This window comes from Cynocephalus volans, chromosome 8 (assembly GCF_027409185.1).
Source record: "Cynocephalus volans isolate mCynVol1 chromosome 8, mCynVol1.pri, whole genome shotgun sequence".
NCBI lineage: Eukaryota > Metazoa > Chordata > Mammalia > Dermoptera > Cynocephalidae > Cynocephalus > Cynocephalus volans.
The window spans coordinates 109,853,853-109,998,031 of NC_084467.1; the positions used below are offsets into that span (position 1 = coordinate 109,853,853).

At 40.6% G+C, this 144,179-nt stretch overlaps 2 protein-coding genes, 1 non-coding gene and 1 pseudogene across 3 annotated transcripts in view; 2 read left to right on the forward strand and 2 right to left on the reverse strand.

The window, feature by feature from the left end:
• The window catches only part of THEM5 (thioesterase superfamily member 5), a 5,887-nt gene extending 5,288 nt beyond the window's left edge, over positions 1 to 599 (reverse strand). The window contains exon 1 of the mRNA XM_063106946.1: positions 477 to 599. Within this exon, the coding sequence (XP_062963016.1) occupies positions 477 to 599 (123 nt within the window). The remainder of the gene's footprint in view (positions 1 to 476) is intronic.
• Positions 600 to 27,578: 26,979 nt separating this feature from the next.
• On the reverse strand, positions 27,579 to 86,613 carry THEM4 (thioesterase superfamily member 4). The gene is made up of 6 exons (XM_063106573.1): positions 86,056 to 86,613; positions 72,992 to 73,178; positions 63,651 to 63,807; positions 62,866 to 62,976; positions 32,009 to 32,133; positions 27,579 to 27,929 (listed from the first exon to the last, which is right to left on the reverse strand). The coding sequence occupies exons 1-6, from the start codon at positions 86,152 to 86,154 to the stop codon at positions 27,889 to 27,891; spliced, it is 720 nt and encodes a 239-aa protein (XP_062962643.1). The 5' UTR covers positions 86,155 to 86,613; the 3' UTR covers positions 27,579 to 27,888.
• LOC134385294 (U6 spliceosomal RNA) lies at positions 52,548 to 52,655 on the forward strand. Its single transcript, XR_010024287.1, has one exon. It is a non-coding gene; the product is annotated as a U6 spliceosomal RNA (small nuclear RNA).
• Positions 86,614 to 110,775: 24,162 nt separating the features above from the next.
• Positions 110,776 to 111,153, forward strand: LOC134383101 (small ribosomal subunit protein eS25-like; annotated as a pseudogene).
• Positions 111,154 to 144,179: the final 33,026 nt, after the last annotated feature.

A 144,179-nucleotide genomic window follows, 5' to 3' on the forward strand; every position in this document is an offset into this window, starting at 1 on the left:
CTGTGGGCCTGCCTCGGCAGGGTGGCCCCTTTGAAACACGTTAGGGCCCCCGCAGAGGTGTGGTACCATGGCCGGGGCAGGGACAGCATGTCTATCTGTGTAATCAGGGGGAGTCCTCTGCAGCATCAACTGCTCACACACCAATCACAGTGGTGGGCAGTTGCTTGCCAGGACCACAGATGGGTCTTCCATCTGGGGATGCCCTAACAGCTGCAACAGTCAGGAAACACAGGAGGAAAGAGCTTGGTGGTGGCCACTCAATATTCAGAGCAGGATGCAAGTATCCCAATGGTTTTAGTTTTGGATCTGGGCTACTCGGTATCCCAGAGCACCTTCTCTTTGCCAGATCAAATAGCTTCCCAAAACACTGCCCACCAGCCCCGGCCATGAGCTGGGAAGAAGAGATATGGGGTGCTCCTTAAGCCCTAGGCTCTGGGAGAAAGCTGCCCATCTGGCTGATCTGGGAACTCACTCACCAGGGAGTCTGTGGAGGATCCAAATGCAGAGGCCGGGGCGACCCTGGGCAGGATACCAGGGGCCCCAAGAGGAGCTCTGTGGTGGCCAAGTCTTGCTGCCACCTGGAAGCCTCTCCTTATCATGGCTGAGTGCTAGGACGCCAGTCCTGCTTGGATTGGGGGTGTTGGCTGCCTCCTGGGGAGGTGGCAAGGTAAATGAGCGCTTCTCTATGGCAGCTCTCACCAGCCTCTCTTTTCTGTCACCAGCTTTCTTTCAGCAGCGAGTTTCCACAGCAGAGAGGCTGATTAGGCAAGGCTGGGCTGGTTCAGTACAACACCCTCAGATGCTTGGGGCCTTTAGCTGGTCCCAGAGCCCCACCCAGAGCTTGGGGAGGGGCAGACGTTGCTTGGGCATGAATGGGCAGAACTGCCTGAGTTCAGAAAGAAACATTTGTTAAAGAAGCAAAAAAGTACACAAATAGTGTGGGATACTTGGAGCCTTGGAGAGTTGCCCCGGGGGCAAAACCCAAGAAAATTTCCAGAAAGACAAGGCAGGTCTATCCCTTGATTAGAGGGTGTTGGTGGAGCATTTGTGACATGTGCTCTGTAGTAAGACTCTAAAAGCTGTGGCCCGATTCTGGGGCTCAGAAAACAGCCTTGAGACACCCCCTTCCTCTCCTAGGCAAGGGTTGGCACAGGGAGGCCTCCACCTGCCGGTCCCTGGCCAGGATAGGAGTTGGGGATGGGAGAGGGCTTGAATGGGAGGACAGAAAATCACTTGGGAGGAAGTAGCTGAGCAAGGGAACTCCTTGCTTTGGGAAGGCCAGGGAGGGATGCTGGCAGCAGACAGTGCTGGTTGTGAGGTGAGGGTGGGGCAGTGGTGGCTTTGTCACTGGCAAGCCTGGACGCTTTGGGTGGGTGAGTGGGGAGGCGTGCTCCTCCAGCCTCCGCAAGTTTGTTATTGGGTCTCATGGCTGGCTTAGCTTCAGCCCAGCCGTGTTGAGCCTCCCCCTCCCCCCGCCCATTTTCCTTTCTTCTCTGGGAACTGGGATTCCTCTCCTGGGAAGGGGTAAACGATACTGTTATCATCAAAGGAACATCTTGTGGGTTGTGTCTAGCAGGCTTTGGGGCTGGAGTGCTTTGTACGGAGATAGTGGCTAATCGGGAGCCTATGACATAATCGACCAGATGTCATCAGACCACAAGGACTGTGTCACCTTGCCTACCACTGATTTCAAAATTGCTCATTATTTTGAATCCTCCCTAAAAGTCTTATAACCCCCCTGCTTTCCTTAGTTCAGGAGAACTGATCTGGCTCAGTCTCCTCTCCACGGTAGTGGAATAAAAGCTATTGGCTGAAAAAGCACCTGGCTTGGGTCTCTCTCTCTCTCTCTTTCTCTCTCCCTTTTCTCCTTTTTGCCGAACCTAATAGTTGTGGACATTTTTTAGTGGCATTCTGTCTTCTATTGAATTAAAACTGCCAGTTTTCAATTAAAAGTCTCAGTTTTTAATTTACTAAAATAGAGCATGTTCTAGAACTGTGCAAAGGTGGAATCATAATAATAATGGTAATGATAATAATAATAGTGAAGATTATGATATTTTGGCAGCTTCCAAAAGATCAAACTGACTTAATATGGATATTTAAAGGATTTGTCTTACGCTCTATATTTGGCTGTCCTAAAAGACTAGAATATACGTATTTCCCCTCACCTCCTCCTGTGAAAGTTTGAAGTAAGCTTCGTCAAGGACTGGGGAACCAGTTCTTTGATTCAGGCTCTGGGTCTAACCGAAGATATCTGAATTAGTTGCCAACATTTAAAAACAGGGAGTTTCATACAAAGCAGAAGGTCAAGGATCTCCTGATTAGTGGGAAGATCTGGCAACAATGTGTCTTCATTCCTGTGCAGCAGCAGGTGGCTGGAGCCCACGCCCTGTGCCTGGGGCTTGCCCGGGCTCCCCTGGTACTGGGCATTCCCTCATTACTTCTGCTGGCTCCATGTGTGGTTGATTTGGAAGACAGGACTTGAGGAGGAGACAGGAGCAAAAAGAAGAATCTCAGAAAGGGTAGATAGATTGAAGAGGAGTCAGGAGAAAGGGGAGTGGGGAGAAGGTAGGGTCCTCAGGCTCTCCTGAAAGCTGGGAGCTGATCCTGGCAAGGTGGCCCCAGGAGGAGAAAAGGGCTGTCCTCCAAAAAAGAGTCAGTAGGTGAACCTGGGAAAGGAAACCACTGTTTTATTACCCGAGAGCCACTTGGGAGCTGGATTATCACCCAGGCACAGCCAGGCTTTTATTTCAGATTGGACATCCAGCGGGATCTAAATCTTTATCGCCTCACTGGAGGAGTAACACCCTTCCTCTCTAGTTGTTTCCCAACTTTTGGTTAAATCGACTTTCAAATATTTACATAATTATGACTATGTAACCTTTGTTTTCAGCCCGGCCACATACAACAGTTCCATTTTCTTTCTCGTATAACTTTTATTTTCCTTGAGTGGGTAATAACCAAGGTTCGGCTGGATGATGTGGTCCAGGATACAGGGGACAGGAAGGAGCTGACGAGGGCTAGAGGAATCAAGCTTCATTTCTCACCTGGGAGGGAACAGTGTCCAGGAGGCAGAAAAGGAAAGAAACAAGGATCTGGTGATGTCTCTGATATCCGAGCGCAGATACAGTGGGAGCAAGGGCATGGCACACTGAAGGTAATTAGAAAGTTATCTGAGGAGAACATCTATGGGTGAAGGCAAAAGCATGGGTGTGGCCCTGACTTAAGGTGGCAGGAGGAGAGTGGAGGAGGTTGTCTAAAGCCATCTAGGAAGAGAAAGATTAGGATCATGGAGAAAGTGCTCTATCCCCCCTTTGCAACTCCCTTTTCCACCATTCCACCCACACATTTTGTGGATTCCTTCTGCAACACGGAGCCCTTCCTAGATGTGGGCTGAGAGGTCAGCTATCCAGGGAGGTGGAAAGGTACTGGAATAGGTCTCATTACAACGTGAGCTTTGGCCACAACCCTTTTCCTTTTGGATGAATTTGGCTCAGAGAAAACAAAGAAAACTCAGCTAAAAGAAAAGAAGGCCTTTCCCTAGACCTGGACTCTCTGGAGAAGCAATTAGAAAAAAGAGGGACATCAGGGAGGTTCGGCATAGTTGAGTTGAACTCCCTTGTATTCTGATTGAGCTTGTGGCCTGCCTGGTTCATTTCCAGTTTGGGACTCATGTGTGAATGTTGCGTATGGGGATCTCTCGCTGAGAGAAGACCTGGACCCAGAAGCGCATCTGGGCCTGACCTGGCTGGTGGTCCACAGAAGAACCAGCAGCGGCGTGCTGGCAAATGATTAACAGTCTGCTGTGGGGAGGGGGTCACGTGAGGGGTGGCTCTGATTTGTAGCATTTGCCAACATGCTGCATAGATATTCTCACCATGGCTGATTTCAAGCTACCAGTGTGAAATCACTGACCCTGACTGCGAAGCTGGGAAGAGATGTACACGATCCGCCCCTGGAATCTGGTGGGAACCGGCTCTAGCACATCACTGCACTAGTAACTTCTGTCTTGGAGTGAAGCAACAGGAGTAACCAAGGCCTTGATAGGTTCAGCAGATCAGTTCCTGGTCCCAGATTTAAACTCACTCCCACTTCTCTGTCTTTTGGGTTCCCTTCCCTCATAAGACTGACTCTGCAGTAGTACTTAGTCTCCCCAGCCCGTCCTCCTTGCTGCCCGCAAACAAATTCGCAAGATATTTTTTGTTTAAAGATATTTACTGTTAATCACGAAGAGGAAAAAGGAGAATTATTAACATTTCCAGAAATCTCACAAAATCCTCCTCATCTTGTGTGGCCCTGGGAGTCCCTCTTAGATAATTCTGGACATGTGGTGCAGCTCCCTGATGCAGCTGGCTGACTCCCTGCCGTGATCACGGGGTTCCCAGCACTTGGAGGGGTTCTGTCTGGGCTGACTCCCATCTGGCCTTTCTGGATGAGAAAGGAAATTCCCTAGATGCCATTCTTGAACTCAAATCCCTCCTGAAGACTTTGCCTTTTAGCTCACCATGGGCAATTTCTGGAGGGCTCCAAGATTGCCCGTTTTCTTGTCCGTCTGTAGCTGATTCCCAAATGCCTGCCAAGGCTGGCCCTGCCCTCAGGAAAGCTTTGTTTCCTGTCCTTCTCCTGAGCTAAGGTTCAGAGGCCAGCTGGGCAGCAGTGGCCGTGCAAAGCAGGGGTGGTGAGCAAAGCCAAGGGTGCTTAGAGGGGCAACCTGGTCTCGCTCCACTCAGGAGGTGCCATGATGGAATGCAGGCCCAGTTGCCAGTTCTTCTGATTTTTCAAGAAAAGCCAGTTCAGAAAGCTGCACTGACAAATCCTGAAGGGTTTTGTGTGTGTGTGTGGGGGGGGGGGGGGGGTGAGGCTCAAAGGCCCTGGCCAGCCCCATACCTGAAATCCCCTCCTCCTCGAACTCAGACAATAACTTGAGAGGTGATACCTTCAAACCAATAGGACAGCCACATACTCGTAGTGGCATTGGCACACCTACTTTAAAGCTTGAGGGACAAAGTAAGGCCACACTCCTTTTAAAAAGCATATTAAATGACTGATACACCCCCATGACATCCTGAACTCCTTGCTCCCCTGAAAACTCTGAAATAGAGGTGTCACTAACTGTTGAACCAGATCAGGGGCCAAGCTCCTGAGCCTTCCAAATACAGGTAATGGTGACTTCAGCAGTCGCTGCTGGTGCCCAGGACCCAGCCCCTTTCCTCAGCAGGAAACTCTCTAGGGGTGGAGTGTGTGTCCACACAGGAAAATCAGATGGGTATGGAGCCAAGTCCCTTGGCCCTGATAGGGCATTGCCCCTGCTGATAGATTTTGATAAGGAGAAGGGGGAAAGATGACAAAAGTGACAACCTTGAGTCCGAGTTTATGGAAGAAAAATTTCCCTGGATACATACTTTTGCCAGGTAGCCCCTCCCTGAAAGGTCATGGCTGGACCAGACAGACTGACCTCTTCACAGGTGAAGCCTCGCAGAACCCTCAGGTTGAGTTTGGAGGTGCTCACAAGAGCCTTTGGCCCAAGTCCCTCATTATAAAGAAGAGGAAACTCAAGTTTTTTGAGGGTAAGTGACTTGTCCATCATGCCTCAGGGATTGCATTTCCAAAATATATCTTAATCTGTCCAATTCCCTCACCTCTCATCCACATATAAAATCCCAGGAAGGACTGTAATATTAGGTTATGTGCCTCCTCCTTGGATCAATGTTTGTGGTCAAGGGGATAAGGAGCTTTGAGTGACCAAGGCTGGCCAGGGGCATGATTGGCAGTCCTCTCCCTGCTAGAATCAAACAAAGCTGAAAGGGCTGTCTGCAAACTCAGCATAGTTCTGTTATCAGAAGACTGGGAGGAAGGGAAGGTGCACACACAAAAAAATAAATGCTGTCCATGACAGTGAAATGCTGGAAGGTTCAGCCCCAGAGATGAATAGAAGAAAGAAAGAAGCCAGTCATGATGGGAAGGCATGTCACCAGTGTGAAGATTGTGTTTTGGGAGAGAGGGATGAAATGGAGACAAAGTAAGAGGAAGGAGGAATAAAAGTGGCATTGCTTGCTGAGGCTCTTTTCAAAGCGCTATAGTTCAGAGTTTTTTTTAACCCTAGAGTTCTTCAGACACTTGCTAAAGTTTGTGAGACATTTTGTAAAGGACTGAGGACTTGGGTGACTTTATGAAAACATTTTTTTCCTGTATTTTAGATTTGGGTGAGGTGGATATTATTCCCAAATCTTGTTTCCAGTACTTTTCCTTTTGTTTATCTTTACCTGCAGTGATGGATTAATTTTTTTCTGAAGAACAAAAAGGCACTTCAGAGGGAATCAATAGCTAAGTGTTATCTCCTTACTTAAAAAAATGAATTTCATTTGTATTTCTGACTTGGCTAATGTACAATTAGAGATGATTAGTCTCTGCTCCACCATTTTCTGCCATGTGAGACCTCTGCATTGCTGTAAAGCCACCACCAAAGAAGACCCTCACCAGACGTGTCCCCTGGACTCTGGATTTCTCAGCATCTGAAACTGTGTCAGAACACATATGTGGAGAGTTCAAGATGGCGGTGGCTGCGGCGGCTGGCGCGGAGTAGCTGAGGTGGAAAAGGCGGCCACTGGGCCTCAGGCAGCCGGGAAACTTGTGGACCTTCCTCTCGCCATCTCTTAAGGGAGGACTGCTGCTGCTGGCCGGTCATGGGGGGTGACCGCCACTTTGCCCCCAGCAGGAGAGGCTGCCTCACTTACAGGCAACAGCTTTGAAGTGTGGAGCAGGAAAAGAACTGTTTCTTAGCTGCAAAAGCGAGTCTCGAAACAGGGAACACGGTGCCAGGGCTGCTGTGGATGCAGCCAGGATCCCGGAGGCCGGGGCCGCGCTGAAGGCGGCCAGCTGCCCTATTCAGGATTCGAGGTTTCAGGCCGGCATTAAAGAAGATTCCTGGGAGCGCCCGAGCCGCGCCGCAACTGAACAGCCCGAGGCGGCAGCGGCCGAGAACCGGGAAGGCAACAAACCAGAGACAGAGAGTGAGCGCCCGACCTGGCACAGCACTGTGAGTGATCCCTGGCACAGCTCTGTTCGGGGGGTGGATGCCCACCCGGCTCCCGCCTGCACCACCAGGCCACTCACTGCCCTGGGGCTGCCTCCATTTTCCCAGGTGCTAGCAGCCCCGCCCGGCTCGGCCATCACTGAGCCCTCCCACTTGCTTGGCCTGGCGCGGGGCTTTCCGGAGCCTGCAGACCGGCCTCCCCTCCCACTCCCTCCGCGGTTCTCTGGTGGGGCTGGTGGTGTGGGGCGTCCCCGGCCAGTGTCGGGAGGGCAAGGAAGTATGGGCGGGCCGACTGTCACTCCACCACACCCTGGACTCCGGCCCCCGGTAAATTCCCTGTTACTGGGAGGCAGATACCATCTCTGCGGCCACCAGTTTGGAGAAAAGCCTAACCAATTTCTGGTTGGGAATAGTGTGGTAGGAGAGTTCCCAGGTCCGCTTGAACCTGCCGGAGAGCAGGCTGCAGGCGGGCGCTGGACTCGGTTTATACCGGGGGGATACAAAGGTGAACAAGACCCGAGAGAGATCTACATAGTGCTACAAAGGCACCCAGAGAGACCGGTCGTCTGTGCCTAGCAGAAACCTGGTAGACTTCCTGGGCGAGGCGGTGCCGAGCAGGGTCTTGAAGGCCCAGCTGATAGACGAGGGGTGCAGAAGACACGCCCCAGCCCAGCACAGTGCGCACAGAGTGGGGAGACGTGCGGCCAGGGAGGCGGAGACTCGACAGAAACCACACACCCGGTGGGGTCGCCACTGCACGATCTAACAGCCTGGGCCAGAGTACACAGAACAGGGAGAAGTCCTGCACAGGAAGTGAAAGCTCAACAGCGATCACACACCCTGTGGTACGTGACCCACCAGCCCAGCAGAGTCCAAGCTGACCAGAAAGGTGGCTCCCCGGAGAAGCCCAAGACCCGAGGCAACCACACACACAAGGCACTAGAGGCCAACTGAGCAGTCACAGAGGGAGCCATACGAAATTGGCAACCACAGCAACATCCTAGTTAGTCATCAGTCTCAAACCGGTGGACTGTGAAACCCCCTGCCACAATGAATAAACACCAAAAAAAAGATACCAGAAATACAAAAAATCAAGAAAGTACACCACCAAAAGTTAATAAATCTCAAACTCTAGATCCTATAGAACAAGAAGCCCTTGAAATAACTGACAAGGAATTTCGAGTGATAATTCTAAGGAAACAGAATAAGATACAAGAAAACTCAGCTAGACATCATGATGAAATGAGGAAAAGTATACAGGATCTGAAAGAGGAAATGTATAAGGAAATCAATGTCCTGAAAAAAAATGTAGCAGAACTTGCTGAACTGAAGAAGTTATTCAGCGAAATAAAAAACACAACGGAGAGTTTAACCAGCAGGCTTGTCGAAGTTGAAGAGAGAAACTCTGAACTTGAAGATGGGCTGTTTGAAATAACACAAGTAGACAAAAAGAAAGAAAAAAGAATCAAGGACATGGAAGAAAATCTGAGAGAGATATCAGACAACCTTAAGCGATCAAATATCCGAGTCATGGGTATTCCAGAAGGGGAGGAAAATGGAGATTCCATTGAAAACATATTCAACAATATAGTGGTAGAAAACTTCCCAGGTATAGGAAAAATCACAGATCTTCAGATCCAGGAAGCTCAACGATCTCCAAATGTATTCAACCCAAAAAGACCTTCTCCAAGACATGTCATAGTCAAATTGGCAAAACTCAGAGACAAAGAGAGAATCTTAAAAGCTGCAAGAGAGAAGCGTCAAATCACCTATAAGGGAGCTCCAATCAGGTTAACATCAGACTTTTCATCACAAACCCTAAAAGCTAGAAAGGAATGGGATGAGATTTTCAAAATACTAAAAGACAAAGATTGCCAGCCAAGAATACTCTACCCTGCAAGGCTATCCTTCCGAAATGAGGGGCAAATAGTATATTTCTCAGACAAACAAAAACTGCGGGAGTTCACTACCACACGACCACCCTTACAAGAAATCCTCAAGGGAGTACTGGGTTTGGTTCCTGAAAAATAACTACCACTGGAATAAAAACCCAAGAAAAATCTAAACCCGCTAGTACAATAAAAATGGCATTCATGAAGAGAAAACAAGCTAACAAAAACACTATCTACAACCTAAGGAACCAACAAACACAGAAAACAAACAGTGAATCAGAAAGCAAGGAACAAAAGACACCTAAGACAACCAAACAACCAATAAAATGCTAGGAATAAATCAACACCTTTCAATAACAACTCTTAATGTAAAAGGCTTAAATTCCCCAATTAAAATACACAGACTGGCTGACTGGATCAAAAAGCAGGACCCAACTATATGCTGCCTACAAGAGACCCACCTCACCCATAAAGATTCAAACAGACTAAGAGTGAAAGGATGGAAAAAGATTTACCATGCAAACAGAAAAGAAAAACAAGCTGGAGTAGCTATCCTTATATCTGACAAAATAGACTTTAAACTAAAAACCATAAAAAGAGACAATGAGGGACACTACTTGATAAAAGGACTGATCCATCAAGAAGACATAACAATCATAAATATGTATGCACCCAATGTTGGAGCAGCCAGATTTATAAAACAAACTCTATTAGACCTAAAGAAGGAAATAGACACTAATACCATAATAGCAGGGGACCTGAACACCCCACTGTCAATATTAGACAGATCATCTAGGCAAAGAATCAGTAGAGAAACACAAGATCTAAACAAGACTCTAGACCAGTTGGAATTGGCAGATATCTACAGAACATTCCACCCAACAACCTCAGAATATTCATTCTTCTCAGCAGCACATGGATCATTCTCCAGGATAGATCACATATTAGGTCACAAATCAAGTCTCAATAAATTAAAAAAAATTGGAATTATCCCATGTATCTTCTCAGACCACAATGGATTAAAACTAGAAATTAATAACAAATGAAACTCTGGAAACTATACAAACACATGGAAATTAAACAGCATTCTACTTAATGACATATGGGTCCAAGAAGAAATCAAGCAGGAAATCAAAAAATTTATTGAAACTAATGAAAACAATGATACATCATACCAAAACCTGTGGGATACTGCAAAAGCAGTATTGAGGGGAAAATTTATTGCATTAAATGCTCACTTCAGAAGAATAGAAAGATGGCAAGTGAACAACCTAACACTTCACCTTAAAGAACTAGAAAAACAAGAACAATCCAAACCTAAAGTTAGCAGACGGAAAGAAATCATTAAGATCAGAGCAGAACTGAATGAAATTGAAAACCAAAAAACAATTCAAAAGATCAACGAATTGAAAAGTTGGTTTTTTGAAAAGATAAATAAAATTGACAAACCATTAGCATGGCTAACAAAAAAAAGAAGAGAGAAGACTCAAATAACCAAAATTAGAAATGAAAAAGGCGATATTACAACTGATTCATCTGAAATACAAGGAATCATTCGAGACTACTATAAACAACTATACGCCAACAAATTTGAAAATCTGGAGGAAATGGATAAATTTCGGGACACACACAAGCTCCCAAAACTGAACCGTGAAGACATAGAAAATTTGAACAGACCAATAACAATAAAGGAGATTGAAGCTGTTATCAGAAGGCTCCCAACAAAGAAAAGCCCAGGACCAGATGGATTCACAGCAGAATTTTACCAAACATTCAAAGAGGAATTGACACTGATTCTTTACAAACTATTTCAAAAGATTGAAACGGACGCAAATCTCCCAAACTCATTCTATGAAGCAAACATCATCCTGATACCAAAACCAGGTAAAGATATAACCAAAAAAGAAAACTACAGGCCAATATCCTTGATGAATATAGATGCAAAAATCCTCACTAAAATACTAGCAAACAGAATACAGCAACGCATACGTAAAATTATTCATCACGATCAAGTGGGATTCATCCCAGGGATGCAAGGTTGGTTCAACATTCGCAAATCAATAAATGTGATACACCATATTAATAAACTCAAACACAAGGATCATATGATCATATCTATAGATGCTGAAAAAGCATTTGATAAAGTTCAGCACTCATTCATGACAAAGACCCTCTATAAGTTAGGTATAGAGGGAAAGTATCTCAACATAATTAAAGCCATATATGCCAAACCCACTGCCAATATCATCCTGAATGGGGAAAGCTGAAAGCTTTTCCTTTAAGAACAGGAACTAGACAAGGATGCCCACTCTCACCACTCCTATTCAACATAGTGTTGGAAGTACTAGCCAGAGCAATCAGAGAAGAGAAGGAAATAAATGGCATCCAGATTGGAAAAGAGGAAGTCAAACTGTCCCTGTTTGCAGATGACATGATCCTATATATCGAACAGCCTAAAGCCTCTACAAAAAAACTCTTAGAGTTGATAAGTGATTTCAGCACAGTAGCAGGATACAAAATCAACACACAAAAATCAGTAGCATTTCTTTTCTCCACTAGTGAACATGCAGAACGAGAAATGAAGAAAGCCTGCCCATTTACAATAGCCACCAAAAAAATAAAATACTTAGGAATTGAGTTAACCAAGGAGGTGAAAAATCTCTATAATGAGAACTACAAACCACTGCTGAGAGAAATTAGAGAGGATACAAGAAGATGGAAAGATATCCCATGCTCTTGGATTGGAAGAATCAACATAGTGAAAATGTCCATACTACCCAAAGTGATATACAAATTCAATGCAATCCCCATCAAAATTCCAAAGACATTTTTCTCAGAAATGGAAAAAACTATTCAGACATTTATATGGAACAATAAAAGACCACGAATAGCCAAAGCAATGCTCAGCAAAAAAAATAAAGCTGGAGGCATAACACTACCTGACTTTAAGCTATACTACAAAGCTATAATAACCAAAACAGTATGGTACTGGCATAAAAACAGACACACTGACCAATGGAATAGAATAGAGAATCCAGAAATCAACCCACGCACTTACTGCCATCTGATCTTTGACAAAGGCACCAAGCCTATTCACTGGGGAAGGGACTGCCTCTTCAGCAAATGGTGCTGGGATAACTGGATATCCATATGCAGGAGAATGAAACTAGATCCATACCTCTCACCGTATACTAAAATCAACTCAAAATGGATTAAGGATTTAAATATACACCCTGAAACAATAAAACTTCTTAAAGAAAACATAGGAGAAACACTTCAGGAAATAGGACTGGGCACAGACTTCATGAATACGACCCCAAAAGCATGGGCAACCAAAGGAAAAATAAACAAATGGGATTATATCAAACTAAAAAAGCTTCTGCACAGCAAAAGAAACAATTAAAAGAGTTAAAAGACAACCAACAGAGTGGGAGAAAATATTTGCAAAATATACATCTGACAAAGGATTAATATCCAGAATATATAAGGAACTCAAACAACTTTACAAGAAGAAAACAAGCAACCCAATTAAAAAATGGACAAAAGAGCTAAGTAGGCATTTCTCTAAGGAAGATAAACAAATGGCCAACAGACATGAAAAAATGCTCAACATCACTCAGCATCCGGGAAATGCAAATCAAAACCACATTGAGATACCATCTCACCCCAGTTAGGATGGCTAAAATCCAAAAGACTATGAACGATAAATGCTGGCGAGGCTGCGGAGAAAAAGGAACTCTCATACATTGTTGGTGGGACTGCAAAATGGTGCAGCCTCTATGGAAAATGGTATGGAGGTTCCTCAAACAATTGCAGATAGATCTACCATACGACCCAGCTATCCCACTGTTGGGAATATACCCAGAGGAATGGAAATCATCAAGTTGAAGGTATACCTGTTCCCCAATGTTCATCGCAGCACTCTTTACAATAGCCAAGAGTTGGAACCAGCCCAAATGCCCATCATCAGATGAGTGGATACGGAAAATGTGGTACATCTACACAATGGAATACTACTCAGCTATAAAAACGAATGAAATACTGCCATTTGCAACAACATGGATGGACCTTGAGAGAATTATATTAATTGAAACAAGTCAGACACAGAAAGAGAAATACCACATGTTCTCACTTATTGGTGGGAGCTAAAAATTAATATATAAATTCACACACACACACACACACACACACACACAAAAAAAAAAAAAACCGGGGGGGGGGGAGAGGATATAACAATCACAACTACTTGAAGTTGATACGACAAGCAAACAGAAAGGACATTTTTGGGGGGGAGGGGGGGAGGGAGAAGGGAGGGAGGTTTTGGTGATGGGGAGCAACAATCAGCCACAATGTATATCGACAAAATAAAACTAAAAAAAAAAAAAAAAAAAAAAAAAAGAACATATATGTGAGTGGATACAAAACCCAAGAGAGGTGTGAGCAATGCTGTGTGTGTGAGCAGGAGCATGGGGCTCTGGCTTGGGGTGTGTGTATCAGAGCACTCCAGAACCCAGGATGCTTTCAGGATCACCTCTGTGGATTCCCAACCTGACTTGCCCTAAAATTTTATGTCAAGCAGAAAGAAGTTAAGAGAGGTACACAGAGTCAGCACACCACAGATTTAATAGGAGCCGAGGCAGGAGCCATGGGCAGCCTCCACCACCTGGAAGAAGGCAGAAACACACTGAAAACATCACTTGTGCACAAGTGGTCCACCACAGCCACCGCCACAGCCATGGCTGCTGCAAAAGTGGCTCATTGCCAAGGTAGCAGCCACAGCCACTGTGCAGGTGGCCTGCCGGTCACTCAACTGCATTGACAAAAACAGAGTCACCATCAAAGACTGGAAAACGAAGAGGATGTCTTTCTCCTCAAAGCCAACTCCAGAGTAACAGAAGAAGCAACTGTTCTAACAGATGACCAGATGTCAATGCAGAAATACTAGAAATGTGAAAATCCAAGAAAACATGATGCCACCAAAAGAATATGGTAATTCCCAAAAACCTTTAAAATACCTTTCAAATACTCAAATAATATCTCAAATACAAAAGCAGGAAAACTTTGAAATGATTGAAAAGGAATTCCAAGCAACAATCTTAAGGAATCTCAATGAGATACGAGAAGACTCAGCTAGACAACATAATGAAATGAGAAAAAAAAAAAAAAAAATCCAGGATATGAAGGAGGTAATTTACAAAGAAATTAATACCTTAAAAAATTGTAACAGAACTCATGGAAGTGAAAGATTCTTTCAACAAAATAAAAACCATAACTGAGAGCTTAAGCAGTAGTCTAGGGCAAGCAGAAGAAAGAATTTCTAATCTCAAAGACAGTCTTTTAGAAATAACCCAGGCAGACAAAAAAAAGGAAAAAATAATTTTTAAAAAAAATGAAAAAAATCTAAGAGAGCTAAACAGACAAATTTTTTTTTTTTTTGTCTTTTTTTTGTGACCGGTACTCAGCCGGTGAGTGCACCGGCCATTCCTATATAGGATCTGAACCCGCAGCGGGAGCGTCGCTGCACTCCCAGCGCCGCACTCTCCCGAGTGCGCCATGGGCTCGGCCCTAAACAGACAACTTTAAGTGCACAAACATTTGAATCATAGGTTATCCAGAAGGGTAAGAGAAAGGAAAAGGCATTGAACATTTATTCAATGAAATAATAACAGAACACTTCCAAGGTATAGGGAGAGACATGGACCTTCAGATTCAGGAGGCTCAAGGATCCCCAAACAGATTCAACCCAAAAAGATCATCTCTGAGACACATTATCGTCAAACTGGCAAAGCTCAAAGACAAAGAGAGAAGCCTAGAAGCAGCAAGAAAAAAGCATCAAGTCACCTATAAGGGACCCCCTATCAGACTAATAGCAGACTTCTCAATAAAAACTCTACAGACCAAAAGAAAATGGGATGATGTATTCAAAGTACTAAAAGAAAAAAACTGCCAGCCACGAATATTATACCCAGCAAGGCTATCTTTCAGAAACAAGAGAGAAATAGTGTATTTTCCAGACAAATAAAAACTGCAGTAGTTCACCTCCACACGACCAGCCCTGCAAGAAATCTTCAAGGGGAGTCCTGCATCCAGAATTGGAAAAGTGATAATCAGTACCACAAATACACAAGAAAGAACAAAACCCACTGGAAGAATAAAAATGCCAATGAATAAGAGAAAGAAACTAAATCTTACCACCTCAAAAAACCAACAAACATCAAAGACAAACAATAAGAGGGGAAGAAAGGAACAAAAGATATTTAAAACATCTCAACAAAAATTGATAAAATGCCAGGAGTAAGACAATACCTTTCAATAACAACCCTAAATGTAAATGGATTAAACTCTCCACTCAAAAGACACAGATTGACTGATTGGATTAAAAAGTTAGATCCTACTAAATGCTGTCTCCAAGAGACTTACCTCACCTGTAAAAGACACACTCAGTGAAGAGATGGAAATAAATATACCATGCAAATGGAAACCAAAATGGGCAAGAATAGCTATTCTTATATCAGATAAAATAGACTTTAAACCAAAAACTATAAAAAGAGACAAAGAAGCCACTATATAATGATAAAAGGATCTATCCAGCAAGAAGCCATAACAACCATAAATATAAAGCACCTAACATTGGAGCACCCAGACATATAAAGCAAACACTGTTAGGCCTAAAGAAAGAGATAGACCCCAATATGTTAACAGTAAGGGACCTGAACACCAGTCTCTCTAGGTAATCATCTAGGCAACAAATTGACAGAGAAACACAGGATTTACATTATACTTTAGACCAATTGGACCTGGCAGAATCTACAGAACATTCCATCCAACAACTACAAAATATACATTCTTCTCATCAGCACATAGAACATTCTCTCGTATAGATCACGTGTTAAGTCACAAATCAAGTCTCAACAAATTTTTAAAAATTGATAATAACAAGTGAAACTCAGGAAACTGTACAAGTACATGGAAATTAAACAACATGCTCCTGAAGGACCTATGGGTCCAAGAAGAAATTAAACAGGAAATCAAAAAATTTCTTGAAACTAATGAAAATAAAGACATAACATACCAAAACCTGTGGCATACTGCAAAAACAGTACTAAGAGGGAAGTTTATTGCAATAAATGCTTACATCAAAGGAACAGAAAAATTTCAAATAAACAACCTAATGTTACCCCTTAAAGAAGCAGAAAAACAAGAACAATCCAACCCCAAAAGTAGACAGAAAGAAATGATTAAGATCAGAGCAGAACTCAGTGAAATAGAGACTCCCAAAATGATACAAAAGATCAATGAAACAAAAAGTTGTTTTTTTTGAGAAGATAACAAAATAGGCAAACTATTAGCTAGACTAACTAAAAAAAGAAGAGAAAAGATGTGAATAACAAAAGTCAGAAATGAAAAAGGAGACATTACAAACAATACCACAGAAATACAAAGAATCATTAGAGACTATTAGAAACAACTATATGCCAACAAATTTGAAAACCTGGAGGAAATGGATAAATTTCTGGACACATACAAACTACCAAGACTAAAATAAGAAGAAATAGAAAATTTAAACAGACCAATAATAGGCAATGAGATAGAAGCAATAATCAGCAGTCTCCCAACAAAGAAAAACCCAGGACTGCATAGGTTTACTGTTGAATTTGACCAGACCTTTAAAGAGGAATTAATACCAATTTTCTTCAAATTATTCCAAAAAATTGAAACAGATGCCATTCTTCCAAGCTCATTCTATGAGGCCAGCATCACTCTGATACCAAAAACAGACAAAGATAAAACAACAAATAAAGAAAACTACAGGCCAATATCTCTGATGAACATAGATGCAAAAATCCTCAACAAAATATTAGCAATCAGAATACAGCAACACATCAAAAAAATTATTATACTCCATGATCAAGTGGGATTTTTCTCAGGGATGCAAGGATGGTTCAACATACACAAGTCAATAAATGTGATATGCCACATCAACAAAATCAAGGACAAAAACCATATGATTATCTCAATAGATGCAGAAAAAGCATTTGACATAATTCAACATCCTTTCAATATAAAGACTCTTAGCAAATTAGGTATAGAAGGAAAGTATCTTAACACAGTAATAGCCATGTATGACAAACCCACTGCTAATATCATCCTGAATGGGCTTTTTCCTTAAGAATGGGAAGAAGACAAGGATGCCCACTCTTGCCACTCCTATTTAACATAGTATTGATAGTACTAGCCACAGCAATCAGACAAGAGAAAGAAATAAAGCACATCCAGATCGAAAAAGATGAAGTCAAACTGTCCCTGTTTGCAGACAACATGATCCTATATATAGAAAAACCTAAAGACTCTACCAAAAAACTCTTAGAGCTGATAAATGATTTCAGTAGAGTTGCAGGATACAAAATCAACATGCAAAAATCAGTAGCATTTTTATACTCCAACTACAAACTAGCAGAAGAAGAACTCAAGAAAGCAAGCCCATTTACAATAGTCACCAAAAAAATAAAATACCTAGGAATCAATTTAACCAAGGAGGTGAAAGATCTCTACAATGAGAACTACAAATCACTGCTGAAAGAAATTAAAGAGGACACAAAAAGATTAAAAGACATTCCATACTCTTGGATTGGAAGAGTTGACACTGTGAGAATGTCCATTCTAACCAAAGTGATCTACAGATTAAATGCAATCCTCATCAAAAATACCAATGACATTCTTCACAGAAATAGAAAAAACAATCCTAACATTCATGTGAAACAACATAAGACCCCGAATAGCCATAGCAATCCTGAGCAAAATAAATAAATAAAGCTAGAGGCATTATATTACCTGACTTCAAATTATACTATAAAGCTATAGTAACTGAAACAGCATGGTACTAGCATAAAAACAGGCACTCAGACCAATGGAACAGAATAGAGAACCCAGCAATCAACCTACATACTTATAGCCAACTGATATTTGACAAGAGCAACAGGAGCATACATTGGGGAAAAGACTGCCTCTTCAATAAGTGGTGCTGGGAAAACTGGACATCCATATGTAGAAGAATGGAACTAGATCTGTACTTCTTGCCATATACCAAAATCAACTCAAAATGGATTAAAGACATATATGAGACCCAACAGTACAAAACTACTAAAAGAAAACATAGGAGAAACACTCAGGAAGTAGGAGTGGGCAAAGACTTTATGAACAAGACCCCAAAAGCCCAGGCAACAAAAGAAAAAATAAACAAATGGGATTATACCAAACTAAAAAGCTTCTGCACAGCAAAAGAAACAGTTAATAGAGTGAAAAGACAACCTACAGAATGGGAGAACATACTTGCAAACTATGTATCCAACAAGGGATTAATATCTAGAATACACACGGAATTCAAACAACTGAACAGTCAAAACCAAGTAACCTGATTAAAAAATATGGGCAAAGGAGCTGAATAGATGTTTCTCAAATGAAGATATACAAATGGCCAACAGATACATGAAAAAACAAAACAAAACAAAAAAACACTCAACCTCACTTAGCATCAGGGAAATGGAAACCAAAACCACACTGAGATATCATCTCATGACAGTTAGACTGGCCAGTATCAAAAAGACAGAACAATAAATGCTGGTGGAGAAAGGAGAACCCTCCTACACTGTTGGTGGGACTGTATATTAGTATAGCCATTCTAGAAGGCAGTATGGAGGTTCCTCAGACAACTACAGATATAACTGACACATGATCCAGCAATCCCACTTTTGGGTATATACCCAAAGGAATGGAAATCATTGAGTTGAAAGGATACCTGCACTCCCATGTTTATTGCAGCTCTATTTAGAGTAGCCAAGAGCTGGAACCAACCTAAATGTTGGTTGATGGACAGCTGGATAAAGAAAATGTGGTATACATACACAATGGAATACTATACTGCCATAAAAAGGAATGGAATTCTTCTATTCGTGGCAACATGGCTGAACTCAGAGAAAATTATGTTAAGTGAAATAAGCCAGGTGTAAAAAGAGAATTACTATATGTCCTCACTCACAAGTGGGAACTGGAAAAAAAAAAAAAAAAGAAAGAAAGATACAAGAATCAGAATAGTTTCTTGAACTTTCAAAAAGGATATAAAATAATGAAATTGAAGCCACCAGAGGTGGGAAAGGGGAAAGGGGAGGGCAGTTAGGGAGAAATTGGTAAAAGGCCACAAAAAATGTTTACATTGTGTAATGATAAAACAAAAAATAAATAAATAAGCAATTAAACACAATTTACTACAACTCTATATCTACTCTTGGTTCTTTATATTTTTGTTTACTTGTTACTGTTATTATTTCAGAGGTTTCTTTGTCTGATCCTAAAATGGAACTAATGACATACCACTATCAAAACTTGCCTTGAGATCAAGACCTTATCAATTTCTTGATCAAAGTATCAATCTTTATGAAATATAAATTTTTTCAAAATTCAGGTTTGAAAACTTGAGTCTTAAGTGCAGTGATAAAAGAAATGTCCATTCTACTTCTGCCTTCTCCAGGATGTCTTTCTACTTACTCCATCATGCTTTTACACACTTCCGTGCTGAGTTTGTAATCACAAGGACATAGTAAATCCCACCGTTGGAAGCTTCGGATCTGGGCTCAGGAGGACCCAGATGCAAATTCCAGGTTTGTCTCAGCTTATGCATCTGTAAAGTGGGAATAATAAGAGTACCTACTTCACAGGGTGGCTGTGTGATTTTGATAAATAGTATCTAAGAAGCAAAATAGGTGACACAGACAACGTTTACACAATGCCTAACAAATTGTCATTTTAAGTAATAGCTATCTTTTTTTTTTCACAGTTAATTACTGGTACTGCAGTATGCTAGAACCACTGAAGAGAAGCATTATGACCCAATTCATCTTCATTTCACTCAGGAATGGATACATCCTCTTCATAAATAGCCTCTGTAGGTCTCCTGTAGCACTGCTTTTCACCTGAGTAGGGTGAAAGCCTTGCATTAAGTCAATTGCACATATACTCATAAAAAAGGCCCTTTAAGGTCACTGTAAATTACTCTACCTGGAAGTTGACATTCCTCAGTTTTTGCCCCTCTTCTTTACACCTCTCTTCTGCACTTGGCTAGACGGCCTTGCTCTGGAAGGGTAAGGCTGAGTGCGTGAGAGGGATTACAGGAGGAGTGAACTGCCACAGCTCAAGGCTTGGCATGTGGCCCCAGGAGAGCCAGCATGGATTCTTATTTTCATTAACGGCCTGTGTAATTGTGCATCTTCTATTCAGGTGTGAATGCTGGTCTAACAGAAGGTGCCCCAAGTTTGATAAGTGAGCTGCAAAGTCATTCCTACCCTGTGTAGGCAGGCAGTGAGTCATATCTTACTCTGCCCCAGGGGTCCTTCTTCTGTCCTCCAGTGGGAAGTCCAAGAAGCCAGAAGCCACCTAGGACCAAGGGGGTAGTCATAGTTCCTAATGGACAACAGGGTGGGAGGGCTACTGGGCGACTCAGTCCTTGAGGCTGGTGCTGCTGTCACCTCTGCTATGTCTCCAAGGGTTCCCTGAGGTGACTGAGGCACATCCCCCTCCTAGCCTGTCTTTCCTCCATTGGTGTGGCCACCCAGGCACACCTCTGCTTTCGTGATGAGATCCACTGCTGCTTTCTAGGGATGGGGTAAGAACAGGAAGTTTCTCTCTCAAGAGTGAGGCTCACCTCTGGGTACTCCCACAGGGTGAGCCTGGGTTCTAACTGCTGTGATGCCCAACAGACTGACACAGTCTTTCAGCTGTGGTCATACATGTGGCCGCTTCCTTGCAGGCAGATTCTGACATTCAGGGCTGAATGGGGCCCATTTTGGAGTCCAGCCATGTCAAGGCCCCAACTCTACAGACCCTTCCCCTTCCAACTCTTGTCCACTGCTCCTGCCTTTTTCTGCCCTCCCCCCTCCCACTGCACCTCCCCCATGCTGCCTAGCGATTTCCAGATCCGTTTGAAAAACTTTGAATCTCGGGATCCCTCTTAGAAAGACCCCAGGATACTTGTGCGAATTATCCCCCTCCACCTCTTCAGTGACCCTCTAGGCTCTACATACGATGAGTTAAATGGTATGTGTGTGTGAAGGGGTGGAAAGAAGTGTGACTCGGCTGCACTAGTCCCTCTGCCTGTCTGACAAGTTCCCACTACTGGAGACAGAAAAGGGGGGAGGGGAAGATAAGTCAATAAGAAGTGGCTACATTTCTTGGAAAAATGCTTTGAAGTTTTTACTCACTAGGCACTTCTCTGTTGATCACATGTGGAGCTCATCTCCTCCCTTAGCTTATACATTCCTTGACTACAGGTATGCTTATTTAATATTTAAGCTCCATACATTTAACATAGCACATTTCTGTGTACCTTGTGGGTTCAAGATGATAATGACCTGGCTCCAAACCAGTGTGGGCAGAGACAATAGAGACAATGACAGTAAACACATAAACATGTACTTAAAATGTATGCTTCTGAGCATTTTACGTTCATTTACTCATTTCATCCCCATGACAATCTTAGGAAATGGGGACTAATATTATACCTCCATTTCACAGGTGAGGAAACAGGGGCGCTCAGAGGCTCCCTAACTAGCCCAAAGGCACCTAGCCAGGTCTCGAGCCCAGTCGTCTATCTACAAAGCTCAAGCTTCAGCATTCTTTCATTGCGACAAACGCTAACAGATCAGAGGCGACCAGAGGAATTCCTTTGAGGCAGTCTGGGCAGGATAAGGAGCTACCAGAGAAAGGACCTACAGTTAGTGAACTCTCTCAGTAGCCAGAGGCTATAAACCATGGCTTATGTGCCTCCTTGGACGAGCACAGAACCCAACCCTGGCCAACAGCCCACACCCCCTGAACCCCGTCCCCTGGCAACCCCGGATCCACTTTGTCTCTATGGACTTGCTTATTCTGAATATTGCCTTCTTAGCATAGCATTTTTGAGGTTCATTCAAGTCAGAGCATGTATCATTATTTCATTTCTTTTCATGGCTGAATAATATTCCATGGGGTGTGTGTGTGTGTGTTTGTGTGTGTGTGTGTATATACCTCACAATTTGTTTATGTTTTCAGCCATTAATGGACATTTGTGTCATTTCCACATTTGGCTATTACGAATAATGCTGCTATAAACATTAGTGTACAAGTTTCTATGTGGATGTATGTTTCATTTCTCTTGGATTTATATGTAGGAATGGAATGGCTGGGTCATATATATATATATATATATATATATATATATATATATATATATTTTTTTTTTTTTTTGGCAGCTGGCCAGTACAGGGATCTGAAACCTTGACTTTGGTGTTAACAGGGTATTTCTATGTTTAACTTTTTGAAGAACTGCCAAATTGTTTTCCATAGCAGCTGCACCATTTTATATTCACCCAGCAGTGCATAAGGGCTCTTATTTTTCTACATCCTAATATTTATCTTTTTTTTTTTTTTTTAATTATAGCCATCTTAGTGGGTGTGAAGTGTTATTTCATTGTGGTTTTGACTTGCATTTCTCTAATGATTAGTGACGTTGAGCATCTTTTCATGGGTTTGTGGGCCATTTACATATCTTCTTTGGAGAAATGTCTATTCAAGTCCTTTACCCACTTCTAAATTGGATTGTCTTTTTGTTGTTGAGTTGTAAGAATTCTTTATATATTCTGAATACTAAAGCCTTATCAGATATGATTTGCAAATATTTTCCCCTTTCTGTAGACTTTTATCACTTTATTGATAATGTCCTTTGAAACACAAAAGTTTTTAATTTTTATGAAGTTTTGTACCCTGTGACTTTGCTGAATTCGTTTATTAGCTCTATTAGTTTTGTTAATTTTGGGGGATTTTCTCTACCTGTGTAGACATATCATCTGAACATAGAGCTAATTTTACTTCTTTTCCAATTTTCATGCTTTCGACTTCATTTTCTTGCTTAATTTCTCTGATTAGGACTCCTAGTACTATGTTGAATAGCAGTGGTGAAAGTGGGAATCCTTGTCTTTTTCCTCATCTTGGAGGGGAAGCTTTCACTCTTTCACCATTGAGTTTGATACTAGCTGTGAATTTTTCACAGATCATGTTTAGGAAGTTCTCTTCTATTCCTAGTTTTCTGAGTGCTTTTGTCATGAAAGGGTGTTGGATTTTGTCAAATGCCTTTTCTGCATCAATTGAGATGATCATGTGCCTTTATTCATTTGATCTATTAATGAGGTGTATTACATCGATTGACTTTATGTTAAACCACTAGAGGATTTCTGAGAAAAATCCCACTTGGTCATAGTATATATCTTTTCAATGTTTTGTTGGATGGGATTGCTAGGATCTTGTTGAGGATTTCTGCATCTATATTCATAAGAGACATTGGTCTGTAAATTTTGATTTTTCCCTGTATCTTTGTCTGCAGCCCACTAAAATTTAAATCTATAATTAAGATGAGAAATAAACCAATTCTGTAATTCTGAACCAGTCATAGTAGAGCCAGACCAAGAATACTTTTAAAAGAAATTTTAAACCTCTCTGAGACATAAAATCCATGACTTATTTTTAGTGACCTAAATTCAAAAGAGACTGCTTTGTTGTCTCCACCATAGACAATATTATATACTTGGCATTGAAAAACATGTGTTTGGCTAGGGTTCATGATGGCCAGTTATTAAGGAGAACAGTAATTTGGCCTCAAGGAGGTAAGTCAAGGGTCCTGAGAAGGTAATGGGATGGGAAATATAGGAATATGGGGGACATGACCTTCCTTAAATACAGAACAAAAGGTTTTTCTCAACTTCCTTGTGTTTCATTCAACCTTCCCATTACAGAAAAAAAACTTATGTTTTATTCTTCCAACAATGTATTTCTGTACATGACTATCTTTTTAGGCATTTAGAAACATTTAGAAACCTGGGGGTAAGAGCCAAAACTCACTGCCTAATTATGTTTGCACTAACAGTTCAAGGATTTTAGCACTAACTGGCATCAATTTCTAATCTTCATTCACAATGTTGTTTACCACCCAGTGTCACACAGCAGGCCAGTGATGGAGTGGAGCTGGCAGCGATTCTGATTGCACCTCCCTCCTTTCTGACTGTTCAGCTACCTTTCGCCATCTTACATATTTGTCAAAATACAACCCGATAAAGGCTTGGTGTAGCCCACATTTGTCCTCATTGGCTATGGGAAACTGTGTTAACAGCCACTGAGCTTTTCTCTTGGTTGATCTTGTGCAGTCTCACTCATGCTGCAATGTACCCTGGACATGACCAAACCAGTGTGAGAACTAAAACTATAAAAGTGGACAGAAAAAATTGAAAGGGGGAGAAAAAGTGGACAGGAAGGGAGGTATGGCATACTCAATGGAAGAAGAAAAACTGGTCATTTGGCATTCTTTCAGTTAGGTTCCTCTGCCTTGGGTGGAGGTCAGTTTTGACAGCCTGTTCAGATAAACTGAGTGATGAGAGCGAAGTCCCTTCACTGCCTAATTTTCCTTTCTCCTAGTTAAGTGAAACTAGACAGCAGTGCTGGCTCATTCTTTCAGCTTCACATTTTTTGACATGGCTGATTTCCACGAAAAGCAAGCTGTGAAATACAGTTGTTATAAGGGCTCACTGTCTCTGAAGTTTCAGAATTAGCTGGAAGGAAGACTGGGAATAAAGCTGTGCCAGACATGTAAAATGCAGAGCTGTGAGCCCAGCCACCTCCCGAGCACTTTCCCAAGCTCCATCAGAGTTTCCAGGGAGAAGGAACTGCCAGCTTCCCCTCTGTAGTGTCCCCTCCTTCCCCATCTGCTGGGCCATTTCTCGCAGTTTGGGAACTCAGTGGGCATTAGAGACAGAACTTTGAGGACTTGGGTCTTCCTCTGGCTTGGCCATCCCAGGGTCAGTGGAGGACTCCAGCTGATCTTCTGGTTGTGGAAGGATGACTAGGTAGGGTACCACAAGGCTATCCCTAATTTATTAGGTTGAGCCATAGAAAATTATCAATATCTGACCATTCCAACCTTCAAAAATGGCGGTTTCATATGATTCGGCTTAAACTTTCCATAAGGGTAAAGGAAGGCAAGAAACTAAATCCTAAATAATCCACTGCCTGCATTAGGAAGCAGAATATGTTTTCCAGAACATTAGTCTCCTAATTAATTTTTACTTTTGTGTGAAGCTCTTTTATGGGTTGAATTGTGTCCACCCAAAAAAGGTATGTTGAAGTCCTAATCTCCAGTACCACATTATGTGACCTTATTTGAAAACAGAGTCTTTACAGAGGTAGTCAATTATTATTATTATTATTTTTTACATTTTTATTGAATCATAATTGATTATACATATTTTTGGGATTCAATAATGACATATGTTGATCAAATCAATATTACTAGCATATATATATTGTTACAAATTGTACTTATTCTTTATGTCCCTTGTTCACTCTCCCCCAACCTCTTCTCCTGCCCCACTCCCACCTCTAGTCACCCTAGATTTCTTCTCTCCTTCCTTCTGAAAGAGTAATGGTTGATTTGTTGCCTAGACGATCTGTCCAATGCTGAGAGGTGTGTGCAGTTCTCCCAATATTATTGTAGAGCAGATGCTTCTTCTGTCACTCTGGAATGTGCTTTGTGGAGAGAGACATCCTCTTCTTTTGGTCTCTGCTGGTGACTCTCCTTGTGTCAATGCACTCCAGTGGCTGGTGGACCATCTGTATGGTGGTTGTGGCATCTAGCCATTTTCACAGCAGCCGTGGTTATTATGGTGGCTGTGGTGGGCCACCCACATGGAGGCGATGTTTTTGGCATGCTCCTTACCTAGTTGGTGGTGGCATTGGTGGTGTGCCTCGTTGTGGGAGGAGGGTCGGGTCCCCACTCCATGCTTCAGGACCCCGCAGAGGTAATCAAGTTAAAATGAGGTCATTCAAGTACACCCTACCGAGATAGGAAGTGCTCAGTTTCCCTGGTTTGGGTTTTAGGACACACCTCTGGGTTTCAAGCCACTCCCCAAGGTCTCAGGCTTCTCCCTTAAAGGAGAGTTACTGTAGCTTGTTGGACCTATTTTCAGCACCAATATGGGGAGATTGAGACCACAAGGGGCGGACTTATGCAAATCTAGTAGCTGAGCATGCTCAGTAAAAGGAATTTTTATAGGCTTATATGACCCCAGTGACTGAGCATGCTCAGTGGAAGGGAAATTATTTTTGAATGACCTTCCATTAGAGGTGCTAAAGAGCGCAGAACATTCTTCAATATGTTCAGTGCATGTGACAGGATTTAACCAATGAACATGCTCTAAAAAGAGACCAACTGAGTATGTGCAAGACTGGTACATAACAGGGAACCACCCCCTTAATAGAATATTCATTAGATAGCAGGAATGTGCATTAGATAACAAAACTATAAAAACCAAATCCCAGCAGAAGATAGGGTTGTTACTCACTTTCCTGGGGCAAACCCATACTTCAGTGGCTGAGGTGCATATGTATGCTTTACTTTTGTGTTAAGCTTACTTTTAGCATGTGTCTGCTCACTCTTTTGAGACAGCCTGCACTCTGTACTAAACTTTAAGTGTGTATTTCTTACTTCTGTATTAAACTTGGTGGGGGCCCTGCTCAATCCCTGGAGCTATGCCACACTCTCTCTGTGAAGTCTGTATCTCTTATCTGTTATATTAAACCTGTTTTCATCTTCTACTGTGACTCTGCTCTTGAATTCTTTCCTGTGGCGAGTCAAGAACCTGGTAAGACAGGATGGGTTAAGGGCAACTATCTGACCTCCCAGACCCTCTCCTCCAGCATCACTACCAATATGACTGGTGTCCTCATAAAAAGGGACAATTTGGACACAGAGAAAGATATGTACAGAGGGAAGATGATGTAAAGACACACAGAGAGAAGGCCATGTGAAGACAGAGGATTGGAGTGAAGTGTCTACAAGCCAAGGGAAGCTCAAGGCTACAGAAGCCAGGACAGAGGCATGGAAGTTTCTTCCCTGGCACCTTCAGGGAGCACAGCCTTGTGGACACCTTGAGTTTGGACTCTGGTCTCCAGAACCATGAGATTAATGAATTTTTGTTGGTTTAATCCACTCAATTTGTGGTAATTTGTTACAGCAGCCCTAAGAAACTAATACAGACTCCTTCTAGTGATGATAAACTATGCTATTGGTAAGACACAATAGCACAGCCTCTGTTAAAAATGGTACAGTGGTTTAATCCCTTGAATCCCAGGCAACAGATTTGAGGTATTCATTCCTGTAGGAACTAGGTGTGTGTCCTACTCTGGCCAAAAAGATTTGTTTGTTCAGCCACAACAAAGCTAGCTTTGTAACTTTGTAACAATGTGTGTATATACACACACCAGCATGCACACCTCTCCCCACCCCCCACATATTTATTCCTTCATTTGGTTTTCTAGCATTTCCAAGTTTGCAGTAAAAGTTTCAATACAAATTTTTTCTTCAGCCTGCAGTGGGGCAGACTTCATGCTTGTGCAACTTTAAGGAGCCCATTCAAATCTCAGGAGAGAGGTGGGAAAGGGGGAGGGAGAGGGGGATTAGGGAGAAATTGGGTAAGCGGCACAAAGAATAATTATGATTTGTAATAATGAATATGCTAATAATGATTTAATCATTGCTTTATCATATACAAGTAATGATAGTCAACACTGTATCCCAAAAATACATATAATCAATTATGTTTTAATAAACAATAAAACATCTCAGGAGAACCAGACACTTATGCTAAGGAGACAAAAAGACCTACTGATACTCTCCCTCATAGGCAGCATTTCTGTGTTAAAAAGGTTAGAAAGAGGAAACTGAACTCCTGGACTGATATGTAGAAGACTGTTCAGGAAGGGCAGTGTTAGCAGGCTTCTCCCCTACGGGGTATTCAGCAGTGGGTGAGCAGAGCATGTGTGGGGACAACTGCTTCTTCTGTACGAAGGAGAACCTTATGCAGAATGGTGTGGAATTCACCAGACGCTCTTTTATTTCAAACGTTTATCAGGATCCAGCTTTATAAATAAGCCTAAACAAACAAAATAACAGAAGATGATTATAAGTCCACTGACTACAATCTGGTGGGACCACTCTAAGTAGAAAGACATACACAAAAGAAAGTGTTTAGATTCATATTTGTATCGTCGGTCTATCTGCCCATTTCATTTTTCAGCCAAATTAAGAATCAACTTTTGACTATCACAATACTGTATTACCTCCCTCTGGGTAACCAGGTCCTCTACCACTTGGCCATTTCATGGTTCATTACCACTTCTATTAGAAATAGGGAAATGAAGGGGCCGGCCCGTGGCTCACTCGGGAGAGCGTGGTGCTGATAACACCAAGGCCACGGGTTCGGATCCCATATAGGGATGGCCGGTTAGCTCACTGGGTGAGCTTGGTGCTGACAACACAAGTCAAGGGTTAAGATCCCCTTACCGTTCATCTTTAAAAAAAAAAAGAAAAAGAAATAGGGAAATGAAAAAATCAGTAAAATTACAACTGAGCCATCTGGTACTTTTATGATATTGAAAGGTTTAAGAGAGACAGGAAGAACAAACTACAGCCTGGAATGGAGTTCTTAAATTGACGGTGGATTCAAACTATTCTTGATATCTGTCGTGCTCCTCTTATCCATCATTTCTGCAAACAGCTGATACTTACGAGGGAAACAAATTAAGACACAAAAAGCATTAACTATACAGGGAAAAATCTAATAAATGCAACTACATTAACACAAAACTTCTGTTCATAAAAAAGATACATTAAAGCAAATAAAAGACAAATTACACACTAGAAAGAGATATGTGCAACTTATATATCCAACAAAAGGATTAGTCTAATATAAAATATATAAATATATGCACATATTGAAATAATAAACTGTACCCCACAAACATGCAATGAAAAAAATAAAAGAAAAAAAGAAAAAAATTTAAAAATATAAGGAACTCTTATAAATCAGTAAGAAATGAGAAAAATAGAAAAATGAACTGAACAAACAGGAATTTCCCAGAATGGGAAACAAATATGGTCACTAAACATATGAAGAGATACTCAACCCCATAGGTAATCAGGGAAACGCAAATCAGGAGCACACTGAAATACCATTTTATAACCATTAGATTGGCAAAAATCAAGAAATCTGACTTTACCAATAAGTAGAAAAGATAGGTATCAAAAGAATCTCAGATATTGCTGGCAGGAGTGTAATTTGATACAGCTTTAGAAAACAATTTGGCATTCCTCTGTAAAGGTGAACACTCACATATCCTACAACCCAGAAATTCTGCTCCTATGTGCCAAGCTCTTGACCATATTATACCACAGGGAGACATGAACAAGAATGTTCACAGCAGCCCTATTCATAATAGGTAGAGGCACTTTATCAGAAGAGATAAAGTCATCACAGCATAATCACACATGGAATATTAAACAGCAGTAAAAATGAGCAAGCTACAGTAACAAAGCTGAGTGAAAAAAAAAATCAAGTCCCAGAAAAGCACATATATCACAATCTCTTTTCTACAAAGTAAAAAACAAACAACTAAACAATATATTCCTTAGGTATACATGTATTCTTGATAAAACTTTAAAAAATAAAAAGGTACAAAGGAATGAAAAATACAGAATTCTAGATCAGAATCATCTCTAAGTAGGAGGATGAGATGAGAATAGTAAGTTGGCAGGGATAAAATATTACTAAGATTCTGGTTTTTGTTTGATGGTATGTCCTCGTGTACGTGTTTATTATTAAATTTAAAAAATAAATCTATTAGTGAATGAATAAACAAAAAATGACTATTCATGTACCAGTGATGATGTGTACTAACTCAAGGATTATGACTAATTCAAACCTGTGCATCTGAGGTCCATTAAAATAGAGAAGAATAAAAACAAAAACCACTGGATATGTAACCTAACTTGTCTAAATCTGTAGCTAATGAAGTTAAGGATTCAAGGACCCCTCACTTTCAGAGGCCCTGGGAGAGCTAGGAGTTGCACAGTGCTCCAGGGTGTGAGCAGGCAGCATTTTTAAGGTAAAATTTCTGGCAAATTGCCTATAGGGATCTCAGAAGGAAGGGACCTGCATTTCCAAGACAGAAGCGGTATGCTGTAATTTCTTTGCTCATTTTAAATACATTTTCATTTTTGTATCTAACTTTGTATTCCTTTTCTTAACTTGGGCTTTTTAAATTGTATAAGCTTTGGGCTCCATGAAACCTAGCACTTCTCCTGGTAATCCATTCATATAACCACTTTCAAAAGATACAAGAGGGTATACAGTGGAAGCTCCCTCCCAATCTTCCCAGTCCACTTCCCAGAGGTAAGTAACAAGTCATATGTGTGACTTCCTGAAATAGTCTATGCACATAGTATTATGTGTAATATACACATTATGTGTATAATATGTATTTTCCCCTCCCTCCCATTTATTACTTTTTATTTTGAATTAATTTCAAGCTTAAAGAAAAATTGTGAGACTGTTGGAATGAGCAGAACTGAAGCCATGTTGGGATCTAAAACTGCATGGCCTGTAGGCAAATTTTAAAAGGACAGTTTTTTCTTGGCATGCATTTTTCTGAGTTCCTTCTTTTCCACTGGTTATTTGATATTTTAAACCTTGATTATGGGGCAAGACATTATTTACATAAATGTAAAGCTGTTTTCCAGCCAGCCTGAAGCTGCAGGCTTGCATGTACTACCCAGATTCTGAGATAACATCAATGATGGGATCAGAAATCAGACAGAGCCTTGGCGAGAATTTGCACCTGGCCTCTTGCACATCCCCCTCCCTCCTGCTTTTCATTTCCCACGTCCCATTCCTTCAACCTGCCTCTTTAAAAACCCCTCGGTATATCCTAGTCTTTGAGATGGCTTTAGTCTGGCCATTCTCCTTCAGGTTTACTGGAGAGATGGGTCAGCCTAACATCTCTCCTCAGGTCACCGGTATTCCTGAATAAAAGCTGGCTTCCATTTTCCCCAGCATTTGACTTTTGAATGGTTTGTTTTTGAAAGGGGGCAGGCAGCCAGACCTGTGTGCTCAGTAACAAGACTGGTACAAAGATATATTTCCCACAAACAACTGGTGAGTAACTTGCCAAAATGTGTGCAAAACGACAATTTCTGAAGTTACTCAATATAATTATTTGTAAGAGCAAAAGACTGGGAAAACTTACATGTCCAGTATCCCCAGTTCCCATCCAACTACATAGGGTTCATTCTATTTTCCCTTTCCCTATCTGTAACCCTCTTCTCTGACAGTAAGTACCTGGCTCCCATAACTGCTGCCAACTTGTATGACGCTACCCACACCCGGCATGGGCTCGGACACCCATGCCAATCTCCATCGGACACCTTCCTTACCTTCCAGCCTCCGTCATCCTGTGCTGGGCCACTGTAATCACTCCTCCCCTGGGGCCTCACCTCATCCCTGAGCCTACCATGCCTAACTCCACCTGATGGCTTTAGGAATAAATTATTCAGGAAGGAAGAAAGGGTAAAAAGGAAAGAGGAGGAAAAGGAAGAGAATGGGAAAAACATCTCTACTTTTTTTACATTAATGATAACATACTATATTCACTGTCCTGCATCTTGTAGTTTTTCATTCAGTATATGTTAGCAAGAGAGCTCTGTATCAAACAGTTTCTTTATTCTTAATTATGGCATCACAATATTTTTTATGGAACACTCACATAATATAGTTTATTGATGAACTGTACTTTAACCAGTCTTCCACTGATGGATATCTATGTTTTGCCAATCTGTTGCTATTGCAAACAACGTTCATGTGTAACACATAACTGAAATCCTATAGCAACGCAATATACTGTAATTTCTACGTTAGTACACCTGTGAGATCAAGTCCTGGAAGTGGGTCAAAAGGGACATAACTTTGTAATTTTGATAGATATTTGCAAATAGCCCTTTACTAGCAATATATAAGAATACTATTAACTTGTTCTTTGCATGATGGACAATTAAGAATTTCTGGGCATGTGTGGGTTACAAAACCAAGCAAACAAACAAAACAACACCCCCCAAAAACCCCAAACAAAAACAAAAACCCAACCAAACCCAACCAAAGAGAAAGTGGCAGCTTCTTACCTGCTGTCTCTGAGTACAGTATCTTCCCATCAACACTATGAATATTACAGGAAACAAAAAATTTCCTTCCTTCAACTTTATCAAGTTGGCTATTTAGCACAACAGTAGAACAAAGGGGGATGGGTCTGCAGAAGAAAAAAGAAAAGAAAAAATTCAGTTTTTATCAGAGTTATGTAACATTGAAAGATGATCAAGTGCACGACAAGGGGTGGAAACTGACGACACCTGATGCCAGGGGGCACTAAGTGCCTTAGACAAAATGTTCCTTAAGGGTTCTGACACCAACAGCCTCTTGAGCCCCCTTTCTCTAACCACCATTGCTCTTGGGTGGCTCTTAGACATATGGTCCCAGACTACCCTTCTTGGCTTGGTTCAAAGAGATCACTAGGGATTCTTGCTCTGTGATGGCAGAGACTGTCCCATCTGGAGATTCAGAGAAAAGTCTGAAGGGAGCTGAAATCCTTTAAAGAAGTGAAAATGGGGCCATGGGATGGTCCCAGTCTACTTCTCTTATTTCTTCTGTCATAATCAAAATTTCTCACCCAATTCACCTTATAATATCTGTCACTAGAAAGACACCTAATAGCAACAAATTACTCGTAACAGCTTACTGTTCTAAGCCAGTGCTGTCCCACACAAGAACTTTCTGTGATGATACAAATGTTCCACATCTGAGCTGTCCAATATGGTAGCCACATGTGGCTACTGAGCACTTGAAATGTGGCTAGTGTAAATGAGAAACTGAATCTTTATATTTATTTAATTTTAAATAATTTATATTTAAATTTAAATAGCTATATGTGACTAGTAGCTACAGTCACCTTTGGGAATCCTGGAGCTATAGTACCATAATAAAAAAGATATCTCTTTAAAGGTGAAATTTCAGTTGGCAGAAACATAAGGTAGAGTATGGGGTATTTGTGCTCCTATGGTACCAGTACCACCATGTGGATGAAGGAACTGTGATTATCCCTCTGCGTAGTGTTCCCTCCTCTAACACCCCCACACCCCTGCTTTTTTTTTGATAGCTGGTCGGTATAGGGATCAAACCCTGGACCTTGGTGTTATCAGCACCATGCTCAAACCAACTGAGCTAACTGGCCAGCCCCTCCTATAACCTCTTTTTTTTTGGTGCTGGCCGACACAGGGATCCAGACTCTTGACCTTGGTGCTCGGTGTTACCATCACAGTGCTCTAACTAAGTGAGCTAACCGGTCAGCCCTCCTCCTATAACATTTTAATACTCCCATTCCCATTAGCTTTTCCTGAACCCCTCAATGAACAGCCAAGCTTGGCTCCTTTGTTAAGCCAATTCAAGATTTATTAAGACCCAGGAGACATTAGGTGTTGTCTGCCCAGCATCTCCCTAATATTACTCCCTTCACTTATCTATCCCCTACCCCTCACCTCATTCTCTCACACACTCATACACCCCTTGCTCTGGGGAACTGCCTCTCCCCCATTCTTAGCCCATGTAGGTCGACTGGAGTTGACAGTCGACTCCCCCGCCCTCCCCACAGTGACTAGTTGTTGGGGTGGGTACAGGCTGAAACAGTAAATCCTGGAACTTGTGCTGGAGCCCTTACACTGGGTTCTTTTTCTGCTGGGGATGCTAGGTTTACCAGATACAGGCCTCTCTGGTGGTCACTGTGCCACACATTGGGAAAGGCTACATGAGATGAAACAGACCCAGAGAAAACGTGGCTGAGATTCCTGATGGCACTGTTGAACATCTGCACCCCGCCCCACCGGACTTCTCAACTATACAAGCCAATATGTTCTCTTTTTTGCTTAAGCTAGTGTGAGTTAAGAATTCTATACCTTGCAACAGAAAGTCCTTGATTAGAAAAGAAGCTAAAAGAAAGGATCTCAGAAAATACAAAATAATGTAACAACCATGTTTATAGAGTACAATTTTCTAAATGTAACTAATATTTAGGCACAGATTAATTTAGTTAGCATAAAAAAATGCTTTAGATCATTCGGTTTTCCTGCACAACTTAATTTGACTTGTATTAGTGGTAGAAAGGTGATAACAATAAAAGCAAAATCTAAAAATAAGAGGGAAAACATATATACACAACAGAAAGGCTTTTTGAAAAGCCTAATCTCTGGCAAGATATATCAAAAAAAATGAGAAAGAGCACAAATAAATACTATTGGGGCCAAAAAGGACATAACTACAGATTTAGCTGAAATTTTAAAAAATTGAGTGAATAACTTCATGTCAGTGCATTTGAAAACTTAGACAAAATGGAAAACATTTCAGAAAAATACATTATCAAAATAGACAATAAAAGGTTTAGAAAGCCTGAGTAGTTGAATACAGAAGACACTGAGATCCTAAGAGGCTAGAGGAGCCATACTTGGGAAGGTGCTCTGGCCTCTGAATCACTTCATGCGGGTAAGTCCACTGACCAGGATAACCACACACGACTATATGAAAACAAAAAACATCTACTGGCTTAAGGTAGTAAAATGTAGGAGTTGTTAAAGTAGCTAGTGTTATGGCAATTTACTAGAGATTTTTTAAAAATTATTTTTTTATTATTTTTTTTTATTGGTTATGTATATTCATGGGGTACAAAGCTGTCACCACTTGTGCTCAAGATGTGATGGCCAGATCAATACTATCAGCATGCCCACTACCACAAATTGTGATTATTCCCCATGTCCCCCACCTAATTAATCCCTGACCTCCCTCCTTCTCCCCCCTCCCCCCCACCTCCAAATTCTCTTGTTTTTGACTTCTAATTTAATGCAGCCAGAGAACTTGGCCTGTAAGATTATGATTCTTTAAAACTTATTGAGATTTTATTTTTGAACCAATACAGGATCAATTTTTGTAAATGTGTGCTTGGGAAGAAAGTGTATTTTTCTCTAATTACTGAATATAGGGTTCTACATATGTCCAATAAATCATACTTGTTATTCTTATGGTGTTTAAATCTTCTGTTTTCTAATTTTTTTGTCTGCTTGATCTATCCATAATCAACAGTGTGTTGGAATCTCCTACTATGAAGGTGGATTAGTCAATTTCTGCCTATGATTCTATCAATTTTGTTTATATACTTTTTTTTTTTTTTTTTAAAGATGACCGGTAAGGGGATCTTAACCCTTGGCTTGGTGTTGTCAGCACCACGCTCTCCCAAGTGAGCTAACCGGCCATCCCTATATAGGGATCCGAACCCGTGGCCTTGGTGTTATCAGCACCACACTCTCCTAAGTGAGCCACGGGCCGGCCCCTTGTTTATATACTTTGAAGTTATTTTATTAGGTACATACTGATTTAGAATTGTTATTATCTGCTATTGAACTGAATCTTTTATTATTATGAAGTTGCCTTCTCTATCCCTAATAATACCTTTTGCCAATTTATCATTTTTTTGTGCTATCTTAGCTTGCTACTTTTTTAAAATTTAATTTAATTTAATTTAATTTTATTTTGTCGATATACATTGTGGCTGATTATTGCTCCCCATCACCAAAACCTCCCTCCCTCCCTTCTCCCTCCCCGCCTCCCCCAACAATGTCCTTTCTGTTTGCTTGTCATATCAACTTCAAGTAGTTGTGGTTGTTATATCTTCTTACCCCCCCCCCCCCCGGTTTGTTTGTGTGTGTGTGTGTGTGTGTGTGTGTGTGTGTGTGTGTGAATTTATTTATTTATTTTTAGCTCCCACCAATAAGTGAGAACATGTGGTATTTCTCTTTCTGTGCCTGACTTGTTGCACTTAATATAATTCTCTCAGGGTCCATCCATGCTGTTGCAAATGGCAGTATTTCATTCGTTTTTATAGCTGAGTAGTATTCCATTGTGTAGATATACCACATTTTCCATATCCACTCATCCGATGATGGACATTTGGGCTGGTTCCAACTCTTGGCTATTGTAAAGAGTGCTGCGATGAACATTGGGGAACAGGTATACCTTCGACTTGATGATTTCCATTCCTCTGGGTATATTCCCAGCAGTGGGATAGCTGGGTCATATGGCAGATCTATCTGCAATTGTTTGAGGAACCTCCATACTATTTTCCATAGAGGCTGCACCATTTTGCAGTCCCACCAACAATGTATGAGAGTTCCTTTTTCTCCGCAACCTCGCCAGCATTTATCATTCAGAGTCTTTTGGATTTTAGCCATCCTAACTGGGGTGAGATGGTATCTCAGTGTAGTTTTGATTTGCATTTCCCGGATGCTGAGTGATGTTGAGCATTTTTTCATATGTCTGTTGGCCATTTGTATATCTTCCTTAGAGAAATGCCTACTTAGCTCTTTTGCCCATTTTTTAATTGGGTTGCTTGTTTTCTTCTTGTAAAGTTGTTTGAGTTCCTTATATATTCTGGATATTAATCCTTTGTCAGATGTATATTTTGCAAATATTTTCTCCCACTCTGTTGGTTGTCTTTTAACTCTGTTGTTTCTTTTGCTGTGCAGAAGCTTTTTAGTTTGATATAATCCCATTTGTTTATTTTTCCTTTGGTTGCCCATGCTTTTGGGGTCGTATTCATGAAGTCTGTGCCCAGTCCTATTTCCTGAAGTGTTTCTCCTATGTTTTCTTTAAGAAGTTTTATTGTTTCAGGGTGTATATTTAAATCCTTAATCCATTTTGAGTTGATTTTAGTATACGGTGAGAGGTATGGATCTAGTTTCATTCTCCTGCATATGGATATCCAGTTATCCCAGCACCATTTGCTGAAGAGGCAGTCCCTTCCCCAGTGAATAGGCTTGGTGCCTTTGTCAAAGATCAGATGGCAGTAAGTGTGTGGGTTGATTTCTGGATTCTCTATTCTATTCCATTGGTCAGTGTGTCTGTTTTTATGCCAGTACCATACTGTTTTGGTTATTATAGCTTTGTAGTATAGCTTAAAGTCAGGTAGTGTTATGCCTCCAGCTTTATTTTTTTTGCTCAGCATTGCTTTGGCTATGCGTGGTCTTTTATTGTTCCATATAAATGTCTGGATAGTTTTTTCTATTTCTGAGAAAAATGTCTTTGGAATTTTGATGGGGATTGCATTGAATTTGTATATCACTTTGGGTAGTATGGACATTTTCACTATGTTGATTCTTCCAATCCAAGAGCATGGGATATCTTTCCATCTTCTTGTATCCTCTCTAATTTCTCTCAGCAGTGGTTTGTAGTTCTCATTATAGAGATTTTTCACCTCCTTGGTTAACTCAATTCCTAAGTATTTTATTTTTTTGGTGGCTATTGTAAATGGGCAGGCTTTCTTGATTTCTCGTTCTGCATGTTCACTATTGGAGAAAAGAAATGCAACTGATTTTTGTGTGTTGATTTTGTATCCTGCTACTGTGCTGAAATCATTTATCAATTCCAACAGTTTTTTTGTAGAGGTTTTAGGCTGTTCGATATATAGGATCATGTCATCTGCAAACAGGGACAGTTTGACTTCCTCTTTTCCAATCTGGATGCCCTTTATTTCCTTCTCTTCTCTGATTGCTCTGGCTAGTACTTCCAACACTATGTTGAATAGGAGTAGTGAGAGTGGGCATCCTTGTCTAGTTCCTGTTCTTAAAGGAAAAGCTTTCAGCTTTTGCCCATTCAGGATGATATTGGCAGTGGCTTTGGCATATATGGCTTTAATTATGTTGAGATACTTTCCCTCTATACCTAACTTATAGAGGGTCTTTGTCATGAATGAGTGCTGAACTTTATCAAATGCTTTTTTAGCATCTATAGAGATGATCATATGGTCCTTGTGTTTGAGTTTATTAATATGGTGTATCACATTTATTGATTTGCGTATGTTGAACCAACCTTGCATCCCTGGGATGAATCCCACTTGGTCGTGATGAATAATTTTACGTATGTGTTGCTGTATTCTGTTTGCTAGTATTTTAGTGAGGATTTTTGCATCTATATTCATCAAGGATATCGGCCTGTAGTTTTCTTTTTTGGTTATATCTTTACCTGGTTTTGGTATGAGGATGATGTTTGCTTCATAGAATGAGTTTGGGAGATTTGCGTCTGTTTCAATCTTTTGGAATAGTTTGTAAAGAATCGGTGTCAATTCCTCTTTGAATGTTTGGTAAAATTCTGCTGTGAATCCATCTGGTCCTGGGCTTTTCTTTGTTGGGAGCCAGTATTGAGGGGAAAATTTATCGCATTAAACACTCACTTCAGAAGAATGGAAAGATGGCAAGTGAACAACCTAACACTTCACCTTAAAGAACTAGAAAAACAAGAACAATCCAAACCTAAAGTTAGCAGACGGAAAGAAATCATTAAGATCAGAGCAGAACTGAATGAAATTGAAAACCAAAAAACAATTCAAAAGATCAACGAATCAAAAAGTTGGTTTTTTGAAAAGATAAATAAAATTGACAAACCATTAGCATGGCTAACAAAAAAAAGAAGAGAGAAGACTCAAATAACAAAAATTAGAAATGAAAAAGGCGATATTACAATTGATTCATCTGAAATACAAGGAATCATTCGAGACTACTATAAACAACTGTACGCCAACAAATTTGAAAATCTGGAGGAAATAGATAAATTTCTGGACACACACAAGCTCCCAAAACTGAACCATGAAGATGTAGAAAATTTGAACAGACCAATAACAATAAAGGAGATTGAAGCTGTTATCAGAAGGCTCTTAGCTTGCTTCTGGTTAGCTTTTGCCTAGCATATTTTTCCTTCCTTTAAACTTGTCTGTATCACGTTTTACATATTTCTCATATAAAGTTTCTGGCTTTTTACATTTTAGGAAGTTTAGTGCGTGTGTTTCTTTTCTTTTGTGGCTGGCCGGTATGGGGATAGATTTTAAAATTCTATTTTATTATCTGTATTTGAACTGATGGTTTGGTCCATTTATATTGAGTGCAATTACTGATGTATTTAAACTTATTTCTACGTCTTATTTTGGCTTTCTATTTCACTCATTTTTTTCTCTTTCTTGCTTTTTAAAAAATTGAGTTTTTTCTTTATTTTTATTTTTAGTCTTCTACTCTTTTAGCCATTAGTTATATACTCTTTTTCTCTTATTTTAATCCCCCTCCCCACTGAAAAACACAAAGATGTTTGAACATTAACTTTGTTCACCCTCCCAAACATGCTGTTGCTGTCCAGTATTTTAGCTCTCCTTTTGTTAATCCTCAGAATTTAGACATTATTACTTTTATATAGGCCGTTTAGATTTGTTATCTGCGTGTTTACCAATTTATTTGCTACTTATTCCTTCTTTCATCCTCCTGCCTGTTGTAATTACTTTCTTTTTTTTTGAAATATATTCTTTAGAAGTTCCCAGTGTGCTATCCTGCTGTCTGTAAATTTTCTCTATTTTTGCTTAAATGAAAACACCATTATTTTGTCCCCATTTTTCGACTTTAGCTTTGCTGATAGCATGATTTTAGGTTGACATCTTTCTTTCAGCACTTTGAAGATATTTTATTGTGTTCTGGTGCCTACTGTTGCTATTGCAAGATTTTCTGCCAGTGTAATGGTGCCCCCTTGCTTCTAAGAAGCAAGACTGCCCTGTAATAGGTGCCCTGTCTTTTGTCTGATTACTTTTAAGATCTCTTTGTCTTCAGTACTCTGCAACTTCTCTTATATCTCTAGATATGCATTTATTTTTATTAAACTTTCTTGACAGATGTGTTTTCTGTATATGTGGATTCATGAATATCTTTATTTCTAGAATATGCCCATGCATTATCTCCTCAAATACGGGATCTCTTCCATTCTCTATTCTCTTTTTCAAGAACTCTGATTAGAGCACATTAGAACTTTTCATTTATCCTCCATGGCTTAAGCACTCTATATTTTCCATCTCCTTTTCTCTCTGTGCTGGATTGAGGATAATTTCTTTTCTTTTTCTTTTGCTAAGACTAGACCTGAAAGTAATAATTAAAAAGCCTCATTAAACATATTAAATTAATAGTTCCAAAGACATGAACTGTGATTCTCACAACATCCCTCCAAGAAAAGTACTATTACCTCTGGTTAATGAATGAGAAAACTGAGGCCTGGAAAGAGGTTAAGTAACTTGCCAAAGCCATATGTGTATTTGGTGGCACATGTAAGATTCAAATTCCCGTGAGTCTGACTGAAAGTGCTGCTATCATTGCGCATTTGAGCTTATTATATCTGCAATGACTGAGTTGAGGTGGGCATGTTGACGTATTTATGGGATATATCGCAATATCACACTGAAACAATGGAGCTGGTAACTAATTTCAACACTACTACTACTACCACTATCATCACGGTGCATGTAGATGTTGGATGAACTCTTGAATAAATAAATCTCATTGGAAGGGGGAAATATGTTGTAGGGAGAAGTGATTGGAAGGTTCACTGGGCTATGAGATTATAAAAATCATGAGTTATAAAGTATTTAACCAAATTTTTACTAAAAACCACGGGACAGGATGTAACTACATTTAAAAGAACAAGCTTCCATAATGTGAAACCAATTGGCTACAAAGTACAGACTCAGTGCCACAAGACTGTTAAAGTGATCTAAGCTTCTGGAAAATAAAAACAGAATGAAGAGCAACCTAAACTCTAAAAAGCAAACAAAAAGCAGAAGCCTAGGGATTGCCATATTTCCTTTTCTCTTGAAGAAAACTGGTGAATGTAGTTTATAAAGTTTTTTTTTTTTTTTTTAAAAGATGACTGGTAAGGGGATCTTAACTCTTGACTTGGTGTTGTCAGCACCATGCTCACGCAGTGAGCCAACCGGCCATCCCTAAATGGGATCCGAACCCAGGGCCTTGGTGTTATTAGCACTGCACTCTCCCGAGTGAGCCACAGGCCGGCCCCTAAAGCTTTGTTTTAACTTCTTGTAGTGAAGCAATGTTTAGAGAGGAACTCCATTTATCCTCAAGAATTCACATTTAGCACTGTCTTGTACCATTCAGGCAGCAGTAAAACCTGTCTATACGGATTGACCACTAGGTGGGGTAGTTACAGCACGAAAATAATGAGAAAGAAATGACATTCCACAGCTTTCGAGTTTCTAAAAAGATTCAGAAAAAAAGGTGTTTGGCTTTACCAGCATTAACTTTTATCAGGGTAATTTCTTTGTTCTATATTTCTGTTCACTTTCAGCTGTGTTTAAGTAATCCTTTAACCTATTCACTGAGGTGTTTTTGCTTTTAAACAATTACACTTTCATTTTTCTAAGTTCTACTAGGTTTCATGGACAATCTAATAAGCAACATGGATGGACTTAGAAAAATTATATTAAGTGAAATAAGTCAGGCACAAAAAGAGAAATACCACATGTTCTCACTTATTTGTGGGAGCTAAAAATAAATAAATAAATACACAAACAATTGGGGAGGGGAGCAGAAAAGAAGACACAACAATCACAATTCCTTGAACTTGTTAAGACAAGTGAACAGATATGATGTTGATGGGTGGGAGGGGAAGTGAGAGTGGGAAAGAGGAATTGGTAAAGGGACACGAAAATCAACTACACTGTGTATTGATAAAGTATTTTTAAAAATAAAAAATTTAAAAAATTTAAAAAATAAAAATAAAATAAAGAAAATCTGACTAGTAATTTTTATAGTTTCATGTTGCTTTCTTGTTTTGTGATTTCACTTTATTTCTTTAAACATCTTATACACAGTTCTTTTATATGTTTAAATATCATGATATCTTGAGTCTCCAAGGGTCTAAATCTGTTATTCATTGTTCCTGTTGATACTCCTGATAATTTATTTCCTATGTATTTGGAGTAGGATCTACTTGTTTCGAAGGAGGAATGTCCTTCAGCATTTCTTGTCTGCCATGTTTCATGAAGAAGTCTAATCCAGAGTTTCCTAATTGATATGCCATGAATGGGTTATAGGCATGCTGGGGTAGTGATCCTTTCAGCTGGCTAGTCTCCAGAAGTCATGAGCTACTTTGTCTATTTATCTTAATGTGCTAGGCACAAGGAAATAAAAAATGTGATATTTGTATCAGAGGGCTGAAAGTACACGAGATGGCTAAGAAGTAGTCTTGCTTCTTAGAAGCAACAGGGTTGATTAGGGCACCTGATGCTTAATTAACACAGCAAATTATCTTTAATTAAATTTTAATCCCAGGTTGTTATCTCTAGTATCCTGAAGGGCCATTGACTGGTTGGATTAAGGATGTTTATTATTACTACTATTATTACTATGAGTCTTTATACAAAAAAAATGGGGCCTCATAAATATTAAACTCTAAACTATATAATCCAATGCTTTTTTCTGGTCTTTAGTCATAAATTGATAGAAGAGAATGGAGATTATGTATTACAGTAAACATCACCAGACTTTGAGTCGTAAGATGTGAGTTCTAATCCTGGCTAGCTATTCACATGACTTTAGGTAAAACTTATTTTAAGTATGTTTTGTAATTGTGGGGAACAAATGAACAGCAATGCAACTGATTTATGTGGTTAGTTTCTTGGATAGGACAAGGACTAAGTGTACAGTCTGGCAGGTAGTATGTGCTCAAGACACAAACACTTTTTAACTTAAACTGCAATCCAAATCCTGTAATTGAGATTATTTTTAAATAAACTTTAAAAAAATTTTCTGAGGAAGGGATGTTGTATACTTCATTCTTTAGCTTTATTTAAACACGAAAAAATATTTTTTAAAACATAAAACATAGGAAAATATTAAAAACTTAATTTTTAATATATCCTTTATCATGTTAAGAAAATAATTTTTAGGATCTAATTTTATAGTAAAAAATAATATAAATATTAGCCATATGTAAAGATGACAACTTTTTCCAAATTAACATTTGGAGTCAATGCAATTGCTATCAAAATCATACTTTCTTTTTGGGTAGATTTTGACAAATTTATTCTAATGTTCATCTAGTTCATTCAAGTGATACACACAGGTGGTAGATGAGACATAAGGATTATATAAGAGAAAGAGGTACAATGATAGTCTGGTGAGAGGTTAAAAATTTAAGGCACAACTAGGAATAGAAAGAAACTGTCTTAACATAATAAAGGACATTTATGAAACCCTACAGCTAACATCATACTCGGTGGTGAAAAACTTAAAGGAAAAGCTTTTTAAGATCAGGAACAAGATAAAGATGCCTGCTTTCACCACTTCTATTCAACAAAGTACTAGAAGTCCTAGCCAAAACAATGAGGCAAGAAAAAGAAATAAAAGGTATTTGAATTGGAAAGGAAGAAGTAAAATGATCTGTTCACAGATGACATTATCTTGTATGTAGAAAACCGTATGATTCCACAAAAACCTGTTATAACTGATATAGGAGGTGCTCAGTTTCCCTGGGTCTGGGTTACAGGTCATGCCTCTGGGTTAAAAGCCATTCCCCAAGGTTTCAGGTCCTCCTTTTGGCACTCTCCTAGAGGAAAGCTACTATTGCCAATTAGACCTATTTTCAGCACCAACATGGGAAAATGAAACCACAAGGGGCTGGCTTATGCAAATCCAGTGGCTGGGCATGCTCAGTAAAGTGGAGTTTATCCTCTGAATGACCTTCCACTAGAGATGCCAAAGAGCACAGAATATTCTTGAATATGCCTGGTGCATGTGATAGAATTTGACCAATGAACATGCTCCAAGAAGAGACCAAGTGAGAATATGCAAGACTAATGCTATGTAACTTGGAAACACCCACTTAATTGAGTATTCATTAGATAAACTATAAAATCCGAATCCCAGCAGAAGGCCAGGTTGTTGCTCACTTTCCTGGATGCAACCTGCACTTTGCTGGCTAAGGTGTGTATACTTTACTTTGTATCAAATTTACTTTCAGCAAGCACCTGCTCATTCTCTTGAGCCAGCCTGCATTCTGTACTGAACTTTAGGTATGTATTTCTTGCTTTTGCGTTAAACTTGGTGTGGACCCTGCTTGGTCTCTGGAGCTATGCCACAGTCTCTCTGTGGAACCTGTATCTCTTACCTGTTATATTAAACTTGTTCTCACTTTCTACTGTGACTCTGACCTTCAATTCTTTCCAGAGGATGGGGTGGGTGGAGGCCGACTATTGGCCCCCAAGACCCTACCTCCAACATCAGAACTAATAAACAAATTCAGCAAAGTTGTAGGATATAAAATCAACACACAAAAATCAGTTGCATTTCTATACACTAACAATGAGCAATCTGAAAAGGAAATTTAAAAAACAATTCCATTTACAATAGCATCAAAAAGAATAAAATACTTGGAAATAACTGAGGAAGCAAATATCTTGTACACTGAAAACTACAAAACATTGATGAAAAAAATTAAAAACACAAATAGAAAGACATCACATATTCATGGACTAGAAGATTTAATCTTGTTAAAATGTCCGTACTACTTAAAGCAATTTATAGATTGAATGCAGTCCATATCAAAATCCCAACAGTATTTTTTTCAGAAATAAAATATTATTCAGCTGTAAAAAGGAAGAAAATTCTTTTTTAAAATTTTTTAATTTTTAAATTTTTTTATAAAGATGACTGGTAAGGGGATCTTAACCCTTGACTTGGTGTTGTCAGCACCACGCTCACCCAGTGAGCTAACCAGCCATCCCTATATAGGGATCTGAACCCATGGCCTTGGTGTTATCAGCACCACACTCTCCCAAGTGAGCCATGGGCCGGCCCCTAAAAGGAAGAATATTCTGACACATGCTAAAATGTGGATGAACCTTGAGGACATTATCTAAGTGAAATTAACCAGTGATAAAATGACAAATACTGTATGACTCCACTTGTGCGAGATAACTAAAATATAAACATAAGGTACAAAAAATGTTAAAATGAAAATATCAGTGTGAAATCACAACCTTATTAAACGTTAAAACTTTCCAGCTCTGCCACTGAAATGACCCAACAACAAGGTCATCCTGCCTACCATGAGAACACATATGAGACAATCTTGTATTTTTCTGGTCTTTAGCACTATTTTCCATTTTAAAAAAACAGGAACCTGTATAGAATAGCTATTTCAGTTGGTTAGACTGCAGCCTTATAACCCCAAGGTCATAGGTTCGGAAAAAAACAAAGATCATATGGAATAGCTATTTCATTTCTTGGCACAGATGTGCATTGTTGTTAGAAATAAAAGTAATAATAACAAAAATAATGTTAATAATAATAACAAGCAGCTAACACTGAATACTTGCTATGTGATTAAATATTGTTCTAGGTGCTTTACATGGATTAATTCATTTACTGCTCACAATGACCCTATGATGTAGGTATCCTCCTCCTTTTTAAGATGATGAAATTGAAACACAGGGTGTTAAATAACTTGTCTAAGATAACGTAGCTAGTAAGTGGCAAAATAAGGATTTGAGCCTGCTCCAGAATCTGTCCTCTGAAAGAGTATATTATACTGTCTCTAAGGAGACACAAGTACTTGGATAGAACTCAAAGAACAAGGACTCAGTCTAAAGAGACTCTTACCGACCAAATTTAAGCATAGAAAAGAAGGTGATACTTATAGCTAGCTACATTATGGAAAGCCATGAGTTCCAAGAGCAAAACCATGGCTACAATTCAAAAATAAGGATGACTAAAACAAGTTTAATTTTTTACGCAGTTTACACATAAAGAACAGTGTTCACAAGTAGGTGTATCTTCTATGAAATTATGTCTGTCTTACATGTATTTTACTCTATGGAAGTAGGAAATGGGAGACAGAGCAAGAGATGTGTATAGGACAGGTTTTATAAGGTTGCATTTTAAAAAGTATGTTTACACATATCACAGCATAAGAAAACCAATAGTTTTCTTAGCTGTAAGGTGTGGGTAGAGGTATATACAGGGTACCTATATTCAGCAAGGAGTCTTCCATGTGTTAGTCTAACGGGCTTCAGACTCTGCATGAACTCTGGGTAGGCAAAGACTTGGAGAGACCTTAGCATTCTCACATCCTCCCAAAGTGTGTGAGGTACAGTTGAGCTGACACGTAAAAAGAATATCTATGCACATTCAGTTGATTTATACCTGTGGACAAATGCCATTTGGGGGTACATAGTACTCACACTCTCCACTGGAACCCCCACTAACCCCCTGTAGCCCATCAACAGGCACAGAACCTTGAGAAAGCCAAACTCCAGAAAATGCAGGAACTGCACCCTTAACAGACACCCTTTTCACAGAAAGTAACATGCTAGAAGGAAGGCTCATTGGTGTGTGCAAATATGAATGTCTTGCCTAACTGAATATCCCTGAAAGAAAACCACACAGATTCATGTCCTGTCTCTTGGAGACAAAACCTCAAGATGCCTCTGCCAGTTAAATGAGATGCATTTAATTGTAGGTAAGTGGTAAACTAAAGCAGAAAACATGTGACTAAGACACAATGCACTTGGACACTAACAAAGTGGAAGCACCAGGTTGCAAGGAAAGGTGTAGGTTTGGAAAGTCCCTCTGACACAGTAAGGAAACCATGATTTCAAGAGGGGCTTAGCCCCAGGAATTCAGGCTTGTGTCCAAATCACCTTCAAAGAAAAAAATCCTGTTCCTTCAATAATAACCAGGTTGACAGTCAAGAACCTACAAATTTGGCTGATCTGAGATAGTTTCTTTTGGGTCTGACACAATCACTCGAACGCTAGGGAGGTGATAACACTGAGTTTTCTTCTACCCTCAGGAAACTACTTATATTCTGAAAATATTAATCAAACCCAGAATGAAAAACTTTTAATAGGTTAAGTGTAGGTGAAACAATAAGTTTTATAATCATTGAGATAATTTTGTGTTTGAGGCATTTAGGAAAAGCTCACCTATGAGGCTTGTTATCTTATTTACTGAAGTATTTAGTTAAATTTGATTGTTTTTTAATTTAATTTTATTTTTTTGATGGCTGGCCAGTGTGGGGATCTGAGATTATGTTTATAAGCAAAGCTTCAGTATTCAAAAGAATTTCCATTGTATAATTTGTAAGTTTGGATTTATTAATGTGTCTGTAGTTGTGCTTGTTGCCTACGCTGAATTTATTTCAGGCAATAGTGTCACCAGTTAAGAAACCACATTTCCTAATATCCTTTATTACTAATGAGTTTAAATGGATGTGTTGTGTAGTACTTCCAGGAAGTCTCCTGGACACCTACCCCCTTTCTTCCTGGGGAGGGTAAAAGGTGAACCATAAGTCCAATGCCTCAACTTTTCTAGGGACTACACATAGGACTGGGTCTGCCTAGTCTGTCTCAAGAGTGCTGAGGTAACCCAGCATACCTCTAGCCACCTGGGACAAGTGAGAACAGAAACATCAATTTGGGCTGGCAGTTGCCACAGTGACTTTCCCCAGCTCAGCAGAGGAGTGAACCAAAAACTCTAGTTCCCAGCTTATACCTCGAGAGGAAAAAGAGATGCACAGCGCACTGAACAACCCAATTTATCTGTGGGATCCCTGAAGAGGTGGCTTCAATCTCGCTTGTCTAGGTATGCTAATGGAACAGGGCATGCTATAGCTACCCGGGGGCCACTAAGAACAAAGAAAGTCATTTATACTAGCACAAAGGTTTTAGAGTCTTCCAGAATCTGTCAGCATGATTGCTTAGGGTCTTCTTCAGTATGATGCCAATTTGTGAAGACTAGGAGAGGTGGCTGTTTTGTCTAAGATGCAGACCACTTCCTTCTGGCCTGAAAGGTTTCTGAACACAGAACACAGACAGTCAAGGAATGAACAAACAGGTAAATATTTATCAAACAAAGACAAAAGATAAATGTCTAGAAACTGACCCTAATGAAATGGAGATATCTGATTTAACTGACAGAAAATTGAAGATAACCATTATAAAGATGCTCACCGAGGTCAGGAGAACAATGCATGAACAAAGTGAGAATTTCAACAAAGAGGTAGAAAACTTAAACAAATACCAAACAGAATCATGGAGCTGAAGAATACAATGACTGAACTGAAATGTTCACTGAAGAGGTTCAATGACAAACTAGATTGAAAAGAAAGATCATCAAACTTAAAGACGGGTCACTGAAAATTATTCATTCAGAGGAGCAAACAAACAAACAAAAAGAATGAAAAGGGTCAAGAAAGCCTAAGGGATGCATAGGAAACCCATTAGGAGAAAAAGGAGGAAAAAAGACAAGAAAGCTTATTCAAAGAAATAATGGCAGTTTCCGGTCAAGAGGGTGGAATAGACAGTCCCCAGCATCACTCTCTCCCACAAATCAACAAATTTACAACTATTAAAAAGCAACAATAGCCAAGGTGGGGCCAACAGAGCTCAGGGGAAGAGAAGGAGAGATCCACGGAGTTCATGAAGGTGGGAGAAGCCATGATGAGAGAAAGAAAGGACTGCTCCCATCATTTCGAGCCCCAGCTGCTTCAAGGCTGGAGCTGGTGAGCACATGGAGCAAGAGCTGGCAAAAGCCACAGCTGTGCCCTTCCTATGAAGTTGCTTGGAGGCAGCAGGGGAGAAGAGGGCCTTGCCCCCCAGGGCAGCAAGACCCACACAGAAGCGAGGAGCCACAGACAAGTGATAAAAGGAGCCAGTGAGTCATTGCAAGGGACTGGCACATGGTCCATTGTATGGGAAGTGTTTGGAGTACAGGCAGTGGGGGAGATGGATCCACTCGGGGAACATTGGGGCACAGCATGGACAGGTGATCTGTCCTCCAATCAGCACAGGTCCACTCAGTGGAGACTAGTCAGGAATATAGAACTGCAGGGGGTGCAGTTTGCTGAAAAGACTCAGGCCCAGACTGGAGTTTCCCACAAACAGAGTTAACCAGACCTCATGATACCTGGAAGTATATACAAGGTCAACCATTAAAACCTGAGCTGCACCAAAAGCCTTCTCCAGGGAATCAGCAGCAATGAAGCAATTTAGCTTAGCTCAACTACAGGGCTGAAGTGCTGGTCCCCACAAGAAGTTCCTCCATTTTGGAAGTAAGCAAAGGACAACAAATTAGTTTCAGTGCAGAGTTTAAGTGGTGGGAATAGCAAATAATCCAACACAAAACTGAAAGAAAAAACAAAATACCCACAGATCAGAGACAAAGTTTGATATTAACTAGTAAAGGTCTAACATAACCAAAGAAAACCATAGTGGACTGAATTATGTCCCCCCAAAACTAACCGAAGCTTGAACTGTGTCCCCCAAGTTTTATGTATTAGAAACTTAGCCCCCACTGTGACTGTAAAGAGGGTGGGAAATCCTATTATGGTAATTGTAAGGTGGGGCCTTGAAGAGGCGATTAGATTATAGGTCCATGCAGTGGTGAATGGATTAAAAATGGTGGTCAGAGGAGTGGTTCTGAGGACTTTTAAAGAAGAGGGAGGAGAGTCTGTCTCTCTCTCTGCTCTCTCTGCTTCCACCATCTTGCAATGTGAGACCCATGGGTTACTGTCACCACCACCAGATGGACTTTGGACTTACAACCCTCAGAAATTGTAAGCAATAAATTTCATCTTCTTTATAAATCACCCAGTGCAGTGTATTTTGTTGTAAGCAACAAAAATGGACTAATACAAACACTATAAAACCTAGAAGGACTGGAAGCTCCCGGGGCTCCCAAGCCAGGGAGGGGGAATAGCTGATGGCCTTAGCCATGCCCCCAACCTCCACAAGCAATATAATGATAACCACTGAGCAGCCACTGGAAGTGCCCCCAGCCCTCTCTCTCTTTTTTTTTTTTTGGCTGAGGCAGGCAATGATGTACCTAATAGCTAGAAACTGCTGACCACCCTCCCTAGCAGACAACAAGTCCTTTTTTGAGGGGACATGGGTAGTAAATCTCTGTGTCTACCACAGAAAATAACTTTTAAAGAGAAAAGTGAAATTCCAATTTGTCATCTTAATAGATAATTTGTTGTCTTGGAAATAATACCAAATATAACATCTTTGAATTCTCAATATAAATTTTTGTAAGTTTTGCGAGTCAATCAGAGTTAGGTCGCATGGAGCCAAAGGAAGCTGAAGCCAGCTGCAACCAGGTAAAGAGCACACCAAAAACACCACTTTCACATGAGTAGCCCTTCACAGCTACTGTAATTGCCACAGCTGCTGCAAAAGCAGCTAGTCTCTACAGCAGCAGTCACAGCCACCATGCAGATGGCATGCCAGACTCTCAACTTCATTGACACAAGGAGAGGCACCAGCAGAGACCAAAAAAAAAAGAAGAGGTCTTCTTCCTCTTTCTCCACAAAGCACACTCCTGAGTAACAGAAGAAGTATCTAATTTACGATAATAAGGGAGGACTTGATCACACCTGTCTTAGTACTGGACAGATCATCTAGGCAATAAACCACTAGAGGAACAGTTAATCTATCAGATGGAGAGAATGAATCTTTGGTTATTGAAGGGGGGGGAAGGGAGAGGAAAAGGGAAGAGATTGGATAAGGGGCATAAAAGATAAGTATGATTTGTAATAATGAATAAGCTAATAAAAAATAAATAAAAAAAGAAGAGCATATAAAAAAACCAAAAACAGAAAATAAAGAAATAATGCCTGAAAACCTCCCAAATCTGTAGAAGAAAATGGACATCCAAATCCAGGAATCCCAAAGAAAACCGAACAAGATGAACTCAAAAAAAATACACACTAATCAAATTGTTAAAAGTCAAAGAGGGAATTTTGCAAGCAGTAAGAGAAAAGTGACACTTCAAGTACAAGGGAGCCCTCTTAAGATTATCAATGAATTCTTCAGCAGAAACCAGGCTGGCCAGAAGGGTGTGGGGTGATATATTCAAAGTGCTGAGAGAAAAAAAAATAAGCTAACCAAGAATACTATACCTTATAACTGTTCTTCAAAATGCAGGAATGAAAAAACCTTCTCAGACAAGCAAAAGCTGAAGGAATTCATCACCACCAGACAAGCCTTACAAAAAGTGCTAATGGGACTTCTTCAAGTTGAAAAGAAATAATGCTAAACAGCAACATAATAGCTTTAAAAAAAACACAGAAAAAGACATCAAAAGAGAAAAAGAACAAAAGAACTATGAGACAAACAAAAATCAACAGCAATAGTAAATCCTTCTTTATCAATAATTACTTTAAACATAAACAGATTTGGGCCGAGCCCGTGGCGCACTTGGTAGAGTGCTGTGCTGGGAGCGCGGCGACGCTCCCACCGCGGGTTCGGATCCTATATAGGACTGACCGGTGCACTCACTGGCTGAGTGCTGGTCAAGAAAAAACGACAAAAAAAAAAAAAAAAAAAAAAAAACATAAACAGATTAAACTCTCCAATCCAAAGAGATGGAGTCACTAAATGGATAAATAACAACAACAAGATTCAAGTACATGCTATCTACAAGAAACACGTTAGATTTAAGGACATACAAACTGAAAGTGAAGGGATGGAAAAGATATTCCATGCAAATGACAACTAGTAGAGAGCAGGGGTGTTTATACTTAGACAAAATAGACTTTAAGGAAAAAACCATCATAAGAGACAAAGGAGAACATTAAATAATAATAAAAATATCAATTTAACAGAAAGACATAACCATTACAAATATAAACATCAGAGCACCTAAATATATAAAATAAACATTAAGAGAACTGAAGGAAGAAATAGACAGCAATACAATAATAGTAGGAGACTTCAATACCCCATTTAAAATAATGGGGTATTGAAGAGATCAAGAGACAGAAAATCAACAAAGAAACAGCAGCCTTGAACAACACTATAGTCCAAATGGATCTAGCAGACATATACAGAACATTCCACCCAACAGCATTAGATATATGTTTTATGAAGTACATGAAACATTCTCCAGGATAGATCCCACATTAGGTCACATAACAAGTCTTAACCAATTTAATAAGACTGAAATCATAGCAAGTACCTTTCCTACCCCAATGAAATAAAACTATAAAACCAATAGCAAAAGGAAAACTGAAAAATTCACAAAAATGTGGGAATTAACACACTTTTGAGCAACCAATGGGTCAAAGAAGAAATCAAAAGAAATATAGAAAATAACTTGAGAAAAATAAAAGTAAAAATACAATATACCAAAACTCTTAGAATGCAGCAAATACAGTACCAAGAGGGAAGTTTATAGCAATAAACACCTATATTAAAAAAGAAAAAAGATCTCAAATAAACAATCTAACTTTACACCTGAAGAAACTAGAAAAAGGTAAACAAACTAAGCCCAAAGACAGCAGAAGGAAGAAAATAATAAAGATTAGAGCAGAATAAATAGAATAGAGAATAGAAAAACAATAAGAAAAAAAAAATCAATGAAACTAAGTTTGTTTTTCATAAAAAAACCAAAACTGACACATCTTTAGCTAGGTTAAGAAAAAAAAGAAGACTCAAAATCAGAAATGAAAGGGGACAACAACAGATACCACAGAAATAAAAAAGATCATAAGAGACTACTATGAAAAATTATATACCAAAAAACTGTATAACCCAAAAGAAATGAATAAATTCCTAGAAACATACAACTTACCAAGACCAAATCAATCTACCAAGACTGAAGAAACAGAAAGTCTGAGTAGTCATATAACTAGTAAGGTGATCAAATCAGAATCAAAAACCTCCCAACAAAGAAAAGCTCAGGACCAGATAACTTCATTGGTGAATGCTACCAAACATTTAAGACAAAACATTTAAAGAAAAATTAAGTGCTCGCTTCGGCAGCACATATACTAAAAATTGGAACGATACAGAGAAGATTAGCATGGCCCCTGTGCAAGGATGACACGCAAATTTGTGAAGCGTTCCATATTTTTAAGTCGAAGGTATACCTGTTCCCCAATGTTCATCGCAGCACTCTTTACAATAGCCAAGAGTTGGAACCAGCCCAAATGTCCATCATCAGATGAGTGGATATGGAAAATGTGGTACATCTACACAATGGAATACTACTCAGCTATAAAAACGAATGAAATACTGCCATTTGCAACAACATGGATGGACCTTGAGAGAATTATATTAAGTGAAACAAGTCAGGCACAGAAAGAGAAATACCACATGTTCTCACTGATTGGTGGGAGCTAAAAATTAATATATAAATTCACACACACACACACACACACACACACACACACACACACACAAACGGGGGGGGGGAGAAGATATAACAAACAGAACTACTTGAAGTTGATACAACAAGCAAACAGAAAGGACATTGTTGGGGGGGAGGGGGGGAGGGAGAAGGGAGGGAGGTTTTGGTGATGGGGAGCAATAATCAGCCACAATGTATATAGACAAAATAAAACTTAAAAAAAAAAAAAAAAATTATAGTAACAAGACTTTACCTGTAAAAAAAAAAAAAAAAGAAAAAAAAAGAAAAATTAATGCCAATCTTTCTCAAACTCTTCCATAAAATTGAAGAGGAGGGTACCTTTCCAAACTCATTTTAGGAGGCCAGCATTACCCTGATACCAAAGCCAGATAAAGACATCACAGTGAAAGAAAACTACAGAGGAGCATAGGGATCTCAGGAGCCGAGGGCAGCTCCCACTGACACTGCATGGGTGGTACACCACAGCCACCACCACCATAAGGGCAGTTTGCTGCCACTGCTGCCAAAAAGGCAGCCCACCACCACAGCAGCAGCCACCACTGATGCAGCAGACACCACTGCCATGCAGGTGGCCCACTGACCACTAGACTGCATTGACACAAGGAGGGTCACCAGCAGAGCCTGGAGAAAGAGGTTAACAAGCACAGACCTGTGACCTAGTGGCCCAAACCACAGGTGGAATTATTCTGCTCCCCACAGTAGCACACCTGGGGGTGGGAGGTACATGCACAGCCCACATGACTGTCTTGATCTGGGGAGAGACACATGTGGAACCTCCAGAGAGTGCAGAAACCCAGAACAGCCAAATAGATTAAGGAAGAAAATTTGCAACCATGATGAACCAATTTCCCAACTGGGAGAAGCAAGGACCCGGGAGGAGCCTCTGCCTATAGGAAAGATGAAAGAGAAACCCTGTCCAGGGTCATCCATTCAAACTGAGGAGCTCCAGTATGCCCCAGTGTACACATCAAGTTCTTGGGATGTTAGCCAAGGTGCCAACAAGAGTGCCCAGGGTCACCCACCCCAGTCAAAGGATGAAAGGGCACACAAATGCTTCTCCCAAGAACTCAAAAGCTCACCTACATCCTTGACAACACAATACAGTGTCACTAACCTCAGCAAGAATCACTAAGTGCCCCAGTGCCTAGATGATGGAGGCACTCACATGCAATTCCAACACTGAATATGGCCAAAGCACCTACATGGAGACTACACTACTGCATCTACCTGGAACCAATACTAAAACACCTTCCTCAATGGCCAATATAAAACACATCTACAGGAGGAAGTTTCTCTCCTCAAATCCCACCCCAGAGGAAGAGAAGAAGCAACTTTATCAGATGACCAGACATCAATGTTGTGATACTAGAAATACAGAAAACCAAGAAAATATGACACTACCACAGGAATAAAATCATTCTCAAGTACAGACCCCATACATCAGGAAAACCCTTGAAATGACTGAAAAGAAATTCCGAGCAGCAATCTCTTTCTTTTTTTCATCTTCCTTTTTTATCTCTTGGCAGCTGGCTGTTGTGGGTATCCAATCCCTTGACCTTGGTGTTATACCACTGAGCTCCAACCAATTAAGCTATCCAGCCAGCCCCCAAGCAACAATTTCAACGAAACTCAATGAGACACAAGAAGAATCAGTTAGATGACACAACAAAATGAGAAAAACTTTCCAGGATATGAAGGAGGAAATTTACAAAGAGATTAATACCTTAAAAGAATGTAGCAGAATTCCTGGAACTGAAGGATTCATTCAATGAAACAAAAAGCAACCAAGAGGTTAAGCAGCAGGCTAGAGCAAGCAGAAGAAAGAAATTCTGATCTTGAAGATAGTCTTTTTGAAATAACCAAAGTGGACAAAAAGGAAAAGGAAAAAATAATAAAAAAATGAAGAAAATCTAAGAGAGCTAGTAGACAAACTTAAGTGCACAAACTTAAGTGGACAAAAATCATGGATGTTCTGGAAGGAGAAGAGAAAGGAAAAGGCATTAAAAACACATTCAATTAGGGCCGAGCCCGTGGCGCACTTGGGAGAGTGTGGCGCTGGGAGCGCGGCGATGCTCCCGCTGCGGGTTCGGATCCTATATAGGAATGGCCGGTGCACCACTGGCTCAGTGCCGGTCATGAAAAAGACAAAAAAAAAAAAAAAAGAAAAGAAAAAAAGAAAAAAAAACACATTCAATTAAATAATAGCAGAAAACTTCCCAGATATAGGAAGAGACATGGAAGCTCAAAGATCCCCATACAGATTCAATTCAAAAAGGTCCTCTCTGAGACACATTATAGTCAAACTGACAAAGAGAGAATCCTAAAAACAGCAAGAGAAAAGCATCAAGTCACCTATAAGGGAGTCTCCATTATACTAACAGCAGAATTCTCAACAGAACCTCTACAGGCCAGAAGAGAATGGGATGATATATTCAAGCTACTAAAAGAAAAAACTGCCAGCCAAGAATACTATACACAGCAAGGCTATCCTTCAAAAATAAAGGAGAAATAGTGTATTTCCCAGACAAACAAACACTGCAAGAGTTCACTACCACACAACCAGCCCTAGAAGAAATCTTCAAGAGAATCCTGCATATGGAATCCAAAAAATGGTAATCAAAACCATGAAAACACAAGAAAGAAAGAAAGAAAGAAAAACAAAAAACAAAAAACAACCACTGGTAGAACAAAAATACAATACAAACAAGAAAGAGAAAGAAACTATATCTTACCACTTCAAAAAGCCAAAGACAAACAATAAAAGGGGAAGAAAGGAACAGAAGATATTTAAAACATCCAAACACAAATTGATAAAATGCCAGGAGAAAGACAATACCTTTCATTAACAACCCTAAATATAAATAAATTAAATTCCCCACTCAAAAGACACACACTGACTGATTGGATTAAAAAGCTATACCAAACCATATGCTGTCTTCAAGAGACCTGACCTGTAAAGACACACGCAGACTAAAAGTGAAGGAATGGAAAAAGATATATCACACAAACAGAAACCCAAATCTACTCCTGCTTGTCAGATAAATTAAGACTTTAAAATAAAAACCATAAAAAGAGACAAAGAATGCCATTATATAATGATAAAGAGAGCAAGAAGACATAACAATCATAAATATATGTGTACCCACACCAGAGCACACAGATATATAAACCAAACATTACTAGGCCTAAAGAAAGAGATAGACCCCAATACAATAACAGTAGGGGACCTGAACACTCATCTCTCAGCACTGGACAAATCAGCTAGGCCACAAATAAACAGAGAAACACAGGATATAAACTACACTTTAGACCAACTGGACCTGGCAGATATCCAACTACAGAATATATATTCTTTTCATCAGCATATGGAACATTCTTCACGATAGTCATGCTAGGTCACAAATCAGGTCTCAACAAACTTAAAAGAACTGAAATCATTTCAAGTATCTTTTTGTACCACAAATGGATTAAAACTAGAAATCAATAACAAGGGAAAATCTGAAAACTATACCAATACATGGAAATTCAACAACATGCTCCTGAAGGACCTATGGGTCCAAGAAGAAATTAAACAGGAAATCAAAAAATTTCTTGAAATTAATGAAAATAAAGACATATTATATGAAAACTTGTGGGATACTGCAAAAGCAGCACTAAGAGGGAAGTTTACTGTAATAAATTCTTACATCAAAAGAACAGAAGATTTCAAATGCACAACCTAACCTTAAAGAACTAGAGAAACAAGAACAATCCAATCCCCAAATTAGTAGATAGAAGGAAATAATTAAGATCAGAGCAGAACTAAATGAAAAAGAGATTCCCCAAAATGATAAAAAGGTCAATGAAACAAACAAAACAGACAAACTATTAGCTAGGCTAACTAAAAAAAGAAGAGAGAAGACTCAAATAACAAAAATCAGAAATGAAAAAGGGGACATTACAACTGACACCACAGAAATACAAAAAATCACTAGAGACTAGTAGAAACAAATATATGCCAACAAATATGAAAACCTGAAGGAAATGGATAAATTTCTGGACACATACAACTACCAAGACTGAACCAAGAAGAAATACAAAACCTGAATAGACCAATAACAAGCAATGAGACTGAAGCAGTAATCAGCAGTCTTCCAACAAAGAAAAGCCCAAGACCGAGGGCTTTACTGCTGAATTCTACTAAACCCTTAAAGAGAAATTAATACCAATTCTCTTCAAATTATTCCAAAAAATGGAACAGAGGCCACTCTCCCGAACTGATTCTATGAGGCCAGCATCACCCTATACCAAAATCAGACAAAGATATAACAAAAAAGGAAAACTTCAGACCAATATCCTTGATAAACATAGATGCAAAAATTCTGAACAAAATATTAGTAAAGAGAATACAGCAACACATCAAAGAAATTATACACCATGATCAAGTGGGATTCATCCCAGAGATGAGAGGATGGTTCAACATATGCAAGTCAATAAATGTAATTCACCACAGCAACAAAATCAAGGACAAAAACCACATGATTATCTCAATAGATGCAGAAAAAGCATTTGACAATTCAACATCCTTTCATGATAAAGACTCAGAAAATTAGGTATAAAAGGAAAGTATCTCAACACAATAAAAGCCATATATGACAAACCCACTGCCAATACCATCTTGAATGGTACATGACAAGGATGCTCACTCTCACCACTCCTATTAATATAGTATTGGAAGTACTAGCCAGAGCAATCAGGCTGGTGAAAGAAATAAAGGGCATCCAGATTGAAAAAGATGAAGTTAAACTGTCCCTCGTTTACAGACACCTTGATCCTTTATATAGAAAAACCTAAAGATTCTACAAAAAAAACCCTTAGAGATGATAAACATTTTCAGTAAAGTTGTGGGATACAAAATGGACTTGCAAAAATCAGTTGTGTATTTACACTACAACAACAAACTAGCAGAAAAAGAAATCAAGCACTCAGACCAATGGAACAGAATAGAGAACCCAGAAATCAACCCACATACTTCCAAGCCAACTGATATTTGACAAGAGCAACAGGAGCATACATTGGGGAAAAGACTGCCTCTTCAATAAGTGGTGCTGGGAAAACTGGACATACATATGTAGAAGAATGAACCTAGATCTGTACCTCTTGCCATATACCAAAATCAACTCAAAAAGGGTTAAAGACTTATATATAAGATCCCAAACTATAAAACTCCTAAAAGAAAACATATGGGAAATACTTTAGGGAGTGGGCAAAGACTATGAATAAGACCCCCAAAACACAGGCAACAAAAGAAAAAATAAACAAATGGAATTATATAAAACTAAAAAGTTTCTGCACAGCAAAAGCAGTTAATAGCGCAAAAAGACAACCTACAGAATGGAAGAACATATTCACAAACTATGCATCCAACAAGGGATTAATATCCAGAATATACAAGGAACTCAAACAAGCTAACAGTAAACCAACAAGTAACCCGATTAAAAAATGGGCAAAGGATCTGAATAAGCATTTCTCAAAGGAAGATATACAAATGGCCAACAGACACATGAAAAATGCTCAACATCACTAAGCATCAGCAAAATGCAAACCAAAACTGCACTGAGATATCTCATCCCAGTTGGACTGGCAAGTATCAAAAAGACAGAGAATAACAAATGCTGTTGAGGATGTGGGAAAAGGGGAACCCTCCTACACTGTTGGTGGGACTGTAAATTAGTATCAAGTCATTATGGAAAGCAGTATGGAGGTTCTCAAACAACTACACATAGAACTGACATACGATCCAGCAATCCTGCTGTTGGGTATATACCCAAAGGAATGGAAATCATCATGTTGAAGGGGATACCTGCACTCACATGTTTATAGCAGCTCTGTGTGCTATAGCCAAATTATGGAACCAACCTAAATGTCTATCAATGAATGCCTAGATAAGGAAAACGTGGTATATATACACAATGGAATGCTACTCTGCCATAAAAAGAAATGAAATTCTGCCATTTGCAGCAACATAGATGAACTTAGAGAAAATTATGTTAAGTGAAATAAGCCAGGCACAGCAAATGACATACCACATGTCCTCACTCATAAGTGGGAGCTGACAAAAAAAAAAAAAAAAGATACAACAATCACGATAATTCTTTGAACTTTCTTTTTTTTTTTTTAAGATGACTGGTAAGGGGATCTTAACCTTTGACTTAGTGTTGTCAGCACCACGCTCTCCCAAGTGAGCCATGGGCCGGCCCTTCCCTGACTTCCAAAACGAGAGAATGGAACTGAGGCCACCAGGGGTGGGAAAGGGGGAGGGGAAGTTAGCGAGAAATTGGTAAAGGGCCACCAAAAATGTTTACAGTATGTAATGATCAAAAAAAAAAAAAAAAAAAAAATAAGGGCCAGCCCGTGGCTCACTCGGGAGAGTGTGGTGCTGATAACACCAAAGCCACGGGTTCAGATCCCATATAGGGATGGCCGGTTAGCTCACTGGGTGAGCGTGGTACTGACAATACCAAGTCAAGGGTTAAGATCCCCTTACTGGTCATCTTTAAAAAAAAAAAAAAAAAAATATATATATATACATATACATATATATATACACACATATATATACACACATATATATATACATATATATACGTATACATATACATACATACATATATATATATATATATATATATATATGGAATGCGAGACAATATTTGCAAACCATATATCTGATGAGGTTAGTTTCCAAAATATATAAGGAACTCATACAACTCAGCAGCAAAAAAACCAAAACAAAACAAAACTGATAACCCAATTAAAAAATGGGCTACAAATCTGAAAAGACATCTTTCTAAAAAAGACAAAAGTATATGAAAAGATGCTCAATGTCGCTAATCATCAGGGAAATGCAAATCAAAACCACAATGAATTATCACCTCACACCTGTTAGGATGGTTATTATCAAAAAAACAAAAGACAGAAAATGCTAGCAAGGAAGTGGAGAAATTGGAACTTTTGTATATTATTGGTGAGAATGCAAAATGGAGTAGCCACGTGGAAAACAGTATAGGGGTTGCTCAAAAAATTAAAAATAGAACTACCATAAGATCCAGCAATGCCACTTCTGGATATTTATCAAAAGAATTGAAATCAGGATCTTAAAGAACTATTAGCACTAGGCTGGCCAGTTAGCTCAGTTGGTTAGAGTGCAGCCTTGTAACACCAAGGTCACAAGTTCGGATCCCCACACTGGCCAGCCGCCAAAAAAATAAGATTAAAAAATAAAATAAGTAAAATAAAATATCAACATTGAAGAAATATTAGCATCCCAGTGTTCACTACAGCACTATTCATAATAGCATCTGGAAACAACCTAAATGTCCATTGATGTATGAATGAATAAAGAAAATGAGTTATGTACATACAATGGAATATTATTCAGCCTCACAAAAAAAGGAAATCCTGCAATATGAGACAACATGGATGAAACTTGAATACATTATGCTAAATGAAGTAAGCCAGTTACAGAAGTATAAATACTCCATGATTTCACTTATGTGAGGTGTTGAAAATAGTCAATCTCATAGAATTAGAGAGTAGATGGTTGTTACTAGGGGCTGGGGTGGGGGAGGGAAATGGGAAGTTGCTAATCAATGGACACAAAGTTTCAATCATGTAAGATGAGTAAATTTTAGAGATCTGCTGTACAACATTGTGTTTGTTGTTAACAATATGAGGGGTCTTCAAAAAGTTCATGGAAAGATTTGTATTACCTTTTAATTCTATTTTTCCATAAACTTTTTGGAATACCCTCATATTATACTGTGCACTTAAAAATTTGTTAAGAGCCTTTTGCCATGTAACACCCTGTGTTGCTGTGGGACTCTGTAGAGAGTCCCCACCAAGAAAAGTGGTCCTCACCAGATGTGCCTCCCTGGACCTTGGACTTCCCAGCTTTCAAAACTCTGAAAATAAATTCTGTTTATCTATAAATTAAAAAAAAGAAGTTTAAGAGGGTAGATCTCACATTAAGTGTTCTTACTACAGTAAAATAGAAATTAAGAAAAAAGAAAGGACAGCCCTTCTCCCATTCCTCAATTCTGCTGCCCAGGATATGTGCTGGCTCTTGCTGCCATTCTGGACTGTAAAAAGGTAAGCTGGAAGGAGCCTGCATCTCTGGGAACCATAGAGCTGCCACAGCAGCCCAGGAGGCCTTCCTTTAGACTTCTTTTACATGATAAATTTCTATGTTAAGTCGTTTTTATTTTGAAGTTACTATTATTGGCAGCTGGGGAGGAAGAAGGTAAAGCAGCTGTCCTTCAGTTCCCTGTGTGTGGGCGTGTGTGTGCGCGCGCGTGCACGCGCGCAGAGGAAAATACTCCCAGGAAAAACAAAAGAAGGCAAGTGGCTCTATCTGTCTAATCTCTTCCAACTTGATCTCCAGGTAAATAGACTGGGGGATGGTAAACTACAGCCCACTGGCCAGCTGTCTATTTTTGTAAATAAAGTTTCATTGGAACACAGATATACTCATTTTTTAATGTATTGTCTATGGCTGCTTTTGTGCTATAATAGCAGAATTGAGACTATATAGCCCTCAAAGCAGAAAATATTTAAAGAAAAAGTTTGCTGATCCCTGAAATAAACTAATGATACTTTCTACAGGGAAGAGTACAATATGTCCTGGTAAGGATTACTAAAAGTAAATAAACCCATAATCTATGAAGCATGGCTCCCTATTGACTGTCACATAAACCATACAACAATCTGGGGTATAAAATGGAGATGTTTAGCAACTTAAATGCTCCTGCTGTAGACTGCTCAACCTGCCTCCCCGCTCAACCTCATTGAAACTTCAATCCCCATTGTAACTGTTGGGGGTGGGAAATCCTATCACAGTAATTGAAAGGTGGGACCTTGAAGAGGTGATCAGATTGCAGGACCATGCTGTAAAGAACAGATTAAAAATGGTGGTCATGGGCGTGGTTTGGAGGGCTTTAAAAAGAGAGTGAATGAGGAGGTTAGTCTCTCTCTGCTCCACCATTTTTGCGGTGTGATATTCTGCTGTCACTGTCACCACCACCAAGGCTCTTACCAGATGTGTTCCCTGGACTTTGGACTTCCCAGCCTCAGAAACTGTAAGCAATAAATTTTGTTTTCTTTATAAAATACCCAGTTCTGTGTATTTTGTTATAAGCAACAGAAACAGACTAACACAGCTCCCTACTGTATGAGGTAGGATACCCACAAAACCTCACATGAAGTCCTCATCCGTTGAACTTTCTGTTCTTAAATTCTGTTCTGTCCCATTACTCTCTTCCTCTATTCCTGTGCCAGTATCCATACTATTTGTTTACTTTAGGAATACAGCTGTATGGTTGAAGAATTAAATAAGATCATGCTGAGCTTTGTTTCTGATGGATACCAAACTCATCTTGCTGCCCTCTTACTTCTCTGTGTGAAGTTATATAAAACTTGTATGTTTTGTTATGTAGTGGATGTCAGTGCTCTACCGCAATCCCCTTGGATCCTTTTATCATTTTTTGGTTATTTTCCCTATAGCCTTCTTTGCTCAAATACAGAGAGTCTTAGAAATGCCTGTGAATTTGTGGCCGCCAGGATGGCCCTTATCCTATGACTGAAGTGTGCAACAGTATGAAGACTCCAGCTCCCTTGCCTGAAGTAAGGATAATTCTGAGGCATAAGCTTCATTCCAGAAATCCTTTGCATGATCAGGCTTTCTCTTTGCAGGATGCTGAGAGCTCAGCCTTGGTTGGCTTCCTCCCCTTCTCTGTCCTGCTTTTCCCACTCCCTTGCTAGTTTCTTCTGGGAGAACTTCCTTTATCACTTGCACACAAACCTTTGTCTCAGGATCTGCTGCTGGGAAACCTGACTTACAACACCTAAGGAGAAGCAGAGAATTAATACAAATTTACCTTTTAAAATTGATGTTGAGATTGGCAGTCATGACAATTCCCCCAGCTAACAATGCAGTCATACCAGTAGTAGCATCAATTATGGTTGCAATGGCACCTCCGTGAAGAAATCTAGTTACGACAGGAGGGGAAGAGAAATGTTTTTAGAAGTTCTGAAAACAGAGAGCCACTCAGGAGAAAAAAATTATCCAAGTATCTTCACACAATTTACTTAGGAAAGGTTCACTTAGTCCACATTAAGTATATTGAATGTCAGATAATACCCATATCACTAACTTTATTTTGTTCATAGCATAATAGTGTAGTTTTAAGCATTTGTAATAAAACTGAAACCTAATAGTAATCAGATCACAAGCAAGTAAAAAGCTAAAATATAATTTAGAAAATTTATATTATGTTTTTATCAAATAAACTATATACATTCATTGTGTAAAAATTTAGAAAATACAGATAAGAAGAAGAAAAATTTAAATAAAAATTTTAAGGCCCATAATACTACCGACTAGTCAGTGATAAGCCACTGTTGACATGTTAATGATACTCCCTCAAATTATACTCTAATTGCCCTATGTCCTATAATAATATATATATATCCTTTAATATTGTTTGAAAAATATTAAAAATTTAGATAATATGTCCTTTAATAATATATTATAAACATCTTTCCATGTCAATAAATATATATCTGCATTACTATTTCAATGCCTTCATTATAGTCCATGGATATACTGGGGTGCTGTAAGAAAAAATGTTTTAGATCCACACTTTTAGGCTATCATTCTTACCCAGGTGCTCCTTGTAGGTAAGGACCTCCTTGAAACAAGCAAACTATCCTTTTCTCAGCATCATTACAGAACATTGCATATTCGAAGCCAAGGCCATCCTCAAAGCTTCTGGTGAAGAGCTGGCCATGTACCATTTGTTCGTTCATAAACTTTGGGTCTGAAGGGACATGAGGGGGATGGCATGAGAAGCAGGTATGAGAGAAGTGCCATGACAAAGCTAAGCACCTGTTCCCTGCTGGAATCACATTTCAGTGGGTGACCGATTAAAATGTCAACTAGGGGCCGGCCCTGTGGCTCACTCGGGAGAGTGCGGCACTGGTAGCACCGAGGCAGCGGGTTCGGATCCTATATAGGGATGGCCGGTGCGCTCACTGGCTGAGTGTGGTGCAGACCACACCGTGCCGAGGATTACGATCCCCTTACTGGTCAAAAAAAAAAAAAAATATGTCAACTGGGTGCAAGATGGGAGGGTCCCAAAGAAACAATATACAATCTTTGTTCTTGTGGAGTTAACAGCGTAACTAAGCACAGAGTAAACATACGTGAAATAAAAAAAAAGTACTTATCCACACATGGCAATCAGGAAATACAGTATGTATATAAAGCTACCAGTGTACGAATAAAATGGTAAGGCATAGACAGAAATCTTTCTTGGAATAAATGTGGTTTAAATGTTATTTTAAATAAATAAATAATGTAACAGTTTTACTGGAAGACATGAGTTTAGCCTGTCAGTTATACTGACTCAAACAGGGCCAGTTCAGCCCAATGTTCAGTGTGATTGTGACTCTAAGCCCCCAAACTGGGGGTTAGAATAATTAGGGTTTGTGAAATCAAATTAGTGGGGTTGTAACCAGACTTTAAAGAGAAACAGACTATTTTACATATATTCTGAGTAAGTACTAGTGTACTTGTTAACAGTTTTTTCACTTATACAACTATGTGCAAGTTGGGTGTTCTGAGTTCAGTAAAAATTTAGGTCACTTCAAAATAAAGACTGTAAAGCTACTGCTCTAAAGGAAGGATATATTTGTCCTTTCATATATTTTTTTTTTTGGAAGCTGCTTGGTATAGGGATCAAACCGTGGACACTGGTGTTATCGGCACCATGTCTGACTAAATGAGCTAACCAGCCAGCCCTTGTCTGTTCATACCTATTTAAAAATTTAATCCCTCATACTCTTAGCTTTCTTTTATAGCTCATCATAATTTTCCATGCATAAAATTGTCTAAGTTTCTTTTATTTCTGCTGAATTTACATTTACAAACTTAGAAAAAGATACGACATGAGAAGATCTGGGAGAAGTGGGGAGGACAGGGGAGGATGCCTTGGACTTATGCCACAAGCATCCTGGGAGCAGGTACCCTATATTTTAGACTTTGTATGCCCAACAACTGGCACAGATATGAATCCGCTATATGTACTCCAGCAGTTGTTGAGTAAATTAATGATTCAGAGGGCCAGACAAAGAAATTTAAAACTGAGGATCAGCATTATGGTATAGTGGAAAAAAACCTTACCCTGGGAGTCGGGAAAGTTAAATTCCTGGCTTATCTCTGGCCTAGAACTTGTTCTTTTGCTCCATACTTCATCCATACAACGAGGAAATAAACCTAAACGACCTCTAAAATGTCCTCCAAATCTGACATTCTGGAACTTCAGGATAAGGTAAGCATCAAATCCTTCTAATTTTTTACTTAGAAGTTGAAAATTCCTGGTCTAGATTACTAAACCTGGAGATTATCTCATAAAAATGAGAAAAATAAGGAAGATGGAACAAGTTTGTTAGAAATGCAGAATCTTGAGCTCTACCTCTGACCTTCTGAAGCAGAGCCTGCACTTTAACAAGATTCCTAGGTGCTTCATATTCATTTTAAAGTCTGAGAGGTACTAGTCTTTTTTTTTTTTTTTTTTTTTTGTCTTTTTCGTGACCGGCACTCGGCCATTCCCACATAGGGTCCGAACCCGCGGCAGGAGCGTCGCCGCGCTCCCAGCGTGCACTCTCCCGAGTGCGCCGCGGGCTCGGCCCGAGGTACTAGCCTTTTAAGATGAGGGATAACAGTGAAGGTAGTGGAGGAGTAACATAATCGGATTTGCATTTTGAATCACTCTGACAGCTGGGTGGAAAAGGGCTTTGAAGAGGATAAAAAAGGAGTCAGGAGATGAGTTAGAAGACCACTGTAACACTATAAAATCACAATCACCAAATTTATTGCTAGGTGGAGTGATTTTCTCTAGTAGTGCTCAGTTATATGATGGTCTGTACAAAGAAGAGATGGGAGATGATCAGAGTCATCCAGGGCTGGGGTTTTCCTAGGTAAGTGGGCTAGAGAAATTCAGATAGAAGAGGGCTAGTCTGTTCAATGACTCAATGAACAGAGATATCTTAATGAGATCACAGAATTGTTTCTAAGGGGCCCTTGAACAAGTAGGCTGGAAGAGAAAAGGCTGTGGTAAGAAAACAGGATGTCTGGGGCTAGCTGATTAGCTCAGTTGGTTAGAGCATGGTGCTGATAACACCAAGGTCCACGGTTCAATCCCTGTGTTGGCCAGCTGCAGAGAGAGAAAGAAAGAACACAGGATGTCTACATGTGTGCATTTGTAGGTTGTATACTTTCTGAAGATAAGGCTCAAGATATTCATGGGAGTGGCTGGGGCTGTCAGGGAGAAAAGTTCACAGGTGACGAGGAAGCAAATGAAGTGAGGAGCCACCGTGGATGCCGGAGTTGCTGAGAATGGTGGCAGAGCTGGGTAGAGGGAAAGACAGTTAACCAGGTGCTGAAATATTCAAGCCTTGAGGGAGAGGTTAGTAGATGACAGCAACGAGGAGGGAAGGAAGAGGAGGGTGATAAAGTCAAATGGTATATACCCCAAAGGAACAGAGGGTCTTCTAAGATGGGGGATAAATAATGGTTTGAAAGCAAGTGTGGGCAGCAGAGAGCCTCAAACTCCTTTTGATTCTGAGATGGTCAAGTTTCAGTCAAGAGGGGGTGGGAGGCTTAATGAGGGATTGGACAGAACCATGTAGGAATGGAACCCTGGAAAACATTGACATTTAAGGAGTAGGTAGAAGGAGAGAGGGAAGATTAGTCAGAGAGGTTTATGAAAGACAAAAGAGAAAAAATTTCAAGGAGAATGAGACCATCAGGGAGGTACAGCATAAGGGCTGAACAACGCCTACTGAACTTGGCACTTAGGTTGCCAGTGGCTTCAGGGAAGACATTTCAGCAGAGCCGTTAGGGTAGACTACACTGGGGCAAGGACATTCAATTAATTGTGTGATGTGGTGGTAATTGTTAGAATGGGATCAGCAACACAAATTGCTATTTTTTTCCTTTATTCATAAAATAGAATAATTCTTATCTCTATATCAGAGATTCTACAAAGAAAATTAAGAGCTCTACCATTTTTTCTTGGTTAAAGTAGTTTTATTTTTGTTTCATTCATTCCTTCAGTAAATAATGAAGTATCTACCATGAGGAAACTGAGGCACAGAAAGGTAAACTACCAAAGTCACATAGCTTGAACTGTGGAACCTGAATTTGAACCCAGGTACTAAATTTCAACAATTAAATTAGGAAGTTGTTGGCTTTTGGATGGCCTCTAAAACCATGAGACTGAATGAGATTACCAATGGAGTACAGAAAAGAAAAGAGTACTAAGAACTGGGGGATCCCTAACATTAAAAATTTGAGGATGAGGAGGAACTGGCACAAGAAACTGAAAAGGAGGGACCAGTTAAGAGGGCAAATGTGGTATCCTGAAAGCCAAGTTCAAGGAGAAAGGAGGGGCCGGCCGTGGCTCACTCGGGAGAGTGTGGTGCTGAGAACACCAAGGCCCCGGGTTCGGATCCCATATACGGATGGCCGGTTCGCTCACTGGGTGAGCGTGGTGCTCACAACACCAAGTCAAGGGTTAAGATCCCCTTACCGGTCATCTTTTAAAAAAAAAAAAAAAAAAAAAAAAAGGAGAAAGGAGTTACCAGTTGTGCCAGAAGCTCAGAGATGGTATTACATTTTGCAACATGAAGGTCACTGGTGCCCTTGACAAGTGTAGTTGTGATAGAGTGGGGGAGGATATGTGTGTGAGAGCCTGATTGGAGCGGGTTCAAGAGAGACCAAGAAAAGAGAAAAAGGCAGTTGTGGCACATCTGTATGCTGATGAGAAAGATCCGGCATAGAGATATCCTTAAGTAGGCCAAAGGGGATGGGACACAGTGCACAGGTGGAAGGCGTGGCCTCCCCTAAGAGTATGGACAGTTCATTCACAGCAGGAAAGAAGCAGAACCTGAGGCACAGATGCTGGGAGGAGTACACATGAGGCAGCAGGAGCTCGGAAGTGCTCTTCTAACTGCTTTTATTTTCTCTTAGTGAAATAGGAAGTGAGATCAGCTGAGAGTGAGAATGGGAAAAAAATTATTAGAGGCATAAAAAGAAAGAAAAAGGTAGGAAACAGTCATCTAGGGGAGCAGGAGAGTGAACAGACTAGGAAAATATGAAATATGATCGTCAGGCAACATTTAAGGGCCCACTTGAGGTCATTTTTAAAAAACCATAACAATTCCCAAACTACTATCTAAAGGTGTGTTTATATGATTAAAAGATAACAAGTAACTTGGAAATGTCTGTATGAAGTCCATGAGAAGGGGGCTGGCCAGTTAGCTCAGTTGGTTAGAATGTGGTGTTATAACACTAAGTTCAAGGGTTTGGATCCCTGCACCAGCCAGTCAACAAAAACAAAACAAAACTCCATGAGAGCAGGAACCCCATCTGTGTACTCAGGCCTATTTTAGGAATACAATGCTTGGCATTGCACAGATGCTAAACAGATATTTGTTGAATGAATAAATACTGTATGTTGCAAATAAGAAACAAAAAAGATTCTAAAAACAAAGAATGTATTAGGTATACATATATAAAGTTCTTCAGTTAGGTTCAATAAGTTGGCCACATAGGTGCAGAAGAGGTGAAACAAATATTTCACATGGGAGACAGGTTGTTAGTTGACTGCAAGCCAACACATGGCTCTTATTCTGCCCGGATAGAACATAATCTGAGTTCCAAGTGTAGTTCTGGGAAACAAACACTAAGAAGTTTTCTGGCAGACTGGAACATATCCTGGGAAGAGCAACCAGGAATGTGAAGAGACTGAAATACTCTGGGAGAAATGCCAGAAAACAACAGGGAAGATGGCCTGACAAAGAGAAGAACTGTCAGGTGCACAGGCGTGAGATACAAAAATCTAATTCCTGCACATGCAAGCATGCCAAGTGAAAGAATTATGCTTATTCTGTGTGTTCCTGGATGGCAGAACTCAACAAATGGGTGAAAGTCACAAGAAATATTATAGCTCAATATAGGAGAAAGAAGAAATCACTAATAATTATAGCTGTTCAAAATGGAAGAAGCCCCTTTGTCTGAAGTACCCCATCATTGGAGGGGTTCAAGTTAAATTCAGATGACTGATTTAAGGGTTAATGCAGAAAGCAAGAGGAGGCAGAAAAAAGGTAGACTGTATAGTGGTTCCCAACCCTACTTCCAGCCCCAAACAACTGAGAGAGCCATTGTCTTTTCTTCATTAGCAGTGGCTTAATAAGACTATGAGCTCCACCAGAGTGGGCATCTCACCTGTTTTGTTCAGTGCTATACCCCAGTGCCTAGCACAGTAGCTGCCACATAGTAGGTGCTCAATAAATATTTGTATAAAGAAGGTTAGTGATTCTCAAGGGGGAATAGGAGGAAGAAGTACTGGAGATAACACCCCTTAAGTGATTCTGATGGTATTTTAGCATGACCAGACTAAATGATCTTCGAGGTCTCAACTCTCAGATTCTGTTCTTCTGTTTATCCTGATTTGATTTATCTAATTAACCTATTTGTTTTAATAATTACCCATACTTATAATACTTTTTTTTTTGGTGACTGGCTGGTGGTACAGGGATCTGAACCCTTGACCTTGGTGTTATGAACTCCTTGCCCTAACCAACTGAGCTAAATGGCCAGCCCTATAAAACTCTTTAAACTAATGGTTCCTAACATTTTTAGGTCACGGACTCCTTTGAGAATCCTATGAAAGCCACTGATATCTCCTTTAAAAAATAGACATTCTTTGGGGAGGGGAAACTATTAATTTCTGAGTGCTTATCTGAAAGAATAGTGTACTTTTTGCATTCTCATAGGGGCAGGTGCTGTAAATTTTTGTTTTTCTTTTAAAAGTAAAAGTAATTTAAGAGCCTAATTAGGAATTATAGTATCTTCTAAAACAGCAGATAAAGTTGGACATTATTATCTTCATTTAAAGGGAGATAAAAGGACTGGACACAGACTTCATGAACATGACCTCAACCAAAGGAAAGCATGGCAACCAAAGGAAAAATAAACAAATGTGATTATATCAAACTAAAAAGCTTCTGCACAGCAAAAGAAACAATTAACAGAGTTAAAAGACAACCAACAGAGTGGGAGAAAATATTTGCAAAATATACATCTGACAAAGGATTAATATCCAGAATATACAAGGAACTCAAACAACTTTACAAGAAAAAGCAAGCAACCCAATTAAAAAATAGGCAAAAGAGCTAAATAGGCATTTCTCTAAGGAAGATATACGAATGGCGAACAGACGTATGAAAAAATGCTCAACATCACTCAGCATTTGGGAAATGCAAATCAAAACCATACTGAGATACCATCTCACCCCAGTTAGGATGGCTTAAATCCAGACTCTGAACGATAAATGTTGGAGAGGTTACGGATGAAAAGGAACTCTCATACATTGTTGGTGGGACTTGTAACATGGTGCAGCCTCTATGGAAAATGGCATGGAGGTTCCTCAAACAATTGCAGATAGATCTACCATATGACCCAGCTATCCCACTGCTGGAAATATACGCAGAAGAATGGAAATCATCAAGTTGAAGGTATACCTGTTCCCCAATGTTCATTGCAGCACTCTTTACAATAGCCAAGAGTTAGAACCAGCCCAAATGTCCATCATCGGATGAGTGAATACGGAAAATGTGGTATATCTACACAATGGAATACTACTCAGCTATAAAAAAGAATGAAATACTGCCATTTGCAACGATATGGATGGACCTAGAGAGAATTATATTAAGTGAAACAAGTCAGGCACAGAAAGAGAAATATCACATGTTCTCACTTATTGGTGGGAGATAAAAATAAATAAATAAATTCACACACACACACACACACACACACACACACACACACAAAAACCGGGGAGGGAGGGGGAAGAAGACATAACAATTGCAACTCCTTGAAGTTGATACGACAAGCAAACAGAAAGGACATTGTTGAGAGGGAGGGGGGAGAAGTAGGAGGGAGGGAGGTTTCGGTAATGGGCCACGATAATCAACCACATTGTATATCCACAAAATAAAATAAGATATAAAAAAAAAATAAAATAAAGGGAGATAAAAACAAAGATGAGTTCAACTTGGTATTGGTAACACCAAGGTCAAGGGTTCAGACCCCCATACTGGCCAGCTGCCAAAAAAAACCCTCAAGACCAAAACCCCAAACATGAGTTCAATAAGATTGGCTTTTGCAGTGTGAAGATAAAACCAGTTTAAAGAATTTTCAATTTCTAGTTAATTGTTAACATTGTCACAGAAATTAGTGGTCCTCAAATTCCAGAACCAAATGCATCTGAGCAATCTGGAAGGTTGTTAAAAATACATATTCTCAGGCTCTACGCTAAGGGTCCAGGTGATTCAGATCAAGAGTCAGGTTTCAGATAGACTGACAAACAGCAATTTAATAGTTCAGTAACTGCAAAATTGATAAGCCAATGCAGACTTGCAAACAGAAGTTTTCCAAGTTTTTCAGATGTGCCCCTTTTAAGTCACAACAGCTGGCCTGATTGTAGTTTCTACTCCCACCAGATCCAAAAAGGAAGATGAAGAAAGCTATGGGCAAGAAAGAAAAGGGTTTGCTATTCTCCCTGATTCCTATACGAGGGATCTGGAACCACATTCTAGGGACTAAAAAGGGGAAAGATAAAGAAAAACAAGTAGAGCATCTTGAGCAGGCTCCCTCCCTGCTTTCCTTCTTCCTACAAACATTTATAAGGTACACTTACTGTGTGCCAGGTACTGTTCTAAGCACCAGAAATACAGTAGGGGATAAAACATACAAAATCTTTGCCTTTATGGAGCTTCCACTCTAGTGGTGAGAGACAGGCCATTAAGTAAATAAAACACTAAGTATGTGAGATGATGAGTGCTATGGAAAAATTAAATGCACCAATTATGCATATTACTGAATTAAAGAAGCCAATCTGGAAATCTGGCTGCATATTGAATGATTCCAACTAAATGACATTCTGGAAAAGGCAAAACTATGGTTACAGTAAAAAGATCAGTGGTTGCCAGGGGTTCAGGGCGGAGGGAGGAAGGAGTGAACAGAGGGAGAACTGGGGATTTTCAGGGCAGTGAAACTATTCATATTATAGTACTATGGTAGATATACGTCATCATACATTTGTCAAAATCCATAGAAGGCAAAACAAAGAATAAGTGCTAATATAAACTATGGACTTTAGATAATAATAAGGTATCAATATTGACTCATAAATTATAACAAATATGCCACAGTAATGCCAGATGTTAATAATAGGGGTTATTAGAGGCAGGGAGTATACATGGGAACTCTGTACTTTCTGCTCATTTTTTCAATAAACTTAAAATTGTTTTAAAAAATAAAAAAGGGTACTAATTAAAAACAAACAAACAAAAAACCCAGAAGGATAAGAAGTGAAATATGCATGTGTTGGATGCGGGGTGGGATGCCTTGAGGGATTTACAGTCTGAGAGATGAGGGGTGATTTGAGCGTTCTGAGCTTCTTAGGATAACACAGCCAGATACTGGGATAAAGGGCAAAATGAGATTAGTGATGACAGCCTCAGGACAGAGAGGTGATGAGTTGTGGGAGGGTGGAGGCTCTCTGGGGCTCCTTTTTTGCTCCTACTGATGGTGATGAAGGTGCCAGAGTAGGGGCAGTCTGGTTCTTGACAACAGACTTTATGTTTTCCCACAATCTGCAAAACTTATTGAGATTTCTGGCCTATAAAACTGGGGACTATAGGGCTGGCCAGTTAGCTCAGCTGGTTAGAGTGCAGTATTATAACATCAAGGTCAGGGGTTCGGATCTCCAAACCTGGCCAGCCACAAAAACAAAACAACAACAAAAAAACTGGGAACTATAGAAACTGTATACTATACTCCTTTCTTTTTCAAGTGGTAACCAGTGCTTCAATCTGTTCTTAGTTTTATATTTGATGTTTAAATATTATTGATGGGGAAGTGGCTGTTCCTACCAAGAAAATGGGTTTTGAAGTCTTGAACCTGTTGAGAAAATTCACATTTATATGAAGGCAAACGTTTCCAGGAGCTGTCTTCACATTTCTTCATGAACTGGTCAAAGAGGAGTCTTAAATCCTTGCTCCAGCTGGGGTTGGGGAGAGAATGGTCCCTCTGAGTGAGTTTCTCAGAAGAAAATAATCTCTAAAAGACAGAAAGAAGAAAAAGAAGAGTAATGGGAGATGCATTCTATTTCATAACACATTCTCCTACTGTCTACAACTATCTTGCTCCTTTTCTTCTTCCCAGAAGCCTGTCATTTCAAAATGGAAGGAGTTTCAGGGATCACCTGGTCCAGCCTGCTTGGGAGAAATGGGAGATTGAAAGAGGGTGAGTGATTTGCCCAGTGTCACCCACCTGGTTATTGGCAGAGCCAGACTTAAGCCCTGGTCTGCTGATTCCATTCTTTTTTCCAACCTTAATCAAGCACAGGTGAGCCAGGCACTGGAGATACAGATAAAGGACAGACATTATCCTTCAGGTAAAAAGTGCTATCAGCTGGGAATGCACAAGAAGCTAGAGAACAAGGGATAGGTATGCCTCTCAGATTGGAGGTTCAAGGAGGGGTTCTTTTACTTGAATATTGATTAGGCAAGTAGAAATTAGCCAGCTGGAAAGAGTATTGTAAAGGAACACTGTGTGCAAAAGCAAGGAGGCATAAAATAGTTTTGAGGGGTCTTATTACAATCACTTGAAGCAGGTAGTAATTATTATCCCTATTTTACAGATGAAATAAAAGCCTAGGGCTGGCCAATTAACTCAGTTGGTTAGAGTGTAGTGTTACAACACTGAAGTCAAGGGTTCGGATCCCTGTACTGGCCGCCACCAAAAAAGAAGATAAGAAAGCAATTAAAGCCTAAAAGAAGTTTGGCATTGTTATGGCACAAGAGGAGGAGTGGACGGCTGCAGAAATGTAGGCAAAGCCTCAATATTAGCTAACTGGTTTGAATTGTATTTGCAGGGTTAAACAGGAGAGGGACATGATCAGATCTGGCCTTTATCTGAAAGGTAGTAGGAGTGTCCAAGACTGTAATCTAGGAATATATTTTTACATTCTTTTCTCTATTTTGATTATTTCCTTAGAATCTAGCTCCAGTCATGTAGTTTTTAAAATACATGAATTCTAGAAGTAACCCAACAAACACAATTCATCACAGATTAATATGTATTGACCAATATATGTCAAATGAAAGGTAGAACAGTGTGTATAGGCTTTGGAATTAAGAATTCATCTCATCCACAGGTCTCATCTAAAAAAGCTGACTCCAAGGGCCAGCCCGTGGCTTATTTGGGAGAGTGTGGTGCTGATAACACCAAGGCCATGGGTTTGGATCCCTATATACGGATGGCCGGTTAGCTCACTTTGGAGAGTGTAGTGCTGACAACACCAAGTGAAGCGTTAAGATCCCCTTACCGGTCATCTTTTAAAATAAATAAATAAATAAATAAATGAAATAGCTGACTCCAGGATCGATCAGTTCCAGCATTCTTTTTTGGACCAGTGAAACAGCTAATCAAAGACTTTTAGGAATTAGAATGACTCCCTCAACTGTAGGCTCTCTTAACTGATTTTAACTTTTAAAGTCTGGGATCCAGCTAAATCCAACAAACTTTTTAAAGCCCTGGTATATGCTCTAGTTCTATGCAAGGGTCAGGTAAGACAAAGAAAGGAGACTCAGGCCCTGTCTTCAAGCGTTAGCAACCTTGGATGTGAAAAATACAACAGAAGTAGATACAGATACATACATAATGACTTTCAGGGAAAACTTCAAAATGATGGAGTGATTTTATAGGATAAAAAGGTCATAAAGGAGAGAATGGGAGGGCTGCTCAAGTAAAAGCATAGAGGGATGAAACAAGCATATGACACTTTGGGGAACTGCTACGATTTCAGCCTCACAGATGTAAGAGGCAAAGAGAAGAAGAGCAACAAGGTGTGGTTGGCAAAGCAGAAGAGGCACCATGCCACAGAGACTCTTTGGCCCTAATGCAGGTCTTAGATTTCATCTTCTAGGTCAATGTTTCCAAAGACCGGTATGAAAGATGATTTGGGGTGGCACATGGATGAAGATTCACATATCTTTAAATATCAAAAATATTTATATTTCATATATAAAATATATATTTATATAACATAAGATGACATAAATAGCACATAACACTTGTGATTTCACAAATGCTATTACTTAGGATGAAGTTAATTAAAGAAAGGGAGTCTTTAAAGAATCATGAAGATAATACTTGAATGATAAAACAACTTTTTCCTCTACAGGGAGCCTTAAGACTTTTTAAGCAAGGGAGCAACATGAACATAGGTTTTGGAAAGCTGCATCTGGTGTAAAGGATAAATTAAAATGGTGAGACACAATGATAGAGAAACCAGTTAAAAGACGGTTGCAAAGATCTGGGTCAGATATAGTAACAACCTGAACTGGGTACAGAAGAATGAGAAGAAAAGTTTTAAGATATTTAGGACATTGGAACTAAGGTATGAGGGCAGTTCCTGACTGTGGGAAAGAGAAAGTAGAAGAGTCTTGTATAATTCCAGAGTTGAGGCTTTGAAGACTGGCGTGGATAGAAGGAAAACAAAGACAAAGTTTCTGTTAGTGTGCATGTGTGTGTGAGTCAGGAGAAAATGGGAGTGGAACTATTAATTTTAGCTTGGGGCATGTTGAGTTTGTTACCCTAAATGGATGCTATAGGGCCGGCCCGTGGCTCACTCGGGAGAGTGCGGTGCTGATAACACCAAGGCCCCGGGTTCGGATCCCATATACGGATGGCCGGTTCGCTCACTGGCTGAGCGTGGTGCTGACAACACCAAGTCAAGGGTTAAGATCCCCTTACCGGTCATCTTTTAAAAAAAAAAAAAAATAAATAATAAAAAAATAAAAAAAATAAAAATAAAAAAAAAAAATAAATGGATGCTATAATGTTGTGGGAAATAAAAATAATAAAAGTTTCAGTTCAAGGAGGCAAGAACTAAGAGATAGTTGAAATTAAGGAACTAGTGAATTCATAGCATAGAGTATACATGAAAGACAAATGTTAGGGATAATCATTATCTTTTGTTGCCCCAATGGAAGAAAGGTCTTGCTTGATCTTTCGTTATTCATTTATAAAGTTGGACTGGTTAAGAAAAGTTATGACTTTTTTTTAAGTGTCTCTTTTAAGATTAAGTTACTGAGCAAAAAGGAGCATGACTTATAAAGCCTATAAATATTAACATGAATATTAGCACAGATTACAAGGCACCAACATATAATTAAAGAAGTGAGTTCATGTTTGTTGTAAGATTAGCACAAGACATTTTCTTTTCCAATGTGCAAGATGATACAGGATTAGTGACCAATCTGCACTCATTATCTTTAAAAGAAGGCTACAATAGCTTAATGGAGACGCTATACTCATCTAAATTACTAAACTTCTTTTTCAGTTCTTGCTTGATAGAGATGTTCCCTTAGTACTTCATTATGGCACATAGTACACACATACTTTAATTTTGCAATTTCACCAGTTAAATAAAATTTATAGGAGGCCACTGGTTTGGACTGAGCTCCTGCACTAGGCCCAACAGTTCAAACCAAAATGAAGTTACTCACGCTGAAGTTCCATGCCACCAAGCAGAAACTGAATTGTTTATCTGACCTTCCAAGAAATCAGGAGAGAGATAATAGCCTAATCCCTAAATAAACCAGTTTTAGCCAGCATGATAAGAAAGTCCCCTCTGCTTTAACCTTTACAAGGAAAATAACTTTGAAGTGAGCAATCCGTTTTTTGTTCTGTTTCTGCTTTTTTCAGCTCTTTTCTGTCTATAAAGCCACCCTCTTCTACTCAGCTCATCTGAATAGTCATTCTATTTTACAGAATGAGGTGTTGCCTGATTCTAGAATCACAAATAAAAGCCAATTAAAATCTTTAAAATAAATTTGTTGTAATTTTGTCTTTTGACAGTTCTAGTGACCTACAAAGAAACCTGAAGGACACTGCTGATGACTCCGAGACCCCTTGAGGAATACAGGAGAGGAGCCACTAACCCCTTTTGAGGTCCCCTGTCTTCCTCATGGAGCCCTGAGCATTGTAAATTCCTGTCATGTCAGACTCTGTTCTTTTTGCATTGAGTCTCCTGATCTTTCTGGCTTTTGAATCCAGGGTTTGTTTGTGTTGTGAGAGATCACATGACCCTTTGGGGTTTGTGGTGGCAAGAGCAGCAGTCATGACAGAAACAGGACTTGCTCCTGTAGGGAGGTCTCAGGAGTCTGACTGGGTCAGACAGAAACTGGCAGTATATGGCAATTACTGCAGGGGCTGTAAACTCTGGCTTTCAGAAATTTGCAGGGATTTTGTATTATAGTCTTTGTGTCTTTTTCTTGTGAGCTTAGGTAGAGGAAAATCTAAGTTGGTCAAGGGGATCTCAGAACCACAGCCACAACTTGACTGGTGGGCACGAGTTGGGAACTTAAGAGCATTAGTTTGCTCACCACCAAAAAATAAGCCTCCCAAGAAAGGTAAAGTTTGTCACAGAAACAGGTTAGTTGACATTAGGTCACCTACCACCTTCAAAAAAACTTCCATGCAACAAAGGAACACTGTGAAAGCATTACATGACCCAACCCTGTGGCATCTCCTTCTTAGGCTTTTATCTGGGCTCTGAGAGACCCAAGATTCAATGTAAAAATGGGATCCTTAATTTCTAAAGAACTGAGTATTCTGCCTTCTGGCTACTCCTTCCTTTTACATGTATAAGAATTAAGCCCCAGAAGCTGAAATATTTACAAAAATGGCAAAATCTTGCTAAAGATAATTTAGAATTAGATGGCCATTGTGTGGAACATTTCAGATAAACAACAGTGAACTTTACATTTAAAAACAAGGGCTCCCAAATTAGGCCCTCAGGGACACCTACTGATGTGCAGAGCATTTAAAAAGAGGTCAAACAATTTTATTGCTTTTTTTAAAAGACTTTCCAAAAGGCAAATGAAAAGCTTAAACAACTAGTTGATAAGAAAACTGAATCTACCAACTTTTTCATTTAGTTACTACTCTACCCCAAAAGCAAAAAGAAAGATAAAGTGTTTTTGGCCCTCAGGTCAAGCAGCTTTGCTTCCTTTTCAGAGCTATCCATGCTGAATCCAGGCATAGAAAATGCTTTCAATGTCCTATTCATTTATAGGCTCTGTCCTGAAATCAGTAATCTAGTTAAGAAACAGAAGCTAAATTGAAAACCTACCTATCAAACTAAATCAGTCTCCAAAATACACCTTTCTGGCATTTAGCTAGGTATTCTGAAACTCTTTGTAAAAAATGTACACTTATAAAGGAAAATCAATAGATATTTTTATAATAGGAGAAAACATTGGTCTAAATGCGCCTCATACGAGGTAATTTTGTCTTAACTGGGCTTCCTACTTACACCTTTGTTTAGTATTTAGGCATGAAATTTAAGTCCCATGGCTTTAAAATGTAAATTTTCTACCTTTTTTCTTTTTTTAACCTAAGAGCCATTCCTTTGGAAATGCAAATTTAGGGTAGAAAATTGTTGGATGGTTATTAAAAGTGGGATGAATAAAGTGGACAGTGATGGGGTTAAAACAAAAGTGTAGTGGACTGAATGTCCCCCCCAAACTCATTGAAGCTTGAATTGTGTCCCCCAAGTCCTCCACCGAGACTGTTAAGAGGGTGGGAAATCCTATTATGGTAATTGAAAGGTGGGGTCTTGAAGAGGTAATTAGATTGTAGGACCACACCACAGTGAATGGATTAATAATGATGGTTCAGGGGTGTGTTTCCGATGGCTTTAAAAGGAGAGTGCATCTCCACCTTGCAATGTGAGACCCCTGGATCACTATCGCCACCATCAAATATGTTACCTGGACTTTGGACTTCTGAGCCTCTGAAACTGTAAGCAATAAATTTTATTTTCTTTATAAATCACCCAGTTCCATGTACTCTGTTATAAGTAACAGAAACGGACTAATACAAAAGGTTAAAATCTACCAGACTGGACAGACCAGAGGGAACCCTGTTGGTCTTCCAAAACTACAGGGCCCCAAACCAGTCCACTCTACCTATTCCAGTTTGTATAAATTTAAAAAGCTGAAAGGCAGAGATTACAATGAGCAACATACCTAACAATTGCTTAGGGCAATAATCAGGCAGGTCAATCACAAAAAGGGCAAAGGTCCCTTGACTCAACCTCCCTGCTGGAATGGGTTTAATAGTCAGGAGGTGAAGAAGAGAAATATCCTCAGAGTAAATAATCCTGGGGAAGGATAAATAGGCTTGAAGAAGAATAGATGATGGTTATGACAACCACCCATCTGGGTGTGGTTAAGTCTCCTCTCCTGTGATGAAAGTTAATGTTCCCTGGTTGCTGGAACTAGTTGGGGAGAGGTAATGACAACTTCTTGGAGGATCTACCTTTAGGCAGAAAAGGGGAATTAAGAAAGCTCTGCCCTGCACTTTGCTATTTTTCAAGTGTCTTTAGCTCGAAGTAATCAATATACCAAAGCAACATATGTTGGGGTGACATTTCCTGAACTCTTTCAATGACTTAAGGTGCAATTCAAGCATAATTGTGAAGAAATAGTAAATTAGGTAAATTTAAATGGGATAAAAGTTTATAGACAATCCTGTCATAGTTTCAAAAGTCTTTCTTAGTAACTTGAAATCTTAAAGTCATGTTATGTTAAATTAAATCATGAAATGTCTGAGTCATTTCTAAGTAAGTTAAAATACTAAAACATTAATTAATGAACATAAATTTAAAATATATATAGAGAAACTAAATATATTTGGGTCTGTTAATAAACATAAAATTTGAGGAAATACATCATTCTAGAAATTGTGAAATGGTGAATGCTGCTATAAAACAATACACAATGCTTGCTAGTTTTCACTAGAAATCAAGATTACTAAGGATTAAAAATTCTAATTAATATATGGTAACCAAAACTAGAAATAATAAGGGAAAACAACTCTATGTGAGAGAAGTGAGGCATGTTTTATAAAGGAAGTGATAAAGGGTGAAAATGTATTTTGTTTATGGGAAAGAGGAAGAGTATAGGACAAATTAATGGATATAAAAAAGTTGCAGAAGGGTTGTAAACAGACAAGAATTTCATGTGTTGTTAAGTGAACTAAAACTGATAAGTTTATAAAAATGAGACCTAATATCAAAAGTACACTGGTGCAAAACTAGAATTTGGTCCTCTCTGTTAAAACAAGGTTTTCTTGGAGTATTAATCTGCTCTTAATAGGAAATAGTAAAAGATTTCTCTTTACCTTTTAGGTAATTGCTCTAGGAAACAAAGACTTTGTGTTTTATTAAGATGAGTCCCTGTGGGGGCTGGCCTGTGGCTCACTCGGGAGAGCGTGGTGCTGACAACACCAAATCAAGAGTTAAGATCCCCTTACGGGTCATCTTTAAAAAAAAAAAAAAGATGAGTCCCTGTGCTTCATGTTGTCTTTATTAGGTCTTAGATTACTTAAGAAAATTGAGTCCTCTCTTTTAAAGACCTAAGGTTGCTTCCACAACTATGTAACTCTCTGTATTTGCCTTTTGAAGTTTTAAAATTATTACTCCGGTTAAATGAGTAACTTATTTCACAGTAACCTATGATCCTATTTTGATCAAGTGTTTTTTAAATTTATATATATTTATTTATTTTTGGTGGCTGGCCAGTACAGGGATCAAACCCCGGATCTTGGTGTTATCAGCACCACACTCTAACCAACTGAGCTAACCAGCCAGGCCTTGGTCAAGTGTTTCAAACCTTTTATATTTTTAACAAATCTTCCAAAATCAAATTGTAAACTAAGTCTTTTTGACCTTGAACTAATTTTGGGATATTACACAGGGCATCAGAACATCTCAAGGATCGGTAAACTAACTAGGCTTATTTGATATATTAATTATACAGGAAGTATCTTTGTTTTCTACAGCTATAATTAAATACCTAAGACTGGGTAATTTACAAAGAAAAGAAATTTATTTCTTACAGTTCCGAATGCCGGGAAGTTCAAGGTTGAGGGGTCGCAATTGATGAGAGGTATTCTTTTATAGCAACTCAAAAACAGACTAATACAGAAAATTGGTACCAGAGAAATGGGGTGTTTCTTATAATAGATGCTTGAAAATGTGGAAGCAATTTTGGAACTGAGCGTTGAGGACAGGATGGAAGATTTTGGAGAAACAGGCTGGGAAAAGCCTAAATGCTGGTGAGGTTAGAAGACAGAACCAGGGAGAGTTTAAAATGGTTTAGAGATTGGTTAAATGTAGGTAATCAGAATGCTGATAGAAATATGGACAGTAAAGGCCATTCCGAGAAGGACTTAGATATAAATGAGAAGGAGCTTATTGGAAACTGGGGAAAAGATCACCCTTGGTATGAACTTACAAGGAACGTGGCTGCACTCTGTTTGTGCTCAAAAGTTTTATGTAACATGGAACTTTGAGGTGCTGACCCAGGCTATTTGGCAAAAGAAATTTCTAAGCAGCAAAGCATTTGAACAGCTGCATGGCTACTTGTAACAGCCTATTCTCAAATTACGGTGGCAAAGGCATGACGTAAAGCTGGAATTTATAATTAAAAGAAAAGCAGAGTGTAAAGATTTGGAAAACTTGTAGCCTGGCCATGTGGTAGAGAATGAGAGAGCATTTTCAGGAAAAAAGTCCAAAGGTGCAGAGCAAGAACTGGTTGCTAAAGATATTAGCATGGCTATGAGGCAGCCAGATGCTAACAACCAAGAGAATGGCAGAAAGGTCCTGAAATCATTTCAGAAGTCTCAAGGCCACCCCTCCCATCACAGGGGAGGACCTAGTGGACCAAATTGTTCCAGTGGACAGACCCAGGGCCTGCTGCCCTGTGCTGCCTCGGGACACTGTTCCCTGCATCCCCACTGCTAGGGCTGCAGCAGCCCTGCATCAAGTAGCCCCAAGTGTGCTTCCTGTAGCACCGCTAAAGAGCACAAGCTAGAAATCTTGGTAGTGTCCGTGTGGTGTTAAGAATGCAAGAGCAGTGGAGGAGTGGCAGCCTTCACCCAGATTTCAGAGGATGTATGGAAGGGCCTGGGGACCCAGGCAGGGACCTACCACAGGAGCAGAGCCACCACAAAGGGCATCTACTAGAACAGTGCCAGCAGAAATGTGGAATCAGAGCCCCCACAGAAAGCTCCTACCAGGGCAATGTCTAGTAGAGCGATAGGAGTACAAGGACCCCACAACTGTAGGCCCACTGGTAATTTGCAACATTGGCCTGGAAAAGATGCAGCCACCAGTGCACCCAGTGGGTTGCTCCCGGCAGAGCCATAGGGGTGGGACTGCCTGATGCTTTGGAGGCCCAAATTCCCCACTGTGCCCAGGATGCAGGACTTGGAGTCAAAGAAAATTATTTTGGAGCTTTAAGATTTAATGTTTGCCTTGCTGGGTTTTGGACTTGTTTGGGGCCTATTCCTCCTTTTTGGAATGGGAATATGAATCCAACGTCTGTTCCACAATTGTATCTTGGCAGTACATAAATTTGTTTTTGATTTTCACAGGTTCACAGCTGGAAGAAGTTTTGCCCCTGGTCTCAGGTGAGACTCTGGGCTTTTAAGTTGGTACTGGAATAAGTTACGATTTGGGGGACTATTGGGATGGAATGATTATATTTTGTATGTGAGAGGGACATGAGCTTTTGTGGGGCTGGAGTAGAATGATAGAGTTCGGATATGTTGTCCCCCCAAAGCTCATGTCAAAATCTGATCCCCAATATAGCAATGTTGGGAGCTGTTTGGGTCACTGGGCAGATCCCTCATGAATAGATTAATGCCTGGGGGAGGGGCAGTGAGTGAGTTCTCACTCTGTTAGTTCCTGTGAGAGCTGGCTGTTTAAAGGACCTTGGCACACCCCGCCCCCCTTGCTTCCTCTTGCCGTATGATCTTGCACCTGTCAGTGGTCTGCCACTTTCCACCATGAGTAGAAGCAGCCTAAGGCCCACACCAGATGCAGCTGCCTCAGAATCATGAGCCAAATAAACCTCTTTTCTTTACAACAACAACAGAAAAAGACTCCTAGAAGAAAACACAGGGGAAACACTTCAGGATGTAGGACTGGGCAAAGACTTTATGAATAAGATCTCCAAAGCACAGGCAACAACAACAAAAATAAACAAAAGGGATCATAAAAGCTTTTGCACAGCAAAGGAAACAATCAACAGAATGAAAAGACAACCTATAGAATGGTAGAAAATATTTGCAAACCATAAATCTGACACAGGATTAATATCCAAAATACACAAGGAACTTAAACAGTAAGAAAACCAAATAATCCAAATAAAAAATGGGCAAAGGAGCTGAATAGACATTTCTCAAGGGAAGACATACAAATGGACAACAGGTTCATGAAAAATGTTCAACATGACTAATCATCAGGGACATGCAAATCAAAACTACTTTGAGATATCACCTTACCCCAGTTAGACTGGCTATTATCAAAAGGACAGAATAACAAATGCTGTCAAGGATATGGAGAAAAGGGAACCCTTCTACACTGTTGGTGGGACTATAAATTAGTACAGCCACTGTGGAAAATAGTATGGAAGTTTCTCAAACAACTATAGATAGAACTACGATATGATCCAGCAATCCCACTTCTGGATTTATACCCAAAGGAACGAAAATCATCATGTCAGAGGGATACCTGCACTCCCATATTTATCACAGCTCTATTTACAATAGCCAAGTTACAGAACCAACCTAAAATGTCCATCAATGAACAACTGGATAAGGAAAATGTGGTATATATGCACAATGGAATACTACTCAGACATAAAAAAGAATGAAATTCTGCCATTCATAGCAACATGGATGAGCTTGGAGAAAAAAATGTTGACTGAAATAAGCCAGACACAGAAATACTGCATGTCCTCACTCTTAAGTGAGAGCTAAAAAATAAACAAATAAGAAAGAAAGAAAGGGAGAAAGAAACAACAACCACCTATATATTCATATACACTTGACTTGCTCATTAAAGCTTTTGGAAAATGAAGTTAATTCTTGATGGCAAATAGATATAAATATTTCATCAAAAAGAGGAAATTTTTATCGCACCTTAGACTTTGGTTCCATATTCTATTTCTTTATTTTCTGCTGGAAAATAACCCCAGGATTTTTCTAACTTGAGAAAAACTTTCAGTTGATTATGTAGTTGCACTCTCCAACATCTTATTTTTCCCTTCCTGTCCCTGACAAGTTTGAGTGGGAGAGTGGTTTACAGCTCCTCTATTCATAACCCCTGCAACGTGGCTTCTGCCTCCACTGTAACTTTGAAAGCCACAATTAGCCCTCACCAGCTAAGTCAAATGGCCTTTTCACGGTCCTCAGTCTTCTCGTGACCTTTAATACTACTAATACCACTCTTTCTTTGAAACTCTCCCCTCGTTGGCTAGTATCTCCACTGACATCTAGGCCAGAAATATTTTCCAGAAGAGGGTAACATAGTCTGCAAGACAGGCTGGGCATATGAATGTGGGTACCTACTAGGCTGAAGGGGGTAAGGAAAACGCTGGGGCAGAAGTGGCGGTCCCTTCCCCACCCCAAAAACAAAAGAAACAACAATCACAATAATATGTTGAACTTTCAGAAGGAAAAAACAGAACTGAGTGAGGAAACAGCGGCGAGAAATTGGTTAACAGACACAAAGAATGATTATGTATTGTAATGATGAATATGCTAATTATCCTGATTTGACCATCACATAGTGTACTCAAGTATCGATAGTCAACTCTGTAACCCACAAATATGTATAATCAATTGTTTCAATAAAAAAAAAGAATTATGGGTTTGATCTATTTGATTTTAGTTGGTTTGTTTCATAGTGACCCTGGCATTCTCGAAACTCTTGGTATTGACTCCTGAGAGTCAAAATAGTAGTCTCTCTGGTCAGCTGTATCCTCTCAAAAAGTTATCTACAAGCAGCCACCTGCTGAACACTAAATGGCCTCTCTCCCGGAATGATGAAATGTCCAAGAAACACATCATAATGATAGGATACTGTAACCTACGAGTGATGTGTTGAGACTGAAAACAAAACGATGGTGACTGAGAGTAGCACCAATGCCCTAAGTTTTGGTTACACACACACCTAGGTGAGAGCCTGACCAAAAGGGAGTAATTGTTAAATTGAAAAAAAAGTTTGTTGTAACTTTGTCTTTTTGACATTCTCCCAAACTAGATTGTGAGTTCCTTGAGAGAAAGGAGTATTTATTACTCATCTAATATATCATCAGTAGCTAATAATGCCTGGCATATTTGTTGGGGCTTAATCAATATTAATTGAATACATCAATGAAACAAAATATAGGGATATAAGAGCGGGAAAAATTTATTTAAAACTATGTTCCAGGCACCGCATTAAACACTTTCCCTGTATTATCTCATTTCATTTTTTGCTTTCTTTTTTTCGGCGGCTAGCCGGCATGGGGATCCGAACCCTTGACCCTGGTGTTATCAACATCCAAGCTTTAACCATCATTTAATCTTATAATATATCTTCAAAAGTGAAGAAACTGGCTTAGAGAGGGTATGATTGATTATCGGACAAACAGAAGCCTTCTACTTACTTCCCGAGTTGGCTTTCACTCTCAGGAATAAGACAAGTCACAGACCATCAGGATTAAAACATCGGAAGAGACAGTGGTATTCTAGGGAGGTCTGTATGAGCCAGGCTGCCTAGGTTCAGACGCTCACTCGGCCACCCGTTTTCTGTGTGACCTTGCTTAACCTTTCTTTTTTAATACCAGTAGCAGTGGGGGGTCCTTTCCCTGATGAGCAGTCGAGCAACCAGCACACTGCTTCCAAACAGTTCCCTTCCCGTCCAGTTTCCGAAGGTTTGCATCTCAGGACCGTTTGGAGCCGACGTTAGCTTTCATTCTGAGACCGGCAGGATGAGGGATAAACAATTAAAAGGATCCGCAGTTGCAAGCTCGTCTCTAACTGTGAGTCCTGTCTGTCCCCGGCGCCCGCCCGCACCCCCCGGACTCACCCGCGCCGGTCCCGGCTGGCTCGCAGGCGGGCACGCGCCTCCCCGCGGACAGCGCGGGGCCCCGACCGAGCGCAGGCGCGCGGCACAGATCCGCAGCATGGCCCCGAGTGGCGGCGGGAGCGAGGGTGCCAGCGTCCTAGCGCAGAAGAGCAAGCTCGCTCCCCACACGCCCGCCCACCGGTATTAGCTCTGGGGGCGGGCCGAGGGCGGAGCCTGGAGGGCAGGCAGCGCGTCCTGGAGGGAAGGCGGGCCGGAGGGGCGTGAGGTTGGTGGGACCCCGGCTGAGTGAGGACGCGGTCGTCTGGCTACAGCCTGGCCTCGGCCTTTTCGTTCCGAAAGACTTTCCGCCGTCGCCAGGCGCCCGGGCCACTTCCGGGGCCACTCAAAAGCCGGCGGAGGGCGGCTGGGGCGGTCCCGGATTAGCGCCCTCGGCCCCTCAGCCCTGGCGCCGGCGCGCTGTCAGTGGAAGATTCGCGATCACCCCTACCGTACGTGCCGGACGAAAGCAATGTTCCCTGTTCCCAGGTAGTTCTCCCTGCCGCAGAAAACTGAAGGCCCTCGGAGGGCAGGAGCGCGGACAAGGAGTGGTATGAGTAGTGTTTTCTCATAGACCACGGATAAGTCTTTGGGATCTGCTGATCTACAGAGAGCCTTCTGGGTACATCCGGCCTTCATCCAATTAACATGCTGCTTTTCCTGCTGCCTACACCCGCCTTACCCCCACACCCCGGCCAACGCGCGCGCTTGCGCATTAGAGAGAGGACCCTTTAGGCCTCAAGTTGAACCAGAAGTCCCTGAGTCAGACTGTCAAACAGAATCATAGGAACATTTGAAGGATGTTCACCCTTAGCTTTGCAGTCAGATTTGACCAGCTCAAACTCCTCCTCCACCGCTTAGTAACATCTTGTACAAACTCTTCAATTGCTCCTGGCCCCTGTTTATCTGTTTGTTGTGAGTACTAATAAGAATGTATATCAGGTTTTGCTATTAACAGAACCGTCTTTTTTCAAGGAAAGTGCCCTCAGGACAGTGGTGCAATGGCGCTGTCTTGGTGTCCCAAGGTCTGTCTTGTACAGCCTCATGTAAGCCTGATTATTAAAATTTCAAGAATTTGGCAAGCCAGATCTTAAACACGACCATTATTAAAATTTAAATTATGTAAACTTACAATTAAGTTATATTAAAAACGAAGATAGTCGATCCTAAAAAGGGAATAGACACTGTAATTTCCTGGTTATTTTACTACATTTTACTATCATCTGTGCTCTTGAGGTTGTTACCAGAGCCACTCAACTCCTGGATTGGCTCGCCAAAATTTGCTACTGGTACAGAGATCTGGCTGCCTGTCCCCTTTCAAAAACAACTCAAAAAGCAAATGTTGGTAAAAATGGAAGTCAGCTTTTATTCAGGAATACCTGTGACCTGAGAAGAAATGTTAGGCTAACCCATCTCTCTGGTAAACCTGAAGGAGAATGGCCAGGCTAAAGCCATCTCAAAGATTTACTGAGGAATTTTTAAAGAGAGGGCCAAGGGAACGGAACATGGGAAATAAAAAGGAGGAGGGTAGGGGACATGAGCTGCAAGGGCTCTATGCAAGGACTCAGGTGCAGAGTGTTGCCAAGACTCCATCTGGTTTCTGTTCCCATCTTTGTTGTTATCTCAAGGTCCTGCTGTGTGGAGGATATTGACATTAATGAGAAAGAAATAAAACACATGTATTTCACAGGGGCAAAGCTTGTAGCTTAGAAGGACCAAAGTCCTGTAGTTTAGGAGGCAAGAGCCTCTAGCTTAGGGGGCCAAAGCCCAACCCTTTAGGAAAACACATAGAAATGCTAAGATTAAGAAAGACCAGAAAATTTTACAGGACTAAAGCCTTTGATGTAGATAGACTTGAAGCACAACAAAAAGTGATTGCTCTGGGGGCAGTTGCCTTGGAGCACCTAAACCTAAATGATGGGAAAGTATGTAAGCTAAAATCTTCAAGGATATTCTGCTAGTTAGTGCTTGGGGGATGTTCCACATCTTGCCCTTAAGCTGTTTGAGTTTCTTGGGGAGCTAAGCGCTATGATGATTATCTCATTGTTTCTTTTTGTACATCAAATAGCTTAGTTTTATGACTCCTTTTGATGGTAAATTGCTTAAACTATTTTAAGTTACACCTGCTTTAATGAAGATTGTCACGTAGCCAGTGCGTTTGTGTTTTCCCTATGATTGATCAACTACCTGTTTTTCTTCTGTAACTTTGTCTTTACAATAAAAAATGAAACAAAACCTGACTCAGGGCTATGCCTGGGCTTTCCTCTCTTGAAGTTTTCCCTTGGTGTAGTCCCTTTGGGCTTCTGAATACATGGGCTCTGTGTAATCTTTTTTTTTTTAAAGATGACTGGTAAGGAGATCTCAACCCTTGGCTTGGTGTTGTCAGCACCACGCTCAGCCAGTGAGCGCACCAGCCGTCCTTATGTAGGATCCGAACCCGCGGCGGGAGCACTGCTGCGCTCGCAGCGCCGCACTCTCCCGAGTGCGCCACGGGGTCGGCCCCCTATGTAATCTTTTGTGTCTCCGTCACTCTGCAAGAGGTGACACTGCTGGAGGGGTGGAATCAGCATAGCTTTATTGATGTCTTCCTTTGTTTCCCAGGGTCTGCAAATTTGCAGCTTCAGGCTGGCTGGAAAACAACTTTAGGTTCACATAAATAATGTTACCTTGTCCCATAACCAAGGTTCAAAATATCAAATAACCGTGGGAAAAGAGGGAACTAAGAGAAATCAAGGAAATGCATCAAGGAAAAAACTGTGCTTTTAAAATTTGCATACAATCTATGGTTTTAGTTCCCAATCTGGCTTCAGTCCTGCTCATTCCAACAAGGGTCATTTACCTCTACTGTATTTGTATGGTGGGAATACTAAACATATATCATCCCAACTTTGAATTCAGTGACATCATAGTGGTAGCTTGAAAATGGACTGGGAGAACGGGCCAGCCTGTGGCTCACTCCGGAGAGTGTGGTGCTGATAACACCAAGTTAAGGGTTAAGATCCCCTTACCGGTCATCTTTTTTTAAAAAAAAAATGGACTGGGAGGGAGTATTCACTTCACTCATGGCAAATCGGGGCCATCCTCTCTCCCCTTTATTAGACATTTACCAGTATGCCACAGTCCTAGTACATCCTGAGGTGAGTTTACATAATTAACTAATTATGTAAAAAAATTGTGTAATTACATAATTAATTATGTAAGTTTGCATGTATCAAACTTACCAAATTATAATAATTATGTAAGTTTACATAATTAATTAATTAAGACTGGTGGGTTACACAATACTTGTACTTTTCCACCAACACAGTTCTGTAGCCACTCACACAATAAAGGTGGGACTGGAGGAACCACTACTGGAAAAGGTTTATCAGAGATATATAAACTTGGCCTTGTGGCTTGGCTCTCAGTCCTGAGAGCCCCTCTCTACTTTTTGTGTGTGTGTGAGCAATTAGTATTTGTCAAACTCCAGGGATCTGGATGTATTAGATATTTTGCCTTGATTTCTTTCGCATGAACTTCTTCATCAGTTTTTCAGTAGATAACAACACCCGGGTATATTTTAAGCCTACACTATTCATTGAGGGGAAAGTATAACATTTGGACACAAAGGGAGTTTGAGAGATAAGACAGTGCAGGGCTGGCTGGTTAGCTCAATTGGTTGGAGCCCAAGTTCGATTGCTGTACCAGCCAGCCACCAAAAAAAAAAGAGATAAGACAAATGCAGTTGGACCCTGGGAATTCAAGAGCAACTGAACTGAATGAAGATCAGGCATAACGTATCCTTCCCTGCCCCATAACCTTTCAGTTGTCTTCTCTTTAATATAGTTTTACAGTTTCCTGGTGGCAGGGATGGTGTCTAATTGTCTTATTAATTGTAGTATTTCTTGTAATAACTCCCATTTAGTGCTCAAATACTTGTTTAGCAGCAAGAGCCCAAAGTATCTTTGGTGTGGTGCATGCAGAAGGAGGCACAAGTGTAAAATAAACCCATAAAACTGAGATAACTTTTGTTAATGAATAAAAAACAGTTTACACAGATAACTTAAAATTGTATATATTTACAATTTACAATGTAGTCAGAGTCTATCAAAATCTATAAACAGATTTCAGTCCTGCTAAGATTGTCTATTTTATTAATGTTCCAAAAGCTCATCTATCAGTCTCTCAAAGGACTTTGGACTTTGGAAAATTATAGGTCAATTACATTGTTTAAAATTCAGATTTTTCGGGCCGGCCCGTGGCTCACTCGGGAGAGTGTGGTGCTGATAACACCAAGGCTGCGGGTTCGGATCCCATATAGGGATGGCCGGTTGGCTCACTGGGTGAGCGTGGTGCTGACAACACCAAGTCAAGGGTTAAGATCCCCTTACCAGTCATCTTTAAAAAAAAAAAAAAAAAAAAAAAAAATTCAGATTTTTCAAGTAGTGGCAATACATTTGGCTAAGTCACTCTGACCTGGCTTTCTCTGGGGTATTTTTGTTAGCAGCATATATGAAATGTCTGGCCAAATTTGGAGGGGGAAGGAACAGGTCTAGGAATAGGATTGGTAGTCTGTGGAAGTGGAAGAGTTTTTCTCTGAAGTTTGTGTGGCTTAGGCAAGGAAAAATTTTCAACCTTGCTTTTGAAAGAATTACACTTTAAATAAGCCAATGGTATGAAACTTAATAGTATTCTTACCATTATTTAATTTTGTAGACATCTTTATTGAGATATAACTGGCATAAACTGCACATATTTAAAGTGTATAATTTGGTAAGTTTTGGTACATGCAACCATCACCACAATCAAGATAATGAGCATATCTGTTACCCATTAAGTTTGCTCATGCTCTTGTAAACTTTCCTTCCACCTCCTAGGCAGCCACTGATTTGCTTTCTGTCACTGGATTAATTTGCATTTTATAGAGTTTTATATAAGTGGAATCATATAGTAGGTAGTCTTTTTGTGACCTGAATTTCTTTCATTCAGTATGATTATGTTGGGATTCATCCATGTTTTGCTTGAATCAGTAATTCATTTCCTTTCTGTATTAGTCCATTTTGTGTTACTATAACAGAATACCTGAGACTGGGTAATTTATAAAAAACAGAGGTTTATTTGCTTATGATTCTGGGACAGCTGCATCTGGTGTGGGCCCCAGGCTGCTTCTACTCATGGCAGAAAGCGGCAGTCAGCTGGTGGGTACAAGCAGATCACATGGCAAGAGGAAGCAAGAGAGAGAGGGAAGTGCCAGGGTCTTTTATTTATTTATTTATCTGTAATTTTTAAAAAAGATGACCAGTAAGGGAATCTTAACCCTTGACTTGCTGTTGTCAGCACCATGCTCTCACAAGTAAGCTAACCAGCCATCCCTATGTAGGGATCTGAACCCGTGGCCTTGGTGCTATCAGTACCACACTCTCCCAAGTGAGCCACAGGCCTGTCCTGAGCCAGGGTCTTTTAAACAACCAGCTCTTGTGGGAAATTAATAGAGTGAGAACTCACTCACTACCATCACTCTCCCAGGGAGAACATTAATCCATTTATGAGGGATCCACACCTATGACTCAAACAGCTTCCAACACTGCCACATTGGGGATAAGATTTCCACATGAGTTCTGGGAAGACAATACATCCAAACTCCATCATTCTGCCCCTGGCCTCCCAAAACTCATGTCACTCTCACATACAAAATACAATCATTCCATCCCAACAGTCCCAAAAGTCTTAGCTTGTCCCAGCAACAACTTAAAACTCCAGAGTCTAAGGTCTCATCTGAGACCAAAGGCAAAATTGCTTCCAGCTGTGAACCTGTAAAAATCAAAAAACAAATTTATCTATTGCCAAGATACAACTGTGAAACAGACATTAGGTACACATTCCCATTCCAAAAGGGAGGAATAGGTCAGAAGAAAGGGGAAACAGGTCCCAAACAAGTCTGAAACCCAGCAGAGCAGACATTAAATCTTAAAGCTCCAAAATAATCATCTTTGACTCCAAGTCCTGTATCCTGGGCACAATGAAGCATCTAGGCCCCCAAAGCATCAGGCAACCTTGTTCTCACAGCTCTGCTGGGCACAGCCCACTGGGCTGCACTAGTAACTGTGGCTTTTCCAGGCTGTTTGTTGCTTTGTGTTGCTTCACCCCCCACAGATTTGTCACCCCACTTCCCCTGGGTGACAGAGACATAAAGGATTACTCAAAGCCCATCTCTTCTGAGCAGTGAGAAGCCCCGAAGTGGTTAACTGCCCTGGGACCCTCCAGCAAGAGGCAACCCTTCCTTGGGAAATTAACTCCAAATTGGCGTTCTCTTCCTGCATTTATTTTTCAGACCAGGAAGTTACAGGAAGAGAACATAGGTGGGGTTATAGTTTAACAATATAGGCTGGTAACTTTCAGTGAAACAAGTCAGATGACATTCCTTTAGACAATTAATCTTACAGCAATTCTCAGTATCTTTACATAGTAATCAGTAACTAGTCTGTCCTTGAGCCAGCAATCTTGCTGTGCCACAAATCTTTATCTTACACCAAAGCCTTATAGCCTGAGGAAAATTTCCAGTCCTCCACAAAGTCAATATTTGAAACTGTAAGACTTTGGAAAACCAGGCCCTGTGAAGTACTTATGCTTTATAGTATATTCCACAGCTGTTGTTGCATGTTGTCAGTGGCACTACAGTTCTGGGGTCCTGGCAGCAGCCCCACTGCCTTGGCTCTACTTGACATTTCCCCAGTGGGGGCTCTGACCCCACATTTCTGCTTGGCATTGCTCTAGTAGATGGCCTCCGTGGTGGCTTTACCCCTGCAGCAGGTTTCTGCCTGGGACCTCAGGCTTTTCCATTAATCCTCTGAAATCTGGGTGGAGGCTGCCACTCCTCCACTGCTCTCATGTTCTGCCAGCCTGCAGACTTAACACCACTTGAGGCAGGGGCCGCTTGAGGCAGGGCTGCTCCAGCCAGAGCAGATGGGATGCAGGGGGCAGGTTCCCTAGGGCAGCCCTGGGTCTGTCCTCCAGAACAACTCAGGCCTCATAGGCCTCAGGGTCTGTGATGGGAGGGATGCCCTTCCAGACTTCTGAAATGCCTTCAGGGCCTTTCTCCTACTGTCTTGGCTGTTAGCATTTGGCTGCCTCATTGCCAAGCTAATGTCTTTAACAACCAGTTTATCCGCTTCACCCTTGCATTTTTCTCCTGCTCTCTGCTTCTCTACTACATGGCTAGGCTGCAAATTTTCCAAATCTTTATGCTCTGCTTTCCTTTTAAATTCTGGCTTTACATCATGCCTTTTCTGCCATAACTCAGCATAGGCTGTTGCAAGTAGCCATGCAGCTTCCTTAATACTTTGCTGCTTGGAAATTTCTTCTGCCAAACATTCTGGTTCACAACTCTTAAAGTCCTCGGGCATGGAAAGGATGCAGCCAAGTTCCCTGCTCTGGTGTAGCATGGGTGATCTTTTGTCCAATTCCCAATAAGTTCCTCATTTCTATCTGAGACCTCATCATCTGCATGGCCTTTACTGTCCACATTTCTATCAGCATTCTGGTCACAACCATTTAATCAATCTCTAAAATGTTCCAAACTTTCCCTTATCTTTTTGTCTTCTTCTAAGTCCCCTAAACTCCTCCAGCCTTTCCTCAACACCCAGTCCCAAAGCTGTTTCCACATTTTCAAGTATCTGTTATAAGACACACCCCACTTGTCTGGTACCAATTTTCAGTATTAGTCCACTTTGTGTTGCTATAACAGAATACCTGACACTGGGTAATTTATAAAAAACATTAGGTTTATTTGCTTATGATTCTGGGACAGCTGCATCTGGTGCAGGCCTTAGGCTGCTTCTACTCATGGTGGAAAGCAGCAGGCAGCAGGCAGCTGGCGGGTACAAGCAGATCACATGGCAAGGAAGCAAAGGAGAGAGAGGGGGAGGTGCCAGGGTCTTTTAAACAACCAGCTCTTGCAGGGAATTAATAGAGTGAGAACTCACTCACTACGCCCACCCCCAAGGAAAAGCATTAATCCATTCATGAGGGATCCACACCTATGACTCAAACAGCTTCCAACACTGTCACACTGGGGATCAGATTTCCATGAGTTCTGGGAGGACAATATATCTGTTGCTGAGTAGTATTCCATTGTATGGATGTACCACAACTTTTCCATTCACCTGTTGATGACCATTTGGTTTTTTTCAAGTTTGTGTGTACTATAAATAAAGCTGCTAGAGCACAAGTTTTTTTTTTTTTGTTATTGTTTTTTATGTATGTATGCTTTCTTTCCTCCTGGGTAAATGCCTAAGAGTAGAATGGATGGACCATATGGTAGGTATATAATTAACTTTTTAAGAAACAGCTGAAACTGTTTTCCAAAGTGGTTGTACCATTTTACATTCCCACCAGTAGAGGATTTCAGTTCCTGCATATCATTGTCAATCATTGGTTTGGTAAGTCTTTTTAATCTTAGCCTTGCTAAATAATATTTGGTGGCACTTCATTATGGTTTTATGTATTTTATTTTAGTTTTTTGTTTTGTTTTTCTTTTTTTTAAATTTTATTTTATTTTTATTTCATTGTAGTTTTCATTGGCATTTTCTTTTTAAATTTTTAATTAGTCTTTGATTTATTAAAATTAGAATTTAAAGGGCCAAGCCCGTGGCGCACTTGGTAGAGTGCTGCGCTGGGAGCGCGGCGGTGCTCCCGCCGCGGGTTCGGATCCTATATAGGACTGACCAGTGCACTCACTGGCTGAGTGCCGGTCACGAAAAAACGACCAAAAAAAAAAAAAAAAAAAAAAAAAAATTAGAATTTAAAGAAAATCCCTTGTATTTTTAAGATTTTAAGTTTTTAAAAAATTTTAATTTATCAATATACAATATAGTTGATTTTCATGTTACCAGTTCCTCCTGCTCCTCACTCCCTCTCCCCTCTCCCCACCATCAACATCACAGTTGTTCACTTGTCTCAACAAGTTCAAGAAATCGCTGTGATTGTTCTGTCCTCTTCTCCCACCCCCACCATTTATTTATTTACTTATTTATTTTTATTACCTTCCACAAATAAGTGAGAACCTGTGGCATTTCTCTTTCTGTGTAATTGGCATTTTCTTAATGATAAATGATGTTGAACATCTTATGTGCTTATTTGTCATCTGTAAATCTTCTTCAGTAAAATGTCTGTTCAAATATTTTGCTCATTTTAAAAAATGAAGTGTTTGTATTCTTATTATTTCATGTTACATATTCAGGATATGAGTTCTTTATCAGATATATGGTTTGCAAAATTTTTCTGTCAGTGACTTGACTTTTCATTCTCTTAAATGTCTTTCAAAGAGCAAAAGTTTTTAATTTTGATGTAGTCCAATCTGTCATTTTTTTCTTTTATGGATTGTGCTTTTGGTGTCATATATAAGAAATCTTTGCCTAACCCAAAGTCACAAAAACTTTCTCCTATGTTTTCTTCTAGAAGTTTTATATAAACCTTAGGTTTTACATTTAGGTTTAAGATCCACTTTGAGCTAATTTTTATATGTGGTACAAAGTATAGATTGAAGAGTTTGTTGTTTGTGTGCTTGTTGTTATTTGCATAGAGATATCAAATTATTCCAGCTTCATTTGTTAAAAGACTCTCCTTTCTCAATTCAATTGCCTTTGCACCTGATCAAATATTGGTTGTCCATACATGTGTGAATCTATTTCTGGACTCTGTTCTGTTACCATTGATCTATTTATCTTTTTTTTTTTTAAAAGATGACCGGTAAGGGGATCTCAACCCTTGGCTTGGTGTTGTCAGCACCACGCTCAGCCAGTGAGCAAACCGGCCATCCCTATATAGGATCCGAACCCGTGGCCTTGGTGTTATCAGCACCGCACTCTACCGAGTGAGCCACGGGCCGGCCTGATCTATTTATCTTTTTTTTTCTTTAAATTGCTTAAGTAATTTTTTATTTTATTTTATTTTATTTTATTTTTTTTAAATTTTATTTTGTCGATATACATTGTGGCTGATTATTGCTCCCCATCACCAAAACCTCCCTCCCTTCTCCCTCTCCCCCTCCCCCCCAACAATGTCCTTTCTGTTTGCTTGTCGTATCAACTTCAAATAATTGTGGTTGTTATATCTTCTTCCCCCCCCTGGTTTGTGTGTGTGTGTGTGTGTGTGTGTGTGTGTGTGTGTGTGTGTGTGTGAATTTATATATTAATTTTTAGCTCCCACCAATAAGTGAGAACATGTGGTATTTCTCTTTCTGTGCCTGACTTGTTTCACTTAATATAATTCTCTCAAGGTCCATCCATGTTGTTGCAAATGGCAGTATTTCATTCGTTTTTATAGCTGAGTAGTATTCCATTGTGTAGATGTACCACATTTTCCGTATCCACTCATCTGATGATGGGCATTTGGGCTGGTTCCAACTCTTGGCTATTGTAAAGAGTGCTGCGATAAAGATTGGGAAACAGGTATACCTTCGACTTGATGATTTCCATTCCTCTGGGTATATTCCCAACAGTGGGATAGCTGGGTCATATGGTAGATCTATCTGCAATTGTTTGAGGAACCTCCATACCATTTTCCATAGAGGCTGCACCATTTTGCAGTCCCACCAACAATGTATGAGAGTTCCTTTTTCTCCGCAGCCTCGCCAGCATTTATCGTTCACAGTCTTTTGGATTTTAGCCATTCCTAACTGGAGTTAGATGGTATCTCAATGTGGTTTTGATTTGCATTTCCCGGATGCTGAGTGATGTTGAGCATTTTTTCATATGTCTGTTGGCCATTTGGATATCTTCCTTAGAGAAATGCCTATTTAGCTCTTTTGCCCATTTTTTAATTGGGTTGCTTGTTTTCTTCTTGTAAAGTTGTTTGAGTTCCTTATATATTCTGGATATTAATCCTTTGTCAGATATATATTTTGCAAATATTTTCTCCCACTCTGTTGGTTGTCTTTTAACTCTTTTAATTGTTTCTTTTGCTGTGCAGAAGCTTTTTAGTTTCATATAATCCCATTTGTTTATTTTTCCTTTGGTTGCCCGTGCTTTTGGGGTCATATTCATGAAGTCTGTGCCCAGTCCTATTTCCTGAAGTGTTTCTCCTATGTTTTCTTTAAGAAGTTTTATTGTTTCAGGGTGTATATTTAAATCCTTAATCCATTTTGAGTTGATTTTAGTATACGGTGAGAGGTATGGATCTAGTTTCATTCTCCTGCATATGGATATCCAGTTATCCCAGCACCATTTATTGAATAGGCAGTCCCTTCGCCAGTGAATAGGCTTGGTGCCTTTGTCAAAGATCAGCTGACAGTAAGTGTGTGGGTTGATTTCTGGATTCTCTATTCTATTCCATTGGTCAGTGTGTCTGTTTTTATGCCAGTACCATACTGTTTTGGTTATTATAGCTTTGTAGTATAGCTTAAAGTCAGGTAGTGTTATGCCTCCAGCTTTATTTTTTTTGCTCAGCATTGCTTTGGCTATGCGTGGTCTTTTATTGTTCCATATAAATGTCTGGATAGTTTTTCCCATTTCTGAGAAAAATGTCTTTGGAATTTTGATGGGGATTGCATTGAATTTGTATATCACTTTGGGTAGTATGGACATTTTCACTATGTTGATTCTTCCAATCCAAGAGCATGGGATATCCTTCCATCTTCTTGTATCCTCTCTAATTTCTCTCAGCAGTGGTTTGTAGTTCTCATTATAGAGATTTTTCACCTCCTTGGTTAACTCAATTCCTAAGTATTTTATTTTTTTGGTGGCTATTGTAAATGGGCAGGCTTTCTTGATTTCTCTTTCTGTATGTTCACTATTGGAGAAAAGAAATGCTACTGATTTTTGTGTGTTGATTTTGTATCCTGCTACTGTGCTGAAATCATTTATCAATTCCAACAGTTTTTTTGTAGAGGTTTTAGGCTGTTCGATATATAGGATCATGTCATCTGCAAACAGGGACAGTTTGAGTTCCTCTTTTCCAATCTGGATGCCCTTTATTTCCTTCTCTTCTCTGATTGCTCTGGCTAGTACTTCCAACACTATGTTGAATAGGAGTGGTGAGAGTGGGCATCCTTGTCTAGTTCCTGTTCTTAAAGGAAAAGCTTTCAGCTTTTCCCCATTCAGGATGATATTGGCTGTGGGTTTGGCATATATGGCTTTAATTATGTTGAGATACTTTCCCTCTATACCTAACTTATAGAGGGTCTTTGTCATGAATGAGTGCGGAACTTTATCAAATGCTTTTTCAGCATCTATAGATATGATCATATGGTCCTTGTGTTTGAGTTTATTAATATGGTGTATCACATTTATTGATTTGCGTATGTTGAACCAACCTTGCATCCCTGGGATGAATCCCACTTTATCGTGATGAATAATTTTACGTATGTGTTGCTGTATTCTGTTTGCTAGTATTTTAGTGAGGATTTTTGCATCTATATTCATCAAGGATATTGGCCTGTAGTTTTCTTTTTTGGTTATATCTTTACCTGGTTTTGGTATCAGGATGATGTTTGCTTCATAGAATGAGTTTGGGAGATTTGCGTCCGTTTCAATCTCTTGGAATAGTTTGTAAAGAATCGGTGTCAATTCCTCTTTGAATGCTTGGTAAAATTCTGCTGTGAATCCATCTTGTCCTGGGCTTTTCTTTGTTGGGAGCCTTCTGATAACAGCTTCAATCTCCTTTATTGTTATTGGTCTGTTCAAATTTTCTACGTCTTCACGGTTCAGTTTTGGGAGCTTGTGTGTGTCCAGAAATTTATCCATTTCCTCCAGAGTTTCAAATTTGTTGGCGTATAGTTGTTTATAGTAGTCTCGAATGATTCCTTGTATTTCAGATGAATCAGTTGTAATATTGCCTTTTTCATTTCTAATTTTGGTTATTTGAGTCTTCTCTCTTCTTTTTTTTGTTAGCCATGCTAATGGTTTGTCAATTTTATTTATCTTTTCAAAAAACCAAATTTTTGATTCGTTGATCTTTTGAATTGTTTTTTGGTTTTCAATTTCATTCAGTTCTGCTCTGATCTTAATGATTTCTTTCCGTCTGCTAACTTTAGGTTTGGATTGTTCTTGTTTTTCTAGTTCTTTAAGGTGAAGTGTTAGGTTGTTCACTTGCCATCTTTCTATTCTTCTGAAGTGAGCGTTTAATGCAATAAATTTTCCCCTCAATACTGCTTTTGCAGTATCCCACAGGTTTTGGTATGATGTATCGTTGTTTTCATTAGTTTCAATAAATTTTTTGATTTCCTGCTTGATTTCTTCTTGGACCCATATGTCATTAAGTAGAATGCTGTTTAATTTCCATGTGTTTGTATAGTTTCCAGAGTTTCGTTTGTTATTAATTTCTAGTTTTAATCCATTGTGGTCTGAGAAGATACATGGGATAATTCCAATTTTTTTGAATTTATTGAGACTTGATTTGTGACCTAATATGTGATCTATCCTGGAGAATGATCCATGTGCTGATGAGAAAAATGAATATTCTGAGGTTGTTGGGTGGAATGTTCTGTAGATATCTGCCAATTCCAATTGGTCTAGAGTCTTGTTTAGATCTTGTGTTTCTCTACTGATTCTTTGCCTAGATGATCTGTCCAATATTGACAGTGGGGTGTTCAGGTCCCCTGCTATTATGGTATTAGTGTCTATTTCCTTCTTTAGGTCTAATAGAGTTTGTTTTATAAATCTGGCTGCTCCAACATTGGGTGCGTACATATTTATGATTGTTATGTCTTCTTGATGGATCAGTCCTTTTATCATTAAGTAGTGTCCCTCATTGTCTCTTTTTATGGTTTTTAGTTTAAAGTCTATTTTGTCAGATATAAGAATAGCTACTCCAGCTTGTTTTTCTTTTCTGTTTGCATGGTAAATCTTTTTCCATCCTTTCACTCTTAGTCTGTGTGAATCTTTATGGGTGAGGTGGGTCTCTTGTAGGCAGCATATAGTTGGGTCCTCCTTTTTGATCCAGTCAGCCAGTCTGTGTCTTTTAATTGGGGAATTTAAGCCTTTTACATTAAGAGTTGTTATTGAAAGGTGCTGATTTATTCCTAGCATTTTATTGGTTGTTTGGTTGTCTTAGGTGTCTTTTGTTCCTTGCTTTCTGATTCACTGTTTGTTTTCTGTGTTTGTTGGTTCCTTAGGTTGTAGATAGTGTTTTTGTTAGCTTGTTTTCTCTTCATGAATGCCATTTTTATTATACTAGCGGGTTTAGATTTTTCTTGGGTTTTTATGGCAGTGGTAGTTATTTTTCAGGAACCAAACCCAGTACTCCCTTGAGGATTTCTTGTAAGGGTGGTCGTGTGGTAGTGAACTCCCGCAGTTTTTGTTTGTCTGAGAAATATACTATTTGCCCCTCATTTCGGAAAGATAGCCTTGCAGGGTAGAGTATTCTTGGCTGGCAATCTTTGTCTTTTAGTATTTTGAAAATATCATCCCATTCCTTTCTAGCTTTTAGGGTTTGTGATGAAAAGTCTGATGTTAACCTGATTGGGGCTCCCTTATAGGTGATTTGACGCTTCTCTCTTGCAGCTTTTAAGATTTTCTCTTGGTCTCTGAGTTTTGCCAATTTGACTATGACATGTCTTGGAGAAGGTCTTTTTGGGTTGAATACATTTGGAGATCATTGAGCTTCCTGGATCTGAAGATCTGTGATTTTTCCTATACTTGGGAAGTTTTCTACCACTATTTTGTTGAATATGTTTTCAATGGAATCTCCATTTTCCTCCCCTTCTGGAATACCCATGACTCGGATATTTGATCGCTTAAGGTTGTCTGATATCTCTCTCAGATTTTCTTCCATGTCCTTGATTCTTTTTTCTTTCTTTTTGTCTGCTTGTGTTATTTCAAACAGCCCATCTTCAAGTTCAGAGGTTCTCTCTTCAATTTCGACCTGCCTGCTGGTTAAACTCTCCGTTGTGTTTTTTATTTCGCTGAATAACTTCTTCAGTTCAGCAAGTTCTGCTACATTTTTTTTCAGGACATTGATTTCCTTGTACATTTCCTCTTTCATATCCTGTATACTTTTCCTCATTTCATCATGATGTCTAGCTGAGTTTTCTTGTATCTCATTCAGTTTCCTTAGAATTATCACTCGAAATTCCTTATCAGTTATTTCAAGGGCTTCTTGTTCTATAGGATCTAGAGTTTGAGATTTATTAACTTTTGGTGGTGTACTTTCTTGATTTTTTGTATTTCTGGTATCTTTTTTTTGGTGTTTATTCATTGTGGCAGGGGGTTTCACAGTCCACCGGTTTGAGACTAATGACTAACTAGGATGTTGCTGTGGTTGCCAATTTCGTATGGTTCCCTCCGTGACTGCTCAGTTGGCCTCTAGTGCCTTGTGTGTGTGGTTGCCTCGGGTCTTGGGCTTCTCCGGGGAGCCACCTTTCTGGTTAGCTTGGACTCTGCTGGGCTGGTGGATCACGTACCACAGGGTGTGTGATCTCTGTTGAGCTATCACTTCCTGTGCAGGACTTCTCCCTGTTCCGTGTGCTCTGGCCCAGGCTGTTAGATCGTGCAGTGGCGACCCCACCGGGTGTGTGGTTTCTGTCGAGTCTCCGCCTCCCTGGCCGCACGTCTCCCCACTCTGTGTGCACTGTGCTGGGCTGGGGCGTGTCTTCTGCACCCCTTGTCTATCAGCTGGGCCTTCAAGACCCTGCTCGCCCAGGAAGTCTACCAGGTTTCTGCTAGGCACAGACGACCGGTCTCTCTGGGTGCCTTTGTAGCACTATGTAGATCTTTCTTGGGTCTTGTTCACCTTTGTATCCCCCCAGTATAAACCGAGTCTAGCGCCCGCCTGCAGCCTGGTCTCCAGCAGGTTCAAGCGGACCTGGGAACTCTCCTACCACACTATTCCCAACCAGAAATTCATTAGGCTTTTTTCCAAACTGGTGGCCGCAGAGATGGTATCTGCCTCCCAGTAACAGGGAGTTTACCTGGGGCCGGAGTCCAGGGTGTGGTGGAGTGACAGTCGGCCCGCCCGTACTTCCTTGCCCTCTCGACACTGGCCGGGGACGACCCCCGCCACCAGCCCCACCAGAGAACCGCGGAGGGTGTGGGAGCGGAGGCCGGTCTGCAGGCTCCGGAAAGCCCCGCGCCAGGCCAAGCAAGTGGGAGGGCTCAGTGATGGCCGAGCAGGGCGGAGCTGCCCGCACCTGGGAAAATGGAGGCAGCACCGGGGCGGTGAGTGGCCTGGTGGTGCAGACGGGAGCCGCGTGGGCATCCACCCCCCGAACAGAGCTGTGCCAGGGGTCACTCACAGTGCTGTGCCAGGTCGGGCGCTCGCTCTGTCTCTGGTTTGCCGCCTTTCCCAGTTCTCTGCTGCTGCCGCCTCGGGCTGTTCAGTCGCGGCGCAGTTCGGGCGCTCCCAGGAATCTTCTTTAATGCCGGCCTGAAACCTCAAATCCTGAATAGGGCAGCTGGCCGCCTTCAGCGCGGCCCGGCCTCTGGGGTCCTGTCTGCATCCACAGCAGCCCTGGCGCCGTGTTCCCTGTTTCGTGACTCGCTTTTGCAGCTAAGAAACAGTTCTTTTCCTGCTCCACACTTCAAAGCTGTTGCCTGTAAATGAGGCAGCCTCTCCTGCCGGGGGCAAAGTGGCGGTCACCCCCCACGACCGGCCAGCAGCAGCAGTCCTCCCTTAAGAGATGGCGAGAGGAAGGTCCACAAGTTTCCCGGCTGCCTGAGGCCCAGTGGCCACCTTTTCCACCTCAGCTACTCCGCGCCAGCCGCCGCAGCCGCCGCCATCTTGAAAAAGCCCTGATCTATTTATCTTGATGCCAATATGACACTGTCTTGATTCCTGTAGGTTTATAATTATTCTTGAAATTATTTTCAACTTTGTTCTTTTTCAAAGTTGTTTTGGCTATTTTACATATTTTACATTTCCATATGAACTTTAGAATCAGCTTGTCAATGTTTACAAAAATCCTGCTGGGATTTTGAATTGGTATTTCAGAAATATTGAATCTTTTTACCCATGAACACGGTGTATCTCTCTATTTATTTACATTTGTAATTTCTCTTAGCAGTGTTTTGTAATTTACAATGTGTAGGTCTGGCTTATCTTTGCCTTATAAGTATTTTATCTATAAGTATTTCATATGTATTGATGCTGTTGTAAGTAGTATTTTTAATTTCAATCCCTGATTGTTCATTACTGGTATATAGAAATATAATTGCTTTTTATATATTGATCTTATGTTTGCAACCTTGTTGTGTTAGTCTGTTTCTATTGCTTATAACAGAAATACCTGAAACTGGGTAATTTATAAAGAAACAACATTTATTGCTTACTGGTTTCAGAGGCTGAGAAGTCCAAAGTCCAGGGAACACATCCAATGAGAGCATTGCTGGTGACTTCACAGCAGAGCAGCATGCCACAAGGTGGATGGCAGAAGCACAGAGCTAACCCCTCACTCGAGCTAACCTCACAGAGCTAACCTTTTAAAGGCCTCAGAACCACGCCTGTGACCACCATTAAACCATCAGTGGATTAATCCATTTACTTAGGCATGGTCCTCACAATCTAATCACCTCTTTAAGGCCCTACCTTTCAATCATCATAATAGGATTTCCCACCTTCTTAACACTGTCACAGTGGGGATTAAATTTTTGGGGGACATTCAATCCACAGCACTTGCTAAACTCATTTATTAGTTCTAGTTACTTTTTAATAGATTCCTTAGATTTTCTACATTGATGATCATACTATTTGTAAACAGTTTTACTTCTTCCTTCCTATTGGACAGCTTTTATTTTGTTTTTGCTTATTGCATTGGTTAGACTTTCCAGGACAATGTTGAATACTACTGATGAAAATGGACATTCTTGTCTTGTTCCTGATCTTATGGAGTAAGTATCCAGTCTTTTACCATTAAGTATGATGTTAGGTGTAGGGTTTTGTTGTAGATACTCTTTAACAGGCAGAAGAAATTCCCTCCTATTCCTAGTTACTGAGAATTTATATCAGGAATGAATGTTGGATTTTGTCAAATGCTTTTTCTACATCTACTGAGATGATCGTGTGGTTTTCTTTTTAAATTTGTTTAATATTGTGAATTACACTGATTGATTTTTGAATGTTAAACTAACCTTGACTTCCTGGAATAAACCATATGAAGGATATTGGTCTGTACTTTTTTGGTAATGTGTTTTTCTGGTTGTGGTCTTAGAGTAATGCCAGCCTCATGGAATGAGTTTGGAAGTACTCCCTTCTCTTCAATTTTCTGGAAGAGTTTGTGTAGAATTGGCATTGTTTTTTCTTAAGTGTTTGGTAGATTTTACCAGTGAAGCCATCTAGGCTTAGAGTTTTCTTTGTGGGAAGACTTTTAACCACACATTCAATTTAATAGATGCAGAGCTATTCTGCTTGTCTATTTCTTTTTTAGAGTTTGTAGTCAGAATTTATACCTTAGAATTTAACTTATCATTCTCTACCTTCGAGTGACATTATGTATACTATAAGAACCTTGTAAGATGAGAAGATATAACAACCACAATTATTTGAAGTTGATACGACAAGCAAACAGAAAGGACATTGTTGGGGGGGAGGGGGGGAGGGAGAAGGGAGGGAGGTTTTGGTGATGGGGAGCAATAATCAGCTACAATGTATATCGACAAAATAAAATTAAAAAAAAAAAAGTTCATGGAAAAATTTGTATTATCTTTTAATTCTATTTTTCCACAAACCTTATTTATTTATTTGTGTGTGTGTGTGTGTGTGTGTGTGTGTGTGTGTGTGTGTTTGTCTTTTTGTGACTGGCTGCACTGCACTCAGCCAGTGAGCGCACCGGCCATCCTTATATAGGATCTGAACCCGCAGTGGGAGCACTGCCACACTCCCAGCGCCACACTCTCCTGAGTGTGCCACGGGGTCGGCCCTGTGTGTGTGTTTTCATTCTCTTCATCTTTCTCCACAAACTTTTTGAAGTACCATTGTACTATACTTCCATTCTTTCCTCCTGGCCTTTATGTTATTTTTGTCATGCATTTTACTTTTACAACTGTTAAAAACCCTACAATACATTGTTACTATTTTTTTTTAGGTAGTTATCTTTTAAAGAGTTTTAGATAATAAGAAAAAACTTATGTGTTTACCCATGTAGTTACCATTTCTGGTGCTCTTCATTCCTTTGTGGAGATCTGTATTTCCATCTGGTATCATTTTCTTCTGCCTGAAGGACTTCCTTTAACTTTCTTGTAGTGTTGGTCCACTGGCAATGAATTCTTTCAGAATTCTGTGTCTGCAAGCTGGGGACTCAGGAAACCCAGTGGTGTAGTTCAGTCTGATACTGAAGGCCTGAGAACCAGGGGAGACAATGGTGTAAGTCTTAGTCCAAGTGCAGGGGAACACTCAGGCTGCAGCTCAAGCTGTCAGGCAGAGAGAGCAAATTCATCCTCATCCACCTTTTTATTCTATTCAGGCCCTCAACAGATTGGATTACACGCACTCATATTGGGGAGAACATTCTGCTTTATTCAATCTACTGATTTCAATGCTAATCCCATCTAGAAACAACCTCACATATACACCCAGAAATAATATTTAGCCAAATATCTGGGTACTCTGTGAACCGGTCAAGTTGACACAGAATTAACTATCATAGCCTTGATGTAGTCTTTTCATATTTCTTAGTGTTTGGGGTTGACATTCTTGGATCTGTGAATATATAATTTTGATCAAGTTTGGTAAATTTGCAGCCATTATTTCTTCAACTATATTTTTAGTTCTCTCCTCTTTCTCTTTTTCTTTGGGGACTCCAAATATTTGTACATTGGGCCACCTGAAATTGTCTCACAGCTCAGTGATGCTTTTTTCTTTCTTTTCTTTTTTTTTTTTTTGTCTTTTTCGTGACCGGTACTCAGCCAGTGAGTGCACTGGCCATTCCTATATAGGATCCCGCGCTCCCAGCGCCGCACTCTCCCGAGTGCGCCATGGGGTCGGCCCTTTTCTTTCTTTTCTTAAATTTCATTTTAAAAATTCTCTTTGTTTCAGTTAGGATAGTTAGTTATATTGCTATGCCTTCAAATTCACTAATCTTTAGGGCCAGCCTGTGGCTCACTCGGGAGAGTGTGGTGCTGGTAACACCAAGGCCGTGGGTTCGGATCCCTATATGGGGATGGCTGGTTAGCTCACTTGTGAGAACATGGTGCTGACAACACCAAGTCAAGGGTTAAGATCCTCTTACCGGTCATCTTTTTAAAAAAAACAACCAAAAAACAAAAAAACAAATTCACTAATCTTTTCTTCTGAAATGTTTAATCTGCTGTTAATCCCATTCAATGTGTTTTTCAACTAAGACATTGTCATTTTTATCTGAAAGTTTGATTTGGGTCTTTTTTATATGTGCCACGTCTCTACTTAACCTTTTGAACTTACGGAATCAGTTATAATGACTATTTTTATGTCATTTTATGCTACTTCTAACATCTGTGTCAGTTCTGGATTGGTTTTTATTGGTTGATTTTTCTCCTCATTATGGGTTGTATTTTTTTGCCTCTTTGCATTCCTGATAATCTTTGATTCAGTGAGGAAGAATTGGATGTCAGACATTATGAATTTTACTGTTGTTGGGTGCTAGATAGTTTTACATTTCTTTAAATCTTCTTGAGCTTTGCTCTGGGATGCAGTTAAATTATTTGCAAACATGATTCTTTTTGAGTTTTGCTTTTAAGATTTCTTAGGAATGACCAGAGCAGTGATTAGTCTAGGGAATGGTTTCTCAACCTCAGCAGTATTGACATATTGGACAGAAAATTCTTTGTTAGGGGTGGGGGGGTTGTTCTGTGCATTGTAAGATGTTTAGTAGCATCCCTGGTGTCCCCACTAGATGTTAGTAGCACCTCCCCCCCAGTGCTGACAATCAAAAATGTCTCTAGACATTGCCAAATATCACCTGGAGGAGTAAAATTACCCCTGGTTGAGAGACACTCATCTAGGGTAATTATCTCCCAGTACTGAGGAGAGACCTTTTTAATCACCCAGTGCCCTGTGGCTCATGCGGTTTTCCAGTCAGGCTTTGGAAACAGGCTCTATTTCCAGCCCTATATAAATGGTTGGCACTGTTCTAATTCTCTCAGATAGTTCTTTCCCCAGCATCAGTGGTTTCCTTATGTGCATGTACCAACCTATACTCTGCTGAATACCCTCTGCAGATCTCCAGAGTTCTTTCTCTGTGTAGGTCTCTCCTCCCCGGCACTTTATCTTGCAAATGCTAGACGCATTGTTCTCCCCAGATGCTCGGCTTCACAGGGTCCGCAGTTCACAGGGTCCTTCCCTGTGCCCCAGCCTGGACTCTCTTCTAAGTTAATTGCAAGGCTCTCTCCCCATTTGTTCCCCAACTCTCAGGGATCACTGTTCTTTATAACTAGATGTTCAGTGGCTTGAAAATTGTTGTTTCATAAGATGTGGAATCAACCTGTTTATCAACGAATGAATGGATAAAGAAAATGTGGTATAAATACACAATAGTATAATATTCTGCTTGAAAAAGAAGGAAATTCTGTCATTTGCAACAACCTGGACAAACCTGGAGGACATTACATTAAGTGAAATAAGCCAGGCACAGAGAGACAATTACAACATGTTCTTACTTATATGTGGAATCTAAAAAAGTTGACTTACAGAAGCAAAGAGTAGAATGGTGGTTTCCAGAGTCAGGGGTGGGGCAGGAGTTGGGGAGATGACGGTCAAAGGATACAAAATTTCAGTAAGACAGGAGGAATAGGTTCAAGAGATCTATTGTGCAATATGGTGACTCTTAATAGCGATGTATTTTCAAAAATTGCTAAGAGAGTAGATTTTAAGAGTTCTTACCACAAATATAAGTATATGAGGTAATCTATGTTATAATTAGCTTGATTTAGCCATTCTGCAATGTATACGTATTTCTTTCTTTCTTTCTTTTTTTTTTTAAAGATGACTGGTAAGGGGATCTTAACCCTTCACTTGGTGTTGTCAGCACCACGCTCACTCAGTGAGCAAACCGGCCATCCCTATATGGGATCCTAACCCATGGCCTTGGTGTTATCAGCACCGCACTCTCCCGAGTGAGCCACGGGCCAGCCCATGTATACATATTTCAAAAAATCATGTTGTACATCATAAATATATATAATTTTTGTTGATAAATAAATTTTAACAATTGTTTCATACAAATGTCTGTGTGTGGTGTTTTCAGGGTGGGGAGGAGGATGTTCTTTAAGGCAAGAGGGCAAATCCAGTCCTTCTTACTGCATCTTGGCTGCAAGTAGGTCCTTTAATTTTTAACCTTGGATTGGGTGCCTAATTTCCTGGTAACCTTTTTTTCTTTTTTGGTGGCTGGCTGGTACTGGGAACTGAACTCATGACCTTGGTGTTACAAGGCCGTGTTCTAAGCAACTGAGCTAACTGGTCAGATCCTCATTTCCTGGTAAACTTTTATATTACATTTTTTTCCCTATTGTGAACTTAGGCCTCTTTATATTAGAAAAAAGTCACAATGAACATGAATACAACAGTGTACCTCAAACATTCTTGAGAATTAAGTTTCAAGGTCTTCACAAACCTCCAAGTTTTCCCATATTACCATAATATACCATCTTTCCCAAAATACAATAAAATATAACTAAAAAAATTTAAGGAATACCTTAATGAATCATGAACATACATGAATGTTAAATGTATACCAAACTTATATTTCCTGGTTAGAAATCTGGGAATTACACTTGACCTTTTTCCTTGTTCTGCTCCACCTTCTTCCCCAATCCAGTGAGCAGGAACTGGAGCTTACCTTGTAAACCAGTTGTCTTTGCATTTTTGTTTTTTGCTAGTGTAACCTTAAAATAACTTTGAAAGATTACGTACTCTGATATATTATAATCAGTATCTATTTTTTCTCATTAATTTAAATAGTTGCAAGGTTTATACTTTTTTTGTGTATTGTATAATGAATATATATTTTAAATATATTTTTATCAAAACCTAGTGCTGCAGATTTAGCTCATTCAAGTTTTGGAAAATGTGTTTGTCATATGAACTAATTGGCAAAACCAATCTTCACTGGAAAATCATTCACTCAAATCAGACTGTTAGAAAGTCATTTTTCAAGTCAATAATGGTGTTAATATGTATCCTTCTGATAACTATTTCACATTTGAGTCTTAAGTTAAATTCCAAACCTTGCATTTATATGAAAGCTGAATGACAATAAGATGCTTCCTCCTTTAATATTTCTTGCTGAATTCCTCTTGTATTTTTTGTCATAAGACTCTCAGGAAGGATGCATTTTGAACTGTTATCTGCAGGCGATGCACCAAAGTGAGATGGATGAAGGATACCTCTTTCCTTCAGTGGTGAAAGAAGAGTGACTGTGAAAGAGGAGGTTGAAAAGAGAAACTGCAGGCTCATTTTCAGGCAGATGCAATTCATTTGCATCACACACACACACACACACACACACACACACACACACACACACACACACACACACATATATTTTTTTTAAAGATGATCAGTAAGGGGATCTAAACCCTTGACTTGGTGTTGTCAGCACCACACTCTCCCAAGTGAGCTAACCGGCCATCCCTATATAGGGATCTGAACCAGGACTGCATCATTAATATTTTGATAAAGCATCTAGAGTTGTGTAGTTCTTAAAGTCATTTTGATCACGTGGGGGAGAGGGAGATGGTGTTGTCATTTATGGTTATATGTTCCAGCCATACAGTTTCCCCCTTCAGCTCCTGGGCTGCTCCAGGCTCTTTCCTTCGTCAGGGCCTTCTTGTAAGTTGTTCCTCTGTTTGCAGTACTCCTTCCCCCAATCTTTACCTCACTAACTCCTACTAATCCTTTGGTGTCAGCATAATTGCTGCTTTCTTTCTTTCTTTTTTTTTTTTTTTTAAAGATGACCAGTAAGGGGATCTTAACCCTTGGCTTGGTGTTGTCAGCACCACGCTCAGCCAGTGAGCGAACTGGCCATCCATATATGGGATCCGAACCCAGGGCCTTGGTGTTATCAGCACCGCACTCTCCCGAGTGAGCCACGGGCCGGCCTATAATTGCTGCTTTCTTAGTGAGGCCTTCTTCCCTGAGCAAAGTGCTTATAATGAGACAGACACTATGCTAGGTGTTTTACATACATGATTTCATTTACTCTGAATTAGATCCTGAATTATAGTCTCCAGGAGACTATAAGCTTTTCCCATGTCTCTTTGGCTTACTCTGCATCCCCAGTGCCTAGCATAGTAACTGGCAGATCATAGTCACCCAAAATAGTTGTTGAATGAACAATGACTGGGAAACATTTGGGAGGAGGGCTGAGATCTTTTCTCTCTCAAACCCCTCTCTCTAGGTTATCTCATCGATTCTTATGGTTTTAAATAACATCTACAGGTTGGTGACTCCCTACTTTTTATCTCCAGTTCAAAGCTCTCTTTACTTAATCATCAGGATAATCAGGTGAGGTAACCATTATTATCCCTATTTTACAGCTGAAACACCTGGGGAAAATTATATGTTCCCATGCCATCATCATATGTAGGGCTTTGTGGATGTTACGATGCGTTCCTAAGAAAGTTCTGCCATATCGTTCTCTTCACAGAGTGCTGGCTTGGTCTTTCTCAACATTGCTTCTGCTGAATTCAGAGGTGAAGACCCCTGTAGGATTTGTTATATAAAGACATCTGGCTTTTTTTTTTTTTTTTCAGTCCAACATCTTAGTGAGGCTGCATTGGTTGCTGCTGCTCTCTGAGCTTCACGATGCCGCCCAAGGATAACAGGAAGAAGAAAGATGCTGGAAAGCCAGCCAAGAAAGACAAAGATCAAGTGAACAAATCTGGAGGCAAGGCCAAAAAGAAGAAGTGGTCCAAAGTCAAAGGTGGGGACAAGCTCAATAACCTAGTCTTGTTTGACAAAGCTACATATGACAAACTCTGTAAGGAAGTTCCCAACTACAAATTTATAAGCCCAGCTGTGGTCTCTGAGAGATTGAAGATTTGTGGTTCCCTAACTATCACAGCCCTTTAGGAGCTCCTTCATAAAGGATTTATCGAACTGGTTTCAAAGCACAGAGCTCAAGTAATTTACACCAGAAATACCAAGGGTGGAGATGCCCTAGCTGCTGGTGAAGATGCATGAACAGGTCCCACCAACTGCACATTTGAAAAAACAAATTTTGTTAAATCAAAAAAAGAAAAAAGAAAGAAAGAATTGAGGGACCAACCAAGCTATTACATGAAGATTTTGGTAATGAGTGGAGTGGGATGAATTGGATAAACAGCATTCTTTACAGAATTCTGACTTAAGAAAGCTAATTTTTCCCTTGGTATGCTATTAGTAATAAAAAGCACCATTTATGAATACTTATAAATGCTCAATACAGATTTTAAGTCACCAACATGTGACTAAAGAAACAAATCTACTTATGTAGTCATGGGGTTACTGTAGACCACACTTCCTTTACTACTGTATAAAACTATTTAGGATTGTCACTAATCCAAATGCTGTAAGTGTCTTGAAAAGAAAAGCTATAATAGATTCATAATGAAACTGTCTCTCTGTGAGTTCCTAAGTCCCTGAGCAGGTGAAGAAGTCTGAGCTAAGGCTTGAGGGGCAAATGAGAGTTGGCCTAGCAAATGAGGCAAGAAGGGACATTGTAGGTGCCAGGTGTCCCTGAGTAATTCTCCATGCCAATGGACAGCATGGAGTCACTCAGCAAGTTCAGGGAACTACCAAGGTGGTTTCTGCAGGGTTTGGGCATCAGTTAGGAGGAGGATGTGGAGAGAGATGAGGATGTGGTGAGAGATGAGGCTGGAGAAAGAGGAAGGGCCTTCAAGATCCTGAAGTACCATTTACACCCATACTAATGTGCTTGGGGTTTACTTTGGAGGCAGTGGGGAGCCACAGGAAGACTGTTAGAAGAGGACTGGCGTGATATGATTTATATTTTAGAAGGATGGTGATAGAGGCAAGGTAAATCAAGGAAATGCTTGAGTGCTCTGTGGGAGTGAAGGGATCTGGTCATGGCTGAGGCCTGGGGCACAGGAGAGCAGGACTCAGGATGTCATCTGGGTTTCTGGGCATGGATGGAGAATAGTGGAAGGTACTCGTTAGAGTGGGAAAAGGAGGAGTGTATTTGGGGGCAGAAAGAAAAAAAGTGAGTTCTGTTTTAGATATGCTAAATTGGAGGTACCTGTAGAGATGATAGAAAAGTTTGGAACTTAAGAGAAACACCTGAGAATATCCCTTGATTTAGGATGTACAACATATTAGAGACCTCAGCAAGAGCTATAGAGGTGGAGATGTGAGGCTGGAGGAATGAGTGGGAAGTAAATACAAACAAACAGAAATAGACTGACTACTTTTCAGAGACCTTACTGTGAGAAGAGAGCAGCAGCTGGAGGGAAAAATGAGATTGTTTATTTCTTTAAAATATTTTCTATTTTGGGGCTGGCTCATGGCTTACTTGGTAGAGTGTGGTGCTGATAACACCAAGGCCATGGGTTCAGATCCCTATGTAGGGATGGCCAGTTAGTTCACTTGGGAGAGCGTGGTGCTGACATCACCAAGTCAAGGGTTAAAGATCCCCTTACCGGTCATCTTTAAAAAAAAAAAAAAGTTTTTAAAGTTTTTATCTCTTCGGCTAGCTGGCTGATGGGGGAATCTGAACTGTTGACCTTGGTGTTGTAACACTGTGCTGTAAACAACTGAGCTAACTGGCCAGCCCCTTTTTCTCTTGGTTCCTATACCAACTCATCTGCTATAGGTTGGATGTCCCCTCAAACACACTGAAGCTTAATCCCCACTGTAACTGTTGAGGGTGGGAAATCCTCTTATGGTAATTGAAAGGTGGAGTTTTGAAGAGGTGATTAGGTTGTGAGGACCATACTATAGTAAATGGATTAATAAATTAATAGTTTAATGGTCATGGGCATGGTTCTGAGGGCTTCAAATGGAGAGCACATGAGGAGCTCACTCTCTCTCTGCTCTGCCGTATTTGCCATGTGAAACCCTGAGTCACTGTAGTCACCACCAGGACAAGGCCCTCATCAGATGTGTTCCCTGGACTTTGGACTTCTCAGCCTCTGAACCTGTAAGCAATAAATACTGTTTCTTTATTAATTACTCAGTTACAGGTATTCTGTTATAAGCAACAGAAATGGACTAATACAACACCCAAGTTTAATTCCTACATCTCTGGAAATTTGCTTCTTTGTGTAATCATCTACTTTCCCATTCAATCTTGGAACATCTGTCCTCTGTTCTCTCTTCTCATATTATGGTCTTCTGGCAACTTTAGCTATGCTTTAACTACATTCTGGTAAAATGCTTGGGCTTAAATCGGACTCTGTACATTCTTGGCTGAGTGACTGGTTTTTCCACACAACAATCAATTCTCCAATTCTCTGACACCAGCTGGGTGTTCTACAATTCAATTAAATTCTGACACTAATTACCCTGAGTTAGTGCAAACTCCGAGTTAGCCTACAGCTCAATCCCATAAGACTGCCCTCACTTCAGATGCCAGCTACAAATGGATGCCAGGACTACCTGCACTTTTACCTGGCTGACTACAAATTCTGGTATTTCTATGACCCCTCCTCCCCTTCAATAATTCCCTAGAATGAGTCACAGAACTCAGGAAAGTGCTATACTTACTATAACAGTTTTATTATAAAGGATACAACTCAGGAATAGGTAAATGGAAGAGATTCATAGGGCAAGGTATGATGGGGTTGGGACTAGGGCATGCAGCGGGCAACGCAGAGCTTCTAATGCCCTTTCCAGACATGCAACCCTCCCAGTGCATCGTTCACCAACTTGGAAGTTTCCCAAACCTTGTCCTTCTGAGTTTTTTAATGAGGTTTCATTACAAAGTCATTATTGATTAAATCATAGACCATTGGTGATTGAACAGCAGGTGGGGCTGAAAGTTCCAACCCTCTAGTCACATGGTTGGTTCCTGAATCCTGAATGCCTTGAGCTACTTTATTAGTATAAACAGTGTGTTTGTAAGGACTTTGTTATGAATAGCAAAAGACACTTCTATTCCTCAGGTAATTCCCTTTGTGTCTGGGATATTAGACTCTTAGTTCTTTTTCCATCTATTTGTTTCTCCTTGGTCTCCTTTGAAGTTTCATCCTTCTTTACTAAGCCAATGTGTTGGAGGTCTTTAAAACTTTGTTAGTTCATTCATTCATTCATTTATTAAGTTTATTGAATAAAGTGTTTATTGAACATCTACTATCAGGTTTTCTTCTAAGCACTGGGGACACAGTAGTGAACAAAATGCAAATTCTAACAAGTCAATTATGGATGTTATGACGCATTCCTCAAAAGGTTCTGCTAATGCTCTCATTCTAGAGTCCTGACTTGGACCTTCTCAACATTGCTTTTGTTCAGAGCTAGAAGGTAATCAGAACTAAAGGGTAAAAAATAAAGCAGGAAAAGCAGATACAGAGCACTAGAATGGAGTTGGGTTACAATTTAAATAGGCTAGTCAGGATAAGGCCTCCCTGAAAATATGACATTTGAGCAAAAACTTAAAGAAAAAGAAGGAGCTAGCCATTTGGGTATCTGGGAAAACAGCAAGTATAAAGAGCTGAGGTGGAAATATGCCTGGCTTTTCAAGGAACAGCAAAGAGTCCACCATGGCTGGATCAAAGTGAATGAAGGAGAGAATAATATGGAAAGAACCAATGAAGATCAAATTATACAGAGCTTTGTTGGTCATTGTAAAGACTTTGGCTCTTCTTTTTTTTCAAGATGGCGGCGGCTGCGGCGGCTGGCGTGGAGTAGCTGAGGTGGAAAAGGTGGCCACTGGGCCTCAGGCAGCTGGGAATCTTGTGGACATTCCTCTTGCCATCTCTTAAGGGAGGACTGCTGCTGCTGACCGGTCGTGAGGGGTGACCGCCACTTTGCCCCCGGCAGGAGAGGCTGCCTCATTTACAGACAACAGCTTTGAAGTGTGGAGCAGGAAAAGAACTGTTTCTTAGCTGCAAAAGCGAGTCTCGAAACAGGGAACACGGCGCCAGGGCTGCTGTGGATGCAGCCAGGATCCCAGAGGCCGGGGCCGTGCTGAAGGCGGCCAGCTGCCCTATTCAGGATTCGAGGTTTCAGGCCGGCATTAAAGAAGATTCCTGGGAGTGCCCGAGCCGCGCCGCGACTGAACAGCCCGAGGCGGCAGCGGCCGAGAACTGGGAAAGGCGGCAAACCAGAGACAGAGAGCGAGCACCCGACCTGGCACAGCACTGTGAGTGATCCCTGGCACAGCTCTGTTCGGGGGGTGGATGCCCACGCGGCTCCCGCCTGCACCACCAGGCCACTCACCGCCTGGTGCTGCCTCCATTTTCCCAGGAGCGGGCAGCTCCGCCCTGCTCGGCCATCACTGAGCCCTCCCACTTGCTTGGCCTGGGGCGGGGGCCTCCGCTCCCACTCCCTCCGCGGTTCTCTGGCGGGGCTGGTGGAGGGGGTGTCCCGGGCCAGTGTCGGATGGCAAGGAAGTACGGGCGGGCCGACTGTCACTCCACCATACCCTGGACTCCGGCCCCAGGTAAACTCCCTGTTACTGGGAGGCAGATACCATCTCTGCGGCCACCAGTTTGGAAAAAAGCCTAACGAATGTCTGGTTGGGAATAGTGTGGTAGGAGAGTTCCCAGGCCCGCTTGAACCTGCCGGAGACCAGGCTGCAGGTGGGCGCTAGACTCGGTTTATACTGGGGGGATACAAAGGTGAACAAGACCCGAGAAAGATCTACATAGTGCTACAAAGGCACCCAGAGAGACCATTCGTCTGTGCCCAGCAGAAACCTGGTAGACTTCCTGGGCGAGGCGGTGCTGAGCAGGGTCTTGAAGGCCCAGCTGATAGACGAGGGGTGCAGAAGACACGCCCCAGCCCAGCACAGCGCGCACAGAGTGGGGAGACGTGCGGCCAGGGAGGGGGAGACTCGACAGAAACCACACACCCGGTGGGGTCGCCACTGCACGATCTAACAGCCTGGGCCAGAGCACACGGAACAGGGAGAAGTCCTGCACAGGAAGTGAAAGCTCAACAGAGATCACACACCCTGTGGTACGTGATCCACCAGCCCAGCAGAGTCCAAGCTGACCAGAAAGGTGGCTCCCCGGAGAAGCCCAAGACCCGAGACAACCACACACACAAGGCACTAGAGGCCAACTGAGCAGTCACGGAGGGAGCCATACGAAATTGGCAACCACAGCAACATCCTAGTTAGTCATTAGTCTCAAACCGGTGAACTGTGAAACCCCCGGCCACAATGAATAAACACCAAAAAAAAGATACCAGAAATACAAAAAATCAAGAAAGTACACCACCAAAAGTTAATAAATCTCAAACTCTAGATCCTATAGAACAAGAAGCCCTTGAAATGACTGACAAGGAATTTCGAGTGATAATTCTAAGGAAACTGAATGAGATACAAGAAGACTTTGGCTCTTACTTTGTCAGGTTTTGAGCAAAGCAGGGGCATGATCTGACTTACATGATCTGAGCAGTATATTATGCTGGCTGTTAAGTACAGAAGAAACCAAAGCGGGGGGGGGGGGGCCTTCCTTCCCTCTGTCCTCAAACTGATTTGTTCCCTATCTCCCACTTCAGAAAGCAGTTTCCATAATCCAAGCCCAGAAACCTGACGGCATCCTGACTCCTCCTTTATTACCATGCCTCACATTCAATTACCACCAATCAGGGAGACCAGTTAGAAGGCTATTGCAAGTAACCTAGATAAGAGAAGATGGTGACATGGACCAGGGTGGGAGTGATGGAAGCAGTGATTCTAGGTAAAGGCAACAGGATTTGCTGATGAATTGCAAGAAGAATGTGAGAAAAAGAGAGGACTCAAGAATAATACCAAGAATTTTGGCCTGAGCCGCAGAAAGGATGGTGCTGCCAACAGTTGAGATGGGGAAGACAGTAAGAAGAGCTGGATTTAGAGGAGAATATCAGGAGTTCAATTCCAGATGCATTAGGTTTGAGACAGACAAATAGACCCATGGAATCGAATAGAGTGCTTAGGTACAGATCCGCACATATATGGATGCCTGATTTACAATAAAAGTAATGTAACAGGGAAAATATGGTATTTTTAACAAATAGTGCTAGATCCATTGGGTATTTATGGAAAAAATGAGGCTTGATCTCATCTTATGTCATGCACAAAAATCAGTTCCAGAGGGACTGTAGATAGAAACATGAAAAGTAAAACAGTTAAACTTCTGGAAGATAACATGGAAGATCTGAATGAGCTTAGGGCAACAACAATATTTAACAGAATACAAAAATCACTAACCATAAAGGAAAAAATCAATAAATTGGACTTCACCATAATTAAAAACTCATATTAATCAAATGGTACCAATAAAAGAATGAAAAACCAAGCTTGAGAGTAGGAGAAGATATCTGCAAAAACACATCTGAAGAAAAGAACTACACACTCACAAGAAAAAGCCAAACACAATTTAAAAAAAGAGACTTGAACAGGCACATCAAAAAAGAGGATATCCAAATGGTCAAAAAGCGAATGAGATCTACTTCTGGTCAAGATGGTAGAATAGATGGTCCCCCGCTTCACTCTCTCCCACAAATCAACCAGTTTACAACTATGAAAAAGCAATGACAGCCAAGCTGGGGCTGCTAGAGATCGGGGGGGAGGAGGAGAGACCTATGGAGTTCATTAAGGCAGGAGAAGTCACGATGAGAGAAAGAAAAAATTGCTCTGATCGTTTTGAGCTCCAGCCGCTTCCAGGCTGGAGCTGGTGAGCGCACAGAGCAGGAGCTGGCAAAAGCTGCAGCTGTGCCCTTCAGATGGAGTTACTTGGAGGCAGCAGAAGAAAAGAGAGCCTTGGTGGCCCCCAGGACAGCAAGACCATTAATAGGGTTCCTGTGGACCCACATAGGAGCTAGGAGCCCCAACAGCTGAAAAAAAGAGCCACTCAGAGGCCAGTGAGTCACTGCAAGAGACTGGCTCACAACCCATCCCATGAGAAGCATTTGCAGCATGGGTGGTGGGGGAGACGGGCTGTATTGCTAAGTGACTACGTCAATTGTATGGCTAGGCAATTCATAACTAAAGCCAAAATGTTTCATTATTTTAGTTACACTTAGTTTTCCATTTGTATTGTTAGAGCTAGGGGTTAGGGCCCACAGACCCTTCAAACCCATTGTACAGACTGGGTCACAGACCCCTCACATGCAGTTCCATGCTAGGTAATTGGGAAAAGATCCTGGGAACCATTGGCAGACGACATGAGCTCAGTCCTCAACTTCCTTGGCAGCTGCAGCTTACAGCATATCCAGCAGCAGTGGTGGTAGTGGCCTCCCCATGGTCCCCCCCGGGGGGCATCCCTGGGGTGGGGGTGCCTCGTGGATCAGAGACATTTATCCTTTATACTTAAGGCCGATAAGTCAGGACACCTGACTTTGCACATGTAATTGCACATACGCAATTACATTAGACAACCAAGGAACACCTGGGCACACGTGCATATTTATATCAAATGCTCAGCAAGATTCCCAATCCCCCGAGGGACCCTGACCATTTAACTTCACTTTCCCCACACAGGCCCACTGGGAGAACACTGGGGTACAGCAAGGACAGCTGATCTGCACTCCAATCAGCACAGGACCACTCAGAGGAGACTGGTGAGGAATACAGAATTGCATGGGATGCAGTTTGATGAAGACTCAGGCCCAGACCAGAGTTTCTACACAACCCAGGTACACCAGATTTCACTAGACCCAGAAATACCTATAAAGTCATCCATTAAAACCTGAGCTGCACAAAAAGGCTTCCCTAGGGAATCAGCACCAAAGCAGAAATTTAGCTCAACCACTCAGCAGAAGTACTGGTCCCCACAGGAAGTTCCATTTTAGAAGTAAGCAAAGGACAACACATTAATTCCAGCACAGAGTTTAAGTGGTGGGAACAGCAAATAATCCAACACAGAACTGAAAAAACAAAGTACCTGCAACCAGATACAAAGTTTTATATCAACTAGTAAAAGTCTCATTTCACCAAAGAATACCTATAACACCTAGAAAGACCGAAAGTCCCCTGGGCTACCAAGCCAGAAAGGGAGGAGGGATGGGGCCAGGCCTCAGCAATGCCCCCTGACACTGGCAACCAGTCCCGAGGGTGGGGGACGAGAGCCTTGGCTATTCCCCGCAACACCTGCAGCCAGCCCAGCTGCAACCACTGAACTGCTGCAGGAAGTGCGCCAGGGTCTCCCGAGCTAGGGTGGTGGGGGACCTTGGGCCTCAGCCATGCCCCCCTGACATGTGCAACCAGCCCAGTGATGACCACTGAGCTGCTATAGTAAGCACCCTGGGCTCTCCCGAGCTGGGGCAGTTGGGGGCCGAGGGCCTCAGTCACACCCCCACAACACATGCAACCAACCCATCGATGAACACCAAGTAGCAGCAAGAAGGGCCCTGAGTTCCTGAGCTGGGGTGGTGGGGGGTGAGGGCTTTTGCCACACCCCCCTGACATCTGCACCCAGCCCAGCAATGACCAAGCCACCACTGGAAGCCCTCTGGTCTCTCCTGTGGGAATGAGGGGTGTGCCACAGGCCTCAGTCCCACCTCTCCTCCTTCCTCCTTCTTCCATCCCGTTTCCTTCTTCTTTCCTCTCTCCCCCACCCTCCCAACTGCTCCACAACAACATCGTAGAGTGTAAAAAAAAATTAATAAAATTACATTTTCTTTAAAAAGAAAAAAGCAAATGAAATGGTAGTTAGCTTTATTAGTCATTAGGGAACTGAAAATTAACCAATACACACCTATCGTAGTAGCTATTAAAAAAAACTGACCAAAAAAATCCCAAAACCCAAAACCAACAACAGCAAGTTTTGGTAAGGATGTGGAGCAACTGGAATTCTCATACGCTGCAGGTAAGAGTGTAAATTGATAAAACCACTTCAGAACACTGTTCAGCAGTATCTGTGAAGGCTGAACCATGCATTCCCTATGACCTAACAATTCCATTCCTTGGTATATACCCAACAGAAATGAGCGAAATAGACAAGAAAATGTCCATAGTAGCTTCTCCTATCATAGCACTGAAGTGGAAGCAACCCAAATATCCATCAGCAGTAGAATGGATAAGTTGTGGTAAACTCATACAATTCTTTACTGCTGTGATAAAGAATGGACTGTGCCCCGCACTGCAGCCTGGGTGGGTCTCACAAGCATAATGTTAAGTGAAAAAGCCAGACATACAAGAGTGCATTTAAGTTTCATTTATATATCACTTTCAAAAATAGACAAAACGAATTTAGCATGATAGAAGTCAAAATGATGTTTACCTTTGGAGTGTGGTGGTGGTAGTGATTCATTAGCAGGGGCACAAGGGAGCCCACAAGTTCCAATTTTTGAACTGGGTGGTGACTACATGGATATATCAATTTGTATAAACCCATTGAGCTGTACCCTTAAGATACATGTCATATTCTTAATGTCTTATAGCTCATTTTGAAGTAACAGGTTACATTTTTTATTTTATTTTATTTTTTTTTAAGTTTATTTTATTTATTTATTTATTTATTTATTTATTTATTTATTTATTTATTTATTTATTTGTCTTTTTCGTGACCGACACTCAACCAGTGAGTGCACCGGCCATTCCTATATAGGATCCGAGCCCGCGGCGGGAGCATCACCGCGCTCCCAGCGCCGCACTCTCCCGAGTGCGCCACAGGCTCGGCCCTATTTTTTATTTGTTTTGTGGGCATATCTTTCTGACATTGCTTTATTGTTTGTAGGGATGTTATTCTGTTCCTCTCTTTTTTTATTATAATAACTTTGTGAGGATTCAACCTAAATCCTTTTTTGTTGCTCATTTTTATATGAAAGTAGTTTTCCTGAACTTTTAAAGAATGAGGCAAGAAAGCTTTTCTAACTTCTTAGAACTCCCTCTGCTCTTGTTTTGGTGTAATGTTAAAAATATGGAAGCTTGCTTTCTGCGATTCTGGGCTGTTCTCCCCGACTTTGATCAGGACCTTCTCTTCATCTCCTCTCTCTTGTCCCTGTCCTGCTCAATATTAATTCCATTCCCTGCAGTTTCTCCCAGCACGGGATCCTGTCCTGGAAGGCACATGAGTTTTGAGAGTTCCCAGGGTCCAGACTGTTGCAGCCCCCTAGTTCTTACTGTGGGCTCCTTGCACTCACCTAGTATCGGAGAGAGCAAAATCTCTCATTTCAGCTGTGTTTTCTGTACCTTGGGGTTCTCAGGTCTATCACACACTGTCTGCATTTACTTCTTCTTCTTCCTCCCATTCTGATGCTGATACCATGCAGGTTTTGTGACTGTTGATTTATCCCCATTTCCTTGTATTTTGGAGTTCATGGAGATGCTTTTTCATTTAGTTTTATTGTAAATGTCTGTGAGGTTTTGGTTTTGCTATCTAGTTGTGTCTTAGTCCATTCTGGCTGCTATAACAAAATACCTTAGACTGGGTAATTTATAAACAACAGAAATTTATTTTTCACAGTTCCGGAGGCTGAGAAATCCAAGATCAAGGCACCATGAAATTCAGTGTCTGGTGAGGGCCTGTTCCTCACAGATGGTGCTTTCTGTGTGCCCTCACATGGTGAAAAGGGCAAATAGGCTCCCTGAAGTCTCTCTTATAAGGGCACTAATCCATTCATCAGGGGACTGCCCTCATGACTTAATCACCTTCCAAAAGACCCCACGTTTAATACCATCACCTTGGGGGTTAGGTTTCAATATATGAATTTTGGGAGTGGGGTGGGGACACAAACATTCAGATCATAGCAAGTTCCTTGTCTGTTTTTACATGAGGATTCAGAGAAATTGAACATCTATGCTGCTGCCACCACTGCCGCCATCTCCCCAGAATCCCATACATTGCAGATAGACTTTGCCATATGTATACATATACTTATTTTTTTAATAGACTTTATTTTTTAGAGCAATTAGTTTCACAGAAAAACTGAGCAGAACATACACAGAATTACCATGTGCCCCTTCTCTCCCAGTTTCTTCTATTATTAACATCTTGCATTAGTGTGGTACATTTGTTACAACTGATGAACCAGTAATAGTACATTAAAGTACATAACTTACATTAGGGTTCATTCTGTGCACTGTATAGTTTTCTGGTTTTTGACAGATGTTTAATGTCATGTATGTTAAATTTCTGTAAGAGTTAAAAAAAAAAAAAAAGAACAACCCTCTGCTTAGAAGCAGCTCACCTGTTTCTGGTACTGACACCTTAAGACATGGAGGGGATTCTATATAAAGCTACAATAACATCCTCAATGATATCCTTACTGTAAAGGCAACAAAAAGTCTCACAGGGCTCTACTATGTAATATCTCTCAATATATAAGCTGATGGCACCAAAGTTCAGTGAAAGAAATTCAAAGGGACTACTGAAATGAGGGGGATGACAGGGGCCTCGACCATACCCGTCCTTCCTCCTCCTCACATGCTATATCACTCGCCCTTCCATTCTCCCCCTCAACTGCTCTGCAGCAACTTAGAATGTAAAAAAGTAATAATATTAATAAATAAATAAATTTAAAAAACAAAAAAGAAATTCAAAGGGAATGGAGGGGACCCAGCAGGGCAGGCAAAACTATGTAGTACAGATTTACAGCTTTCTTGTAACCTGGCTTAATTCAGAGAAAAATGTATTGTGACTTATATTTAGAAGCAACGCCAACATTATATATCTTTGTTTATTAGACATTCTTTCTCAAATGCAAGCCACCGTTTTGCTTGAGAAATTATAAGTCTGGGTTTCTAGGCTGATATTCTACATGAGGAGAGGTGGGCTTTAAACATGGTTAACAGTCCACTGACAAATGTGACATATTACCAGCCTGTGTAGAAATAGATCAGGAATAATACTGGATTTCTTGCAGCCTTTTATTACCTCTTTTTTATATCTTTGTGTGGAACCGTTTGCAGCTATGTGTTTTAAAAAGTTTGTGGTTTTAAGCCTTCCAACTAGACTGTAGTAACTCTGCCTTCCATTTCTTTCTTTTAAAGTTTTTTCTTACTTTTATTTTGAAATTACATTATAGCACCACTGAGTACACACAAAGGGAACATCACAGAATTTGTTGACAGATCCAAAAGTCCACATACACCTGAAGTGGTTAAAAGAGTGTAGATTAGTTTCCTACTGCTGCTGTAAAAATTTCCAGAAACTTAATGGCTTAAAGCAACACAAATGTACTATTTTACAGTTCTGGAGGTCAGAAGTTTGAAATGGGGTTGAAATCTTGGGGTCAGCAGGGCTGTACTCCTGGAGGCTCCGGGGGGATTGTTTCCTTGCCTTTTGTGGCCTCTAGAGGGAGCCCACGTTCCTTGGCTCGGCCACCAGAGAGCAATTGTATCACTCCTACCTCTGCTTCTGTCATCTCATCTCCTGTGACTCTTCTGCCTCCCCCTTCCATATTCAAGGACCCCTGTGATTACACTGGACCCACCCAGATAATCCATGATAATCTCCTCATCTCAAGATCCTTACTTAATCATATCTGCAAAGTCCCTTTTGCCATGTGAGGTTACATATTCACGGGCTCCCAAAACTAAATCTTGGACAATTTTGGGGGCCCATTATCTTGCCTTCCACAAATATATTTAGATAATTATCTAGTTCTTCCATTTATTTTCATTCTGAATCTTCTGAATTTGTGGTCAGTATGTATAACTTTCAGCCATTATAAATTTCCTTTGAGCAATTAGGAAAATTTTGCATAACTTTGTTTCCTAGTATAACTTTAAGCTAATTTTCCTCAATAAACTAACAGATTATATCTACTGCAATACCTAATAGTTTGCACCTTTAACTAATGATACTGTCTTATCAGGGGCTTAGAAAGCTAATCAAAGCTTAGTTTCTGGGCCTTACAAGGTGACAGATTGCTCTATTATTTATCCTTTTGGTTTCCAAATTGGGTGTAAAGGAGTCAACAGATATATAAAATGAGACCTTGGAACTGTTTCCTCTTTTGTTAAGCAAGAGGTAAGATACTTCCCACCTTTCTCTCCAGTTCTTACATTCCATGGAAGATCTAAATGTGCCTAGAAAACAATAAAATTGGTTTAGTAATTCAGATCAGCTAAAAAATTACATCCAGGAATATCTGTTCTAGCTCTCCTTGAATTCTGGATGGCAATGTTTGTCACCATCAAATCTCATGCAATATCAGAGTGGATAGATTTTGAATTGTTGCTTTTTGGGTACTCTACCAGGTCGTACATCAAACACATCAAGAGTGGCTAAAAAGCAATATCTGTGTCCTCCCCTGAGTGGGATTAAGGTCAGAGAATGCAGGTGCCAAGGCATAGAAATCTATCATGCAGAAAGTCTGTAGGTGAACAAAATTTCTAGTGTGGCAAGAAAAAAGCACTGTGAGTTCTAAGGATCCTCCTGGAAAATGGGGTGTGATTCCAATGAGGATAATGCTTCTCACAGGGGAGCTGAGAAGGGCAAGTGGCTGTCACAGTGGGCAGCTGCAGGAAGCATGGGCTCCTCCTGTATCTGGATTTCCCATTCCAGAGCAGAAACCATAGAAATTGCAACCATCTTCAGCATGGAGGAATGGAGCGGGGTGAGGGGAAGGTAAAGAACACAAGATTATTACAAGACTTATTATTTACATTCCCTTGGTTTCTGGTATTGCAAGAAATGTAGAGCTCCGAACAACATATTTTTTTCTTTGAAATTAGGTAATAGAAGCTACCACTTACTGAGGAGCTACTGATGCTAGATGTTGAATGAGGCACTTCATACCCATAATACTTCATTTAATTCCCTCAGGTCTGTTTGGATATCTCCATTTTTAAAGATGAAGAAACAGCTCCAAGAGATTAATGAACTTTCTCAAGATCACACAGCTAGTAAGTTACTGAGCAGGAATTAAAATCCAGGTCTTACTGAAAAGTTTCATGCATTTTAATTAAGTCACAGCAAAATACACTTCTAGTCTTTTATAAATGATGGTGAAATCTCTCATTTCATAAATATGGAGCATGCCAAAGCATGATCTCAGTATCACTACCAGAAACACAACTGTTGAAACCTACACTTGCTTTGTCTCTTGTTGGACTCAGGTTTCTATATAAAGGTCAAGCACAATCTGATAGGCCACTTAAAAAAAAAAAAAAAGAAAGCAAGTTGCCTAGAGGAACTGCAGAGAATATCAGACACCCTTCTAACCTTGTGACTCATTTATCGTTAGCACACTTCAAAAAGGGGCCAGAGGGCACTTTGACTAGATGTATTCCTCTGTTTGCGGGATGTGGGGCAGGAATAAAACAAAGTGAATCCTCAGATGGAAAGAGGAGATGTCTTGCTTTCCTCCCTGCTATTTCCTACCACTTTTCTTTAAAGAAAAATTTTTTAGGGGCCGGCCTGTGGCTCACTTGGGAGGGTGTGGTGCTGATAACACCAAGGCCACGGGTTTGGATCCTATATAGGGATGGCCGGTTGGCTCACTGGCTGAGCGTGGTGCTGAAAACACCAAGTCAAGAGTTAAGATCCCCTTACTGGTCATCTTCTTAAAAAAAAAAAATAAATAAAAAGTAATTACTACCAAGAGAAGAGAACGCCGGTAGGTACTTACTGATTTTTTGTGGAGAGTGGGGGAGAACTGAAACAAAATGAAATGGAATTGAAAGTAACAGCAATACGTATATCTTAGTTTAAAAAAAAGGAAAGTTTAACACAGATGCTTTGAACTGAGAAAAACTGAGATTGTGATTTCTTTTGCTAATAATAAATCAGGAACTAATTTCACAAAACTGTCTCCTGCAATCTAAAAAATTTATAAACTCAGGCAATCTCTCACATACATAATGGCTAGCAAGCATTAAATTTTGTTTAGACTCAGGGAATCATAGACTGTAAAGGCTGAATGAGACCACAGAGAGCATCTAGTCACCCCTTTTTCTTCCCAAGTGACTGAGAATCTTCTTGAGACCACTGACAATGTCTTGTTCTTTGATTCCAGTAAACCCAGCCCCGAGCCTGGTCAGTAGTAGGTGTTCTGTAAACATTTGTTACCTGAGTGAAAAAACTTGAGGCCCAGAGAGATGACTGACTCAAACTTCAAACAGCAAGTTGGTTGCGGAGCTGGGCCTAGCACTGGGTCGTCTGACCCTTGTTCACTGGTCTGGCGTGTCCATTTTGAGTCACTGTAGCACCAGCTCCACACTCTTCACCTGCCTGTTTATTTAAACACAGCTTCAGGCAGTGAGAGTGTATATGTGTGTTTTCCAAATTCCGCTTTTTTCATTTAATAATATTTCATATGTATATATATTTCAGGTATATTGGTTCTCTGTTGCTACTGTTACAAATTACCACAAATTTAGCAGTTTAAACAACACAGACATATTATTATGTTACAGCTTTGTAGACTGGAAGTCCAAAGTGGGTTTCAATGGGCTAAAGTCAAGGTGTCAGCAGGGCTGTGTTCTTTTCCAGAATCTCCAAGGGAGAATGTGTTTCTCTGCCCTTTCCAGCTTTTGGGGACCACCAACATTCCTTGGCTGGTGCCCCCCTTCCTTCATCTTCAAGACAGGCAGTGCTCTGTGTGCTGTACCTTCATGATCACATCTCCCTCTGATTCTCACTCTTCCGCCTCCCCCTTCTACTTTTAAGGATGCATGTGACTACACCAGTACACCTGGATAATTCCTATCATAAAGCCTGCTGATTAGCAAGCTTAATTCCCTTTTGCCATGTAATCTAACATATTCATAGGTCTGGGAATTAGGACATGAGCATCTCTGGGAGAGGGGCATTATTCTGCCTACTCCATCAAGTACCAACATAGTTGGCATTTTAAGCATTTATTTAACTATTTAAAAAATTAAGTTGCTTGCACAATCTGGCAATTAATGAATTCTCTTTATATGTGGGATCTGTGAGTATTCCCTTCCATCACTGATGGTCCAACATCCCCTTTCATAACGAATACTTTGTAATGCTCCTTTTGCTCTCCTAAAATGAAATCCATAGATAATGTAACATCTACAGGCATAACTTAAAAAAACAGTCATGTAAAGGAGAAATAAAAGGGGAAGCAATTTATAATAAAATGCTATCAATCCCAATATGTAACTGCTCAAGCATACCTCCCTTAGAAGATGTACTGATGGAATAAGAATCCATCAAGTACATAAAAAATCACTGTGATTGCAATAGCTACAGATTCTGGCTGATACATGTCAGTTATGTCGGTGACTCAAATTTGCTGCTAGTCATCTCATTTTACAGAATGTGAACAACTCCTGGGAACATTCCAAACAATGTGAAGTTTAGCTTTACTTGATTTACATGATAGTTGCATTCCTGGAAAATTCAGTAATGTTCGAGTCGTGCAAAAATGCTTTGGGTTTATATGTAAAATGGAATTAGGCTCCAGGATCATATGATCATAAACATGGTTTTTACTTACATAAAGATAGGGAGATATATAAAGTTGTGTAGGACATGGGGCAATTCACCACTTCACTGACCCATGGATTGCAGAACGTCTACTATCTAATCTAGTAACTAATCCTAATCCTGCCTGCCAATCATTGTGACAACCCCCCTCCAAAAAACAACACACACTTGTAAATTTCCCAGGCTCTTTCTAGATGTGACATCATCCCTGATGAGAATCACTGGTCAATGGGTCAGCATTTTTCAGTTACCTGGGATTTTCATTGGGAGAGATGATAATAATAAAGTTGACATTTGCTGAGTACTAATTATACATCATAAACTATTCTAAACATTTAATCTGTTTTAATTCATTTAATCCTCACAACAACCCTGTAATGTAGGCTCTATTATTATCCCCAATTTACAGATAAAAGAACTGAAGCTTATCAAGGTTAAGTGATCCATCCTAGAAAACATAGCTAGTAAGTAAAGAAACTAGAATTCAAACCTAGACAATTTGGTGCCAGAGCCTGTGTAACCACTCTACCCACTCCCTGTGGTAGAAGCTGGTCAGTCCTGAATCAGTTCCTCCCAAATACAGTGATTTTATCAAAATTTATCAGAGTATCCTAAACTAATCTGACTAAGCCTTCTGAAGGAGAAACTGATCAAGGTCATTTGACTCCCTTTCTAGCTGCCCTGCTCATTTCTTACACACTTAAACACACACATGCACACACATACACCTCACATTCACGGTATTTCTTTCTCTCTGGCTTACTGGAAAAAATGATGATATCATGGCTGCTGCAGATCTGTAAATGATGACATTAGGGACTGATGAAAACGAGTCAGGGGTCATTCATTGGAAAGATGTGTGTGTGCGTGTGTTGTATTTTTATCACTGATGTAGTAACTTGGTTACAGTTGCTTGGAAACTATACATTGTTCTAAGTAATTTTAAAAAACTGAAACTGGCTCTGGTAAATTCCTGTAGAAATTTTTCCAACCCGTTCACATCCTCTAGTGCTCACTACTATAACAGGGAAACAAAAGCCAATAGTTCCCGTGACTTACCTTTCCCCTCACTCCTGCCTTGTGTTTGGCATCCACTCATAATGCTTTTTGCCAAATTTTGCAAGTCAGAAATTTGAATCCATGGCATGGAATTGCTTCACAGGGGCTTTTAAAATTGCCATTTTTAGATATTTATTGGCAAAACTCCCACACTGCTGTCATTTACTAAAGGAGAATTAAATAAATTTCATATTTTGAGTGAAAGACATCTGACCATACTGAATTTGAATGTATTCCATCTGAGAGGTGGGCTCAATGGAATCCTGGGACATTAGGAGACCCAAAGAGCCAGTGGACTCCCTCCTCAGAATGTGGGGCTGTCCCAGGACAAATCCCTCCTGTGTACTTGCTGTGTGACCTTGAGTCAGTTACTTAGAACTCTTCAAGACTCAGTTTTCTCATCTGCAAGTGGAGATAACACTAGTCCCTAACTCATAGTGTTGTTGTGGGGGATGACACGAGAATATGAGTGTACACACCAGGACAGTGGGCACCCAAGGCAAGTAACAGCATGGAGCGAGCGCTAAACATCATGAGTTCTGCAAGTAACAACCTTCAAAGGTCACAAGCAAACACGCTGGGGTGCCATTAGTGGCGAGAGGTTGTGAATTCGTGGTCTCTACATGTTTGGTCATCCATATAGTCCTTTAAAAACATTTTAGTAATTTGCCAACCTTAAAAATCAGAATATTTCATATAACTACCTGAATTTCTGGCTTCTCTTGAAAATACGGGAAGGTCTGAAAATCCCCTGCCCTCTTTCCTACATGGCAGCAATAGGCTGGAACTGAGTAGCGGTTGCCCCTAAGGGCACTTGCTCCTCAAGTGCTTGTGATCTGCCAGCTCAAATGCATTTGAGTTAGCTGCTGTCTGGAAGGTAGAACACTTAACCAACACCTGCACATAATAACAATAATAGCCAACATGTGTCAAGCCCTTCCCAAGTGAAGGACCTGGGAAATCAAGAACCCAATAACAAAATTAATGACCACATCATCTAAGAACTCTGGTAATTGAACTGCAATGACACGAATCTTACCAGTTTTACGCCCACTCATCAGAAAGATTTCAAACTAGTGGACAAGAATGTATTTATATGCCTGTCATATTGGAACGGGAAATCCAAAAGAAAGTTTTTTTGTTTTTGTTTTTTAAAAAAAGATGACCGGTAAGGGGATCTTAACCCTTGACTTGGTGTTGTCAGCACCATGCTCTCCCAAGTGAGCCAACAGGCCATCCCTATATAGGGATCCGAACCCATGGCTTTGGTGTTATCAGCACCACACTCTCCCAAGTGAGCCACAGGCTGGCTCTCAAAAGAAAGTTCTTGAATCAGGAAAGTGACTGGTCAAATAACATTTCTATGGCTTATCTTTTCCTTTTTCTAATACATGTAGAAAAGCCTAGTTTCAAAACACTCCAGGTTGCCTCACTGATCTTACTGGGGGAAGGGAGGAATGGGAATGTATGAAATTCTTAAAATAATTGGAAAGCATAATTAATGTAAATCCTTGATATGACTAAATAATCCTGCCATTGAGAGAGGAATGAGAGAAGTGGTAGTAACTAAGTAGCAATCTGAGGGACTTCAGACTCTCATTCCCACAAAGACCGCCCCAAATAAATATGCTACCCAAGTAAAATAATATTTTTTGCTATTGCAAATGAAACTGCCAGGTAAGTGCCTATGCTCCACCCCCACCCCACTTTCAGACTGTTACCCCTAAGCTCTTCCTTTTTAGAAATTCCCCAGGGGCCGTGGGGAGGTGGACGGTAGCCTGAGCCCCTCTCTCTGAAGGGATCTGTGAATGAAAACAACAGGGATGGGATCTCATTCCACACAGCTGGCCATCCCCACATCAACAGATTCACAGCATACAAGGTGGCTTTACGGTTTGTTTTTCTGAAATCAACTTGACTCCTTTTGAACTTGAACCAGGTGCCTGGTTGGGACTGTGATCAGAATTACTTTTAAAAAGTGATTGTGTTTGACTTAACCCTGTTAGGGCTCCAACATTCTAGTGAGGCTCCTTTGGCTGTAAATACTAGAAAAACTGAACATGAGCAAAACAGAGATGAATTAGCTACACATGGTTTTTACACAGTGGCCTCCCAGTTAGCAAGCAAATTGACATTCCCCACATACCATATTTCAGGGGCAGGCTGAGGGGAATGCAAGTGAAAATACAATAAGTTCAACTGAATGGCAGATTCTTCAACCCAAGACTGAAGTGTCAGGAACTGTTACAAGTACTTGGCATGAATTAGTTGCTTTGGTCCTCACAACAACCCTTAGAGGTAGGAACTACTATTATGCCCCCTTTACAAGTAAGGAAACTGAGGGACGGAGAGGGAAAGTAACTTCCCATTCACACAGCTAGTAAGTGGCAGAGGTGGGGCAGGAGCCCAAGAAGCCCAGCTCTGGGGATGAGATGACTTTCTGGCAAGCACATTTTGCTGACTCTCAGAGGCAGGCCTAACATGATGACTATAAGATCTGCTACAATTATCTGTTACAATTTTTAACAAATAGAGGAAAACAAAATATTCTTAAAAATCTCATACCTGAGTTGCTTCCATTCAGGCCCTTAGACATTCCAACATTTCTTTAATTCATTAGCCACATGTTACTGAGTGGCTATTCTGAACCAGACATCCGTCTTGAGTAAGATTCCGTTGAACTACTGCACTTGCTTACTGTGGCACAATGGTTTTGCATTGTGACACAGCACAACTCTGGTGCTTGTACAGCATAATGCTATAAGCCCAGAGGAACTTCAGGTTACATTTAATGACCCAAATTAGACCTAAAAAAAATTTCTAGCCAGTAATGAGAGAATACTTACATCATTTCAGTGCTTAAAAAAGTGGTTAAATTTAATGCTCAGTTTGCTTTTGGGTTTAGGTTCATACAAACCTCTACTCTTAGCTGTGCATTAGATGAATGTAGAAATGGCCTCCTTTTTCATCTTGAGTCTTGAATAGTGGCTCTGCATTCAGAGCTAATAGCCCTCTGAATTCAAGCAATTCAAGCAAATGAGGACATTTCTTCAGGGGATAAGGTTGTCGTCCTTGGTGCCTCTGATGGCCCTCTGCCAACAGGATAGGCTCTGTGAGTTGTTTCCAGTAATGATGGTGGACTTGTGCTGATATGTCCCCAGCAGAACCCACTTGTGACAAATGGTGGGACTGATGTCTGGCCAAAATGGCAGAACCTGTGGTTGTGAAAGAGAGTGAAGCTGCCAGGTGTAAGGAGGAATTTAGGTTGATGAGCACCAGAGAACTTTCTCCACGCATCTGTGAGTGGAGCAGGTCCATCCTGGGAACCAGGTCTCCACTACACACTTCAGCTTTTGCTTAAAAATTACAAATCCATCCTGTTTTAGTCTTTAAAGATGATATAATTTATCTATAGTCAGCAAAAACAAACAAACACAAAACCTAACAACTTGTGAGGATCTTCCTCTCCTATGACCTGTGGTAATCAGGTATTGTGGTTAAGAGCGTGGATCCCTGGAATCAGACTGTCTGGATTTGAATCCTTGCTCTATTTACCAGCTGTGTAACCTTAAGCTCTGGGTGTCTCAATTTCTTCATCTGTAAAATAGAAATAATAATAATTGATGCTGTGAGGACTAAAGGTACCTAATAATAAGACCTTAATATTATCATTTCTATTTCCCATCACTTTTAGGTAGTTCAGCATTGTTTGTGACTAAAGTCACAGCAGACACATATACAGTTGGCCCTCCGTATCCCTGGGTCTCTGCATCCCTGGATTCAACCAACCGTGGATTGAAAATATTCAGAAAAAAATTGCGTCTGTACTGAACATGTACTGACTTTTTTCTCATAATTACCCCCTAAATAACATAGTATAACAACGATTTAGATAGCATTTACATTGTATTAGGTATTGTAAGTAATCTAGAGATGATTTTAAGTATACAGGAGGATATGCATAGGTTGTATGCAAATATTACACCATTTTATATCAGGGACTTGAACATCTGCCGATTTTGGTATCTGCAGAGGTCCTGGAACCAATGCCCCATGGATACTGAGGGAGGGCTGTACTGAATAGTAGCTGTAAACAAGAAGTAGTTGTGTTATTTTGGATCTCACCTTTTCCTCTTTGATTTTTGCGCTGCTATGTGAAAGCCCTGTGGTGCCAAATGGCCTCTTCCTGTGATTAATGTTTGAAATGTATAACTAGTTAAACTGAGAGATATAAAAAAAGGAAAAAAAAAAAAAAAGCAGTAGTACTGAGTCTAACCACACCCGAGTGAGGGCAGATGCTGGGCTGTTGCCATGGCAATGTAGAATATTTTGTAAAACACTTGGCCTGGGGACAGCTGATGAGTCATCCGCATGGGTGGGGAAAGGGCAGCTGCTTTCAGTTAAAACCACCAGACCAATAGTCAATTGGGAGACTTCCCTGGTTTCTGAGATAAATCAGAGACATATTGGGTCTGGGGTTGGTTTGTACACTTGGTTCATTTGTTGTGTGGGAATTTTCTCCTATTTTCTTCCTCTGGGTAGAGGGAGCTGTGGATACCCTTTTGCTCTTCCACATATGCCGAGAAACTGCAAACTTAGTTCTGATGAAATAAGTTCTGTTTTACTGTAAAGTCTCAACAAGTAGCAAAAGGATTTTTGTGACCACCTGTTTTCCTGTAAAGTTGTGAAACCTAGCAAAAGGAATTTGTGACCACCTTCTTCTCTCATCCCGTCTCTTCACATAATATTCATTGTCCACAAATAAGACGTGATAAAATGTTATTAGCCAGCATGTTCTTTTGTATGTTTTTTTGGCTGGCCAGTACTGGGATCCAAACCCTCAGATCTTGATGTTACAGGGCTGCACTCTAACCAACTGAGCTAACTGGCTGGCCCAAGCATTTTCTTTTTGCTTAAGCATATGGGAAAACATTTTTCATCTGGAAGTGTTTGTATAACTATAGGCAATGTGATTTCAAGATGGAAAATCTGTACCATACACGAGTCCTCTGCAATTTACTAGCTGGCTGAAGTCAATAAATCTGCATCATATGTTGTAAGCCTTAAGTGGTTAATTTGGATTAATATTGCTCAATCCTCATGACTACCCATAGCATATTGGGCAGGAACAGAGTTTAAACATGCCCTTTAAGAAACGACATGCTAATAAAAGTCAACCACTCAATCACTTAACTAGGCCTCACCGAGCTGTTGGCATGCAAAAGGCACCATGCTAGGATGTAAGCAGGGATATATACCCTATAAAACACAGCCCTTGCCCACTGGGAGTTTGTAATCTAGGTGAGAGAGAGGACAAAAAATGTAGGAAAAAAAACTAGCAGTATTATGAGGCACATGGTTATATTAAATGAATAGTACCAGCAACGGGTGATATGTGTGTGGAGGAGGGAGACCGCCATGGGCCATAGTAGTCAAGGAAGTTGGGATTTGATATGAGCCTGGAGTACAAGTAGAGAAGAGGGAGAGGGCATTTGGGGGAGGGGAAAAGACAAGAGCAATGGTGCAAAGGTCAGCACTCAGCACTCGAACTTGGTCCATGTAGTAATGTTAGTACAGGCCGAGGGAGAGTCAGAAGCTGGGGACAAAACAAGTCATTGGTGTGGGGTGCTACAGCATATAGTAGGGGTCATTAGCACAGAGTGTAGTGCTTGCAGGAGCCAAACAAAACCAGGAGACCTATGTAAAATCCAAAGAGGGCTATTCAAGAACTTGTGAGTTATGGCCTGCCAAGCAAGGAAAAGATGAAAAGAATACAGAATTCAGTCAACCCAAATCATGTAATAAAGTGTAAAAATTTACAACATAATTCCATAAGGTGTGAAGGATCTGATGAATTGGCATTATGACATTAAAGTGACTTGACAGCCAGATGGAAGGTCTTATTAATCAGAAAAAAATTGAAAAGAAAAATGAAATATACTAAATCTACAAAGTCAGTCTTAAATTATATAAAGGCATTTAATTAATTTGCAAAGGCACTCCTTAAAAGCAATTGTTGAACTTTGCTTGCTTAATAACTAGAATATGAAGATTTATATTTAAAATGCAAAAAGATTAAATACCTGGGTGTTGGGAAAATAGAATAGTTTGGTCAGGGCCCTCACCTCGGGTCCAGTTGGGTGTGGTTCAGCATCCAAATTGTGTGTGCGTGTGTGGAGTTAGTGTGCATGTGCGGGGGTGGGGAGAGAGAGACATGAGATGGAGTGAGTGAAGCAGGCGGGCAGGTGTCTGCCTGGTGCAGCCATGCTTTCCAACCTCCGGCTTCCAAGGACCTTTTGGCCGGTTACCTTGCTCATAGACCTGCGTGTAAGGAGTCTGGGGACCCAGCCTGGCATATGAAGGGTTTGTGACCCAGTCTGTGAACAGGCTTGAGGGGCCTGTGGGCTCCAGACCCAGCTTTAGCTTGACAATTGGCCCAGTTGGTGCAGGATTACCAGCAGGTAAAAGAGCACCATAACTGGCATCATAAACAGGATTAAGAGCTAGACAATTGGTGATGTTGGCAAGACTCCGACATTAGCCACCGCAGTAGCCAGACACTGGGTTTCTTAAATTTAACTTTAATAAACCAAATATTAATCTCAAAGATCAAAACTCTGTGAATAGTTTTTTCTTTGTACAACTGCTGCCTTCAAGGATACCAACAACTTCACACTGGTGTGGAGAAGGTTTCAGTAGCAGACGTTTGGGGGAGCAAGTGGGGACGTGAGGTGTGCTGGGTGGGAAGGCAGAGATTGCTGCAGGCTGAGCACTGGATGGAGAGTGCCCATGGTAGGCCAAAGGTGATTTGGGGGCTGTCAACTGTTGGGGGTGTGGTTTGAGGAGGGAGTTTAGTCCCTCAAGGCTTTGAGAGGAAAATGAAACATTGACAGCATAGGAGTAGGGGCAGGAAATGGGGTCAGAGGCCAGAAATTAAGTGACAAAAGGTTCTCTCTCACAAGGTAAACAAGCACAGGGAAAAAGAACTTTCAGGAAAGAACATGTGGAAATCCAATGAAATACTGTGCTTTTACTTTGCACCTAATGAAAGCCTGTAGTAACCAGGAATAAAACTGGTATTGGTCTCTTTGTTATATTGGATATTTATCTTCATTAATCTGGACCTTTAAGTAGAATTCAGTGTGTGCCGAGAGTGGGCCAAAATTCAGAGACATTGTGTAAAGCACATTGAAATAGGAGAGATTTTTAAAAATAATAAAGATTTGAGCCCTACCCCAGAACAATTGAATCAGAATCTTTGGGAGTGGGACCCTGGCATGTGTGATTTTTTAAAAGCTCTCCAGGTGATTCTATGTACATCCGGGGCTGGGAACCACCCGTGTGAGAGAAAACAAGCCCTGAAGTAGAAGCCAAAAGACCAGGTTAAGAGTCCCAGTTCTGACACAGCTTGCTGTGTGTTCTTTGGGGAGTCGTCTGAACTCTCTGGGTATCTGTTTCCTCCACTATAAAACAAGGAGATTCAACTAGATGACCTCAAGGCTCCTAAATAGCTCCAACATTCTGTGACTCACAGAGGAAAAACTGCCTTTGTAAAGATAGTGGCTCAGACACTGACCTACGCACCCCAATGGCCCACTCACTTTTGAGTAATTTCACACAGGAAAGAAGATGCTAGTAGTCACTCCGGAGAGACTCAGGCAGGGACTGTATTAAGTGGTCAGAAAAACAAATGAGAAAACAAATAACAGCAACAACACAAACAGGCTCACTTCCCTTGGCTTGCCTGTGAACTCGAACAGGGAGAGAACAATTAACTCTCAGGTGGAGGCTTATGTCTTGTATTAGTTTTCTATTGCCTCCGTAACTAATTACAACAAATTTAGCAGCTTAAATGACTCGTTTATTATCTTACAGTTCTACAGGTTAGAAGTCTGACATGGTCTCACTGGGCTAAAATCCAGGTGTCCATGGGGCTGCATTCCTTTCTGGAGGCTCTGAGGGAGGATCTGTCTCCTTGCTCATTTTGGTTGTTGGCAGAATTGAGTTCTTTGCTGAGGTGGGACTGTGATCCCCGATTCCCTGCTGACTGTCAGTTGAGGGCTACTCTAAAGGCCATTCACATTCCTTGACTCCTTTCCCTTCTCCATTTTCAAAGCTAGAAACAGCAGGTTGAGTCCCTCTCACCCTTCAAATCTCTCCTTCTTCGCCTCTCTCATCTCTCTAACCCAGCCAGGAAAACTCTGATTTTAAGGACCAACATGATAAGATTGGGTTTACCCAGATAATCCAGGATAATCTCCCTACTTCAAGATCTTCAACCTGAGTCACATCTGCAAAGTCTCTTCTGACATGTAAGGTAACATTCACAGGTTCTGAGGATGAGAATGAAGGTGTCTTTGCAGGAGGGGTGTATTATTCTGCCTACTCTATGCTTCCAGGTAAAGATGTTTTTAAAAGATAAGAAACAAGAGTTGGTGTTTGTGGTGCTGGGTAGGTCATAGGTTTGTCTTCTGAGTCACTAACTATTGATCCTGGAGGAGATGGAGAATATTTATCTAATATAAATGGTTTCCTTGGGGTAGGTAGAGTGGAATCCTAGACTCTGAGAAATCTAGGTCTCGCTTTTCTTTTTAGTTCAGGGATAGGAAAACAGCACGCCTAATTCTATTAGTGTGTGTTCTTTGAGAGCACGCATCAAAGGCTGAATACGTCCTCCATTCTGGGCCAGAGCTTTTCATCACTGTCCCACGGAATTCTCTGCTTTTCTAGAGATCCCTTAGAAAGTCTGGCCCTGTTGGTCATGGTTAATTTGCTTCCAGCTTATCTTCTTCAGCACTAACAACATCAGGGAATGGAATGTGGGACATTAACAAAAATGAATTCTTTTGACACTATACCCTCAAACAGGATTAAAATAACTCCTACTTTTCAGATCTTCCATCTATTTAGGATCTGAACTCCGGGTTAGATGGCTTTAAACTCTTACTACAGGAATGATGAAAATGTATTCATTCAGTAAGTATTTACTGAGTGTGCAAGACCCGAACAGTCACAGATTTCTGAGGACGAGGCAGGGTGTTCTAATGAAAACAGTAATCTAATCAACCCCATGTTCTTGTAGAGAGGCTGTCCTTGTTCATTTGGAATTTGTGCACCTCCCACAATTGTTTACTGATAAGACAGAAACCTGAGTCTCCCTAGAGTTACGTTCGTTCAGTCAATTAATTATTTAAAAGTTTCCACTTTATAGCAGGAGGAAGAAAGGAACTGTCCTTTAACGTTTTCTTAGTATTTCTTAGGAACAACATTTTTTCTGGCATGCTTTGGCAGAGAAAGGAAACACATTTTGTTTTGAAGAGGGTGGAAGTACTGCATTCCAATGCTTTTCCACTCTGGTGGATGGTTCTGATAAGTAGAATTTGGGAAACGCTGTTGGAAAAAAATGATTTTTCCCAATCTTTCATTAAAATCTTATGCATGATTTTCTCTCCATTTATTTAACAGCATCTTTGATTTGAGCAGTTTTCCTTCATGGAGGAGAACATTTCAGTTCTGGACACTGCAGAATGCTGAGGAAAAAGCACAGACAAGGGAGACAAACAGGCCTGGATCCAAACTCAATCTTTCCACTCCTTAGCTATGTCTTATTTTGTAGGTCATTTAACCTTGCTAAAGCCTCAATCTGCACATCCAGGAAATGAGATAATATCCTCCTATATCAATCACAGTACTTAGTTTATAACAACAGAAACCAACTACACATTTAATTGCACATTTAAGCAGAAAAGGAATTTACAGAGAGGGTATTGGATAGCTCACAGAATCTCCAGAAAGGAAAATGTATAGGAACAAAGTAGGCCAGGCAGCACCAGGACTGCAGGTGAAGCATGCTACAAAGCTGGTCTGGGGGAGATAGCGATGCCCTGTAGCTGGACTTTGATGCTAGCGGCCATTCCTGTCCCATCTGCTCATGGGAACTCACGATTGCTGTCCTCCTGCTCTGCCTGCCAGTGCAGTAGATTCTCTGCAGTTTCTGCTTTTTAGCATCACTAACTCCCAATTCAATGTTTGGGGCAGCCCATGCCTTTGGTTGTCTGACATTGACCTATGTCCTTTCCCCTATACTTACACTTCCAAAAACATAAGATTCTCCCACACAATCTGATGCAATTATACTTTGTATAATTGAAAATGCTCTCATCCCTTCCCCCAGGAGCACATGCCAGTCTTACCAGTTACTGTGTTCAATTCCCAGTTCAGGATCTCTACATGGTCTTCATTCTTCCTTCATTTCTGACAATATCCCACCCTAATGTTCTGTGATATACAGACTGAACTGCAAAGTTAACCATCACTGGCATATCCTATATAAACTATTGGAAGAAAGAGAAAATTAGTTTAAATACGTAAACACATACATGACATAGCAAGAAAGAAATTACTGGTAGATGTTATGTTCTATGCTTCTGCATCAGGTCACAAGGCCAAAGTAAGTATTTTTGGTTTTCTTTCCTCACTCCCCATCCCACATCCCTTTACCTTCAACCTTTACCTTGGCTGACTCATGGTCTTCATAGAGTGGTATGACCCAAACTTCCACTCCTGGGGGATCTAAGTTGGCAATACTATCTATAGATCTTTTAACTTTGGCCATTGGACATGGAGGTACTAGGAGTTGCCCCAAGGATCTCCTGCATCCAGCCATATTCTTCCCAACCTCACTATGTGGCAGCATCCCTATTTCCTCTTGATAGTCATGATCAGTCATCTCAAATAATTCTGTAACAAGCATAAAGCCTGTTTTCCCAGTGGCATGAGCAATCTGAAAATGACAGTCTCAGTTTCCAATTGAATTGAAACATTATTGCTTCTTTTGGTAGAATTATTCATCCTTTGGATATCAATGCCTATAAAACAGCAAAACTCAGCCTCATTGAGATGGAAAAGGAGGTTGGACAACATCCACAGAGCAGGTTACATCTTGTCCGTCTGTTTTAATAAGAATTTTCTCTGCAGAGGAGACTTGCTGGGCATTCACCTGGGATATACACAGTCACACATTCTAGCTCATTCTTAGAGGACCACTGATACCCCTCCTCAAATCTCCTTGTCGTCAGTCTTTCGATCCCCAAACCTCCTTGTCATCGGGGATGGTCAAAATCCCTGAACATTCGAGAAAACCATTAGTCACTGCCCATGAATTAGTAAAGGAGTAACCACGGCTTTCAGTTAAAGTTTATCCCCTGTTTAAATTGCTCAGTTTCCATACCTAACCTCTCATTGTTTCTTCCCAACTGCACTTGAAGATAAGGCCCTGGCATAGAAGTCTCCAGCTGTGTGCCTGCGGTTTTTTTCAGGACGTTGAGGTGAGCTTGGCCCAATCCAAACCTGGCCAGGCCGGCTGAGCCCACAGACACCCCTACTGAGCCTGCGCGAATGTCCGACCTTCGACTTCAGAGGCGACGGCCCCGCCCCCAGGTGCCGCCATCCTGGGAGCCTGCTCTGGAGGGTCACTGAGGGGCTCCTTGAAACCCTTTGACCACCCGCGGTTCCCCATGCCTCGCACCGCCCCTAACCACTTCCCCATAAACGTACCACCTTCTCCGTTGTGGTAAGACGAATCTGAGATAGAAAATCTCCTGTTCTTCAAATGGCCACTTTGTGGCTACACCTTTCTCTACTGCGAAGACACTTAGGTCATTGGTCGTTGGCTTTACATGGTGCGGGCAAACAGACCGAGTAATATAGGTACTTACATGAGGCCGTTTCTTCTTCCAGGAAAAGTAGATGATGAGAGGTACAGCTCGAAGTTATGCCCCTTGGAGGCTTTCCCTTCCCCTTTGTCCTTCCGTGCCCGCGTAGTGGGGCTGAAAAGATGCTACATGCCTTCCTGGGTGGTGCCAGCATATCATGCAGAGGGATCTATAAACTAGGCTATATTTTTTCCCTCCAAAGTACAAAAAAAAAAAAAAAAAAAAAAAATCTAGTCATTAGTGAACTAAATATTATTTTCCTTCTCAAAAAGAAGAAATGACTTTCCATGAGGTTGCCCGTGAGGGTTGAAGGACAGGTGACATCACGACATGATTAAGCACTCAGGTGTGAGCCACATAATAGTGCAATTTATTTCTGCTTTCTAGGGGCTGGCATGATTTATTTCACTTCCACTTTATAACAGAGTGTTGCTGAACAATCCTGTTTTCTTGTCTCGGGAGATATAGTAACACCTAAATTCATGATGGCAGTTCAGGTCACATGGTGCTCTGATATTCCATAGTGAGCTTGACTAGACTACAAAGTCTGAGTTGGGTTCAAGGATTAGTAAGAATGATGATTAGGACTTGGCCAAGGCTACTTTCATTTTAGTATAACATAAAACCAGAAGACAAGCGACGCAAAGGATATTCACTAGTTCAAGGATGGTAGTGTGAGTGATTGCTGCTCTTTGGTGCCACCCTTTTTTCTTTGTGCCTGAAGTTCAGTGTCTCAGAAGCCCATGCAGAGTAAAACATTCTGTAAGGCAGAGGATCCCAGAACTACAGGCTCTCTGCCTTTTAGACTATTTTAGGCTAGAGAGTAGTGCCGCAAAGCACTCAAGGGGCCAATGTATTAGCATAGTAGAAATTTCTTGTATAACTTGGTTACTTTCATGTTTTATGCATTAGTACATATCTGGGCTGAATCAAGGAATCAGTGCAGTAGATCTGGTCATGCCATACCACACATAGTCAGGCCATCAAGAACTTTTTTTTTTTTCCAAAAGAAAACAAGGGCTGGCTGCTTAGCTCACTTGGGAGAGCATAGTGTTGATAACACCAAGGGTTCAGATCCCCATACTCCCCAGTTGCCAAAGAAAAAACAAAAAGCAAAACAAAAGCTCCTATTGGAGCTTGCCACAGGCTTCATACTGTATCTCGATCTTCTACAGTCAGTTTGAGCACCATTAGATCCACTGGGTCATGAGAGCCATTTGGCAGAGTTGCCAGCGTTATAGCCAGGACCAGATGGAGAGCCTTTGCTGCTCGAGCTTCACTCAAAGCTGTCAGTCTTTAGGTTACCCTGTAAAGGAAAAGAGCAGCACATCCAATTGTGGTATAGGTATTGCTTCCTAAATCCAAAAAGTACCACTCTGCCCCAATGCACCCATCATTACATAGCTTTGTGATACTGGAGTTGGACCTTGTAAACATTTCTTCTTGCCACCTGGCACAATGTTGGCTTTGTCAACAGAGGGAGCTGGAAGGACGCTGAAGTAGGAAGGGGCTTCTCTTCCTGCTTCCAATGTTCTTTCCTTGCTGCTTGCACCTAAAATCTGCAGCTAGCACTATGCAGGACATTCCCCCTTTCCCCCCAACAAATTTCAGTAGCACTCTTGGGAGTGATGCCCAGCAAATTCCATCAGCATTCTAGAAGTTGGCTTCACAGTGAGTTTCGCTGGCATCCTTGTAGGAGGCTTCCCAGAAATATCCAGCAAATCTTGCAAACACTGCAGTGAGCTGCTTTCCAGCAAGTTCCTCCAGCACCCTAGAGGCTAGAGGAGGTTTCCTGCTTACCAACCCCACCCTGTCATATGTCTGTAGATTCTCTGTCATCCAATGGGCCACAGCCATACCCTTTGCAATGAAGTCCTAACCATCCTTATTGGCAGCAGCAGGGGTGGGGGGGCTCTTCGAAATCAGTTCCTTCCTTGGGTACTATGATATTGGAAAGCATATATTTGGTCTTTGTTCCAGTTTCCTGGCAACTCCTAAAACACTTGGAATCTCCAGAGATGAGTGTCTTTTGTATGCTCATGAGACAACTGGTGGCTGGGGGCTCCTTGATAGCTTCAGGATGGGAGCTGGTCTCCAGAAACACCAACCATGTGATTAGAAGGTTGGAACTTTAAGCCCCTCTCCCCACAACCTTTGGAGAGTGGAGAAGGGCTGAAGGTTTGGTTGATCACTAATGGCCAATGATGTAATCAATCATGCCTATGTAATGAACTTTTTATAAAACCCCGAAAGGACAGGATTTAAATGAGCTACTAGATAACTGAACACATGGAGATTCCTGGAGGGTGGTGGACCCAGGGAGGGCATGGAAGCTCCATGCCCCTTCTTCCATACCTCGCCCTATGCATATCTTCCATCTGGTTGTTCATCCGTATCATTTGTCATATCCTTTATAATAAATGGGTAAATGTAAGTGAAGTATTTCTCTGAATTCTGTGAGCCGCTCTAGCAAATTAATTGAACCCAAGGAGGGGATTCTGGGAACACCAATTTATAGCCAATCAGTGAGAAGCACAGGTTACAACCTATGCTTTCTACTGGCATCTGAAGTGGGGCAGTCTTGTGGGACTGAGCCCTCAATCTGTGGGATATGATGCTGTCTCCAAGTAGATAGTGTCAGAATTGAGCTGAATTAGATGACACCTACTTGGTTTCTGCTGGAGAATCTGCTACAGAATTAATTGGTTGATGGTGGGAGGAAATCCCCACACATTTTGGTGAGTAAAGGTCACAGAAGTATTCTGTGTTGGTTGTTCATGAGAGAATAGAGAAAACACTTTGTTTTTTCCCGTTTTCAGAGGTATTTTGCCTCCAGCCTAGATGTAGTAGCTTCTCCTTATATTGGCTATTTCTGTATTCTTTAGAGTTCTTTTTACCCCTTACTTGTTAATTTCCTGTTATTAGTTAATCATTCTTTACATTAAGCTTTCTCTGTTCAAATTACTGTGTGGTTTCTGTCTCCTGACTATACTCAGATTGATATAATCACCAAGCATTAAACATTTTTTTAGGTGCCCAAGTGTCTAGGAAAGATGCAATAACTTATTTTTCAAAACTACATCAATTTATTGATTTTTGTGTGTGTAATAATAGTATTGTGATTATGTTTATAAAGAAGCATTCCTTGTCTTTTTGAGGTACATACTGAAATGTTTACAGACAAAATATTTGCTGTGTGATATTTGCTTCAAAAAAATCTGAGGAGGAGAAAGGAAGGTAGGAAGTATAGAGGAAATAAGACTAGCCTTGAGTTAATAATTTTTGAAGGTGGCAATGGGTACATCAGTATTTTTATACTGCATATTCTTAATTTTGTTTACTTTATTTTGTATATTTTAGAAGTTTTCCATAATAAAAAGTAAAAACCAAAACAAAGACAAAAGTATCTCTGCAGCCTCTAAGATGGCTGAACTTTCAATAAACATGTTATTAATATTTATAAAAGAAAAAACCCCATTAATTACTAATGTAAAATTCTGGCTGGTGGACTTCAATGACATTCTAGGTCCCCAGGAGTTAGGGTTAGCTCAGAGATAAGGACCAATATTTCCACAAGGTTATCCTGGTGAATGACTGCAGGTTCCTCTGCAGAGAGCTGGGGAGAAGATGCACACTATGTGCTTGATCTGTTGCTCTAGGCCTTTGCTTAAATGTACCTGAATTCCTCTTCATTCAAGGGACTAAGTGTCTGTGCACTGACTCAGGTCTGGGAGTTGGCTTAGAGGCAATGACTTTCTACCATGGTGACTCAAGTCAGGTCTCTGTTCTTCAGACCTGGAATATTTTCAGATATACAAATAGAGTTGACCTATTTTGGTCTTAGGGACCCTGTGATTAATAAGCCACCACCAAAGATCCTCTTGGACAGACTATTCTGATAACCTTACCAGCCCAATTGCAAAGTCCTGCTACTTGGCTTCTATAG

Bases quoted from the DNA above. Each gene is read 5' to 3' on its own strand.
- THEM4 (XM_063106573.1), bottom strand. From the start codon at position 86,154: ATGCTGCGGATCTGTGCCGCGCGCCTGCGCTCGGTCGGGGCCCCGCGC. The intron at 63,808-72,991 runs GTAGGAACAGCC...ATGTCCCTTCAG, and splicing joins CTTCAAAACCCATTTTCTTG to ACCCAAAGTTTATGAACGAA. The intron at 32,134-62,865 runs GTAAATTTGTAT...TTTCTTCTGCAG, and splicing joins CTCAACATCAATTTTAAAAG to ACCCATCCCCCTTTGTTCTA.